The sequence below is a fragment of the Pan troglodytes genome, chromosome 3 (genome assembly GCF_028858775.2).
Source record: "Pan troglodytes isolate AG18354 chromosome 3, NHGRI_mPanTro3-v2.0_pri, whole genome shotgun sequence".
Lineage (NCBI taxonomy): Eukaryota > Metazoa > Chordata > Mammalia > Primates > Hominidae > Pan > Pan troglodytes.
Genome location: NC_072401.2, coordinates 176,583,949 through 176,728,127, shown reverse-complemented (window position 1 = coordinate 176,728,127; position 144,179 = coordinate 176,583,949). Strand labels below are relative to the sequence as shown.

The following is a 144,179-nucleotide window of genomic DNA, read 5'->3' as shown; positions in this document are numbered from 1 at the left end:
CTCTCAGGAATGCCAGTGTGTCATAGATTTGGTCTCTTTACATAATCCCATATTTCTTGCAGGCTTTGTTCATTTTTCTAATCATTACTTTTTAAAAATTTCTGTCTGACTGTGTTGATTGAAAGAACTAGTCTTTGAGCTCTGTGATTCTTTCCTCAGCTTGGTCTGTTCTGCTGTTGATACTTCCAATTTTACTGTGACATTCTTCTAGAGAATTTTACAGCTTAAGAAGTTCAGTTTGGGTCTTTTTAAAAATGGCTATTTCTTCTTTCAGCTCTTGAATCATTTTACTGGATTGCTTGGCTTCCTTGGATTGAGTTTCAACTTTCCGCCTGGTCTCGGTGATCTTCCTTGGCATCCACATTCTTAATTCTGTATGTGTCATTTCAGACATTACAGACTGGTTAAGAACTATCGCTGGGGATCTGTGGACTCCTTTGGAAGTCACAGGACACTCTGACTTCTTTTATTGCCAGAGTTCTTGCCCTGATTCTTTCTCATCTGGGTGGGTTTGTGTCCTTTTCACTGTGGTATAAATTGAGCATAGTCCATTGGCTTAATTTCTGGAAGTTTTCAGAGGACTAAGTCTCTGTACAGGGTCTTTGTTTTTGAATTCTCACTCCCAGTTTCACGATGGGAAGAATTAGCGGTGGTTTTTGGTGCTGTAGTTTGGGATGCAAACAAGTCAATGGTGCTTGAGGGCAGTTGGTGGTATACTGGCTCCTACTCAGCCATGTGGCTCCTTTGTGTATCCTCAAATTTGCAGCTGTGCTCTGAGGTGCAAAGGGGAGAGAAGGAACCCCTCCCTTGGTCTGCTCCTGGGCCTTGGGGGAGCCATTTCTGATCACTGGCACTGTGCCCATGATTTTGTTATTGTTTTTGTTAGGTGTTTCAGGGCACGGGGCTCCCACAGGCAGAAGGTCCAGCAGGGACAACCCTGTGGAAGAGGCACACTTAGGTCCCATAGTAACTGGCAAAACAAAGACTCTCCCCTTTCAGTTTTCTGAGAGTGTGGACTCCTTCCCCACTTGAATGGTGGGCACAGATCCCAGTTCAGGACTCCTGAGCCACAGGCTGTGGCCTTGGGGCATGAGGATCTGCTCGCAGCACCCTCTTCCAGACCATAATGTTTGTTTTGGTTTCCAGTTGCACTGGAGTCACAAGGGCCCCCAGGCTGCAGAGGTGCACTCAGATGGAGCAAAGCACCCAGGCTTGGCAGGGAAGGCTGCACTATGCCCACATTCCTGTGGGTGCAGCCAAGCAGGAGCCTTGGACAGGCAGGTCTGCAGGATGGACTGTGCCCCAGTCCCATGTGGAAGCCAGCCCTAGTGTCTCCTGCCCTGGCAGTTAGCTGGGGCTATAACCTCTCAGAGGGATACAGGGAGCCCTGGGCGACTGGCACTTACAAGCAGCCAGGCTCCGCCAGAGCTGTCCTGCACACAAAGGCCCCAGTTTCGTGCCTGCTGCAGCACAGTCTCCATTAAATCTCTGGGAAGACCCTCCTGCCAGGTTAAATGTCCATGGGAGGCTCACTGCAAGCTCCGCCTCCCAGGTTCATACCATTCTCCTGCCTCAGCCTCCTGAGTAGCTGGGACTACAGGCCCCCGCCACCATGCCCGGCTAATTTTTTGTATTTTTGGTAGAGATGGGGTTTCATCGTGTTTGTTAGGATGGTCTCGATCTCCTGACCTCGTGATCCGCCCGCCTCGGCCTCCCAAAGTGCTGGGATTAGAGGCCTGAGCCACTGTGCCCGGCCTGTATGGTTCTTATTTTAAAATGTTAGTATTTTATAGTTAACCGTTCAAAGGTTTTATATTTTTTCACAGAAACCATGTATATTTACTCATAGTTTAACAATATGACTATAATATTAATAGTATTTTATACAAATAATATTTAAAATGCATACTTTCATTTTTTTGAGGAAAATATCCCAGAAGTAAACTTAATTGGTAGATACTGCTCATTGCCTTGTTTCCTATAAAATACTACATTTGACTCTGTTAAGTTACTATAGTGGAATGCTTCAAGAGAATGAGAATCTAAATGTCATATAAATTAATACTTAGATAACTATATCATAATTTTTAATCTAATCACTGCCAAATATGGAAATATGCCTATACAATATCCATTTCAATAATTCAGGCTTAAGTATATTTTGGGAATAATTGCTTTCTTATGTGTAGGATAAGACATTTATTTATTGATAGTTCCTCTAAAATATTTTTATTCTAATATTCATATCTATTAGAAACAATTAAAATTAAAGCTAATTTTCTGCAAAATACTCAGATGGTTTGGGCTCTGATAAAATTGGTTCTGATAACTCTAAGTTGCCTGTTTAGTCATGAATTTGATATACATTACTCAGATGTGAGCTTAACTTTGATAATTTAAGCAGAGTAACATCAAAAATATATGTAAGTTCATATTATTGTATATTATAGAGGATTCAATATCTCTGGACAGTTAGAATGCAAAATTATAAGATATTAAAGCTGGAAGCGATCAAATAATTTTTTGTCAATCTTTCCTTTTATGAAAGCTCAAGACGGAAACTAGAGAAGAGCAAAGGAACACAGGGGTGATGAGTGTAAGATTCATTAGTACTGCAGAATATTGCTTCCAATGCATAATTTTTTGGGGAGTTAAATGACTTTCATCACTCTGAATGCAGAAAATTATACAGTTAAATATTTTACCTACTATATCTGTGAAAGTCTAGAGAAATCCTTTAAAGAAATCTCATGTAATTATGTGCGATAGATAGTTCATGAAACTTGGCTTTCTATTAGAATACACATCGTATTTGGTACAAGTCTCTCATCGTATCTGGCAGAGATACCAATTCTTATGAGGAATTTTTATCCTTACATAAAGTAATTGCATATTTTTTACTCTCACAATCTAATATTAATATGATGTATTTCCTCTGCTCTCTTATCAGATGACAAAACAGGAAACTTTTCTAAACTTTATTTTTTAGTCACCAATTTTAGTAACTAAACCTTATTACCAAATTCTTTTCATCTTTTAAATGTAAAAAATAGCATAACACAGAAATAAATTATGTAAGTGATAAAGGTGGTAGCTATTGTAAGTCAGACATGGTTGTTAGAAGTATAATTAATAATGGACCTTTCAGACATAAGCATTGGACCATTCCTTTATCTTAGTAAGACTTAAGCAATCTTCCGGTATGAAGTTTGCCTTTAGTTGATAGCATGATTTCCCAGGGCTATGCAACTATTTAACTTTGAAAGAGGACAAACATTAAAGTAAAACCAATGTGAACAGTGACCAGCTCCTTTTATTTTATTTGTGAATTCCTTTATTTTCCATATAACATTACCAACATATTTAGAAGCAAAGTGTTTATCTAGAAATTTTACTTCCAAATTTATCACTTGTCAACCTTTTCTCAAGTTTTAATGAAATTACAAAAGTCAGTATTTTCCAAAGTGGTTGTACTAGTTTACATTCCTACCAACAGTGTAAAAGTGTTCCATTTTCACCACATTGACCACAACATCTATTATTATTATTTTTTTTTATGGCCATTCTTGTGGAAGTAAGATGGTATCTCATTGTGGTTTTGATTTGCATTTCCCCGATCATCAGTGATGTGGATCATTTTTGCATATGTTTGTTGGCTATTTGTATATCTTCTTTTGAGAATTGTCTATTCACATCCTTTGTCCACTTTTTGATGGATATTTTTCTTGCTGGTTTGTTTGAGTTCCTTGTAGATTGTGGATATTAGCCCTTTGTCAGATGTGTAGATTATGAGGATTTTCAAACACTCTGTGTGTTACCTGTTTGCTCCACTGATTATTTCTTTTGCTGTGTAGAAGCTTTTTAGTTTAATTAAGTTCTATCTATTTATCTTTGTTTTTGTTGTGTTTGCTTTGGGGTTCTTGGTCATGAAGTCGTTGCCTAAGCCAATGTCTACAAGGGTTTTTCCAATGTTATCTTCTAGAATTTTTATGGTTTCTGGCTTTAGATTTAAGTCTTTGATCCATCTTGAGTTGATTTTTGTATAAGGTGAGAGATGAGGATCCAGTTTCATTCTTCTACATGTGGCTTACCAATTATCCCAGTACCATTTGTTGAATAAGGTGTCCTTTCCCCACTTTATGTTTTTGTTTGCTATGTCAAAGATCAGTTGACTGTTAGTATTTGGCTTTATTTCTGGGTTCCCTATTATGTTCCATTGTTCTATATGCCTATTTTTATACCAGTATCATTCTGTTTTGGTGACTGTGGCCTTATAGTATAGTTTGAAGTCTGGTAATGTAATGCCTCCAGTTTGTTCTTTTTGCTTAGCCTTGCTTTGGGCATGCAGCCTCTTTTTTGGTTCCATATGAATTTTAAAATTGCTTTTTCTAGTTCTGTGAAGAATGATGGTGGTATTTTGGTGGAAATTGCATTGAATTTGTCTTATTGCTTTTGGCAGTATTGTGTCATCTATGATTTTTTTCAGCAGCGTTTTGTAGTTTTCCTTGTACAGGTCTTTCACCTCCTTGGTTAAATATAGTCCTAAATATTTTATTTTATTTTACTTATTCTTGCAGCATTTGTAAAAGGGGTTGAGTTCTCGATTTTATTCTCATCTTTGTTGCTGTTGGTGTATAGCAGGGCTACTGATTTTTGTGCATTCATTTTGTATCCTGAAACTTTGCTGAATTCATTTACTAGTTCTAGGAGATTTTTTTGATGAGTCTTTAAGGGTTTTCTAGGTATATGATCATATCATCAGCAAACAGTGATAGTTTGACTTCCTCTTTACCAATTTAGATGCCTTTTATTTTTTCCTCTTGCCTGATTGCTCTGGCTAGGACTTCCAATACTACGTTGAATAGAAGTCATGAAAGTGGGCATCTCTTACTTGTTCCAGTTCTCAGGGGGAATACTTTCAACCTTTTCCCGTTCAGTATAATGTTGGCTGTGGGTTTGTCATAGATGGTTTTTATTACCACAAAGTATGTCCCTTCTATGCTGATTTTGCTGAAGGTTTTAATCATAAAGTGATGCTGGCTTTTGTCAAGTGCTTTTTCTGCAGCTATTGAGATGATCGTGTAATTTTTGTTTTTAAGTCTGTTTATGTGGTGTATCATATTTATTGACATGCGTATGTTAAACCATCCCTGCATCCCTGGTATGAAACCCACTTGATCACGGTGGATTATCTTTTTGATATGCTGTTGGATTTGGTTAGCTAGTATTTTGTTGAAGATTTTTGCATCTATGCTCATCAGGGATATTGGTCTGTAGTTTTATTTTTCTTATGTCCTTTCCTGGTTTTGGTACTAGGGTGACACTGGCTTCGTAGAATGATTTAGGGAAGATTCCCTCTCTCTCTATCTTTTGGAAAAGTGCCAGTAGGATTGGTTCAATTCTTCTTTGAATATCTGATGGAATTCATATGTGAATCCATCTGGTCCTGGACTTTTTTGTTGTCGGTAACTATGTAGTTACCATTTCAATCTCGCTGCTTATTATTAGTCTACTCAGAGTTTCTATTTCTTCATGGTTTAATCTGGGAGGGTTGTATGTTTTCTGGAATTTATTCATCTCCTCTGGGTTTTCTAGTTTATACACGTAAAGGTGTTCATAGTATCCTTGTATGATCTTTTGTATTTCTGTGGTATTGATTGTAGTATCTCCCTTTTCATTTCTAACTGAGCTTATTTGGATCTTCTCTCTTCTTTTCTTGGTTAATCTCGCTAATGGTCTATCAATTTTATTCATCTTTTAAGAGACCCAGCTTTTTGTTCATTTATTTTTTGTATTTTTTCTGTTTCAATTTCATTTAGTTCTGCTCTGATGTTGGTTCTTTTCTTCTGCTGGGTTTGGGTTTGGCTTGTTCTTGTTTCTCTAGCTCCTTGAAGTGTGACCTTAGATTGTCTGTTTGTGCTCCTTTTAGACTTTTTGATGTAGGCATTTAATGCTGTGAACTTTCCTCTTAGCACCACTTTTGCTGTATCCCAGAGGTTTTGATAGGTGTGTCACTCTTATTGTTCAGTTCAAAGAATTTTTTAATCTCCCATCTTGATTTTATTGTTGACCTAACAATCATTTAGGAGCAAGTTATTTAATTTCCATGTATTTGTATGGTTTTGAGATTTCCTTTTGGAGTTGATTTCCAATTTTATTCCACTGTGGTCTGAGAGAGTACTTGCTATAATTTTGATTTTCTTAAATTTGTTGAGACTTCTTTTGTGGCCTATCATATATTCTATCTTGGAGAATGTTCCATGTGCTGATGAATAGGATGTATATTCTGTAGTTGTTGAGTATAATGTTCTATAAATATCTGTTAAGTCCATTTGTTCTAGGGTATAGTTCAGGTCCGTTGTTTCTTTGTTGAGGGTATAGTTCAGGTCCGTTGTTTCTTTGTTGACTTTCTGTCTTGATGACCCGTCTGGTGCTGTCAGTGGAGTATTGAAATCCCCCACTATTACTATATTGCTGTCTATCTCATTTCTTAGGTCTATTAGTAATTGTTTTATAAATTTGGGAAATCTAGTGTTAGGTACATATATATTTAGGATTCTGATATTTTCCTGTTGGGTAAATATCATTATATCATTATATAAAGTCCCTCTTTGTCTTTTTTAACTGCTGTTACTTTAAAGTTCGTTTGGTCTGAGATAGGAATAGCTACTCCTGCTCGCTTTTGGTGTCCATTTGCATGGGATATCTTTTTCCACTCCTTTACCTAAAGTTTATGTGAGTCCTTATGCATCAAGTGAGTCTCTTGAGGACAGCAGATACTTGGTTGGTGAATTCTTACCCATTCTGCCATTTTGTATCTTTACAAAATGTAGGCCATTTACATTCAATGTTAGTATTGAGACGTGAAGTACTATTCTTTTCATCATGTTATTTGTTGCCTGAATACCTTGGGTTTTTTTCATTGTGTTGTTGTTTTATAGGTCCTCTGAAATGTATGCTTTAAAGAGATTCTATTAGTATTTTGGTGTATTTTGAAGATTTGTTTCAAGATTTAGACATCATTTTAGTTATTGTAGTCCTGGCTTGGTAGTGGTGAATACTCTCAGCATTTTGTGTGTGTGTGTCTGAGAAAGACTGTATTTTTCCTTCATTGATGAAATGTAGTTTCACTGGATATGAAATTCTTGGCTAATAATTGTTTTGTTTAAGGAGGCTAAAGATAGGCCCCCAATCCCTTCTCACTTGTAGGGTTTCTACTGAGAAATATGCTGTTAAACTGATAGCTTTTCCTTTATAGGTTATCTGATGCTTTTGCCTTCAGCCCTTAAGATTTCTTCCTTCGTCTTGACTTTAGATAACCTGATGACTATGTGCCTAGGTGATCTTTTTGTGATGAATTTCCCAGGTGTTCTTTGAGCTTCTTATATTTGGATGTCTAGATCTCTACCAAGGCCAGGGAAGTTTTCCTTCATTATTTCCTCAAATATGTTTTCCAAACTTTTATATTTCTCTTCTTTCTTGGGCATACTAACTATTCTTAGGTTTGGTCATTTAACATAATTGCAAATTTTTTGGAGGCTTTGTACTTTTTTTTAATTCTCTTTTGTTCATTTTTTAAAAATGTAATTCTATTTGTTCTCTAATTTAATGATCTTTGTTTTAATTTAATTCTTTGTTCTTTTTTTTAAATTCTCTTTTTTTTTGTCTTTTTCAGATTGAATTAATTCAACACCCTTGTCTTTAAACTCTGACATTCTTTCTTCTGTTGTTTGATTCTACTGCTGAGAATTTCCAGTGCATTTTGCAATTCTCTAAGTGTGTCCTTCATTTCCAGAAGTTGTGGGTTTTTTTAATTTATGCAATCTATTTAACTGGAGATTTTTCTATTCATATCCTGTATCATTTATTTGTTTATTTATTTATTTATTTAAGTTGGACTTCACCTTTCTCTGGTGTCCCTTGATTAGCTTTATAGCTGTCCTGAATTCTTTTCCTGGCAATTCGAGATTTTTGTCTTGGTTTGGATCCATTTTTGGTAAAATAGTGTGATCTTTTGGGGGTGTTAAAGAACCGTGTTTTGCCATATTACCAGAATTGTTTTTCTGAGCCCTTCTCATTTGGGTAGATTATGTTGGAAGGACAATTTGGGACTCAAGGGCTGCTATTTAGATTCTTTTGTCCAACAGAGTGATCGCTTGATATGGTGTTTTCCCCTTTCCACTAGGGATGGTGCTTCCTGAGAGCCAAGCTGCAGTGATTGTTATTTCTCTTCTGGAACTAGCCACCCAGCAGAACTAATGGGCTCCAGGCTGGTACTGGGGAGTATATGCAAAGAGTATGTGATGTGATCCATCTTTAGGTCTCTCAGCCCATGGATACCAGCACCTGCTCTGTGGAGGTAGCAGGGGGTGGACTCTGTGTGGGTCCTTGGCTGAATGTTTGTTAAGTGCACTGGTTTTGTGTTGACTGGCCTCTAGCCAGGAGGTGGCGCTTTCAAGAGCACCTCAGCTGCAGTTGTTTAGGGAGGATACAAATTTGCCCTAGGGTCACCTTTGGATAAGTATTAAGGTTTCTCAGCTGGTGGGCAGGGCCATAGAGCTCCCAAGGGATTATGTCCTTTGTCTTAGGAGTTCCCCTGCTGCTCTGCTGTCCCACAGAACCAGTAGCAGCAATCCACCTCCTTCAAAAGGGTCTGTGGACTCTCTTACTTTTTCTGGTATGTTCCTGTTGTAGTTCTTGGAGCAAAAGTTCATAATGTGGGTCTCCACATGCTGCTCTGTCTGAGTGAGAGCTGCAAGTTATTTTTGCCTCCTACCCACCATTTTCCCCCCAATCCTGGCATAATTTTTTTTTTCGCTCTGTCGCCCAGACTGGAGTGCAGTGGCGCAATCTTGGCTCACTGCTGCAAACTTCGCCTCCTGGGTTCAAGGCCTCAGCCTCCTGAGTAGCTGGGATTACAGATGCGTGCCACCACAGCTAGCTAATTTTTGCATTATTTTAGTGGAGATGGGGTTTTACTATAATGGCCAGGCTGCTCTTAAACTCCTGACCTCAGGTGATCCACCCGCCTCAGCCTTCCAAAGTGCTGGGATTACAGGCATGAGCCACCCGGCCCGGCCAACTTTCTAAAAGCAACTTTACAAAAATTCTTAAGATTTAAATTACAAATGCCAGAGAGACAGCATTTACTTGCTGGTTTACAATATTTGTTTGTATAGCTTATAGAAAGAGACCTCTGTACAAATTCCTCACAAATAAGGCCATAAAATACTTAGGTCTACAAAATAAAAAGGAGTTCTTGAGCTCTCTTTTCAACAATTCCTTACAAATTCCCCTAAAATTTCATGAGTAAAGTAATTATATTCAAATAACAATATCAATGTGTTGCCTTAAGAGATTATTCTGTTTTTTAAGAAACAATTTCCAAGGAATATATTTGACAAATCTTAAAGATAATTCTTATGCTTAGAGTTATTCTTTAGGGTCTTACATAATTTAATTTTGTTAAAGAGAAAACTAAAGAATAAGCTGAGTAACAAATATATTGTGGACTGTATGGTTTTTAGAGTTTATTAGACCTCCAGTAGAATAAGTTTTTTCCTTAAAACCAAATTACATTGTATGAGATTAGTTCAACAGCCTAGAGTAATTGAATCATTTTCTAAGTTCAAATAAATGTTTTATTCAATGCCAGATATAAAATGTTGCCATATTGTGTTTGCAAATTCCTTTTGTCATAGCAAAGGCAATTATAGAAACTAAAACAAAAAAAAAACCCATATGTAGAGAGCTTGTCAAAGGTTGAAGCATCATTATTATTGTGTAGAAGACACTGAGCTGGTGCTAGGGATGCATTTTTGGTTTATTTTGTATTCTTATTACCAAAATGCCTGGGACTCAGCCTACATCCTGCTGCTTACTCTTGTCTCTCTCAACCAACTAAAATTTGGGGTCTACATAGTGGAGGAGGAATGTAGCTCCATGTAAGGAAACTGGAATTTGGGAGGAGTAAGGAAGCAATTATGTTGGATGAGGGCTTTGGTATCCCATTGTTGGGGTGCAGTAGTTTGGTGAGTTTCAGTTTCTTGCCTGAGGGTCAATTTCCTAAGGAAGGAACTCAGATAAGACAAATATAAGTTAAAAACTGTAAACATCAGCTCTATGAAACAGTGGGGGTGGTTTCATTGCCTTTTATCCATATGGACAATGATGCCTGCCGGGAGATACACCAAATTTAGTATGGGAGTCTATTTCCACTTGAATTTTTTGTAATGTTACTTAAAGTCACAGTGGTAGACTGAAAATAATTTTAGTTCATCGGCTTCTTCTTGTCTTAAATAGACATGGAACCATTGTAAAATATGTGGCCTTGCTTTTTAAACTGAGGCTCAAGTTCAGCTGTTTCTCTTTATTTCTTGTATTATTTAATATAGCTTTCCAGTTATTGCTATATATTTGATAGTATTCCTTACATTTGATTTTTACTTTTCATTTTCACCAATATTCTATGTGTTAGTCTATTTTAATTCTAAACCTTTTATTATATAAAAAATGATACATAAACTTTTATATAAATGTTCAAACATATACAACATATAAAATTATATAGTGCAATGAATTTCTGTGTACCCTTCAGTTACCTTTAGTAATTATCAATACATAAGTAATATTGTCCTACTCTTGCCTCTCACTCTTGGTTATTTTAAACAAATTTTAGACATTATTTCATTTCATCTCTATTTTCTAGTAAGTTTCTCTAGAAGTAGAACATTTATGTACATTTATTCATATAGTTAAATTGCCATCCCATATACCAAGAATGTCTCATCATTCCTTGATTACCGTTCATTTTTCTTTTCACATAGCAAGCTTCTTTCACCAGCATTATTTCACAGTATTCTCCCCTGAAGGAAGGTAATTCTTCTTAGAGACTCTTTCAGATAATGAATTTCATTCATTTGTGTGCCTTTACATTATCATCTCTCAAAGTAGGATAATCTTCCCTCTCATCCATCAATTTATGTGGGACTGATATTGAGTGTTGTCAAAATGTCTTTTCCTGGTAGCTTTCCTCTCTAAACAGTCTTATTCTAATTGTTAGTACCTAATTTGCAAGCCAGAGCTTCAAAATGGAAACCCATGGGCCAAATTCAACCCTCATATATGGTCTAGGAAAGCAGTGCTTTCCCTCAGGTAACTTGATTCTGTACTGTTGACTTTTCTTGATATGTCTAAATTATTCATTGGGATTGACTTTCAGATTATCTAAATGGCCTTCCCTTAAGGAGAAACAATCACACAACAGAGGGCCTTTTTTTGCCTTTTGGTAACTAGCCTAAGGAAGATATTTTACATTTTATCGTAATAATTCTTGTGTCATCATTATTAGGTCATCAATATTAGGTTTCTGATTGCTTAGGAAAACTGAGATTTCAAAGGTTTTTACATCCATGTGACTTTCTGTATTGCTTTTAAAGTCCTTGTGCTGTTACATCACAGGGCTTTGACTCCCGGATCTGAAGAAAGCATTGACTCCTGCCAAGTCTTGAATGTTGACATTAGTCAACACCTCTTTTTCAGACCTTGGAGATAGCAGCAATCGAAATGAACTGCTTTGCTAAAACACAGGGTCAGAAATTAAAACTTCTCAATCCCTCTAGGCCCAAGGACTATTGCAGAAGAGGTGGTGCATGAGATTGTAAAGGCCTATTTTGAGGGATAAGAATGGTTCAGAGTTTTTCTATAAATTAAACATTAATATCAAAGGCACAGGGATGTGAGACCAGTGTCTGGGCCCCTTTATCAGAATAAAAGGGTTTTCTTGGTGCACTGATCTTTTCTTTAATAGAAAATAGTAAAAGGTTATAAAAGGAAATCTTACATTATGGTCAAATATTAAAATTAGATTTACTTATAAGGTTTAATAGGCTTGAACATTAACAATATACTATGCAAAGGTAAATTCTGGTTTTACCTTTTGAACAAAATTTTCATGTAACATTAATAAGAGATATAAAGATTATTGTTTACCTTTTGAGTAAACTTCAGGGGCATAAAGGAGGGGAGGGAGAGAGACAGATTTAGTTAGGCACATGCTGTCTTTATAAGGTCTTATTGTTTGGGAAACTGAGTCTCTATCAAAGAATAAAGGTTTTTGCTTTTAAAAAATATCTTTGAATCATCATTTTGGCTAAGTGAATGACTATTTTATAATGACCTATAATCCTATTTTGTGATAGTAAGTGTTTTAATCCTTTGATATTTGACAAACTTTCCAATATCAAAGTTTCAAGTTCTAAATTTAGTCTTTTGGATGTTAAAATAACTTTTTAGATATTACATCCCCTGAAGTCCAAGAGAGGCATAGTAAGCTTATGTGGTATGTTAAAATTATAAAGGAAGCATTTTCAAACATGAAATGGTGTTTAACTTTCTTTGGGGTTATATTTATGTAAGTATGTTATGAACATGTGTTCCAAATTTGTATGAGATTCCTAAAATTCTGATATGTCTTAAGTATATGTTATCAGCAATACTTACGATTATTATTGTTGTATGCCAAAAAAAAAGTGAATTTCCTTATCAATTGTGTCTTTAATTATGGCTAACCTAAGGCTTGTCTTTAACCAGAACTGTCCTAAGACCTTTATCATTCAAAATTATTGTTTTACTTTGATGCTTGTCAAAAAAGTGGCTTACAGTTAGCTACAGTTCCAAACTTCTTTCTTTAGGGAAATTCATGAAAAAAATTATTGAATGCAAGTGTTTGATAACTTTGCAATGGCACAAAGAGACTAGAGAGATAACTTTCTCTCTCTAGAAATGTGCCATTGGACTAGAGAGAGAACTTTCAGGACTCTAATTAAAAGACTGATGTGTTCAGAAAGATTGTTAACCCAATGTGAAGCAGAACAAGAGTTAATTGCATAGACTGAACTAATAAAGGACCAAACTAATTTTGTATGGCTTTTTTATAATGAAACATTGGTGTTTTGTTTTATTTTTGAGGGTTGATAAAAGATTTTTTCTTTATTTTTAGATATTTATAGCCTTTAACAATTGAATATATTCTTGTAAACCAATTTAATACATATTTTTCTTTCTCTACCTGATTTCTCCAGATTTTGGAAATCATCTATGAATATTCTTAATTCATGGCAATATGTTTATTTGCATATGTTCAATAAGAATTTGTTTTCTTTTGTAATAGGACACAGTTGGAAACACTGGTTATTTTCCCAAAGCTTTGACTGGAATGATATATTCTCAGATATGAGCAGAATGCCTTCAGAGATTGAGGTTGATTTATGGAGCCGATAAAAGTTCCTTGGAAAGACTGGTCTAGTATTTTGCCTAACTGGTTCCTTTATAAGTTTCCTGATCTGTGATGAGTAAAGAATGTCACTTTCTGACAGGACCAGGAACCTTAAGTTATTTTGGGACCTTGAGAAGAGAGGAATTCACCCAGTTTAAATCCTTGCCTGGGCTTGAGAGGCCTTTAATAGTCAAATCTGAGATTCCTTATAAAAAGTCCAGTGAAGCCCCAATATAAAAGATCCTATATGGACAATAATTCTTGAGGCACATTATGCAAATAACCAGGCCAAGTATGATAGATGAAAACTTATATTGCAAATAAATTGGTTCTACCACAATTTGTCTTTGGTTGAAATTGTTGACTAAAGAGAGAAAAACTTATGTTTCAGAAGAAAACTATAGTATGCCCTCTATTAGATTAGCTTTTGATTCCTTGGTGGAAACCTGGTCACCTATTGTGTAGAGTTGCAGTTGTGCTGCGTTCAGTTATTTAAGACAAAAGCTACCATGGAATTTAGAGATAGATTCTACTCCCAGGGACTTGGTTCACAGGATGCATAAGGAAATGCAAACGAATAAAGAAAAAGCAAAACATGCAATCCCTTGGTTTGTTATCTATAATAGCTAAAATGAAAGTAATAGAATGCTGAGTTGGGTGTTAGGGCTGGACCAACTCAGATGTGGAACTTTCTGAGCTCAAATAAGTAGCCTCAAGACTACCCACAAAAGGAAAAATTATGCCAGAGCACCAGAAAGTACCTCTGAGACCTGCCTTTTCCAGAAGGTAGGCAAAGTGGGGGAAGGAAGGGGAACATCACACACTGGGGTCTACTGTGGGGTGGTGGGAGGGGGGAGGGATACCATTTGGAGATATACCTAATGTTAAATGACGAGTTACTGGGTGCAACACACCAACATGGCACATGTACACATATGTAAGTAACCTGCACGTTGTGCACATGTACCCTAAAACTTAAAGTATAATAAAATAAATAAATAAATGGAAAAAAACAGAGGGTACAATGTAAAGAAATTGTTTCATTTTGTAGCTTGGTATCATCAGCTTTTCTAAAACAGATTATGAGACTAACGAATCTGGGAGCGCTGACTTTGGTTTTAAATGGCGTAGAATGGAAATGCATGTTTTGGTTGATGTGGGACCTACAGCTCACTGTTGAACAATCACAGATGGGTATATGTAATTCAGACACACAGGAGGTTATTTCCGAGAGAACAGCCAGCCTGGTGGATTGGATAAATGCCACTGTAAGATCTGTTTACCCCGAGAGGGAGAATTGCCAAACTTCACATATCAATGCCAAGTGAAACACCCCAGATGAAGCAGCTGATATGCTTCATATCCAAGTCACGAGAGACTGGCTTTAAGATGAAATGTATTTACTAATCATACTACTACTGAGTATGGAGAATCCATGGCTTAACACCACCCAACTTGAACTGAAGCCCATTTGAATGAACAACAGGCTCCATTTCAAGTTGGATGGTGTTAAGCCATGGATTCTCCATACTCAGTTAAAACCAAGCCCTTTTTGATCCCTCCAGGGGAAACAGGTCATGGGCTTATGAACCCTCAGAGGGCCAAAGTTAGTATTCAAAGCCCAGCCAAAGAGCCTAGATAAGAAATCATAAAGGGACCATGTGCTTTTCAGGTTATTGCTCTTCCTGAAACCGTAGCTTTATGCATGCAGGATGTAATGAATCAGGAAAAGTTTTTGGTAGGATTAGAGTTACACTCTGGGATTCCCCAGGGGATCAGCTCCATATTCTCTGGTATTTTAAAATTTGGTTTTATTTTAAAATTTGGTTTATCTATGTTACTAATCATCCTAGGCAATGTGGCTTACTATGTTGTTCTAAACCAAGATAAAACTATCTAGGTCATCGTGCTCCAACAAGCCAGATGCTGGCCAGTTGCTCATGAGTGCTTTCAATTACAGGAGTAAGGTTTGCATTCCTCAGCATTATCCCATAATAGCTCTCCTCAGCAAGAAGCAGCCAGAAAGATTGACAACCAGATTCCCCATGATGGAGGAATTGATAAATAGAAAGGGGATACTGATACCATACAAAAAAAATCTATAGGTTTTTTAAAATAGACATAGAAATTGACCCTCCCTTGTCTTAAAACTTGCAACTTATATTTATCTCATCTGAGTTCCCTCCTCAGGAAACCAACCCTCAGGTGAGGGACTGAAACTCACTAGATTACCACATCCGGATCAGACAAAAAGATGCAATAAACTTAATTCCTCATGATTGCTTCCTTACCCCTCCCTAATTCCTGTTTTCCTGCCGTCCCTGCTATATAAACACCCCATTTTTGCTGTGTTAGAGAAACAGATTTAGAGACTGTATTACCTGTTATTCTTGGGTGCAGCACCCAAAGTAAAGCCTGGTTCCCTCATGTATTAGTCTGCTCTCACGCTGCTGATAAAGACATACCCGAGACTAATTTCCAAAGAAAAAGAGGTTTAACGGACTCACAGTTCCACATGACTGGGGAGGCCTCAGAATCATGGCGGAAGGTGAAAGGCACCTCTTAAACGGCGGCAGACAAGAGAGAATGAGAACCAAGCCAAAAGGGTTTCCCCTTATAAAACCGTCAGGTCTTGTGAGACTTCTTCGGTACCACTAGAACAGTATAGGAGAAACTGCCACCATGACTCAGTTATGTCCCACCGGGTCCCTCCCACAATACATGGCAATTATGGGAGCTACAATTCAAGATGACATTTGGGTGTGAACACAACCAAATCATATCACCTGGCAATCCTTGTTAACTCAGTGATTGGCTTTCTGTGCAGTGAGCAACAGGATGTAGACCTGTGATGTTTCAGTAACAATCTTATTTAATAATTAAAATAATATTTTAGTTTTATAGCTGAAGACACTGAGGCTTAGGGTGATGAAAACATGCAGATAGCATGACTATTAAGAATGTGATATTTTTATAGCATGATATATAAACCACTAAAATTTATAGGGGAACTTCAGTGTCATAATTCAGGCCTGACTCTTATCATTATACCATGCTACCTGCCGAACAAATCTTTGTAGAAAGTAGAATGCTTCTACGGGAAGGAAGCAAATGAAACAGAAAAAGAAAAAAGAGAGAGAGAAAATGTTCAAATGTGGGCATGATTGTGAGTATTAAAATACAATGAATGTTCATCATTTTCCAAGCATAGAACTTAGAGATTTCCCTTCCATACTTGACTGATTGTCAGGCTCAGATACCCTGTCTTTTAGTCTTAACGCAACATACAATACATTTAAACCAACAATATGAAAGAAGCCATAAAGATATATATTATATATTCTAAATATTGGGCATATGGGAAATTATTTCCTTGAAAAAATAAACATTTATGTTATTTTGAAAAATAATCAAAGAGATGTTTTTGTGGCAATGGTTACTTCCTACTCTTTTTACATTGGATCATTTATTGTTTGTAGAAAGATGTTTTGATTCAACATCTCACTTGCAGCAGTGAAAAAACTTAGACACTGAGAGGGAAAAGTCTTGTGACATGTTCAAAAATATTTCTGTTTTACTAATTCAGCTCATAAATCTATTCTCTGATACATACAAAAATAATATATTTAACTCTAGACAATATTATTTGTTTAGTTTTATGTGTTTATGTCTTAACATAGCGATGTGTAGCCAAAGATATGGACATTCCCAAAACATCCACTGCTCTGGAAACATGCACTCTTTCAATTTCATTTTTAAAGTTTTACTTAAAATTTGTCTTGTATTTATGTAATCTTCCCCTTTGGTTGTGGCAGATTTATCTGAAAACAGAGTAACCTATGTCAAGCTTTGAACGTGGGGGTCTGAGAAAACACTAGGGCCAATCACATGAGTTCTAAAAGGGTATGTTTTGTATCATGTGGAGAAGTGCATAAAAATGATTTGCCACAATAATGAAAAGTGAGGGCAACTTGGCAGCAGGTGGAGGGAAGAAAAAAAATAATAGAAGCAATAAAAGGAGAAAGATCAACTTAATATTTATTTTCTGTTTATAGATTTTCTTGAGGCTATTTTGTGAAATACACCAATATATTTCTAATAAATTAACCTTTTACCTTATGATATTTTCACCTGTTATAAAGATATTATTTTAGTATTTATACAGCTTAAAATATTTGCTTTTTATATTTTAGCCTAAAGCAATTGAATTTAGAATTTACATATAAAATTGATGAGATGTTACTACAGTAATGTGAAGAACTGTACTAATTAGCATAAACTTAATACAGGACCCTTCCTGGCATACATTCCATGGAGACTGCTTATCACATATGCTTTACAGCTAATCTCTTAAAGATTTTTGGAGAATGTATAAACCACCAGAATTATTTTCTTTGGTATCTGTCAAATATATGTTAGAATCATAAAATTACTCAGAACCTTGAAAATGATATTTCCCTGGGAGACCAATTGTTAATTAATCCTGTTTTTGTTTTAGTGGATCAATATTTTAAGTTGATAACAGGGTCTCTGTTTCTGCTTTGTATTTTTTTTTTTTTTTGGTTTATCAAAAATAGCTCCTCTAATGGGGACAAAAATGGACATCATTTTCTGTTTTAAAAATACTGAAAATTTTCTTCAAATTGTAATACTTTAATACTCCAAGAGAGAACTAATAAATCAAATGAGAACTCATTGTCAATGGGCATGTAAGAACAATTCCTAATTTGTAGGCAGTTAGAAGAACAGTCTGTACAAAAAAATTAAGATAGGCTGAATGTATTCTATTGGCATTCATTTGCTGACATCTACTTCAGGTAAAGATTTAATTTAGATCATTTATTAGTGATATTTGCATAATAACACTTTCTAGGTAAGGCAAAATATCCAAATCATATTATTTTGACCTTGTTTCTCATGTATAGACATTACGTTATGGTCATTAATTAATGGATTAGAGGATGTATAAATGATTTTGGATAATGTCAACATACAAGTTTATTTTTGCTCCTATAAAATTATAAAGTGGATATCCAATGTATACTCATGGAATACCATACCATGTAGTTTGGGGTTACTTGTCTTTCAGTTTTCTCTGTCAATTTTTAAGGAAACAGAAGTTGGATACTTTGGTTACTGGTTGTAATTCAAATATCTGGTTATACATTGTTGATACTATACTTGTACTATTGTTAGACATGAAAATACGTAAACTGGGTCGTAGTATATTCATCTGCTTTTTGAGAAACTATGCACCTTTTAATGTTTTTGCTGCCATTGCAGTATTTTAAATCATTTTAATAGAAGTTACTTATTGCTACAGGGACTTACTTTTGTTGTTTTCTAGTGTGTTAGCTTTAAGTAATCTCTCTCTAAAATAAAAAGTAGCAATTTCCTTGATTTTAATCAATTACAATATCTGGTATCTTAATCAATGTTCTCAAATCTTTTCCCTTTTTCAATTCAGCCTCCAAATCTGGAATTATAAAAAAAAAAAAGCTGTTGCAATGTCTTCTAGATGTTAACCATCTTCGGGGTTTCCCAGATAGATACTGACAACCAAAGAAGTTGGTTCACTGATTGTATTAGTTGGTTCTCGAACTCCTATAAAGAGATAACTGAGACTGAGTAATTTATAAAGAAAAGAATTTGTATTGGCTCACGGTTCCACAAGCTGTAAAGGAAGCATGTCTGGGGAGGCCTCAGGAAACTTACAATCATGGTGTAAGGTGCAGGGGAAGCAGAAACATCTTCACATGGCCAGAGCAGGAGTAAGATAGAGAGGGTTGATGCCACACACTTTTAAACAAACAAATCTTGTGAGCACTCACTGACTATTATGAGAGTAGCATGAGATTTGGGCATGGACACAAATCCAAACCACATCATTCTTCCCTGTGTCCCCCCCAAATCTCATGTTCTCACATTTCAAAATACAATCATGCCTTCCTCACGGTCCCCAAAAGTCTTAACTAATTCCAGCATTAACTCAAAAGGCCAAAGTTTAGTCTTATCTGAGACAAGGCTAGTCCCTTCTGCCTATGAGACTGTAAAATCAAAAACAAGTTAGTTACTCCCAAGATACAATGGGAGTACAGGAATTGGGTAGATACTCCCCTTCCAAAAGGGAGAAATCAGCCAAACTAAAGGGGCTAGAAGCCCCATGCAAATCCAAAACCCAGCAGAGCAGTTATTAAATCTCAGACTCCAAAATAATCTTTTTTGACTCCATGTCTCACATCCAGGCCACACTGATGCAAAGGGTTGTCTCCCAAAACCTTGGCCAGACCTACCCCTGTGGCTCTATAGGGCTAGTCCCCACAGCTGCTCTCATGGGCTAACATTGAATGCTTGCCACTTTTCTAGGTGCACGGTGCAAACTGTTGGTGTATCATTCTGGGGTCTGGAAGGTGGTGGCCCTCTTCTCACAGCTCCACTAGACAATGCACCAGTGGGGACTCTGTGTGGGGGCTCTTACCCCACATATTGTCTCTGCAGTGCCCTAGTAGAGGTTCTCCATGAGGGCTCTGCCTCTGCAGGAGACTTCTACCTGGACATCCAGGATTTTCCATACATCTTCTGAAATCTAGGCAGAGGGTCCCAAGCCTCAACAATTGCACTCTGCATAGCCACAGGCTTAACACCACATGGAAGCTACCAAGGCTTATGACTTGCACCTTCTGAAGCAGGAGTTTGAGTACCTGGACCCCTTTAAGGGACAGCTGGAGCTGGAACAGCCAAGATCCAAGAAGCAGTGTCCTGAGGCTGCACAGGGCAGGGGGGGCCCTGGGTCTGGCCCATGAAACCATTTTTCCCTCCTATGTCTCCAGGCCTAGGATGGGAGGGGCCACGACAAAGTTCTTTGATATATATTCAGGACCTTTTCCCCATTGTCTTGGATGTTACTACTTGCCTTCCTTTTAATTTTGAAAAATTCGCAGCTGGCTTGAATTCCTCCCCTGAAAATTGTTTTTTTTTTTTTCTACCACATAGCCAGGCTGCAAATTTTCCTAACATCTACGCTCTCCTTCTTTTGTAAATTTAAGTTTCAGTTTTGCATCATTTCTTTGCATGTGAATATGAACATAGAAGGCTAGAAGCATCCAGGCTATATCTTGAACACTTTGCTACTTAGAAATTTCTTCCACCAGATACCCTAAATCACCATTCTTAAGTTCAAAGTTCCACAGATCCTTAGGGCAGGGGCACAATGCTCCCTCAATTTGCTAGTGTATAACAAAAGTGACCTTCACTCCAGTTCCCAGTAAGTTCTTCATCTCCATCTGAGACCTTGTCAACGTGGCCTTTGCTGTCTATATCACTACCAGCGTTTTGGTCACAATCATTCAACAAATCTCTAGGAAGTTCTAAACTTTCTATCATCTTCCTGTCTTCTTCTGAGTCCTCCAAACTCTTCCAACCTCTGCACATTACCCAGTTTCAAAGTCACTTCCACATTTTCAGCTATCTTCATAGCAATACCCCACTCCTAGTACCAGGTTTCTATAGTAGTTTGTTCTCACACTGCTATAAAGGAATAACTGAGACTGGGTAATTTATAATGAAAAGATGTTTCATTGGCTCATAATTCTGCAGGCTGTACAGGAAACATGGCTGGGCAGGCCTAAGGAAACTTACAATCATGGCAGAAGACAAAGGGGAAGGAGGCACATCTTCACATGGCCAGAGCAGGCACTGCGGGGAGGAGGTGGGTTCAGGTAGCACACAGTTTTAAACAACCAAATCTGGATTCCTCACTCATTATCATGAGAACAGCACCAAGAAGGAAATCCAGCCCCATGATCCAATTACCTCCCATCAGGCCCCACCTCCAACATTATGGATTACAATTTGAGATGATATTTGGGCAGAGACACAAATCCAAACCATATCACTGACTTTATAATGTGAGGGTTACTAAAATATTTAGATGTGTTTTGTATTCTCTAAATTTTATGTAGTTCAGCCACTCTACAAACTGACTAAAATAAATGTCTTTTGAAGTCCAGTTAGTGAATGGGGTGTTTCCATTCTTAAACAGATATTGTAGTAAGAACTGAATTGAGATATTTGAACTTTGCTAAACCCTGTTAAATCTTTTATTATCTTAGTGTTTATAAAACAAGATTATATATCAGTAGTACTCTTTCAAATTTAGAAACTCATCTAAAGTCAATTGTTTACCTTAATTTTTCTTTTACCAAAGCTAAAGATTATGTAACTTGTCATGTACTACCCTCATCAGGCCAATAATACCCAATTCTTTTAGGCTGGCTACATTACTACCTATGATTATTTTATTGTCTGCTTTCTGCCTCAATGCTTATTTGTCATCCCCTTTTTAATGCTGTACTCTTAATTAATAACTCCTGAAACAATTGTGATATTGGAATATTTTGTCAGACAAAAATACAAAAATATATTTCTTATGAATATAGAACAGGTATTAATTTTCTGTTTGGTCAATCAGAATAGAGTAAATGGACTCATAAGATTTCACACAAACTTGGTCTCTTTAGCAGCCAGATACTTAATTCCCCTGAGATGCTATCAATAATAAAAAAATTGCTTGTTGCCATGGATTTCTGCTCTCATTTTTTTTTTTCTTTTCTCTGCCTTGCCTTTTATAAGAGTTAAAGCCAGTACAGCTGAGAAACAAGTGAGTTATTTTTGATCTTTGACGAGTGTTTCATGAACTCCTTCCTTTCTTTGGCCCAAGGCCAACTAGACTATCATGGAGATTTTGTAAAACAGTATTTGTTTTAAAAGTCATGTTAAAATATATATAACATAAAATGTGCCATTTTAACCATTTTTAAGTGTGAAGTTCAGTGACATTAAGTATATTTACATTGTACAACCATTGCCACTATTTGTCCTCAGAACTCTTCTCATCATCACAAACTAAACCTCTGTACGTAATAAACAATAACTCTCTATTTCCTCTTCCCCCAATCCAGGCAACTACCATTTTACTTTCTGTCTGTATGACTTGGACTACCCTAGGTAACTTAAATGAGTGCTATCATACAGTATTTGTCCTTTTATGACTGGCTTATCACTTAGCATAATATCTTTAAGGTTCATCCATGTTGTAGCATATGTCAGAATTTCCTTCCTTTTTAAGGCTAAATTATATGCCACTGTATGTATGTACCACATTTTGTCTACTCATTCATGAATGGACATTTGGGTTGCTTCCAATTTTGGCAATTCTGGATAATGCTGCTACGAATGTGAGTGTACAAATATATGTCCACGTCTCCATTCTTAATTATTTTGCCTGTAAACTCAGAAGTGAACTGTTGGATAATATAGTCATTCTATTTTTAACTTTTGAGGAACAAAATAATATTTTCCATAACAGCTGCACCATTTTACCATCCTATCAGCAGTTCATGAAGTTTCCAATTTCTCCATATCCCCCTTAAAAATTAATATTTGATTATTGGGATACTAGGCATCCTAATGAGGGTAAAATTGTATCTCACTGTGGTTTTGATTTATATTTTCCAAATGATTAGCGATATTCAGCATCTTTTAATGAGTTTTTCAAGATACAGATGACCATGGGTATATTTTCTTTGAAAAAATGTCTGTTTTATTTAGTCCTTTCCCCATTTTTGAATCAGGTTGTTTGTTTATTGTTGTTGTTGTTGCTGTTGTTGAGTTTTGTACATTCTCTATATATTCTGGATATTAATCCATTATCAGAATATGTGATTTGCAAATATTTTCTCTCTGGGTTTTTTTTTAACTGTATTGATAATATCCTTTGATGAACAAAAGTTTTTCATTTTAATGAATTCCTATTTGCTTGTTTATTCTTTGGTTGCCTGTACCTTAAATGTCATATTCAAAAAATCAATGCAAATTCTAATGTTATGAAGCTTTTCTCCTGTGTTTTCTTCTGAGTGTTGTATAGTCCTAGCTCTTGCATTTAGGTCTTTGATCCATGTTGTGTATTGTTAGGTAAAGGTCCAATTTGATTCGTTGCATGTGACTATGCCATTTTCCCAGCACCATTTATTGAGAAGCCCACCCTTTCCCACTTGAATAATCTTGGTTCGCTTGTCTAAAATCATTTGAACATATCTGCTGTTAAATAGTTCTCCACACTAAATTCATTTATCTTATTTTCTCTTCCTAGTATGCATACATCTTAAGACTATCTTGAGTCATCTTAACTAAAAATAATGTTCTTAATCTTTAGGACATATACTCAGGTTTACATGCTTTACAGATTTAAAAAAATAGAATCTCTTAAATGGGCAAGCTGAAGAAGCCAGCCATCTGATGCTGAAATTTTTTTTGACAATGGTTTATATGGAGATTAATTTTTTGAGGGAAGAATAAATAAATGAACAATTAAACATATGTGGTTATAGTGTTTTCAGTGTTTTCCTCAAGGGAATTTTTTTAACTTTTATATCAGAAATATTCAACTAATGATAGTGAAAAAATGAAAAGCCTTATTTTTCCTTAAGCTCTTGAGTTCAAACTATAATCTTACTCTATTTATAAATATGAAAAACTTTTACCAATAATTTTCATGGAGGATTTTATGAAATAATCAAAATCTATTAAAAATGCTTATGCTGAAAAATATAAAATATTCAGTTTTCTATTAAAAAATTTAACTCTGTTATGATAAAACTTTCCTAAGTACTTAAGTAATTGGTAAATCAGATAATATAATTTGTAAAATCATTTTAAAATCTTTGATAGTAAATAGCGCAGTTCTGTCTCAACTAAATAACTACACACTTGTGATTATAACCTCAAGTGTAATCAGAAAATAATTTAAAATGCCAATTACTTCAAATGTTACAATGTACTCAAAATGTCAAAAGTGCTAAATTATTTCTTAACAGAAATTATGGGATTGATTTGTTATAATATTTCAATCTAGAACTTCTTGGCAATAAACGTATTTACCCCTAAGAAATATATTATACTATCTAAAAATTTGGATGTTTCCCTGCCCAAATGATTTCTTTGGTTTTGTTTTCTTAATCAGATGGCTGAAAAATCTAGCAATTAGAGCACAGACAGGTCTAGAATCAAGATCAACTTTTTGTCCACAAAATTTATGAAAACCATTTAGTTTTATATATAGCTCTGATAATAAGAACTTTATAACTTGAAGGAATTGGAACCATAATCCTAATTTAAAGGTATGAGGAAGTAACACCTTTAGAAATGTATCCTCTACCACGTCTGCAAACAACATTAAATTTGTGGTTGATACTTTAATGCTTTGTTTCATTTTTGTTTTTGCATTTCTTAAGATATTTAAATGACAAATAATTAGATTCTATTTTTCTCCACTGGACTTTTCTGAATCTGCTTGCATAATTTCCAAGAACATTTGATGTCTATGGTATTTGTGATAAATTCTAAGGGCAAAAAACACAAGTGGATTCAGATTGACAGCAAGTGATATCTTAATAAAGTGGTTAGAAACAGATAATGTAATGCCTTATAAGGCAGCCAGATGGTTATCTAGAAGAGAGTACAGGGCAGAAGGAATGTCAAATGCAAGGGCCCCTGGACAAGAATGAAATTACATTGGTAATTACTAGAGTGATTTTAAATGATCAATACTGTTTCCTGCAATCTCTAGTTCCCTTGGCCTCTGCAAATTCACAACTTCATCTCCCCCAAGTCAAGGAGATTGTCAAGCTCCAGTTGGACTCTTCTTATATGGGCTGTTGGTGAGCTATTCCCTCAGGCAGTATGTGAGGGCAATTGCAGGGCTCCCCTCACATTTCTCCTTTCTCTTTCTCAGGTGCCCTTTCCTGCATTGCCTGTTATGCTGTCAAACCTCCCATTTGGGCAGGCCTGAGGAGAGACAGCTCACTCAGTATCAGCTTGGGCAGCTTGAAGACCAGACTGAGGTCATCTGAAGGCTCTCTATTAAATTTTTTAATAGAGATCAAAATGTGAGTATCCCAGGAGGAAGCTTTTATGACAGCATAGAAAGTCACATAGCATCAATTCTGTTTTAGCCACAGACCCTCATAGACCCAAGATCCTTCAAAGAAAGAATGAGTGTTACATAAAAGATGATAATATTGGATGGGGTTGCAGTTTGCTTAGTCCCTAGCTTAGTTAGGTCCAAGTTCTTGTCAAACAACCAATAAGAATAAGGGACATGGATACCAGAGAATGAGTAGAATAGAATTTATTAAGCAAATTGAAAGCTCTTAGCAAAAAGAGGGGGCCTGAAAGCAAGTTGCCAGAAATGGGGCTGAGTTCTGTGTTTTTGATGTGGCAGAAGTCAGGATGTTTTCTGTGGGTTTGTGACTTCATGTTTGTTATTACCCATGAATACCTAAGCAAAACCGAGGGAGGGCTAACATAACAATACTAATGCCATGTTAATGACATTATAATGAGCTGGGTTAAGTTAAGTACATTTAGGTTGATTTATTGTGCCTGTGCCTAAGTTGGAACAGTCCCTTTGGGCAACATCCTGGCACAAGGGGAAATTCTTAACCACGTTTCTTCCCATTAGCTGCAGAGGCAGTGTGGGTGCTGTGTTGAGGTTGTTCCTGTGAACATTGCCTTTCTCTGTCCTTCTCCCAAGATCCTCCCTCTTTGTCTGCCTATCCAGCCCCTAACCACCTCCTCTCAATGGAATGTGTTAATACCACCACCATAATTGTAAAATAAAATATTCCAGTGAAATAGAAGGTAGTTTCTCTTTTCTCTCTCTTTCATTGCTATTATAGTTAATTCTTTGTTGATGAGGTAACAGTTACACTAAACATTTGGACAAATTAAGATTCACATATAATCAGTGTCTTTAAAAATCACTGGAATATTGAAATACAAACATGTATTTAATTTGAGGGATTGGTTAAATGCATTGTAGGGGAGAAGTGCTCCAAACTGGAAAGGTTTAAAAACATTTCTTTTATTTTTTCATTTAACAAACATTTACTTATTCTTACAGACTGTACAAGACCCTAAGGAGGTCTTTATATTACTGAAGAGCTACACATGCCTATTTTTAAAAAAACAATATTTTCTTTCAAAATATCCTTTCTGAATTTGAAGTGAGTGGTTTCAATTTAATGTGGCTTTATTTGTTTGTGTACTGGTATGTTCACTGCAATTTCAAATCCTTCAAGAGGTGCTTCTCAGAATCCCTAACAATGGTAATTAAAATAACCAAAGTTCACTTGACTTTTCTTTCTTTAACTTCTTTTCCTCTTATTCACCTGCACATATAGCAGTGATTGGACATAAGTTGATTTTGTAGAAAAAAAAAAACCTGAATAGGAAAAATTCTTCTAGAATAATTTTAAAAACTCCTCTAATTTGTGCTGGTTTCCATCTCGATATGATTGCTTGCTGTGTCAAAGAGAAGGGAACATGCTAGACAATGCACTACCACATTAAAACTTTTGTTTACATTTTATTAGCTAAACCTTTCAACTGTCATTTAAAAGTCTCATTGGGCAGGGTGTGGTGGCTCAAACATATAATCCCAGAACTTTGGGAGGCCAAGGCAGGCAGATCACTTAAGGCTGGGAGTTCAAGACCAGCCTGGCCAACATGGAGAAACCCATCTCTACTAAAAAATACACACAAAAAAAATTAGCCAGGCTTGGTGGCATGTGCCTGCAATCCCAGCTTCCTGGGAGGCTGAGGTATGAGAATCGCTTGGACCAGGGAGGTGGAGTTTCCAGTGAGCCAAGATCATGCCACTGTACTCCAGCCTGGGTGACAGAGTGAGACTCCATCTCAAAATAAGAAATAAAAAAAATGAAAATCTCATTGGCCAGTCTGATTTGAAGGAAGAACCCAGAGATACAAGTCCTAGATATATTGATTAATGATACTAATTACTACCAGAGGATATCTCTTAAATGATTCAATTGTGCTACAGTTGAGCTTGGTTACAACCTAAAGATGACAGTACTGGCCAAAGTAGATATAAGCCTGAGATTTTAAATTCATAGTTATTTTCCATTCAAATGACACACTGTTACAGGTTGGGTTCCGGGGGAAGCAGACTCTGAGATCGTAGTTGGAATTTAGTGTGCAGGATGTTGATTAAAAATTGTTCTATTGCTGGGCATGGTGTTGTGCAGCTGAAACCCCAGCTCTGGGGAGGCTGAGGTCGCTTGCGTTCAGGAGTTCAAGACTGCAGTGAACTGATTGTGCCACTGCACTCCAGCCATAGTGAGTGTGAGACCCCATCTCTTAAAAAGAACAGAATTGCTCTTGGGCTCAACACCTGAAGATGAAAAGAAAGGAATCATGCCTTAGAAGCAAATCAAGCGACAGCAGTGGCTCAATGACTAATAGATAAAACTCTCTGCTGACCACACCACAGTACATAAAACTATCTGCTGACCACAGGGCAAGAAGTAAGAAGCTAGGGCAAGACCTTCCCTGATGCTATTATACACCTCTTTCTCGTGTTTTGCCTTTGACTAAGAAGGAAACGTAAAACAGTATGACTGTTTTCAGAGGAATCTACACATTTTGTGTGCTTGCATATAAATGTGCATAGCTCAGTCCCTTCTATAACAAAGTGTGATGATTTGAAGTAAATAGATATGTATCTTAGACTTATAATTTGTAAAGGAATTTAGAAGCAATTAGAATCTTCATTTTTAATAGGTAGAATACTAAAGATCTTCAGATCACATCTTTTTTCTCATCTTTGCATAAAATAATATATTCAAGTCAATCTAATTTAATAATATGTATTATGTGAATACGTGTAATCTACTGATTGTGTCAGAGGTAGTAGCTCTTCTGGCAGGTCAGTTCACTCAGCTCTATAGCTCTATGGGACTTATTCCTTACAGCCAGTCTAGAACCAACAAGCTATCCCCTTGCAACAACTGAGACAGTAAAGATGGGGCTCTGCTTCAGCTCACCCCACTGGAGCATTCTTTCATGCATTTCCAGTGATGACAAAACCCACACCATACCACGCTGCTAATAGTCCTTTTAATTAAAAAATTCCAGGAACTGGCCTTAGAGATAACAAAGGTTGGAGAATGTCCCACCTCAGGAAGGAATGCTGAACAGTTCATTTACAGCTTTGTTGCCACTGGCCAGACCATCAGGTCACCAGTTATGGCCAGTCAAGATAACAATGGCAGCCTGATAATGCTGACCTGCATACCTACCCATCACTTGCTTTGCCCACCCCAGCTTATATACATACTTGACCCCTGATGTCAGTTACCTTGCTTTGACTAATAAAAAAAAGCCCTACCAACTCTCTGTGGAGAGTTGGGGGATTCTCTTTCTTGTACAGCCTCCTTTATGCCTGGGTGTAAGCTCCAGTGAAGCCTTGTGTGGGAAAACTCTTTTGGCCTCATGTCAATTTCTGTTGCATTGAAAGCCCAAGAATCCATGGTCAGTAAAACAACCATTTTAAGCATTAATTCCTGGTCTTTCCCATAGGAAACTCTCAGTCTACTGAAATCTCTTTTCTCATACCTCTGCTGACTAAATACTCTGTCAACTCTGTCCAGCTCTTTCTTGTTTTCATGATTTTTCTTTCTTTCTTTCTTTCTTTTTTTTTTTTTTTTTTGAGTTGATATCTCAGTCTATCTCCCAGGCTGGAATGCAGTGGTGGGATCTCGGCTCACTGCAACCTCTGCCTCCCAGGTTCAAGCAATTCTCCTGCCTCAGCCTCCTGAGTAGCTGGGATTATTGGTGCCTGCCACTGTGCCTGGCTAATTTTTTTTATTTTTAGTAGAAACGGGGTTTCACCATCTTGGCCAGGCTGGTCTTGATCTCCTAATCTCATGAACCACCTGCCTTGGCCTTCCAAAGTGCTGGGATTACAAGTGTGAGCCACTTTGCCCAGCCGTTTTCATGATTTTTCTGTGCCACAAAACCATTTCTTGGGGGAAAAAAATGCAGCTGAGTGGTCTTTCACTCAATCTTGAAACAAAAGATGGGACAACGTCTCACTATAAGGCAAGATTAGAAGTATCTACACTGTAATCAACCATAAAAATGGTTGTTTTTTCTTCAGTATACTTCATTCACTCAGTATTTTTAGCTAAAGGATTCACGCTAGGTTGGAGAACTGCTCATCTAGCCAATTAGTCTCCAAAATAAGACTTTCTGGCATAAGACCTATTTTCAGCTGGTCACTTCGACTGCTTTCTGCAAGAAAAACTTACATCTATGAAGGAAATCTCAATTTGTAAGGGTGTCTTTATCTCTACAAGCAGAATATGATGAGTACTAAATATTAGCAATGCTCTCGATGGAGAGCACATTGGCTTAAATCTACATAACAAGCCTTACCTTTGTTTAAGGTGCTTTGCTGGCTTAAATCTACATAACAAGTCTTACCTTTGTTTAAGGTGCTTTTCTTGGCGATCTTGTCTTAACTGGGCTTTTTCCTATACTCCTCTTTTTTGCAATAGGCAAATTATGATATTTAGCCTTGAAGTTACAGCTCTGTGCCTTTGAGATGTACATTTTCTACATGATCTTACCTAAGGGTTATTCCTTTGGAAATGCAAATTTCGAGGTGGTGACATAGAAGAAGAGAAAAGAGAGAACAAAATAAAAAAGCACTATTTGGAAACTGATGAATGAAAAATTCTAAGTCATTTTTTTTTCCTTTTCCTTTTTCTTTCTTTCACAAATATAAGTGAAGCATTTTGACCATCTGGGCAAGGGGTCTTAATTCATCAGCCAGAAAGAAAAAACAATCTGGATACAGGTATTCTTTGATAAACTGGTGAGCTTTGTATTCTTGTACCTGTCCATATGTTTATGAATGATACATATATGTGATATTGATAGCAGCAGGAGGCAGAAAAATTCTAAGCAGACAGGGGCAGTTCCCTGGTGAAACCTGATCTTCAAACCAAAGACAGTTTAAAACCTGAAAGCCAAACTACAAGTCTTGGATAAATCCATGGACCCAACTGAGAACGTCTCTTCCTTTTTGGCATGTTATCCCCAATTGATCTCCACTCTTCACCTATTTTACACATAGCTACCCTTCCCTAATTGTTTTTAACACAGTATTGTCCACCTTTGAGTGGTGTCTTTGTTTTAGGCTTTTTTGCATACTCACAAGCCAATCAACAGACATTCCTTCATTCCGAGCCCATAAAAGCCCTGGACCCAGCCACAGTGGGAGACAAACTACCTGACTTCTGGTGGGGACCACCCTCTTTTCCCCTCTCCACTGAGAGCTGTTTCATTGCTCAAAAAACTCTTTTCTGCCCTCTTCGCCCTCCAGTTGTCAGCATGATTTCATTCTTCTTTGATATGGGTCAAGAATTTCAGACCCTGATGAACACAGGTAGGAAGCAGGCAGTAGCACTGCAGCCTGCTGCCCTACATCATGGGAAGTAGAAGTGGGAAGTAGCAGTGGGGCCAGGCCAGCCCAAGAGCTGCAGGCCAGAGTGGAGCAATGGGACTGACAGAGCTGTTAACAAACCCATTTGGGTTGCCAGTGGTGGGACTAGAAGAGCTGTTAGCACACTGTAACATGCCCTCTGGAGCTTCAGGGTCACAGGCATTCCTATTTGGGTATCACCACATTCCCCTCGTCTGGATGCTGGAGTCCACCGAGGGAGTCACTTGCAACATGCTTGGTCCAGCCCAAGCCTCATACAGAGCCCACTCCTGTGCTGCCACTTGGAGTGGCCAGCTGGACCCCATTTGCTTGCTTACACATCCACTCCTGCTGGGATCTGAATATGGATCCCACAGCAAACATGGAATCTGGACTGGAGTGCAAGTGAGGCACTGCCCAGCAGGGTGAGTGGGCAAGGCACCTCCTGTAGTGAGCCTGGGACTGACTGAGGCCTGGACAGGGGTATTGCCTGGCACAGAGGTCTCTGGCTGGCAAAGCTCAGCCAAAAAGAAAAAAAAAGCATCAATATTTTTCTATCTTCTTATGATATTGGCAGAATTAAATTGTAGAAGAGATTTATTTAACTAGTGTAAAGAAAAACAAACACATTTATAAACTAAATATTCTCTCAGGGAAATGAAAACTATCCCCCAAATTTTCAAGTTTATGTGTCTTGAATAATCTTTGGTAAATAAAAATTTTCTTGGTTTGATTAAGACAAGCACATCCTCAGTGTCCTCAGCTTTAAATATAATACAGATGTACAATTTCTTTTACCTAGGTTTCCTGATAAAAAGCTTATCTTAGCACCATATTACAAAATTTGTCACCAAGAAAATTAAGATGATGGCAAGCTATTTAATGTCTCATCTTTATGAATAATTTAAGCATAATTGTTTTAATAAGTTGAGTTAAATAGATGTAAGCAAAATAAAATTCCCATATGAAATATGTCCTCCCTGTAACAGAAGGTTTTAACATTCTTACCACCAAGAATGGAAAGTTGAGGCTGAGGGATAGCTATACAAACAATTGATTCTCATGCCTAGCCAAAAAAACCTAAGACAGGTACATTTTGCCTCATCTACAGTTTCTTATCAAAGATACTAATGTTTTGTGCCACACTGGCAAATTGTAGTTTGGGAAACACATATTTCTTGAAATTACAATTCTTAGATTTGCTGATCTACAAATTGCTAGCAAGAAAGATGGTTTGAAATTCTTTGCTTCCTAGTGTTTACTGGAAACTAAGGTCACTAAGGGTTAAGAATTCTAATTACTATGTGTAAATAAAACTGTTAGAAATAATAAGGGAAATAACTCTCTATGCAAGTATACAAGGAAGTTAAGATGTGTCTTTATATGCAAAAACTATAAGGTATGAGGATGTTTTGTTAAGGGAAGAAGAAAGTAATTTTTTTTCTAAAGAATGACTAGTTCTAAAATGAGAAGAGGGAAAGTATATGATAAAAACTGAATGGATAAGGAAGTCAGAAGGTTTGTGGAAGATGAATCTTGTGAAAGGAATTTTATGTGTGATTAAGCTAGATAAGCTTAGAAAGGAATTATTTATAAGTTTTTCTAAAAATGGAGTATTAACACCAAAAGTACACTGATATGAAACTAGAATTTTGTCCCTTGTGTTAAACAACAGTTTTCTTGGAATTTTGGTCTGTTCTTAAAAGAAACTGTGAAAGGATTTTCTTTATCTCTCTTTTTTTTTTTTTTTTTTTTTGATGGAATCTCGCTTTGTCGCCAGGCTGGAGTGCAGTGGTGTGATCTCTCACTGCAACCTCTGCCTCCTGGGTTCAAACGATTCTCCTACCTCACCCTCCCGAGTAGCTGAGACTACAGGCATGCACCACCACACCCAGCTAATTTTTGTATTTTTAGTAGAGACAGGGTTTCACCATGTTGGCCAGGATGATCTCAATCTCTTGACCGCGTGATCCGGCTGCCTGGGCTTCCCAAAGTACTGGCATTACAGGCGTGAGCAACCATGCCCAGCCTTCTTTATCTTTCAGTTAAATGGCCTAGGCAATAGAAAACAATGATTCTGCGTTTTACTAAGATAACTTCTTGCACTTCAGTGTTTACTAGGTTTTTGTTGGCTTAAGAAAACTGCCTTCTTTATTGAAAGAACTAAAATTTTTCTACAACAAACTTTCTGTATTTGCCTTGGAAGTCTTTAAATTATTACTTTGATTAAATTAACAATGATCATACACAGTAGCCTGTGATCCTATTTTGATCCAGTGTTTCACATCCTTCATATTTTTGACATACTTTCAGAAACCAAATTTAAATTAAGTCTTTTTTTTTAATCTCAAATTAACCTTGAGATTTTTCATGGGTGCTATTGGAAAAATCAAACAGGTATCTATCTTTGTGAAAAGAGAGATATTAAGTTAATGTGGCTTATTTCATATATTAAATTATGTGAAACCATTGCCAAATAAGTAAGTCCAAACCTTCTTTGAATTATATTTGTGTAGATGTGTTATTATGTATTCCAGAAATTACATGCCTGTCTTAGAAATCTGATCATACTATTGTACCAGGTAAGTATTCCCAAAAACTCTAATGAAGAGACTGACTGATTCATAAAACTGCTAACCAAAAATCAAGTAGAATAAGAGTTAATTAAATACCAAGGAAATGCGTAGTCAGATTTTTATGCTAAGTCAGTCAGTACTGAAATTGTTATTATATGCAATTTGAATGAATTTCATAAGATAAATCCAAGTCAAATTACCTATAATAACTATTTAATAAACAGTGCTACATGCCTTACTTGGAGGGAAAAAAATCTAGTATTTAAAAATATGTAAATCTAATGTTAAGTGGAGACTTATGGAGGCTTTGATAGCTGCCTGATCTTTCCTGACTTTTTAAAGTTTTCATTATTAAAGACTACACTCTGACTCATTATGGAATAGATAAGATGATACAAATCATGAAAAGAAATGGTGGGGTGACTATTCTAAAATTGCTGAAGTGGTTTATAACCATTGTTCGGGTTGTCAAACCCATAATTCTAGTAAGAAAATGACCTCAGTTGATACATTTTTGCCACTTACTGGATCACTTGAATATTTACAGAGGGATTTTACTCAATTGCCAACTTTGATGCCTTTTTTCTGTTTGTATAAAATCTTTCCCATGCAAGAAGGCTGAATCTATAACATAAGCACAAAAAAAAAAATATTAGAAAATGTGTTTTGTTTATGGGGTATTCTTGGAGAAATCTCCAGCAATGAAGGTATTCATTTCACTAGAAAAATTATAAAAGTGTCAAATAAGGAATTACAAACACAAAGGCATTAAGCAAAGCTAACTGAATTGAATGGGTTGCTTTGATCAAAGTTACTACTGATTGATGATCCACTAGAAAGTACAGACTGACCCCTTATGAAATAATTACTAGAAGGACCATGCCCCTAATAATTGGACTTCATGTATCTCACACTCATGAACTCTGAAATGACTCGATATTGCAAGACCTTAATGGATTATGCCAAAGTATATTTTTTCCACCGAAAACAAGCCCTTTGTGAACCACCAGCCGATATCTGCTACACCATTAATGATCTAGAGTCTGGATGTTGAGTCTTTTGAAATGAACACCAGAAAAAGACTGCCCGTGGAACCCCTTGGAAGTACAACTTCAGTGCCTTGATTCTTGGATTCATGTCTCAACTTAAGAGGGCCATTCCAGACTCCTGGGATTGTACAGTCATTGGAGACCTCATGGTCAAACTGGCCAGGGAGGTTTCTTCAGAGAAGCAGATGACATCCTAGATGTAGACAACCTTCCCAAGATCACAGATGAAGTTACCTGCATGAAACTTTTGTCCTCCTGACTTTTTTCTCTGTGTTTCTTTTCTTTCTATACATGACAAGATAATGCATTAATTAAGATGTCATATTTGATAGCATCCTCAGGTGTTGCGGGAAGTCAGGGACCCTGAATGGAGGGACCAGCTGAAGCCATGGCAGAAGAACATAAATTGTGAAGATTTCATGAACATTTATTAGTTCCCCAAAATTAATACTTTTATAATTTCTTATGCCTGTCTTTACTGCAATCTCTGAACATAAATTGTGAAGATTTCATGGACACTTATCACTTCCCCAATCAATACCCTTGTGATTTCCTATGCCTGTCTTTAATCTCTTAATCCTGTCCGCTTCGTAAACTGAGGAGGATGTATGCCGCCTCAGGACCCTGTGATGATTGCATTAACTGCACAAATTGCTTGTAGAGCACATGTGTTTGAACAATATGTGGGCACCTTGAAAAAAGAACAGGATAACAGCAATGTTCAGGGAACAAGAGAGATAACCTCTAACTCTGACCGCCGGTGAGCCAGGCGGAACAGAGCCATATTTCTCTTCTTTCGAAAGCAAATGGGAGAAATATCACTGAATTCTTTTTCTCAGCAAGGAACATCCCTGAGAAAGAGAATGTGTCCCTGAGGGTAGGTCTCTAAAATGGCCGCTTCGGGGGGCAGCCATCTTTTATGGTCGAAGCTGTAGGGATGAAATAAGCCCCAGTCTCCCATAGCACTCCCAGGCTTATTAGGATGAGGAAATTCCCACCTAATAAATTTTGGTCAGACTGGTTGTCTGCTCTGAAACCCTGTCTCCTGATAAGATGTTATCAATGACAATGCGTGCCCGAAACTTCAGTAGCAATTTTAATTTTGCCCCAGTCCTGTGGTCCTGTGATCTCACCCTGCCTCAATTTGCCTTGTGATATTCTATTACCTTGTGAAACACGTTATCTCTGTGACCCACACCCTATTCGTACACTCCCTCCCCTTTTGAAAATCACTAATAAAAACTTGCTGGTTTTGCGGCTCAGGGGCCATCACGGAACCTGCCGACATGTGATGTCTTCCCCCGGACACCCAGCTTTAAAATTTCTCTCTTTTGTACTCTGTCCCTTTATATCTCAGACCAGCTGACACTTAGGGAAAATAGAAAAGAACTTACGTGAAGTATCAGGGCTGAATTTCGGCCGATATCTGGCTGAATTTCCCCCGATACTCAGGGAACTTAACTGAATTTTGGATATGTCATGTGAAACGTAAGTCCTTATATGATCTTAGCTTCTGGTTCACTCTGTAACTGGTATTTCAAATATGATTTCTGATACTTTCTAGACTTATGTATTCAGTTTTCTTGTTTAAATGTAACAGTAGACAAAACTAAAGTGATGGTTTTGCAGTTAAACTCTGCCATAAGTTGAATAAGAAGATGAAAGGAAAAATAATTCAACAATTTGTACACAAATATGTAACCTATTCCTTTAATTTTTGGAAGCATCAAAGCATTCAGTGATTCAGTAATGGAGCCTGGTGTAAATGCTACTAGTGTTTCCCTACTGGTGACTGCTCACACACAAGGCATCCCACAGAGAGCTGTTTGTTGTGCCTTTCCAGGATGTATATTTATCTGTGAAGGATTTAACAATATTGTCATCATTTAACCATGTGCATGGCAACCCTATGTTTCAGTAAGTGGCTAATGAAGGACCAATGTAGATGAGTGATTTTAATGCTACCACTGTCACTCTATAACCAATTGAAAACTGATCATTGGGCCACACTTCTTAATTTGCACTATAGAATAAAGAGGAATTTGCTAGCAGACATAAATCCTTACAAATAGGCATCTTTTTGAAGGGTGATTTTCCCTGGCTTCGCATTAATGTCATTGAAGTTATGATTATAGAAACCTATCTCAAACATTAGGTAGCATATATAGCTGACTCTACTGCAAAGGTTATAGTTGCCCAAGGAAATTTCTTGAAACTTTCTTACTAATGTTGTCCTTAGATAACATGATTGCTTTGGACTATCTATTGATGGCCTAACAAGGAGGAGCATGTGTGATAGCTAACACTTCTGATGCCCTTGGATAAATACATCTGGTATGGAAGAAATTCAGCTGCAAGAAATCAACAAACAAGCGGAATGGCTAAAACAAATAGATTTCTCTCGTGGTTCATATTTTATATATTTGATTTTGATCAGTTTGCTTATTTGGGGCTCCTGTTAGAGTGTATTTCATTTTCTTAGTATTATCCTCCTGATAGCCATCATAATGGTTTCTCTGGTGCACCAGATTCTCTCAAGAGTCTTAAATGTTCTTATGCAGCCATCTGTCATATGCCAAGTGATCTTACTACAGTTTGAATAGTGAAAACCTAAAAAGAACAGAAGAAACATTCAACTAACCCAATTATGAATTATAAATTCCATACTGAGACCAAACAAGATCATTGTGATGGTGACAGAATGATGTCAGTGCCCAAGGTTTTGGTCAATCTTTCCAAATTGAGAAGCCGACCAAATGGGGACATTTTAAATTAAAATAAATATGGCCTAAAACTCCCTCCATACTTTAATTCCTTCATAACAGAGTTCAACCTAATGTTGTATTTAAAAAAAAAAAAACTGCTACCTAACTTAAAAGTATATTCCTGCAACAAATGGCTGAGTCCTAGCCAATCACAGCAGCTGAGCTTCAGTTAATCACAGGGTGCCAGCTGATCAGACCATGTCCACATAAGGCATATGCCTTATGACATCATGCCCAAATAAGGCCAATGCCCAGCTGTAAACAATCAATGTGCTTCTATACATCAGTTACTATTTTTGTCTACAAATACTGAATGGCCATGTTGCCTAGTGGAGGTCTCTGAATCTCTCCTGGTTCTGAGTGCTACTAATTCATGAATGATTCTTTCTTCAAGTAAACTCTGCTAAATTTTATTTGTCTGAAGTTTTTGATTTAACAATAAAAATCATGTACAGACTGAGAACTACTGCTGCTGCCAAGGTAAAAGCTTTTACTGAGCCAGTGCTGACATGAACAGCTATGAAACGGTTATCTCAGGTTTCTAGTCTGCCTCTAGCTGCCCCATTGGAAGACACTAATAGAGAGAGGACTGGCAAAGAAAAGCTGTTATTGTATAGGCACCCATCCTTCTTGTGACAAAGCAGATTGGAAAAGGGAAGGAGTTTTGAAATTGAGAGACAGCACATTAAAATTAAAATGCACATATATCATCCATGAGCCCTGCCTTTGCTCAGGAAACATGTGACTAATATCATGAAAAATAAACCACTAAAATTACTTAAAATAATGAAAAGTATTAATATTCTAGCACTAACTTTTTCATTTAATGGCTACTGTTTGTGATTCTTAAATATAATAGATCTCTGGGATTTTCTTTCAATGATCTCTGACATACACAATAACATTTCTACTGCCAGGTCATTAAAAATTAACAGATGAAAAATTTCATTAAGAATTGGGTTTATTTTCTGAAATAGTAAATTTTTACTATTTTTTTCTGAAATAAAGTTTAAACATTTTGCTCTTTGTTCATAATTGAAAGTTGAACATTTTGCATTTCTTTATTAGGTGAAGTTTGAACAGTTTGCTTTTCTATCTCAGGTGAAGTTTGAACAATTTGCACTTCTTTCTTAGATGATGTTTTTCTCTTTCTTTATTTTCTTTCTTTCTTTCCTTTCTTTCTTTCTTTTTCTTTTCTTGTGTGTATCACTGAAAGCAAAATTAACAAACAGTAAAACAAAAGAGAAAAAGGAATTAAAAAATTACTATCAAGAAAATCCTTTTGAACAACTCTTTCATCTTTTTGGGGTGGGCAGGGTATAGGCCACTATCAACACTACCTCCAGTGCCCTGTATCAGGCAATAAGTATTTTCCACCTTTGGTTGCAGTGGCACTAATGTTTATGGTTGCAGATTGCTCTCATATTGCGGGTCTTAGAAGAAGAAGTACTTTTCCAAAATGATAATGAACACACTTCCTATCAATGTACGCTTGTTTCGGACCATACTCTGTGCTATTTTTCACTTCACCAGTATCAGTTATTGTCATCCCCAGATGAAAGTCAGTACTGTAGCTGGTAACACCACTGATGTGAGTTCAGTGCTCAGTAGTGTGATCTCTCAAATGGGTAATTTCTTTCACATTCTCACATTGAACTCTCCCACAAAAGATATCTGAGATATTATATCTTACATGTCCAGCCTCAGATACCACAGTGACCAAAATGGTAACCACAGGTATTAATTTCTCTGTAGCAACTCTGATTTGCACTGTTTGCTTCTTTGCCAAAAATTTGCCTACACTGTTCGTAGTTAATACATCCCTTTTCATAGCAATAGACACTGCCCATGCAGTGGATCCTGTTGTGCACATTCATATCTGCTGGACAATTATGTGAATTTCTATTGAAACACTATGAGATAACGCATTCGTTGTTCTCTTCTCTGCACATATTGCCTGACAGCATGAATTAGCAGGCTTTGCATCAAAGCCCAAAAGCACAGGCAGCCCCAGATTTCAGAGTGCAGTTTGCCAAACAACATGGATATTTTGCACACAATAGTAAGGATCCACAGTCACACTTCTCTCCTTCTTCAACCACACCATTGCCACAGCACTTCTCTGCAATGATGTTCTCTGGATGTCAGTATACAAATAGTGCTTAGATAAAAGGCTGACCAATACAGAATAATTTCTGTGTCTGAATAGATGACTTGTCTTTGATATATATATATATATATATATATATATATATATATATATATATTTTTTTTTTAAGACAGGGTCTCACTCTGTCTCAGGCTGGAATACAGTGGCACAATCACGGCTCATTGCCAGCCTCAATTTTCCTGGCTCAATGGCTCAATGGATCTGCCCATCTCAGCCTCCTGAGTTGCTGGGACCACCACATCTGGATAATTTTTGTATTTTTTGTGGAGACGATGTTTCACCTTGTTGCCCTTTATATTCTTGAAGACATCGTGCATGTTTCGTGACCACAAGAACAATCTTTACCATCATTCTGCATACCAAACCTATGACCTAACTCGTGTACCAACAGCAATGCAAATGATATAAATTCAGTACCTTGGAACTGTATAACTCTATAATTAAAACCAATATTACAGGTTGAACCAATAATGGTATAGGATAACAATCTACCATATTTATCCTTTACTGCAAGTTCTACACCATCATCAGATATGTAGAAATTATAGCTATTTATTTCCATTTGCAAAAGTTATATAAGAATACATAGGTCACCTGCTGTAACTTGGTTTTCTTCATTCCAGATCTCAAATACAGTTAAAATCACATTAAGTCCTATGGCACTATTAAACAACATTTAATTTGTTGGCAACAACTATTATTTCCTCCTGCCCAAGGGAGGTATTACTTTCCAAATAATGAATAGTCTACCACTATTGCCAGTTCAAGAAAAAATGTGTGGGTTCTCCCTCCAGCCCTCATAGCCACTTTGCATCAGAGTGGAATTACCACATTCTTGAAACTTTAATTCTCTTACTATATCTTCTGTTAATCCACATTTCATGGTTGGGAATTTTGTCTCCTGACTACCCAGCTTTTTATACCAGATGCTCAAATGTGGCAGAAAGCCTTTTGGGTGTCATTTCATAATCAATGGAATTTATCTGTAGCGTTCCTTGAAAACCCCCAAAACAGTTGCTAATAGCAACCAGGGATTCTGGATCCCTTTCCACAAAACTATGATAGCAGCAGTCATTCCAGACAATAGGGTGATCTTCCAGGAGAGCACGTTGGTCTGTGTAGGTGAACACCGGGAGGTGTTTGGAAATCAAAAGCTTCTGATGTGGACAATATGTCTCTTTTTTCCAAATTACAAGCTACAGGAGAGCCAGCTTAGAGGATTCATACCACTACCAGTGCAAGTTACCCTCAGGGTTATCACCACTTCTGGGGGGCTGTGGTCTTGTGCCCAATATGGGCTCATCAAAAAAGGAAGAGAAATATCCTCAGTGAGAGCAGCAGGAGTGTGATCCTCATATGCAGCAGGGCCTCACCTGCAGCCTTTATGGAGCCACCATGATGGAGCTATGAGTGAGAGCAAAAGAGGGGAAGGCAGGAGGCAAGATTCATCTGTCTTTCTCCCTTGGGTTGATTTTATGCAATGCTGACCCTTAGTGGTCTGTTTTCTGACAGTCAATCTATCAGAGCAGCCAAATTAAAAGATAAAATAAAAAGAAGGGCAGACACACAGGTGGTGTTATGAATAGGCCAGGATGAAGAAGAAACAGGAATATATGGTGAAAATGGATTAGTGTTTGGCTCAACACATGACTCAATATATAATACTACATTGGATTGGCTCTTCGACATTGGTCACGCAAACTCAGACTGTATACTAAAAAATGACAATTGCCTGCCAGTTGATAAATCCCAAACCCAGATAAAGAACACATGGATTCATTATGCTGTTATCAAAATATATGTATATGTGTGCACATTTTCACAAACATTTAAAAGGAAAGGCTCTTAAAAGCTGAACGTATATCTTGTTTTGATAAGGGAATCTTGATTTATACATATTGAATTGGAATAAATATCAATATTCTTCCTTTCAGTTTCAAGTGATACATTATTTAGTTACATTACTCTGGAGATATATATATATATATATATATATATGAAATACTTTCATATCTTTTTTCATCTTTCTTAATATATACTTCCATGCAACAAATCATTACTTGTCCTATTTTCACTTCTTCCTGTCAAATTACAAAGCATCAGTTGCTCTTCAAAAATAGTAGTATTTACTGTCGTGGATACCTTTGTGGAATAACACAATAAAAAACAGTGGAATTAAATGAGGTAGTACCATGTGTCCATAGATAGATATTACTCAAAGATGTATATATTTAGTTATACCCTTAATAAAAATAACTGTTTTCAAAGCCTTTGGCTATGAAAAATGAAAAGGAAATAAAACAAGCCAGGAAAGTAACAGTCAGAGATGTGAAAATGCTGAAGACAAAACAAACTGCCTTCAGAAATGAAAAGGAAATTAATGAACCCCAACAAGGGGGAGGAAAGCTTTGGGGAAGGTAATATTATGCTGAGACAAAGGCATCAATGTCCCTTGCAGTTTTAAGACGATAAAGTCACCAGCTCCTGAGATTGACCTCCAAAAGTATTTATGTCATATATGAAAACACATTTACATAGCTTATATAAAAATACAATAAAAAGTTTTACCTAATAGTACAAATTTATTACCACATATTTGTGCAAATGAGAAATCTAGTATGTCTGGCTGGCAACACTGATTTGTTGCTTTGCTCTTGAATAACACATTAATTAAACCATGTAATATGTAGACAGTAAGCTGCATACTTAGAAACAAAAATGAATGATACAGGCCAAAATAAGTTAATGATACGTAGCATAAATTCAGGCAGAGTGTTTGGGGTGAAGATACACTTTAGGAATTTGTAAAATTCCATTCCATATTTTACATAGAAAATGCCTAGTTTTATTTAGCTAGTGAGAGTATTCACAGTGATTATCAGGCTATTAATGATGAGATTATCAAAGTAATGAGATTAAGAACTACTGGCTTAATTGAAAAAAATCACAGGAGAAAGCGAAATCTGCTATGAGGAATCTAAAACACACTGATTACCACTTTCAATGGTAGGTAATACGAAAATCAAAAATGCTAGTTTCAGCACCTGTCATCTTCCATACCTGGATTCTTTTCTCCTTAATTATGTTTTATCTTGATGTTTGACCTCTTTTCTCTGGAATCATTTTCCTGTCACTTACAGAACCTTTCTTTCATGAAAAGCCACAATAATCTCTTCTCTACTCGTATCTCTTTATGGAGAGCTCCTTATTGCTACTGAAGTTTACAAAACTTAAATCTCAACGATGTGAAGCCCAGCAGAGAGGGAGTTTTCTATTCTCAGCATTCTCATATTCCCTATAAAGCAGATGTTTGGCCATAATTTGCTTTGATTGCCAAAGGCCCTTACAAACCACTTAACTGGCAGCCATCTCATTATATTATTATCTACTTTTCTTCCTTACTATTACACCAACTTCCCAAATCAGTCCTGCACAAATCACAAATAAATGGGTGTCTGATACTACTTTCTTCTCTGCCAATCATCTTATCCAATTATGCCAATAATATTTACTGTGTTTGCCAAGCATGGAAAACCCATACAGCACCCAGTTTTTTGTTTGTTTGTTTGTTTGTTTGTTTGTTGTTACCTGTACATCTCATCTTCAATAAGCTTTTGCTGTTGACCTATGGCCATCACCTCTATGGTGTTACCATCCTTGACCATCCTAATTTGGATATATTAGTTAACCACAACTTGTATTCTTAATTGAAACTTACACATCAAATTCATAGAGGATTAAAATAACTTTCTTTTGTTTTTTCCCTCTTTCCAAATTCCCCTCCTGTGCCTTCCATCCCCATAGCCTAGCTCTGGACATCTTCAGTTCAACCACTGTTGACCACAATCCTCAAGTGAATCTAGATTAATCCTTTGTCTGCTTTGGCCACTCCTACAGCTCACTGCCAACACTTCTGGAATAATAAATCGCAGAATATATTTAGGGGTGCTTAAAAAGGGGAAACATAAAATTAAGATCAAATAGCCTGACATTTCACCCTTAAATGATGAAATCATGGACAGATATTTTAAACACTCCTATGCTCTTAATAATTTTTATTTTGTTCACATTTTTTCTTAACTAGCTGTTTTTCTAAGTTTCCTCATTAATGCATAGGACCCTAAGTGAAAATCAACTTTGTGTTCGTTTTTATGAGTTACTATTGTTATTGCGTATCAGTGATTTTAAGTTATAAAACCAAAAATTTTTCATTTCATGTTTGTTTAATATAGGATTAGATATTTAGTGTTTGGTTTGTCATTGTACGTATGTAGCAGTGGATTTTTTGCAGGCTGAATATGTTATCCTTCTCACTAAAGTGAAAAGAGTGGCTTGACTGCTTGGGTAAAGTAATCGAGTGATATAAAAGGGAGGTTTACTTCACAAAATGCCAAGAGGCCACAAGAAGAAAGCCACATCAGTAGAAGAAATCTTTGAGGACAACATCTATACATTGTGAGTAAAATTTTGTTACACTGATTTTCTCTCCATATCTCTCTTGATATATATTTGTTAATTTTTATGGAGTGTGGATTTTTGTTGTGATGGAAAAGGATTATTTTTCATTAATGTAGCCCCATTGAGAGTGAACTTAACCAGTATACATCTTTCAGAATTTGTTTATAAGAACTTATCTTGCAAGCAGTAGGAAACAAATTGAAAAAAATATTTGAGCCAGACTGCCTTTGCACTTATTACATTATCTTATACAACGACTCCAGAGACTACACCTCCTGAGAAAATATAATATTTTCATTAATAATGTGGTATAGTGCTATGATAGTAGAGACTTCAAAGTAGTTGGTCATACATTACCCTTTACAAAGTTTGGGTTTTTTCTCTCCACATTCATTGAATTCATCATTCTCTGTATTACCTAATCATTCTCCTAATTACCACATCCCTCTCGCTCTCACTTATAGCCTAATTCACTGTTTATAAACTATGAGTAAAATTTTTAAAAAATCCTTAAAAACATGTTAAAGATTCTGAAGCAAGTAAGTAGACTACCAAATAATTGAGTGTAAATCCTCCTGAATATCTGAACACTTGGTAAAGAATTACATTGTGCGTGTATGTGTATCTGTGTGTATTCATGCATGCATAAGTACTGGTGCTTCTCTCTTCTAAAGCTAAACTTTTGAATGACTTACCAACAGATGAATTGTCAGCTCCAATTGTCAGATCTTATCTAATTGTAGCCCTATTCATGGACTGGGATTGTTTATACACTCATCTTTGTGAATATTTTTATTTGAGGCCTCACATGATGAAGAGAATCATAAATTCTCTCCTTCAATTGTCTCTCATTTAAGTTTTAGATTAATTGCCTAGCAACAGGAGTCTCTCAGTTCTATAGAATATAGCAGTTGGGTAAGATTTTTCCCTACTCTAGCTGCATTATCTCTACCAAATTTTATAATTACTCTTTAACATTAATAAATATAGTTTCTTTGTTCTCATTCTGTGTGCTCCAGTAACTCTTCAGTATTAAGAAATCTGATTTCCTTCCTCCGTTTATATACCTGATAAATAATCTCTTTACCTTCTGTACTTTAGCTCATACTATTACCTGGTCATAGATTATTTCCTCAAAATTGAACCATATAATGGAATACTTCAGGTATTTTAAATTCTAGAAAAAAATTCAACCTCATTTAAAACAATTTTTAAGGAATTCAACTATCAGTAATCATCTATATCTTTTTGTCTAAGGTCATTGAATAACTCAGAGACATTTCACATCTGTACATACATATGCTTCATTTCTTATGGAGGGCTGTTGTCAGTAAGAAAAGACAAAACAAAATTTGAAGAAGAGAGCGATGAATAAAGTAATAGTGTGGGAATATATTTGATTTGGTAAGTTGGTTAGCTGGCGGATTTTAAGTACCAGTCTGAGAAGACTGCATTCCGCATGTTGGCTTAGGGAAATCACGGAAACAAGTTCAGTCTCTATTATCCTTGAGAGTTTACTTGTAGGGCAGAGGGGCTGGTAATATCTACAAGTGTGATATCTGCTAGTGCGTTTCCATTGCCCCTTCATCTTAGTAAGTTAAGCTCTATACCTTTTCCTTCACTGAACTTTTTACTTTTACTCTATTTTTTATTGCAGTTATTTTTTAAAGGACCACAGTTACACATGGTGATTTTAATGTCTGGGTTAGTTTGCTAAGGCTTCCATAACCATGTAACATAAGATGCATGGCTTAAACAATAGTTATCAATTGTCTGACAATTCTGAAGACTAGAATCACAATATCACGGCATTGTCAGGGTCATACTGCCTCAGAAGGTGCTAGGGAAAGATCTCTTTCAGGCTTTTCTCGTACCTTCCGTTAGTTTCTTGGTTTCTGGCAGCGTAACTCCAAATTCATCTGCTGATTTCCTTGTATCTGTAATTTTCCTCTTCTACAGGGACACATACTTACATCAGACAAGAAAAACATTAAGCCGGCCGAGCGCGGTGGCTCACGCCTGTAATCCCAGCACTTTGGGAGGCCCAGGCGGGCGGATCACGAGGTCAGGAGACCGCGACCAGCCTGGCTAACACGGTGAAACCCCGTCTTTACTAAAAAAAATACAAAAAGAAATTAGCTGGGCGTGGTGGCGGGCGCCTGTAGTCCCAGCTACTCTGGAGGCTGAGGCAGGAGAATGGCATGAACCCGGGAGGCGGAGCTTGCAGTGAGTGGAGATGGAGCCACTGCACTCCAGCCTGGGCGACAGAGCGAGACTCTGTCAAAATAAAATAAAATAAAATAAAATTAAGCCAAATACTGTTACAGGAGACAAAGAAGGTCATTGTGTAATGATAGACAGGGTCAGTTCATCAGGAAGATGTATAACAATGATAAATATATATGCACCCATCATCAGAGCACCTAAATATGTGAAACAAACATTGACATAACTTAAGGGAATAATATGCAGCAGCACATTACTAGTAGGAGGCTTCAATACCTCACTTTCAATGATGGATAGAAATCCAGATAGAAAATCAGTAAGTAAACAGCTTTGAGTAACACTGTAGAACAAGTGGATTTAACAGATATACAAAGAACAAGCCACCCAACAGCAACAGAATGCATCTTCTTCTCAAGCACACACAGAACATCTTTGAGTATAGATCATATGTCACATCAAAAAAGAAATTTTAAATTTAAAAAGATTGAAATCATGCCTAATGTCTTTTTCAATGTTAAAGGAAGGAAACTAGAAATCAATAACAAAAGATAACTAGAACAATGTATAAATATGTGCAAATTAAACAATACAGTGAACAACCAATGGGTCAAAAAAGAAATTAAAAGGAAAATTTAAAAATATTTTGAGACAAAAGGGAAAACAGAACATCTCACAACTTATGGGTTGCATCAAAAGCATTACCAAGAGGAAAGTTTATAGTGACAAATACCTACTATAAAACAGAAGAATCCCCCCAAAACAACTTAACTTAGTATACCCAAAGGAACTAGAAAAAGAAAAAACAACTATGTCATAACTGAGCAGAAAAAGAAAATGACAAAAATTAGAGCAGTAATAAGTAGAAGAAAAAATCAACAGGAAAATAATTACTAGAGTTTGACATTTTTTAAAAATAACAAAAATGGTAATCCCTTAATGAAACTAACAAATAAAGGGAAAACTCAAATAAATAAAACCAGAAGTGAAAGAAAAAACATTATAACTGACATCATAAAAATAAAAAGGGACTAATATGAACAATTAGATGCCAACAAAGTGGAAAAACTAGAAGGAATACATAAATTCTTAGACACATATCACCTATCTACTATAGCTGAATCATAAAGCAGAAAATAGGTTTTTGAACATACTAAAACAGATAAGGAGATTTAATAAGCAATCAAACTCTTCACAACAAAGAAATACCCAGGACCAGATGGCTTTTCTAGTGAATTCTATCAAACATTTAAAGAATTAACACTAGTCATTCTCCAGCTCTTCCAAAACATTGAAGAAAATACTTTCTAACTCATTTAATAAGGCCAACATTAACCTTATACCAAAGCTAAATGAAGGCACTACAAAAAAAATAACTATAGGTCAATATCCGTGATGAACCTAGATACAAAAATCCTCAACAAAATATTAGTAAACTCCTGGGTACAGTGGCTCATGCCTGTAATCCCAGCATTTTGGGAGGCAGAGGAAGGAGGACAGCATGAGCTCAGGAGTTCAAGTCCTGCCTGGGCAACATAGTGAGACCCCAATCTTCATGAAAGGGAAAAAAAGACAAAATACTGTCAAACCAAGTTCAATAGCACATTAAAAGGATCATACATTACGAACCAGCAGGAATTACCTCTGGAATGTAAGAATGGTTCAGTATATGCAAATCAATCAATGTGGTACATCACATTCACGGACTGAAGGATAAAAAATGCATGATCATCTCAACCTATACGGAAAAAGCATTTGCCAGAATTCAACACTCTTTCATGACAAAATCTCTCAAGAAAGTATATATGGAAGGAATTTACCTCAACATAATAAGAACCATCTATGAAAAGTCCAAAGCTAATATACTCAATGATGAAAAACTGAACCTTTTCCTTTAAGAACAGGTACTAGACAAGGATGTTCACTCTTGTCAATTTCATTCCACATAGTAGTATAAGTTCTAGTCAGAGCAGATAAACAAAAGAAATAAAAGGCATCCATATCAGACAGGGATAAATATCTCTTTTTGCAGATGGCATGATCATATATGTAGAAAATCTGAAGACTCAAAACAACCAAACATTTTTAAAACTAATACATAAATTCAGTAATGTTACAAGATGGAAAATTAATATTCACATATCACTGATATTTGTCTATATTAACAAATAACTATCTGAAAATAATTAAGAAACATCCCATTTATGATGGTATGAAAATGAGTAAAGTACTTAGGAATAAATTTAATGAAGGAGATGAAAGTCTTCCATACTGCTAATAGAAAACCTTGATAAAAGATATTAAAGAAGACACATAAATGGAAAGACATCTTGTGTTCATGTATTAGAAGATGTAGTGTTGTTAAAATGGCCATAATACCCAAAGCAATCTAGTGATTTCATGTGATCCTTATCAAAATCCCAGTGGCATTTTTACAGAAGTAGAAAAAAAATCCAAGAAATCATAGAGACCTACAAAAGATTCCAAATAGCCAAAGTAATCTCGAGCAAGAACAACAAAGCCAGAGGCATTACATTTTCTGATTTCAAAATATAACACAAATTACAGCAATTAAGTCAATTTGGTAGTGGCATAAGATAGACATATTCACCAATGAAATAGAGTGGAGAGTCCAGAAATAAGCCCATACATGTACAGTCAACCGATCTTTGACAAGGGCACCAATACTACACAATGAGGAAAGCATTGGGGTTTTTCAACAAATGGTGTTATGAAAACTATATTTATATGCAAAAAGATGAATTTGGATCCTTTTCTTACACTATACACAAAATCAACTCAGTACAGATGAAAGACAAATGCGTAAGACCAGAAACTGTAAAACTTTTAGAACAAAACAGAGGGAAACCTTCTTGAAAGTGCTTGTTACAATGATTTCTTGGATATGACACAAAAAGCACAGGAAACAAATGCAAAAACAGGAAGAGAGACTACATCAACCTAAAAAGCTTCTGCACAGCAAAGGAAACAACAGAGTTTGAAGGCAGCCTAAGGAATAGGAATAAATATTTGCAAGCCACAGACCTGATAAAGGGTTAATATTTAAACCATACAAAGAAATCACAAGACTCAATAGAAAAGCAACCCAATTTAAAAATGCACAAAGGGATTCCATAGACATTTCTTCAAAAAAGACATACAGAAGGTCAACAGACACATGAAAAGATTTTAAACATCACAAGTCATCAGGGAAAAGCAAATCAAAACCATAATGAAGTATCACTTCACATGGGTTAGGATGGCTATTATAAAATAAGACTATAATGATATAAATGTTGCCAAGGGTGTGGAGAAACTGGAATGCTTGTATAGTGTTGTTGCAAATGTAAAATGGTGCAGCAACTATGGAAAATAGTATGGAGGTTATTCAAAACATTAAATATGCAACTATCATATGATCCAGCAATCTCACTTCTGGGTATTTGTTCAAAAGAATTGAAATCAGGGTCTCAAAGAGATGTTAGCACTCTGTCACAATAACCGAGAAGGGGAATCAACAACCTAAATGTTGATTAATACATGAATGAATAAGTAAAATGTGTCATATACCTACAATGGAATATTATTCAGCCTTAAATTGAACATTCCATAATATGTAACAACATGGACAAAACGTGTGAACATTATGCTAAGCAAAATTAGCCAGTCTCAGAATGACAAATATTGCATGATATTTCAGTTATTTAAATTAGTCAAACTCAGACACACAGGGTAGATTGGTAGTTGTTAGGAGGTAGGGGGAGAAGGAAATGGAGACTCGCTGTTCATTGTTTCGGTTATGCAAGGTGAATAAGTTCCAGAGATTAGGTATACAACATTATGCCTATGGTAAATACTGTATTGTGCCCTTAACTCGTGAAGAGCATAGGTTGATCTCAGATTAAGTATTATCACAATAAGGAAGAAAAGAAAAAAAATCCTTATGTGAATAAGATAACTAAATTTATTAGATGTTAAAGTGAAGAGAAAAACAAAATTTGAATCAGCTAGAATATCATGTTAATTTTATTTCTATATGTAGATAAAATGAGAGAGAGAGTGAGTGAATATAGTTTTATAATCCAGCTATTTAACAGGTACAATTTTTCCATTTATTATCTTGATCAGGAAGGTTGCATTAACTCGTAAAGTAAAATTACCTCTGAAATATTTTATTTTATGTTACTTAGAATAAGTAAACTTCCCATTAGTTATTTGCTTCTTATTTTATAATTCAGTAACAAAGGCCAGTAGCATTATGAAAGCTTAAGCAGCTTTCTCTGCTGGAGTTATAGGAGTAGCATAAAATATAACTGGAAGATTTTTCCTAGAAATCCTTGAGTTTCCTTTATTTAAATCTACAAATATAGGGCTTATAGTTTCTACAAGCCAGGCAAAACAGTTATCTTCCTGAAATTACAGGAAATCACATAGTTAAATGTATTAATTTACTCCAGAAATAGAAAAGTTATGCAAATACGTTTTTCAAAAAAATTAGCTTGTACTCCCCAAACAAAATTTTTAATTAACCTTGGGCAAGTTGTTATAAAGTAGCAAGCCTTAAAAGTGGAACAAAAAATATTGTTTTTTATTTAGAATATTGACTAAAGAACAAAATAACAGTATAATTAACACTACTGGATCCTTCAGTGGAGTGTTAGGAGTGTTACTGGTAAAATATGAAAGTTCTATAAAAGTCCTTATGAATCCAGCAAGGATAGTTATTTTTCCAGTTGGCAGAGAACACAGTGAGAGGCTCCCAGCCAACGGACAGTAATAAGCCAGGACTGTCAGACATAAAGTTGCAAGAAAATGAATTGTTCTAAGACTGAATGAGCTTGGAAATGGATTCAATCTCAGTTGAGCCTCCAGATGAGAACACAGTCTGGCCAACCTCTTCATTACAGACTTGTGAGATCCCTGAGTAAAAGATCTAACTAAGCTGTGGTCAGATGCCTGATTCACTGAAATTCTGAGATAAATGTGTGTTATTTTAAATCACTAGATTTGGGATAATTTTTTAATACATCAATAACTATTGTCCATTTTAGAAAATAGGTTCCCTTTCTCTGCTTTCTGTAGTATTATTTAAAGAGGTTTGAAGAGATAATAGTGCTACCCAATAGTTGCTTTGCATGTTAATTTTTTAAAAAGCTGAACACCTTCTGCTGGAATTTTGTTTCTTCTGACACACAATTCAAAAGAATATCATTATAAGAGATTCAAAATTTCACATATGGGGACATTTTTATACAAACATCATCTTTGGTGTAGGAATTCCAATTCTGTGGATGTTGTTAACTATCTGGCACCATAATTATTAAAGACAAAATGGGTGGATTTGAGAGGTATAAAGAAAACAACCATTTTGGGGATTAAAAAAATCATAGTTTCATGTAACACCAAACAAAGACAGATGGCTCTATAATTGGAAAGTGAATAAACTAATCAATTCTAAAACTTTGGATATCATTAAACTTTGGAATCCAACTAATAAAGTAAATAAGAAAAATCCAAATTTGTAGTCCTCTGCCACTTGAAAGAAAATAGACTGTCACCTAACAGAAATTTTTAAATGAATATACCATGAAATTAAAAACCAGAACACATGCTGATTAAGGAAGACATAGTTATCAGTGTGTAAATCAAAATCAGACCAAAAATATTATTTTATAAGAAACACTTAGCACTTTTAGAAGGAATTAAGGATAGTGAGCTAAATGCTTAAATGTTCTAGGAGTGTCAAGTATATGTTTCAACAGCACCTTTTATTTTAAGTATCTCAGTGAAACCTCCTGATACGTGTCAAAAATAACTCAAAGACATATATAATTGTCTAGTCAGAAACTGAGAGTATATTTTGGTGGAGCGAATCTTAGGGATATTTTGGCCAACAATCAAGGGATTATACCTCCATGCTTAGATACAAAATAGCTTACAGTGTTGGGGATTTTTTGTTTGTTTATTTTTGTAACAGGAAGGTTCCAATCCCTAAGACATCACTATGAAGCAGAAGCATTTTCAACAAAGCTCTTTTCATTTTTTGTCAATACTCAGATAAAATTCATATTAATTACCTCCAAGATACGCCACAGAGGCTCCTTTTCTTGAAATGTTTATATATTAAAGTAGAACTGGAGACTTCTTTGTCAAACTTCAAAGAGAAGTTTGCCCAGAGGAAAGATTTCTGAACACAATATGTTACAGGTTACTTATTTTCCTATAAAAAATTAGTCTAACTTAGTGACTTATAACAAAATTTATATTATGATTTCTCACAAATTTATAGGCCAGGAATTCCGGCAGAGTTTGGCTGGGCAAGTTTTTCATATGTGATGTCAACCAATGTTCATCTGGTGGTATTCAGCTGGTAGTTTGGCTGATGTTGAGGGTCTGAGGTACTTTTATTCAGTCTATGACTTGAGCAAGATGGCCAGAAGTCTGGGTTTGGTTGGGTCTGTGTATTAGAGAGGCTACATAATACCTCTGTAGCACAGTTTCTCCTTACATTACCGTGTTCCAGGAGCAAACATTCTGGTTGGTCTAGCCAGACACTTGAAAGTCTTCTTATGATTTAGCTTCAGAAGTACCAGAATGTCAAATTTGCCAAGTTATATTACTCAAGCAAGGAGGAAAGCCAGGTCAGATCAAAGTGTGGTTGAGAAGGTGATGAAGAGGAGGAAGATATACTATTTCACATGAGAAAGTGGCATGTATGTTTGTATAAGGAATATATAGATAACATATGTCATAAACACAAGCTACTTAAGTCCATACTCTGGCTTCAACAATTCAAATTTGGTGTTGAATTTTTTTAATAGACTATAATATTTGGAGCAGTTTTAGGTTCTCAGCACAATTGAGGGGAAGGTAGAGAGATAACCCAAATAGCTCCTTCTCACATACATGCACACATGTTATCAACATTTCTCTCCAAAGTGGTATATTTGTTACAGTTGATGAATCTATATTGACACATTATCACCTCAAAATCATCATTTATATTAGGGTTCACTCTTAATGTACATTCTATGGGTTTGGACAAATACATAATGACATATATCCAACATTGTAGTATTACAGAAAGTCCTTTCGCAGCTCTAAAAATCCTCTGTGCTGTTCTGTTTATTCCTCCTTCCCGACTAACACCTGAAAACCACTGACCTTTTCAATGTCTCCATAGCTTTTTTCAATTTTAGCTGTTGTATTTGCATTAAAACAGTATGTGATATTTTCAAAATTGGTTCCTTTACTTAGCAAAGGATTATGCATTTAAGTTTCATAAAAAATTTATGCATTTAAATTTCCTTCATGTATTTTTGTGTAGCTTGATATTTCATTCTTTTAATAGCTGAATAATACTACATTGTCTGGATATGCTACACCTTATTTAGCTGTTCACCTACTTAGGGACATCTTCTAAGTTTTGGCAATTATGAATAAAACTGATATAATATCCACATGCAGATGTCTGTTTGGACATAAGCTTTCACCTCCTTTGAATAAATTCTAAGGAGTGCACTTGCTGATCATATGGAAGAATAAGCTTACATTTTTAAGAAACTGACAAATGTATTGCAACAGTTTTTTAATATTATGAATTTGACCAAAAATCAATGAGAGTCTATCATGCTCTACACCATCACTAACATTTGATGTCATCAGCATTTCAGATTTCGGCCATCGTAATATGTAATATGGTATGTTACTGTTGTATTAATTTACATTTCACTGATGATATAGTATGTGGAACATCTTTTCATACATGTTTGTTTGCCATCTGTATATCTTCTTCATCAGTTGTCCGCTAAAGTCTTTGGCATATTTTTAATCAATTGTTTTCTTATTTTTGCGTTTTAAGAGTTATTTCTCTATTTTTTAATAACAATACTTTGTCAGAAACATCTTTTGAAAATATTTTATCCCATTCTGTCTTCTCTTTTCATTCTCTTGACAGTGCATTTATAAAAGAAGAAATTTTTACTTTTAATGAAGTCCAGCTATCAATTCTTTCTTTCAAGAATTGTGTCCTTGGTGTTATATCTAAAAAGTTATAATCAAGCTCAAATTTATCTAGATGTTCTCCTATCTTATGTATTAGTTGTATAATTTTTTATTTTACATTTAGATATGTGATCAATTTTGAGTTTATTTCTGTGAAAAGTGTGTGGTCTATATCTAGATTCATTTTTGGCATGTATATATTTTTTTTCAGCCCCATTTGTTGGAAAGGTTATCTTTTCTTCATTTTGTTGCCTGTAAGCCATGGCCTGAGCTCTACTTTCACCCCTTTTAGCCATGGCTGGAGCAGATGGGAAGCAGAGCACCAAATGCTTATACTGCAAACAGCAGAGGGACTCTAGGCCGAATCAATGATGCCATTTTTTTCTCTTAGTCCTCTGGGCCTGTGATTGGAGGGGCTGCTGTGTAGGTCTCTAACATGCCCTGGAGACATTTTTCTTATTGTTTTGGTGATTAAGATTCAGCTCCTTGTTATGCAAATTTCTGCAGTCAGCTTAAATTTTTCCTCAGAAAATGGGATTTCCTTTTTTATCACATTGTCAGGGTGCAAACTCTCCAAACTTTTATGCTCTGCTTCCCTTTTAAAACTGAATGCCTTTAACAGCACCCAAGTCAGCTCTTGAACACTTTGCTGCTAAGAAATTTCTTCTGCTGGATACCCTAAATGATCTTTTCCAAGTTCAAAGTTCCACAATTCTGAAGGGTAGGAATAAAATGCCACCAGTCTCTTTGCTAAAACATAAAAAGGGTCACCTTTGCTCCAGTTCCCAACAACTTCTTCATCTCCATCTGAGACTGTCTCCGACTAGATTCTGCTGGAGCCATGTGGAGTCTATGCCATAATACCTCCCTGTTTTCATAGCCCTGGGCCTTAACCCAACCCCGCCAACTGACATCTCTGTGCAACCCCTGGAAATAGCTCCCATGTTCTCCCACAGCACCAGCATTGTCATGCCCCTCTGCACCTGGAACCACCACAAAACCCATAAAGTTGTTACCCTCAAGCCTTTTTATAGGTTAAGGCTGTTTTCTACTAAAGCTAGTCTGTAAAGTCTGGAAGAGGAGCCACCTTCTTCAGATGATCAAACACTAAGACAAGGCTACAAGGAACACAAAAAAGTATTCACACAATACCAAAGGAACACAAATTTCTGCTAATAAACCATAAAGAAATGGAGATCTGAGTTGCCAAAAATAATTCAAAATTATTGCTTTAAAGAAGCTCAGCAAGCTGTAACACAAAAAGACAAATCAACAATTTCAACACAACAACATATAAACAAAATTAGAGGTTTAAAAAAGAGTTAAAAATCATAAAAGAGCCCGTTTTTGGAGTTAATACAGTTAATAGCCTGGGAAACATAGTGAGACCCTGTCTCTACCAAATTTTTTAAAAAATTAGGTGGGCATGGCAGTGCATACCTGTGTTTCCAGCTACTCAGGAGGCTGAGGTTGGAGGATCGCTTGAATCCAGGAGGTCATGGCTGCAATGAGCCATGATTATACCACTGCATTCCAGCCTGGGTAACAGAGCAAGACCCTTTCTCAACACACACACACACACACACACACACACACACACACACACGTGCTGTAATAGAAAGTGCAATAAAGAGTTTCAACAGTAGACTCAGTCAAGCAGAAGAAAAAAATAGTGAACTAAAAGCAACATCATTTGACATTATATAGTCAGAAGAGAAAAGAGAAGAAAAGAATGAAAAATAGTGAAGAAAGCCTATGGGATATATGTGCCATTATCAAGTGAAGCAATATATGCATAATAGAAGTTTCCCCGGAGAATAGAAAGGAGAAGGAAGTGGAGTTATGTGACATTATTAAGTGAAGCAATATATGCATAATAGAAGTTTACCCAGAGAGTACAAAGGGGCAGGAAGTTTATTAAAATAAATAATGACTGAAAACTTACCTAATCTGGAGAAGAAAATGGACATCTTAGAAGATCAAAGATCCAAGAAGCCCAAATGATTCCACATATGTTGAACATAAAAATGTTTACACCAAGACACATTACAATTAAGTTGGCAAAAGTCAAAAGCAGACAGAATTTTGAAAGTAGCAAGAGAAAAGCAATTTGTAATATGCAAACCTCTATGAGATTATCAACTGATTTCTCAGGAGAAATCTTGCAGTTCAAGAGAGAGTGGGATAATCTATACAAAGTACTTAATGAAAAGAAACAAACTGCCAATCATAAACACTATACCCAGCAAAACTATCTTTTAAAATGAAGGAGAGGTAAAATCTTCTGTCAAACAAACACTGACAGAATCGTTACCAGACCTTCCTTATGAGAAAAACTTGACAGTTTTTAAAATGGGAACAAAATTATGCTAATGATTTTGCATATAAAAGGGTATTTTACCAGTAAATGTAATATATAGACACACAGTAGTGACACTAATGTTGGTGCATAAATTAATGTTAACTCTAATATAAAAGACAAAAATATTAACTATAACAAAAAATTTATTAATGATATATAATATTAAAATAAGTAATTCTGACTTCAGTAATACAAGTATGTTGGGTGGTTGTTTAGGTTTTTTATTTTCTGAGTACTCCTTAGGATCAGTTTGTATCTCTAGAAACCTTGATGTGATTTTTGGCTGAGAAAACAATGAATCTGTAGATCATGTTGGGAAGAACTGACATTTTAACAATACTGAATCTTATGATCAATGAATATGAACTATATCTCTATGTGCTTAGATATTTGATTTCAGTAATCAGCATTTGGTTTATTTCTGCATATAGTTTCTGAATATATTTATATTTTTTAGATTTCTACCTAAGTACTTTGGGTTTGGGGTGCTTTTAAAAATAGTATTATTCCTATTAAACTACTATTGACATTCTTCACAGAACTAGAGAAAACTATTTTAAAATTCATATAGAGCCAAAAAAAAAAAAAGAGCCCGAATAGTCAAGGCAATCCTAAGCAAAAAGAACAAACCTGGAGGCATCACACTACCTGACCACAAACTATACTACAGTAACCAAAACAGCATGAACTAGTATAAAAACAGACACATAGACCAATGGAACAGAATAGAGAACTCAGTAGTAAGACCATGCACTTACAACTATTTGATCTTTGACAGGATTCCCTATTCAATAAATGGTGCTGGGAGAAACTGGCTAGCCATAAGCAGAAGATTGAAACTGGATCCCTTCCTTACACCATATACAAAAATTAACTCAAGATGGATTAAGTACTTAAATGTAAGACCCAAAACTATAAAAACCTCGGAAGACAGCTTAATCAATACCATTCAGCACATAGACACAGGCAAAGATTTCATGATGAAGATGCCAAAAGCAATTGCAACAAAAGTAAACATTGACAAATGGAATCTAATTAAACTAAAGAGCTTCTGCACAGCAAAAAGAAACTATCAACAGAACAGACAGGCTACAGAATGTGAGAAATGTTTTGTAAACTATGTACCTGATGAAGGTCTGCTATACAGCACCTATAAGGAACTTAAATAAATTTACAAGAAAAAAAAACATAAAAACGTGTGCAAAGGACATGAACAGACACTTCAAAAGACGACATACATGTGGCCAACAAGCATATGAAAAAAAGCTCAACGTCACTGATCATTACTGAAGTACAAGTTAAAACCACAATGAGTCACCATCTCATGCCGGTCAGAATGGCTATTATTTGAAAGGTCAGAAAATAACGGATACTGACAAGGTTATGGAAGAAAAGGAATGCTTATACACTGTTGGTGGGAGTGTAAGTTAGTTCAGCTATTGTGGAAGGCAGTGTGGCGATCCTTGAAAGACCTAAAGACAGAAATACCATTTGACCCAGCAGTCCCGTTACTGGGTATATTCCCAAAGGAATATAATTATCCTATTACAAAGATACATGACATGTATCCTCATTGCAGCAATATTCACAATAGCAAGACATGGAATCAACCCAAATGCCCATCAATGATAGATTGGATAAAGAAAATGCAGTGCATATGCGTTATGGAATACTATTAAGCCATTAAAAAAATGAGATCATGTCCTTTGCAGGGCCATGGTTGGAGCTGGAGGCCATTATCCTTTGCAATTAACACAGGAACAGAAAACCAAATACTGCATGTTCTCATTTATAAGTGGGAGCAAAATGATGAAAACACATGGACACAACGAGGGGAACAACAGACACTGGGGACAACTTGAGGATGAATGGAGGGAAGAGAGAGAAGATCAGGAAAAATAACTAATGGGTACTAGTCTTAATACCTGGGTGATGAAATAATCTGTACAACAAACCCCCGTGACACAAGTTTACCTGTGTAACAAATCTGCATTTTTGCCCTTGACATTAAAATAGAAGTTTTTAAAAATGATGCACATTTCTTTATTTTTGGAAAAATTCACTTACCTGAGACTGGCTAATTCTTTGTAATGCTGATTCTTTAGTGTCTTTAACGTTTATTGTTAATGTCAGCTAGTATCTTGGTTTGTTCAATAAACTTCTTTATCAAAATTGTCAAATTTATTTGCTAAATGTTGTTCCTTCCAAAAATTGTATAGGCTGTGTTATGGTGTTCTCTTTTCATTTCTGCTATTGTTTTAGCTCATGTTTTCATAAGTTTTTAAACTTTTATGTTTCAAAATGTATTTGATTAAATTTTGCTTTCATTTATTTTCAATATTTTGCATTTGTTTCATATTTTATTGTTTCTTCTCCTAGTTTTATTATGGCTATATTTCTAATTTTCTCAGACTTAATATGTTATTTTCCTGACTTCTCGACAAGAAAAGTTAAATCATTGGTATTTTTTCAGTATTTTTTTAAAGTATATATATGGCTATACATTTTCCTTAAACCACTGCTTTAGTTTAATCCTATGGTGTTTCCATATGTTGTGCATACTTATACCTTAGTTAAAAAATTATGGTTTCCATTTTGATTTCTTCTTTACCTATATATTAATTAGAAATGGAATCTGTCATTTCCAAGGAATTGAAAGCATTATCTTTAATGCTGTTGACTTACCACTTAATCTTATTGTAGATAGAAAAAACATTATTCATCATTTCAAACTTACAAAACTTATTGAGACATATTTTGGCTAAATACATTGTTTATTGCATTAAACAGACCATATGAAGTTGAACTAAAGTGAGTTTTGTCAGTTTGGGGCACACTGATATATATAATCAAGTTCACAACTGTGAACACACACACATGTTAAGGGTCTTCAAAAAGTTCATTAAAATGTGTATTTTGAAAAAACTACGCATGGATTTCAAGATTTTTTGCACCAAAATACACTCATATTAACTTGTTAGAACATGCCTTAACAGGATCTAGTTTCAAGCACTAAGACATCAGTATGAAAAGAGCCTCTATCAGAGCAACATGAATTCTGATAAAATTAAAGCAAGAACAAACTTCCAATTTATTGTGAAGCTTGAGTGTAAAAACGGTGAAATAATTGATGCTTTGTGAAAAGTTTATGGGGATGATGTCTCAAATAAATCAGCAGTTTACAAGTGGACAAATGTATTTTAAGAAGGGAAAAGATGATATTGAAGATGAAGCCCACAGCAGCAGACCATCCACATCAGTTTGCACGGAAAAAAAAAAAAAAAAAAAAAAAACAACTCATCTTGTCCATGCCCTAATTGAAAATTACCAATGATTAACAGCAGAAAAAATGGCGAGCACTATAGATGTCTCGTTTGGTGCAGCTTATGCAAATCTGACTCAAACATTAAAACTGAGGAAATTTTACACTCCAGTCAATGGCTGCCAAAACCATTGCACCCAGATGAGCTGCAGACAAGAGCAGAACTTCCAATGGAAATTTTAAACAAAAGGAATGAAGAACCTGAAGCATTTTTTTTTTTTTTGAAGAATTGTAACAGAAGATGAACAGTTTTACCAGTGTGATCCTGAAGACAAAGCACAAATCACTAGCTACCAAGACGTGGAAGTGATCCTGTCAAAGCAAAAGCAGATTGGTCAAGAGCAAAGGCCATGGCAACAGTTTTTTGGGGTTACTCAAGTCATTTTCCTTGTTGACCTTCTGTAGGGCCAAAGAGCAATAGCATCTGCTTATTATGAGAGTGTTTTAATAAAGTTAGCCAAGACTTTAGCAGAAAACAACATCCAGAAGAACTTCACCAGAGAGTCCTTCTCTACCATGACAGTGCTTTTACTCATCTCATCAAACAAGAGCAATTTTCTGACAGTTTCAGTAAGAAAGTTAGGCATCTACCTTATAGTCCTGATATGACTTCTTCTGACTTGTTTTTGTTTCCTAATCTTAACAAAATATTTAAAGGACACCTATTTTTCCTTCAGTTAATAATGTAAAAAAGATTGCCTTGACATGGTTAAAATCTCAGGACCTTCTGTTCTTTAGGGATGGACTACATGGCTGCTATCATCACTTACAAAACTGTCTTGACCTTGATAGAGCTTATGTTGAGAAATGAAGTTTATACTTTTTATCTTTTTATTCCATTTTCCGTGAACATTTTGAAGTCTTTTTGTACTATATATATAAGATGATCAAGTTTACAATTATATATTGAAGATCTTCTCTTCTTAAGAGATTTTTCTCTGCTTCTTCAACCACTGTTGAGGAAGTGGGTTAATATCTATGATTGTGAATTTGTCTATTTTCAAATTTTCCCCATATATATTAAAGTTATGTTTGTAGATAAATACAGTAGACCCAGTTTATCCACATGGGATATGTTCCAAAAGCCCCAGTGGGTGCCTGAATTGGGGAAAGTATGGACCCCTGTATATACTATGTTTTTTCCCTGTATGTATGATAGTTTTAATTTATAAGTTATCACACTAACAGATTAACAATAACAACTAATAATAAAATAGAACATTTTAACAATATGCTGCAATACAAATGATGTGACTGTGGTCTCTTTCCCTCTCTCTCACAAAATATACAAAATATCTTCTTACAATGTACTCATCTTTCTTCACTTGGTTAATGGTGGGTAACTGAAATCACAGAAAGCAAAACCACAGAAAGTGAAACTGTGGATGAGGGGGAATGATACGTTGCAACATATTTTCTTATTTCTATTCTTGCTTCTTTCCATAAATCCTTAATTATCTAATATTAGTAGAACTCCATCTTCTTATGGTTAAAATTTGCAAGGCATAAAAATTTCCACACTCTACATGCTCTGTGTCGTTATTTTAAAATTACATCTCTTATAAGCAGCAAAATGCTAGCACACTTATTTCATTGTGAAATATCTCGAAATTGTTTGCTTTATTTAGTCTATTTTACATAGGTCTTATATCTACCAGTTATGTTTGCTTATTTTTACAAATGTCTTGTTTGCTTCCCTTCTTTCTTGCCTGTATTTATAGTCATCAAATATTTATTATAATTTTTCTGTCTTATATTTATATTTTTTATTATTTTAATGGTCCCACTAGAAATTGAATCATGCATCCTCACATTAATATAATATAATATAATATAATATAATATAATATATATCATTAATTCACCATTTCTTATTACTACTGGAAACTTAGAACCTTTTGTCTACTTACGTGCCTCCCAACTTTTGTGGTATTTTGCATTTTTGTTTTGCATATGTTTTAGAATCTATAAGATATTATTAATATTGATTTTTGCAGTTAATTTTTATTATATATACCCACACATTTACTCTACCTTGTGTACTTCATTGCCATCTTCACATTCACATTTCCTGATGATGTCTTGCTCTTAAATATAACTGCTGACCTAGTTACTTACTCTACCTGAAGAACAAGTAACTAGGTCAATAGTTTATATTTATGGCATACAATTTTTATTCCGTTGTCTTCTGCACTTCATTTTTGGAGGCCACCCATCAATCTTATCATGCTGTCTTTTAAAATATAGGCCTTTCTATGGCTGTTTTTAAGATTTCTCGGTGTCTCTGGTTTTCAACAGTCTTACTATGACCAGGTGTGTTTTCTTTGTGTTTATCCTGTTGGAATTCAGTGAGCTGCTTGAATGGGATGATATCATTCCATACTTTTAGAAAATTCTCAGGCATTGTATGTTTTTACATAACTTTTATTCAATTCTCTTTCTTTTCCACAAATTGGTCCCTATTTTATGGGTTTTAGGCTTTTTAATATGGTGTAATTATTACTTATACTATTTTTTTAATGTTTTGTTCTCTTTGTCAGTTGAGATGTTTTTCATTATCTCTTCTAGTTAACTAATCCAGTATTTTTAACTATGAGGCCTATAATTCAAACGATTTACTGATTTCTTTACATATTTTGTTATCAAATATATACATAGCAAGTGAAATCTATAGAATCAAATTTTCTGGTGAAATGAATCTATCTTCCCTCATTTAATTTGTTCATTTTTCTTTCATTTTCTCTAACAGTGGGATTTTTGTGTGTATGTTATCACCTTTTTGACTCTATAGATCATCTCTTAGCTTCTGGCTTCTTTTTTCTATCTTTGTTGTTTTTTCTTTGTGTTATTGTCCATAACTTTTTGCTTTTGCTATGTGCAGTTTTTATTGTATGCTTTATGTTCTATTTAATAAAGCAGTAGAAGCTTTAGGTGGTATTGCTTTCGACTTAGGAAGTTTCCATCTTCTGTTTTGAAAATGGGCTGAGTAACTGACAACTTCAGCACATTTTAAATTAAATTAGGCAAAAAAGTGTAGTATTAGTAAGACTCAGATACTCTACAGAATTTCTCTCAAGAGCCAGAATAACTCTATTTTCTCAGCTTTGAAATACAGTAAATGATTGATTTCTGATACTCAGAGCTTCAAATCTCAGTCCTCTAGCCTATGTCCCAAGCTTATTCAAAACCAGGTAAATGTTTTAAAGGGGAGGCAGCACATGTGCTTTAGACAAGCCTTCTTTCCATTCGATCTTTGTTTCCCAAGTACAACAGGATTATAGAAATTTCTGCCTTAAGAGCTTCACCCTGCCTCCTCGGCCTCCCTCAAAGGATGTTAACTCAACAAATGTGGCATAAAAAAAACTGATACTGAGTTTGATATCCCTTAATTTAAAATTTATCAATCTAATCTTTTCTAGGCACTAAGGGGTCTTCAGGTTTCTCTTTTCTCAATAGAGGAACTCTAACTGAGTTGGCCAAGACTGATATTTAACTTGTATTCAGAAACATCATATGTTCCAAGGAAAGAAAGTGCTGACAGTTCAGAATTGTTTTCCCTTCTCTGCAATTATGGTGCCTTCTGCTTTTCATTTAAATCCTCCCTCATCCATTTAAAATAATTTTTTAATTGATTTGGCATGGTATAGTTTTTCCCCTAGAAGAATCACTTGCTTTTCTAGTCTACAGTCTACCTAAAATATAAGTACCTTATTTATTTATTTATTTATTTATTTATGTATATCTTTCATTTTAGATTCAAGGGGTACACGTGCAGGTTTATGACTTGGCTACATTGCATGATGCTGAGATTTGGGATATGATTGATCCTGTCACACAGGTAGTGAGTATAATACCCAATAGGTAGTTTTTCAACTCCTGCCTTTCTTCCTCACTCCTTCCCCTTCTAGTCCCATGTCTTGTTCTCCATTTGTGTCTGTGTGTACCCAATGTTTAGCTCCCACTTATAAGTGATAACATGCAGTATTTGGTTTTCTTTTTTTGTAAAAATTCACATAGAATAATGGCCTTCAACTGCATCCATGTGGCTGCAAATGACATGACCTCATTATTTTATGTGGCTGCATATTATTCCATGGGGCATATTCAAAACATTTTCTTTATCCATTTGTGATGGTTAATACCGAGTGTCAACTTGATTAGATTGAAGGATACAAAGTATTGATCCTGGGTGTGTCTGTAAGAGTGTTGCCAAAGGAGATTAACATTTGAATCGGGTTGGGAAAGGCAGAACAACCCTTAATCTGGGTGGGCACAATCTAATCAGTTGGCAGCATGGCTGGAATATAAGCAAGCAGAAAAATGTGAAAAGAGAGACTGGCTTAGCCTCCTAGCCTACATCTTTCTCCCATGCTGAATGCTTTCTGCCCTTGAACACTGGACTCCCAAGTTCTTCAGTTTTGGAATTCAGACTGGCTCTCCTTGTTCCTCAACCTCCAGATTGCCTATTGTGGGACCTTGTGAATGTACGCTTTAATACTTAATAAACTCCCATATATATGGGATACATATGTATGAGATATATATAGGAATGTACATATACATATAAAGTGGAATATATATTCCATTAGTTCTGCTCCTCTAGAGAACCCTGACTAATATAGATTTTGGTACCAGAAGTGGTTCTAGAAGAACATAATATTAAGGATGGAGTTCTTTCATTGGTTTGGAGGTTTCTGGACTTGGCTGCTTAACACGATTAGACCCAAAAATGCTAAGGACTTTACGTCTAATAGTAGGGAGAACACTGATAGTTCTTGACATGAACTGTTTAGAGCGTTATGCAAAATAAATGCATGTGGCACTCCTGATTCATCACTCATGAGAGGCAAGGAATTTAGTGACACAATAACTTTGACCATATATGGAGAACCAAGGAACATAATGACATTAGTTGGTTGCTCCTAAGTTCAGTGGACAAAGTGATGAAAGAAAATGATGAACTCAGAGATTCTATCTCCCAGCTTCAGTAGGGAAAGAGCTGCAATTATGGAATAACAGACACAAGTTCTTATCATGCAAGTGGCTGACCTGCAATGAAGGGTGCATGCACAGCCTCACCAGGTGTCTACTGTTAAAGTGAGGGCATTGATTAGAAAAGAATGGGACCTTGCAACTTGGAATAAGAATGTGTAGGAGGACCCTGTTGAAGCTGTGAACACTGAGTGTAAACTCTGATGAACCCTTTTTGTCATAAGAAACAGCTTTCCCATCCTCAGTAGTGGCAACATCCCCTCTCCAACCCGTGCTGGCATCAGCTTTTTCACCTTTGTCTGAGGAGATAAACCCTGTGCTGACTGAGGCAACAGTGGTGGCCTCCTCTGAGGCAGTTGCCAGGCAAGATAATGTTGATTCTCCTCAGGAGCCACTCCCAACACTCCTGTTTGCTTCTAGACCTATAACTAGACTAAAGTCCTGAAGGACCCCTAGAGGTGAGGTTAGAGTGTGACCCATGAGGAGGTGTGCTATGCTCAAAAAGACCCACTTGAGTTCTCTAATTTATATAAACAGAAACCTGGAGAACAGGCATGGGAATGGATATTAAGGGTGTGAAATAATGTTGGAAGGAACATAGAGTTGGATCAGGCTGCATTTATTAATTTGGGCCCACTAAGTTAGGACTCCGCATTTAATGTTGCAGCTTGGGGAGTTAAAAATATTCTAATAGTTTATTTGCTTGGTTAGCTGAAATACGGATTAAAAGATCACCCACTGTGAGCAAGCTGGAAATGCCTGATCTGCCTTAGTTTAATATGCAGGAAGGGATCCAAAGGCTTAGGGAGATTGAGATGGTGGAGTGGATTAGTCACTTTAGATCTACTCATCCCAGCTGGGAGGATCCAGGAGATATACCCTTGATGGATGCCTTGTGAAATAGATTTGTGAGGACAGCACCTGCATCTTTGAAGTGCTCTGTAATTGCTCTTTTCTGTATGTCAGATCTAACAGTGGGAACTGCAGTCACTCAACTACAAAATTTAAATACAATGGGAATAAATGGATCCTGAGGTGCCAGGGGCCAAAAGGCAGCACTCAACCATCATAGCCAATGTGGGCATAGCTACCATAATAGACAGCAGAGACAAAACAGCAATCAGAATAGTCTGACTTGTGTAGAGCTCTAGCATTGGCTAATTAACAATGGTGTTCCTAGAAGTGAAATTGATAGGAAGCTTACTGCTTTCCTACTTAATTTATATAAGCAGAAAACTTCTAGGTGGAAGGGATGAAAGAGTAATTTGAATTATAAAAACAGAATCATGGCCTCAATCAATTTCCAGACTTGGGGTTCCTGTTTACAGACCCAGAACCCCTTGAATGAAGGGGAGTCTGGGTCCCCTTGAGGAAAGATCCCACTACATTACTGACAATTATTGCAGTGAATCTTTCTCCAATCATTTCCCAAGGAGACCTTCAGCCCTTTACCAGGGTAACTGTGCATTGTAGAATGGAAAGTGTTCAGACATTTTGAGGACTACTGGACACTGGCTCTGAGTTGACGTTGATTCTAAGGGGTCCACAAACTTCACTGTGGTCCTCCAGTTAAAGTAAGTGCTCATGGAAGCCAGGTAATTAATGTAGTTTTAGCTCAGGTCCAACTTACAGTGAGTCCAGTGAGTCCCCAGACTCATCCTGTGGTCATTTCCCCAGTGCCAGAATGCACAATTGACATAGACATACTTAGCAGCTGGCAGAACCCCCACATTGACTCCCTGACTGGTAGGGTAAGTTCTCTTATAGTTGGAAAGGCCAAATGGAAGGCTTTAGAGCTTCTACCTGGAAAAATAGTAAAACAAAAACAGTAACGCATCCCTGTAGGGATTGTGGAGATTAGTGCCACCATCAAGGACTTGAAAGTCGCAGGGGTGGTGATTCCCAACACATCCCCATTCAACTCTCCTATTTGGCCTGTACAGAAGACAGATGGATCTTGGAGAATGAGAGTGGATTATGGTAAGCTTAATCAAGTGGTGATTCCAACTGCAGCTGCTGTACCAAATGTGGTTTCATTGCTTGAGAAAATTAAAACATCTCCTTGCTGGGAACAAGCCCTAAGCCTGTCATAAGCAGGCCTTAAGGAAACTGACCATAAACAGGATTTCTGCAGCAATGTGACAAGCTCGTGGTGGCTATCACACATACTGCTAGAAGTTGTTGGTTTACTGCAGCAGGGCAAGGAACACCTGGCCCGCCCGGAGCGGAAAACTGCTCAAACTACAAATAATGGCAGGAGCAGCCTGTACCTTAACAATATATTTTTGCTGCAGATAATCAGCCAGAGCCTGTTTCTCTACTCCTCACTAAGAATGCTTTGTTTCCCGGAAGGAATACTTTTAGTTAATCTATAATCTATAGAAGCAATGCTTATCACTGCCTTGCTGTCAATAAATATGTGAGTCAAACTCTGTTCGTGGCTGTCAGCTCTGAAGGCTATTAGCCCCGATTCTCACTTTGCACTCTATTTCTGTGTCTTTGGCTTCAATTCCTCTAGCACCACTGGGTTGGGGTCTCCACAACCGAGCTTGTCTCGGTAAGTGGCATCCAACGTAGGGGCCTGAACCCAGGTTGAAGCATCGCCAGAGTGATGGTTGGAGAATGTGGAACTATGCTGGAGGACACCCAAGTACTCTTAAGCAATCTCCGTGGTAAGTAAGAAGAGGAACTCAGAAGCATCAGGGTAACAATGGGACAAGGGTTGAGCAGGCACAAGGCTTATTTGAGTCTGCTTTGGAAGCTCCTCAGAAAAGGGGGAGTGAAAGTTATCACTAGCTGACTTACACAGCTTTTTAGTGCAGTAGAGAAATATTGCCCCTGGTTTCTGGACTGAGGAACTATGAATGTAGAGGTCTGGGAAAATGTAGGCAGCACACTGAAAAAGGCATATAAGGATGGTGCTGAGGATACTCCTATAACTGTCTGGTCAGTGTGGGCTCTGGTTCATTCAGCCTTGGAGCCTTTCCACACAGATGATGAGGAGAAGGAATCAGAGGAAGAAGGAGAGTATAATGAAGTACCAGAGCAGGTTTGCTTGCCAGCTAAAGCGGTAAAGGAGGGAGGGGTTTGTCCCTACTCCTCTGCACACCCTCATTATTTTGAAGAAAAGGAGTGGCCTGACCCTCCAGATCTTTCTTTTCCAGAGGACACTGGGCAACAAGTAGTTGCCCTAGTGACTGTTCAAGCAGCGCCTCAAGCGACCGCTCTCAGTTCTATTCAGGCAGGAATCCAGCAAGCTAGATGAGAGGGTGATATAGATGCTTGACAGTTACCTGTTAGAATACATAGACCTGATCAGCAGGGGAATATTATAGCTACATTTGAGCCTTTTCCTTTTAAAATACTTAAATAATTTAAACAAGCTATTAATCAATGTGGACCAGGTTCTCCTTTTGTAATGAGACTGTTAAAGAATGCTGCTGTCTTCAGTCAGATGACTTCTACTGACTGGGGTGCTCTTACTTGAGCTTGTCTAACTCCTGCTCAGTTCTTACAATTTAAAACTTGGTGGGCAGAGGAAGCTTCCACTCAGGCTGCTCACAATGTCCAGGCCCAACCTCAAATTAATATAACTGCAGACCAACTTTTGGGGGTCAGCGGCTGGGCTGGTTTAGATTCACAAGAGGTCACGCAGGATGATGCCATAGAGCAGCTTAGAGCAGTGTGCATTAGAGCTTGGGAAAAAAATCACTTCAGGAGGAGAACAATACCCTTCCTTTAGTGCTGTCAAACAGGGACCAAAAGAACTGTATGTGGATTTTATAGCTCAGTTACAGGAGTCTCTTAAAAAGGTGATTGCAGATTCAGCTGCTCAGCATATAGTGTTGCGGTTATTAGCTTTCGACAATGCCAATCCTGAGTGCCAAGCCACTCTGCGACCTATTACAAGAAAAGCACATTTAGTTGACTATATTAAAGCTTGTGATGGTATTGGAGGTAATCTGCATTAAGGCTACTCTGCTAGCCCAGGCAATGGCAGGACTGAGAGTGGGTAAAGGAAATACCCCATTTCCTGGAGCTTGTTTTAACTGTGGGAAGCATGGTCATACTAAAAAGAATGCAGAAAAAATCAGCAAGTCAGGCCACCAGTTGGGGGAAAAAAGAAAACTGCTGAGTCTGAAATATGTCCAAAATGTAGAAAAGGAAAACACCAGGCTAATCAGTGTCACTGTAAGTTTGATAAACATGGGAACCCAATTTCGGGAAATGCCATGAGGGGCCTGTCCCGGACCCCGGTTCAAACTGTGGCATTCCCAGCTCAGGCCATTCCCTCACCCCTGTACAATGCCTGTCCCCCACCACAACTGGTAGTGCTGCAGTAGATTTATGCTGTACAAAAGCTGTGAGCCTTCTGCCTGGGGAACCTCCTCAAAAAGTGCCAACAGGATTCTGTGGACCCTTGCCAGCAGGGACAGTAGGATTACTTCTAAGCAGGTCTAGTTTAAATTTAAAAGGGGTACAAGTGCAAACAGGAGTCATTGATTCAGATTACAATGGGGAAATTCAAATTGTTATATCTACTTCTGTTCCCTGGAAAGCAGGGCCAGGAGAGCGCATAGCACAGCTCCTGATTGTGCCATATGTGGAAATGGGGAAAAGTGAAACTAAACAGGAGGATTTGGAAGCACTAATAAACAAGGCAAAGCAGCTTATTGGGTGAGTCAAATTACTGATAAATGTCCTACCTGTGAAATAACTATTCAGGGAAAAAAATTAAAGCATTGGTAGATACAGGAGCAGACATTTCAATCATTTCTCTACAGCACTGGCCATCCGTGTGGCCAATTCCACCCGTTTGATTTAACATAGTTGGAGTTGGTAAAGCCCCTGAAGTATATCAAAGCATTATATTTTGCATTGTGAAGGGCCCAATGGACAACCTGGGACTATTCAACCAATTATAACTTCTGTACCTATAAATTTATGGGGAAGAGATTTATTACAGCAATGGGGAGCACAAGTGTTAGTTCCAGAACAACTATATAGCCCTCAAAGTCAACATATGATGCATGAAATGGGGTATGTCCCTGGTATGGGATTAGGAAAAAATTTACAAGGGTTAAAGAAACCACTTCAAGCAGAAGGACAGAATCCTCATCAACGTGTAGGATATCATTTTTGATGGCAGCCATTGTTAAGCCTCCAGAACCTATACCTTTAAAATGGTTAGCAGATAAGCCAATTTGGACAGAACAATGGCCACTGAGTAAAGAGAAACTGGAGGCTTTAGAGGACTTAGTTACTGAACAATTAGGAAAAGGACACATAGCTCCAACATTTTCCCCCTGGAATTCTCCAGTCTTTGTTATTTAAAAAAAAAAAAATCAGGTAAATGGAGAATGTTGACAGATCTTAGAGCCATTAATTCAGTTATACAATCTATGGGCGCTTTGCAGCCAGGATTGCCTTCTCCTGCTATGATTCCAAAAAATTGGCCTTTAATAGTCATAGATTTAAAAGACTGTTTCTTTACTATCCCTTAGCTGAGCAAGACTATGAACGGTTTGCATTTACAATTCCTGTGGTAAACAACCTGCAATCTGATAAGCATTTTCACTGGAAAATGTTGCCACAAGGCATGTTAAACAGTCCAACAATTTGTCAGACTTATGTAGGACAAGCAATTGAACCTACTCATAAAAAATTTTCAAATTGTTACATTATTCATTATACAGATAATATTCTTTTTGCTGCCCCCACTCGGGAAATATTACTCTAATGTTATGATCACTTGCAAAACCCGATTTCTCATGCCGATTTAATTATAGCTCTTGACAAAATTCAGACTACTACCCCCTTACTCCTACTTGGGGACCTTAGTAAATGGCACTACCATTGTGCCATAGAAAGTAACCATACATAGGGATCAATTGAAAACATTAAATGACTTTCAAAAATTACTAGGGGACATTAATTGGATACAATCTGCTCTAGGCATTCCTACCTATGCCATAAGTAATCTATTTTCTATCCTTATAGGAGATCCTAGTCTCACTAGCCCTCAGCAATTAAAGAAGGCTCAGGCAGAGTTACAGCTGATTGAGAAGCAAGTGCATAAAGCTCAAATAAATAGAATAGATCCAGAAAAGACTTTAGACTTACTGATTTTTCCAACTCAGCATTCACCTACTGGTGTTATTGTTCAAGAGCAGGACTTGGTAGAATGGCGTTTTCATCCACATACTAATTCACAGACTCTAACTCCTTATTTGGATCAAATTGCTACTCTGATAGGAAATGGGAGAACTCAAATTGTTACATTACATGAATATGACCATGGAAAAATTATTGTCCCTCTTACGAAGGCACAAATACAACAGGCCTTTATAAATAGTCTTACTTGGCAAGCCCATTTAGCTGATTTCATAGGTGTTCTTGATAATCACTTTCTGAAAACAAAATTATTTCCATATTTGAAATTAACTAATTGGATTCTCCCTAGAATAACTAAATTTAAACCAATTGAAGGTGCTGAAAATGTTTTTACAGATGAATCTAGTCATGGTAAAGCTTCTTATTCTGGATCAAAAAGCAAAGTTTTCCAGACACCCTATACTTCAGCTCAAAAAGCGGAGCTTGTAGCTGTAATTGAGGTGCTGACTGCTTTTGAGACGTCTGTTGATGTAATTTCTGATTCTTCATATGTGGTTCATTCTACACAGTTAGTTGAAAATGCTCAGCTACAATTCTACACAGATGAGCAACTGATGACTTTATTTACCCAATTGCAAACAGCAGTTAGGAGTACAATGCACCCTATTTACATCACTCACATTAGGGTTCATACGTCTCTTCTAGGACCTTTGACTGCAGGGACTCAAGTGGTTGATCATCTAGTTGCTACTGCATTATCTAATGCTAAACACTTTCACAATTTAACTCATGTTAACACCTCTGGTCTCAAACACAGATACAGCATAACCCGGAAATGAGCTAAAGCTATTATCCAGTAATGCCCAACTTGCCAAATGGTGCATTCCTCATCTTTTACAAGAGGAATTATCCTCGAGGATTGGAACTTAATTCTCTTTGGCAAATGGATATCACTTATGGTCCTTCCTTTGGTAAATTGGCTTATGTACATATATGTATAGATACATTTTCTCAGTTTGTTTGGGCTCCTGTCAAATGGGAATCTTCTGCCTATGTTAAATGGCATCTTCTGAAATGCTTCACAGTCATGGGCATTCCAGATTCAGTTAAGACGGACAATGCCCCAGGCTATACTAGCCAAGCTCTAGCTACATTTTTCTCTGTAAGGAATATTAAACACATTACTGGCATCCCATATAATTCACAAGGACAAGCCATTGTGGAAAGAATGAATCTCTCCCTAAAACAGCAGTTACAAAAACAAAAAGGGGGAAACAGTGAATATGGGACTCCACATATGCAATTGAATCTAGCATTATTGACTTTAAATTTTTTGAGCCTACCTAAAGGCCAGATGCTATCAGCAGCTGAACAGCATCTACAGAAACCAGCGGCAAAGACAGAAGCAGAATAACTGGTTTGGTGGAGAGATCCAATAACAAAAAGTTGGGAAATAGGTAAAATAATAACATGGGGTAGAGGTTATGCTTGTGTTTCTCCAGGCCAAAACTAGCAGCCAATTTTGATACCATCAAGACACCTGAAACCTTATCATGAGCCAGATGCTAAGGAAGATATTTGGGAAGCACCCCGAAGACTCCCCGGTTGCAACCATGTCGAGACTGATAATGAGGCCTCTTTCCTGCTTGTAGTGGGTGATTTAAAACTTGATCTCACTAATCATCATGTGACTTGTCAATAATGTATATTGTCTTCTTGTGTGAATTCTTCCTTGTATAATACTGATCATTCTATTTTAGCAGTAAGAGCCTGAGAAGGAGTATGGATACCTGTAAAGATTTCCCATCCTTGGGAAGTCTCTCCTTCTGTGCATATTATTACTGAAATTCTTCATAAGATTTTGAGGTGCCCTCAGTGTTTCATTGCTACTTTAATTTTAATTATTATGTGATTGATTGCTGTCACAGCTACTGCCATGGTAGCTGGAGTTTCTTTGCATTCCACAGTACAAACAGCAGACTATGTAAATAATTGGTAGAAAAATTCTACTCTTCTGTGGAATTCCCGTCTGGGAAGTGAGGAGCCTGCCCAGCCACCCCGTCTGGGAGGTGAGGAGCGCCTCTGCCCGGCTGCCGCATCTGGGATGTGAGGAGTGCTTCTGCCCAGCCGCCACCCTGTCTGGGAAGTGAGGAGCACCTCTGCCTGGCTGCTGTGCAATCTTCCAAGTGTGAAGTGACAGCCTTTCTGGAGGTGTACCCAACAGCTCCGAAGAGACAGCGACCATCGAGAATGTGCCATGATGACGATGGCAGTTTTGTAGAAAAGAAAAGGGGGAAATGTGGGGAAAAGAAAGAGAGATCAGATTGTTATTGTGTCTGTGTAGAAAGAAGTAGACATAGGAGACTCCATTTTGTTCTGTACTAAGAAAAATTCTTCTGCCTTGGGATGCTGTTAATCTATAACCTTACCCCCAACCCCGTGCTCTCTGAAACATGTGCTGTGTCAACTCAGGGTTAAATGGATTAAGGGCGGTGCAAGATGTGCTTTGTTAAACAGATGCTTGAAGGCAGCATGCTCGTTAAGAGTCATCACCACTCCCTAATCTCAAGTACCCAGGAACACAAACACTGCAGAAGGCCGCAGGGACCTCTGCCTAGGAAAACCAGAGACCTTTGTTCACATGTTTATCTGCTGACCTTCTCTCCACTATTATCCTATGACCCTGCCACATCCCCCTCTCCGAGAAACACCCAAGAATGATCAATAAATACTAAAAAAAAAAAAAAAATTTTTTTTTTAAATTCTACTCTGCTGTGGAATTCCCAAACTAATATAGACCAGAAACTAGCTAATCAAATCAATGATCTCCGATAAATTGTAATGTGGCTAGGAGATCGAGTAAGTAGTTTAGAATATAGAATACAGTTACAATGTGACTGGAATACTTGTGATTTTTGCATTACTCCTCATTTGTATAATGAAACAGAGCATGAGTGGGAAATAATTAAGAGACATTTAAAGGGTCATACTGGAAATTTATCTTTGGATATTGCAAAACTGAAGGAACAAGTATTTCAAGCCTCTCAGGCACATCTGATGCTAATGCCAGGAACTGAAGTGTTTGAAGGAGCTGCAGATGGATTAGCAGCTATTAACTGGTTAAAACGGATCAAGACACTCAGAGGCTCTGTGATTTCAATGATGATTGTGCTTTTAATTGGTGTTGTCTTTGTGTAGTCTGCAGATGCGGATCCTAAATTCTGCAAGAAGTAGCCCACTGTGAAAAAACTGCCTTTGCCTTTATTGCTTTGCAAAAACAGAAAGGGAGACATGCAGGGAACAATCCCTAAGCCTGTCATAAACAGGCCTTAAAGAAACTGGCCAGAAACAGGATTTCTGCAGCAATGTGACATGCTCTTGATGGCTATCACAGACACTGCTAGAAGTTGTTGGTTTACTGGAGCAGGGCAAGGAACACCTGGCCCACCCAGAGTGGAAAACTGCTCAAACCACAAACAACAGCAGGAGCAGCCTGTACCTTAACAATATATTTTTGCTGCAGATAATCAGCCAAAGCTTATTTCTCTTCTCCTCACTAAGAAAGCTTTGTTTCCCGTAAGGAATGCTTTCAGTTAATCTATAATCTATAGAAGCAATGCTTATTACTGCCTTGCTATCAATAAATATGTGGGTCAAACTCTGTTCATGGCTCTCAGCTCTGAAGGCTGTTAGCCCCCTGATTCTCACTTTGCACTCTATTTCTGTGTCTTTGTCTTCAATTCCTCTAGAGCTGCTGGGCTGGGGTCTCCATGGCTGAGCTGGTCTTGGTATCTCCTGGTATCTGATATGCAGCCATTGAATTGGCAAATTTGTTTTCTCCATTCCTGTCCAAAGCCCCACCAGAAGAAACTTGCCTTCAGTTGGCAAGGCTCACAATATACCTTTACCATTCTACCTAAGGGGTATGTCAATTCTACAGCTTTGTGTCATAATCTTATTCAGAGATACCTTGATCAGTTTTCACTTCCACAAGATATCGCACTGGTCCATCACATTGGTGACATTATGCTGACTGGAGCCAGTGAGCAAGAAGTAGCAAACACACTGGACTTATTGGTGAGATATTTGCATGCCAGAGGATGGGAAATTAATCTGACTAAAATTCAGGAACCTTCTACCTCAGTAAAATTTCTAGGGGTCCAGTGATGTTGGGACTGTCGAGATAATCCTTCCAGGGTGAAGGATAGGTTGCTGCATTTGGCCCCTCCTACAATAAAAAAAGAGGCACCACACCTAGTGGGCCTATTGGATTTTGGAGGCATCACATTCCTCAGTTGGGTGTGTTACTCCAGCCCATTTATCAAGTGACCCAAAAAGCTGCAAGTTTTGAGTGGGATCCAGAACAGGAGAAGGTTCTGCAAGACATCCAAGCTGCTGTTCAAGCTGCTCTGCCACTTGGGCCATATGACCCCACAGACCCAGTGGTGCTTGAGGTGTCAGTGGCTGATAGGGATGCTGTTCGCAGCTTTTGGCAGGCCCCCAGAGGTGAATCAGAGCAGCGGCCCCTAGGATTTTGGAACAAGGCCCTGCCATCTTCTGCAGATAACTACTCTCCTTTTGAGAGACAGCTCTTGGCCTGCTACTGGGCTTTGATGGAAATTGAATGTTTGACTATGGGTCATCAAGTCACCATGTGACCTGAACTGCCTTTCATGAACTGGGTGCTTTCTGACCCATTTAGCCATAAATTAGGTCATGCACAGCAGCATTCCATTATCAATGGAAGTGGTATGTATGTGATCAGGCTCAAGCAGGTCCTGAAGGCGCAAGTAAGTTACAAGAGGAAGTGGCTCAAATGCCCATGGCCTCCACTCCTGCCACCCTGCCTTCTCTTCCCCAGCCTGCACCAATGGCCTCATGGGGAGTTATCTATGATCAGTTGACAGAGGAAGAGAAGACTAGGGCCTGATTCACAGATGGTTCTTCATGATATGCAGGCATCACCCGAAAGTGGACAGCTCTAGCACTACAGACCCTTTCTAGGACATCTCTGAAGGATAGACCTGAAGGGAAGTATTCCCAGTGCACAGAACTTCAAGCAGTGCACCTGGTTGTGCACTCTGCATAGAAGGAGGAATGGCCAGATGTGCAATTATATACTAATTTACGGGCTGTAGCCAATGGTTGGCTGGATGGTCTGGGACTTGGGAGAAGCATGATTGAAAAGTCGATGACAAAGAAATTTGGGAAGAGGTATGTGGATGGAACTCACTGAGTGGTCAAAAACTGTGAAGATATTTGTATTCCATGTGAGTGCTCACCAACAGGTGACCTCAGCAGATGAGGATTTTAATGATCAAGTGGATAAGATGACTCTTTCTGTGGACACCACTCAGCCTCTTTCCCCAGCCACCCCGTCATCACCCAATGGGCCCATGAACAAAATGGCCATGGTGGTAGGGACAGAGGTTATGCATGGGCTCAGCAACATGGACTTCCACTCACCAAGGCTGATTTGGCTAAGGCCACTGCTGGGTGCCCAATTTGCCAGCAGCAGAGACCAAAACTGAGCCCTCTATTTGGCACCATTCTTCAGGGTAATCAGCTAGCTCCCTGGTGGCATGTTGATTATATTGGACCTCTTCCATCATAGGAAGAGTAGAGGTTTGCCCTCACTGGAATAGACACTTGCTCTGGATATGGATTTGCCTATCCTGCACGCAATGCTTCTGCCAGACTACCATCTGTGGACTCACAGAATGCCTTATCCACCATCATGGTATTCCACACAGCATTGCCTCAGACCAAGCACTTACTTTACAACTAAAGAAGTGTAGCAGTGGGCTCATGCTTCTGGAATTCACTGGTCTTACCATGTTCCCCATCATCCTGAAGCAGCTGGATTGATAGAATGGTAGAATGGCCTTTTGAAGTCACAATTACAATGCCAACTAGGTGACCATACTTTTCATGACTGGGACAAAGTTCTCCACAAGGCTGTATATGCTCTGAATCTGCATCCGATATATGGTACTGTTTCTCCCATAGGCAGGATTCATGGCTCAAGGAATCAAGGGGTGGAAGTGACACCACTCACCATTACTCATAGTGATCCACTAGCAAAATTTTTGCTTCCTGTTTCCATGACATTATGTTCTGCTGGCCTAGAGGTCTTAGTTCCAGAGGGAGGAATGCTGCCACCAGGATACACAACAACGATTCCATTAAACTGGAAGTGAAGATCGCCACCTGGACACTTTGGGCTCCTCCTACTTTAAGTCAACAGGCTAAGAAGGGAGTTACAGTGTTGGCTGGGGTGATTTACCCAGACTATTAAGAGGAAATCAGTCTATTACTCCACAATGGAGGTAAGGAAGAGTATGCATGGAAGACAGGAGATCCATTAGGGCGTCTCTTAGTATTACCATGCTCTGTGATTAAGGTAAGTGGGAAACTACAACAGCCCAATCCAGGCAAGACTACAAATGACCAAACCCCACAGGAATGAAGGTTTGGGTCACTCCACCAGGGAAATTAAAAATAAAATAAAATAAAAGGACTTGCTGAGGTGCTTGCCAAAGGCAAAAGGAATACAGAATCGGTAGTAGAAGGTAGTCATCAATACCAGCCATGACCACGTGACCAGCTGCCGAAATGAGGACTGAAATTGTCATGAGTATTTCCTCTTTCTTTTGTTGAAAACGTTTTTGTGCATGTATACACTTGTACTAAGAAAATATCTTCATTTTATTTCCTTTCTCATTTATCATGTGACAAGATTTATTGACTTCATATCAGCATTTAAGTAATTTTATGTAATAGTATTTGGATTGGAGATTGGTGCGTTTCCAGTTGTACGAAGGATAGTTGTATTATTTTAGGCATAATTATGACTGTATTATTGTCTTTATTTGAAGATTATGCATGATCTCAAGAGATGTGTATGGGTTCAAGTTGACAAGGGTTGGACTTGCGATGGTTAATACTGAGTGTCAATTTGATTGGATTGAAGGATACAAAGTATTGATCCTGGGTGTGTCTGTGTGAGTGTTGCCAAAAGAGATTAACATTTGAGTCAGTGGGCTGGGAAAGGCAGACCCACCCTTAATCTGGGTTGCCACAATCTAATCAGCTGCCAGCACAGCTAGAATATATGCAGGCAGAAAAATGTGAAAAGAGAGACTGGCCTAGCCTCCCAGCCTACATCTTTCTCCTATGCTGGATGCTTCCTGCCTTCAAACATCAGACTCCAGCTCCTTCAGTTTTGGAACTTGGATGGGCTTTCTTTGCTCCACAACCTGTAGATGGCCTATTGCAGAACCTTGTTATTGTGTGAGTTAATACTTAATAAACTCCCCTTTCTCTCTCTCTCTCTCTCTCTCTCTCTCTCTGTGTGTGTGTGTGTGTGTGTGTGTGTGTGTGTATTCCATTAGTTCTGTCCCTCTAGAGAACCCTAATACACCATTTCACCATTGATGGGCACCTAGGTTGAGTCCATGTCTTTGCTGCTGTGAATAGTGCTGTGCTTCATCGCATTTTATAACCAGAGGAACCCAGAAGTTGAAAGAGAACTGTTATTATTATCCCACCTTATTTTGAGGTAAACTGTCTATAAGTTTAAGTAATTTTCCAGAGACAGTGAAGGGCAATGATAAAAAAAACCCTGAAAATTAAAAGTAAACTTTAAAAAATAAAGCATATGATGCCTTCTCACTCCTGCTTCATCCATTATATCAAGATTAGTACTAAAAAGAGCTTAGTCAGAAAAAGGGAAACCACATGAGTGATTTTGGAGGGATATAATTAAATATAAGTAATTGGGTAAACAGCAATTGAAGAACAGAACAAGTTAAGGTAGACACCACGCTACTAATTGGCTACTAAATATGAACTACTAATTGCAAAAAAATGATTCCATTCATGAAGCTAAGAAGCAAATGGAAAAGACTGGACTTAGCTGAACCTAGAAGATGGTAGGACTGGCCCCATGGATCTCACACTCAGAATTCTAACAATAGGTATTGCTCAGCCAGTGCTGGAGGTTTGAGACATTTGCATAGAGCTCAAAGAACTGAAATCCAGAACCCTGAGTGTAACACAGCAGACAGCAGACAATGAAGTTTTTCTGGAGTGAGTTTTAAAAAGTAGGGGGAGATTAAAATCAAGTATTGTTACCAGTGTAAAACCTATTATTCAGGAAATACTGATAAACAAAGAAAACAGATCTCCCAGATTTCTAATTTCCTATTCTTTCTCCCTGTTGCAAAACCCTATAGGATGAGGGCTGGTTTAGCAGAAATACGGTTCCTATAAAGTAGACTGAAAAAGAAGAAAGGATTTGGAAGCTGAAAGACAACAAGTTAAAAATTGGTACGCCACACATATGCCATGGCTTTTTTAGGAAATATAAAGTGGCAAGTTTTTCAGAAAAAATAAACTTTCAAATTATTTAAAACAATGAAGAGTAAGTAGAAACATACTAGGAATTATTTTTTTAATGTACCTTTTCTGGATACAGTTTTTGGAATTGGTACTGATTGCTTTTGTTTACCACTTTGACTCCGGTAAGGTGTCACATGAGGTTGACTCTGGGAGGGTGTCACCCGAGGTTGGCTCTGGGAGGGTGTCACAGGAGGTTGACTCTGGGAAGGCGTCAACTGAGGTTGCCTCTGGGAGGGCATCACAGGAGGTTGACTCTGAGAAGGCATCACCCGAGGTTGACTCTGGGAGGGTGTCACCCGAGGTTGGCTCTGGGAGGGTGTCACAGGAGGTTGACTCTGGGAGGGTGTCACCCAAGGTTGGCTCTGGGAGGGCGTCACAGGAGGTTGACTCTGGGAAGGCGTCAACTGAGGTTGCCTCTGGGAGGGTGTCACAGGAGGTTGACTCTGGGAAGGCGTCACCCAAGGTTGACTCTGGGAAGGCGTCAACTGAGGTTGCCTCTGGGAGGGCATCACAGGAGTTTGACTCTGAGAAGACATCATCCAAGGTTGACTCTGGGAGGGTGTCACAGGAGGTTGACTCTGGGAAGGCATCACCTGAGGATGACTCTGGGAAGGCGTCACAGGAGGTTGACTCTGGGAAGGCATCACCCAAGGTTGACTCTGGGGAGGTAACTCATGAGGTCGACGCTGAATTTTTTCCTCTTCTTTTGCAGATGGAGTTTGAACATCTTGCTGCTTTTTTATTGGTTTACTTTTTTTACAAAGTCGATAAAGACAACATAATAAAATAAACAAAACAATAAGCAACAATATACACAGATAACAGAACTTCTTTTTCTTCTTTCTCTTAGGGGGTGGGCCACTGTCAACACTACCTCCATAGCCTTTTATCAGGCAGTTGGGAGGGTCCCACAGATAATTGCAATGGCAGTGATGTTTATTGTTGCAGATGCCCCTCTTGTTACAAAATGCAGGTGAGCAATTACTATTCAAGATGGTTATATGGACACAGTGCCTGTGGATGCATATATGATCTATCCCACACTCTGTTCCATCTTTCACTTCACCAATATCAGGTCCCTTCATCCCCAAATGGTAATCAGTACTCCAGCACATTATGTCATTGAAGCGAGCCCAATGCACAGTAGTATGATCACTCATATTGGGAATTTCTGTCACATTCTCACACTGAATTCTTCCACACTGGACATCTGAGATATTACACTTTATATATGTAGCATTTTTGATACCACAGTGACCAACACGGTCACCTAAGGTGTTCAATTCTTTGTAGCAAGTCTCACTTGCAGTATTTGCGCCTGCACCAAAAATCCTCCTACACTGTTCATTGCGGTCATGACAGTTCTTTTCATAGCAGTAGCCCCTCTCCTTACAGGGAATTCCATCTTCCACATAAAAGTCATCTGGGCACTTATGGGAAGTACCATTGCACCACTCTGGAAGATCACATTCATTGATCTCCTTTCTACACACTTTCCCTGATGGTAGGAACTTGCAGTCTTTGCAACAAAGCCCAAAAGCACAAGTAGAACCATCAGTCAGAGTGCAGTTTGACAGACAGCAGGGATCTTTTGCACAATGCTTTAAAGGTCCACAGTCACACTCTTCTCCTTCTTCAACAACACCATTCCCACAGCGCTTCACATTAAAGATGTCCTTTGTGTGTACTGTTTCAAGCAAACACTTTGTCCTCTCTACAGTATATTCCCAAAAATCACCATAACTACAATTGCTAAATTTAGTTATTGGTGGGTTGCCTTCATGCATTATGCATCTAGGCTGTGAACAACGACATGTATCCTCATCATGGTTCATGCCCAAATTGTGACCTAGATGATGAGCCACTGCAATTGAAAAAGTGCCCAAAGTTTTGTTCATGAAAGTAACAATTGCACAGCTACGGTGTGGTGTACACATTCCTCTAAAAGCTCCTATGCCACTTAACCCTCTTAATCCTAGAGTTGTGAAAAGATGTGAGGTGTCATGTTGCATCCGGGGAGTAATGTTCTCCGACTTCCACTTGCAATACAGGTGCACAGATTTCCTTACATCATCTACTACAATGAGGTTTTTATTGGTCCAGATCTCCAAACCAAATAATAACACCTTAACACCAATGACATCCAAAATGGAATCCACTATATTAACAATAACATAAAGATCCTCCAGCAACTTTGAGTCATTCCTTTCATAACGTATGTATAGATAATTATCAATGACGACTACAATTTCAACGATCCTAAAATGGATCCACCAGCCCACATAAGAACTTTGTTTCTGAGTGGAATTATCAATTTCTTCAAATTCCATTTGGCATGTTATTTCATTTTGCATAAATCCGGATCTCATGGTTGAAAATTGTTTCTCCTCACTGTCCATCTTATATACCAGATGTTCAAACGTGGTAGAAAATGCTAGGGGCTTGATTTCATAAGCAAAGTCATTTATCTGTAATATTCCTTGAAAACCCCCAAAACAGGTACTGAGGGAAACCAGGGATTCTGGGTCCCCTTCCACATAACCATGATAGTAGCAGTTATTCTGGACAAAAGGCTGGTCCTCAAGGATAGCACCCTGGTCTGTGTAGGTGAACACAGGGAGGTGTTTGGAAAACAAAAGCTTCTTGACCTTTATGTGGATAATGTGTTTCTGGCCTCCAAAGGGCAGGATATAGGAGAGCCAGCCTGGAGGTTTCATGCCTCTGGTGGTGCCAGTTATCCTCACAGGAATCACCACATCTGGAGGGCTGTGATATTGGGGGTGTTCATCCTGGATGTGTCCAGAACAGGACAGAAACACCCCAAGCCAATGCAGCAGGAGTAACATCTTCATGTTCAACAAGGCTTCAAATCACAGTGATTTTGAAGTCCCTGTTATGGAAACACTGGTCCAGAGCAGAAGTCAGGGCTGGAGTCACAGGTGGTGTGGCTCCTTCTTCTGAGTTGGTCAGTGTGTAGTGCTGATCATTAAAGATCCATCTTCTGGCAGAGTTGAACCATCAGAGCTGCAGCACTATAAGTAAAACAAAAAGCAGCATGTGGATGAGTGTACAGAAATTCTTCTTATAAGAGAATCCAGTGGGGAAGAGGAGAAAGAGAAAAAAACATGAGATAAAAGTGATTAGTGCTTTCATCAAGGAATGACTCAAAAAATTGCCTAGAATTTGCTCTGAAATATTGATAGGGAAAAGGGAATAGGGAGTGTACAGAAAATAAAACTTGGCCATACACAGATAGTTACTGAATATAAACGGTGGGAAATTGATTCACTATACAGTTCTTTAAATATGTAATTATTTGCAAATATTTCCACAATAATTGAAACAAAAATTTTTAAGGGTAAGCTGAACTTATATCTTCAATTTCTGAGACAGTTTCAATTTACACATGTTAAATTGTCATAAGCATTAATAGATTTTCTATTCCATTTCAGATGATAAATTAGTTGAAAACATTATCTAAGAGACATTTTTAAAAACCATTCTTATGTTATTTTAAATTTTTGGTTCTTATCATATACCTTTCTATGGCACAATATTTATTTAATTTTCTGTTTCTTCGCTAACTTCCTCTTCTCACTAGCCTTGTCAGCAGGAAGATCCTCAAGAGCATCATTTGCATCTTTCACAAATATTAGTGTCTCATATAATGCCTGGTTTAATTCTTTATGTAATAAATAATGGTTGACTTGAAGCTGATTGTTCTTGGAGTGAAATAAGTATTACTCAAAATATGTTTACACTTTATTATGTTTCTAAAGAAGAACATTATTCAACATCTATGATAAATGCATTCTCTGGAACAAAGTTTTGTAGTTTCAGTTTTTCCTTATCCTTCGTTCTAAATACAATTTAATACTCTGAAACAAGTCAATGGACAACAACAAAAAGACTCTGAAAACTCATGGACATAGAGAATAGAAGGATGGTTAATAAAAAGAAAAATTCTGACTAGTGACCTTTGGACTTGAGGAAGGTCAGTTATCTGAGTTTCTTCTTATCTTTCATGTATATCCCAAACTGGGTGCTAGACAGATCTTTAACCCCAAACCTCCAACAGGCATAGACAAAAATAATAATAATAATAGCTAAAGAAAAGCTTTCACTTTCTGGCCAAATGACTAAGAATGGAAAAGCTTGGCAAAGACATGGGGAGGTGCTCCAGCCCCTTCTTTAGAGTCAGGGAGTCAGGACACATGTGTGTGTTGATTCACCCACAGTGGCCATTTCAGACTTGGCAGGCCCACCAAACACACTCCACATTCAGTGCACTGGTGGGCTGTCCATTCCACCCATATTGGCAACATCACAGCACTGGATGACTAACCTAACCGTCATTCGATAACCAGGTAACTAGCTAACTGATCTGCCTTCAGAGGCATCAGTGAAGCCCTACCTAGCTGATACAACCCTGCTGTAGAATAAGGCCAGTGAAATGGAGCCTGAATGAGCCACAGAAGTATTATCCATCAAACTTGATATTTCCTAGCCCTCTATCAAATGACATAGGAAGACCAAAGCCTCATTGTTTTTGTTCCTTCCATCTTCAGGCGTGAAAGTGGCCCAATGACATGAATGGCCTAGAAAGGGCCTTCTGCCCCAGATGGCACCAGCAATGATTGAGCTGAAACCCCTTCAGAATTAAAAAAGCAAAGTAAAGTATAATAATATTGAAAGAGCTATCAAAATTAAACATTTTTGGAACTCAGCCCACAAAAGCACACCAGAATATATATACTCTAAACATAGAAAGGCAACTATATTCTAAAATAGAAAGTTTAAATAGGATCAAGCATCTCCTACAGAGTGACATCAGCAAAACGGCAGAGTGGGAAGTTCTGCACCGTCCTACTCCCCAGAACATATTTCAACAACAATTTGAACAAATTATCTTTGTAAGAAATTCTGAAGCTAATTGAATGACTACCACATCCTGGGAAAATGAAAAATCAGAGTTACCAAAGTTGGTAGGGAGATTCAGAACATCCTCTCAGTGGAGTCCCTGTCCCCAGTGTACTGCCATACAATCAGAAAGAGAACCCCTAGTTCCCAGCTTCACCCAGTCATTGGAAGAGACTGATTTGTGTCCAGTACTCCAAAATTTTTAAAGGGCCTTTATACACGAATTACTTCTGTCAGTTGGAGCTCTGACTGGTCTACCACAATCTAGCTTTCTGCAGAGGACGGAGATGGTGGTTTCATCTGGTGGATGCCACAGACCCCGCCCCCCCACAACCCAACTTCTTGGCATAGAGTAAGCAGATAAGAAATCTCAGCTTTCAGCTTCTTGCTGTGGAGGAAGAGTGCTGATCTGTGTATCTGACACTCCAACTTTTCAATGGCTGCCTGAAGATCTAGCATCTATCTAACTAGTTTTAGAGCTCGAATGGGTCTGGCACAGTGTAGACACCTGTGGGAGAATGGAGATGGGGCTTGAGCCGGTAGACAGCGTAGATCTTCCCTACTTCTCAGTACATAGAGAGCAGACAAAAAATTCCAGCTCTCAGCTTTCTCCTGGGATTGGGAAGGGTGTGGAAGATTTGACTGGTGCATCCAACACCCAAATTTCTCCAGGGCTCTCCAAAGAACTGGCATCTTACTGACCAGTCTTAGAGCTCTGAGAGGCCTATCACAGTCTAGCCACCAGGGAAGAAAATAGATGGAAGCTAGTGCTGGTGGACACCATAGATAGTCCCTCCTGCTCAGCACAGAGCAAGCAGAAAAAATATCCCAAGTGTCAGCTTTCTTCTAGAGAAGAAAAGAATTGATCATGAGCCCAGCACCCAACCTCTCCAGGACTACACAAAGAACTGGTATGAGACTTGCCACTCTTGGATCTCTGATGGGTCTGGTACAGTCTAGACATCTGGGATAAAAGATTAATAGAAATGGTAGTTTGGACTGGTTGATACAATAGTTTCCCACCCCAGGTCAGCACAGAGGAGTAGACAAAAATCACACCTGCTTCTTTTCATGGAGAGAGAGAGAGAGTTATTAGAAGGACTAGAATCTCTGGCTTTGCTGGTTGGTGGAGGTTTCCTCCTATACAAGGCTAGTCTGTAAAGACTGAGAGATGACCTTCTGTGTCTAATGTGCAAATATCAACACAGATAACAGGAAAATGTAGAAACAGGCAAAGATATTCCAAACAAAGAAAGAAGAGATAAATCTTCAGAAACCAACCCTAATGAAACATCATTATATGATTTACTTCATTTAGAATGCAAAATATGATATAAAGATGTTTATGGAGGTCAATAGAACAATGCAGGAAAAAAGTTAGAATTTCAACAAAGCCATAGAAAATATTTTTAAAGTACCAAAACAGAAATCTTGAAGCTGAGGAATGCAATAACTGAATTAAATTATTTAATAGAGAGCTTCAACAATGGACTAGGCGAAGCAGAAGAAACAATCAGTGAACTTGAAAACATATCATTGGAAATGATTCAGTCAGTAGAGTAAAAAGAACAAAAATGAGCGGAGAAAACTTAAGAAACTGATAGGACCTCTTCAAGGACACCAATATAAGCATTAAGGAAGTGTCAGAGGAGAAGAGAGAAGGGGCCAGAAAGCCTGTTTAAAGAAATAATGGCTGAACACTTCCCAAATCTGAGGAAGGCAATAGACATTCAGATCCATGAAGCCCAAAAGTTCCCAAATAAGATGAACTCAAACAAATCAACATTGAGACACATTGTAATCACATTTTAAAAAGTCAAAAACAAAGTGTATTTTGAGATAAAGAGAAAAGTAACTTGTCACATAAAAGAAAATGTCCATGAAACTATCTGAATTTTTCAGCAGAAACCTTGCAGGCCAGAGGGAGTGGGATGATACATTCAAAGTTCTAAAAGAAAAGAAACTGCCAACCAAGAACACTATACCTGGCCTTTAATAGTGGAGGAGAGATAAAGACTACTTAAAATAAACAAAATCTGAGAGAGATCATCACCAATAGTATATTACCTGTCTTAGAAAAAATGCTAAAAGGAGTTCTTCAAGTTGAAATGATGGGATACTAAACAGCAACACCATAGCATAAGAAAGTATGAAACTTGACAATAAAGGTAAGTATAGGGACAGACACAGATATTGCATTACTGCAATAGTGGTGTATAAATGACTATTATTTTTTATTCATTACAAATATATTATTGTATGTATTTAAGGTATGCAACATGATGTTTTCATATACATATACATAGCGAAATGATTACTACAGTAATAATGACTTTTAATTCTAGTATAAAAGTCAAAAGACAAAAGTATTAAAAAAAGAAATAAAATATGTTAAAAGAGACACAATATGAATGGATGTAAATTGCAGCAACAATAAAATAAAGTGTGGGGTAGGGTGTTAGAGCTCCTGTGTGTGACTGCAGAGATTATTCTAGAGTTTCTGTGTGCTATTGAACTTATCAGCTTAAAATAGACTATTAAGCAGTTTTTAAAATAAAGACAAACAAAATTCATAAATGTTAGCTAGATAAAGAAAAAAAGAAGACTCAATATCAGAAATGAAGAGGCAACATTACTACAGATGCCACAGAAATAAAATGGATCATAACACTATGAAAGGGATTTTCATGGAATGTTTTGGCGACAATATAGATTTTAATACTACCATAGCAAGTTTATTTTTCTTTTAGCTTTTCTATTAGTTTCCTATGGCTGCTGTAAAAAATTACCACAATCTCAGTGTCTTAAAGCAACACAAATGTATTACCTTATAGTTCTGTAGTTCTGGAGGCTAAAATGAGTTTCATTGGCCAAAACGAAAGTGTCAACAGGACTGAGTTTCTTTTTGGAGGTTAAAAGGGAAAAATCTGTTTCTCATTCCTTTCCAGCTTCTAGAAGCCACCCACATTAATGGCTCATAGACTTATTCCTTCAATTTTCAAGGATGGTTTGAGGTAGCAGGTCAAATCATTCTCATATCACTTCATTTTGACTCTGCCTCTTCTGTTTCCCTCCTTCATTTATAAGAACCTTTGGAATTGCATTGGACTCACGGTATAATACAGGGAAATCTCCCTATTTTAGGGTCATCTGATTCGCAACCTTGATTCCATCTGCAACCTTAATTCACTTTACCATGTAAATTGGAATCTTTGTCGGTTTCAGGGATTAGGACAGGAACATTTCTGGGAGACAATTATTCCACCCACTTCATCCTCTTTATTGTATTCATCTTCTTAATAACTAATCCTATTGTCTTTTAATCTGTGTATATTCTCTTTTTGTGAATTTTTCTTCCAGGAATGTAGGGTCCATATTTTTTTTTCTTGTACCTATCAAGGTGTTGTAATATAAACATGGTGTCACTTACAGTCAGTGAGGATGTGAGGAGACAGGTGCCTTCTAATACAGAATATAGAATGATAAATCAAGCCCCACACTGCAGAGAAAATGTGGCAATATGGTCAAGATCCAGAGTTTCCTTTTAAGAAATTATTCCAGAGTAATATTAAGTAATTTAATCAAATATTTATGGGAAAAATATCATAGCATTATTTATAATAGTAAAAATATGTAAAGAATTCTCAACTTTGGGTAAATAAATTAATGATATTTCATTTTTATATGAAAAAGTAATTAGTATAAATTATATTTTCAAAGGATATTAACTGACACATCAAAATACTTGGTGTTTATTTTGAAATGTAAAAGCATGATAAAAATAACTAACCTAATTTAACTTTAAAAAATTATGTTGGTATAGCATTCTTTTATGTATGTACATTACTATAAATATTTCTATATTTTTATTCATTTATTTTATATAGTTTACTGTGAAGTACACACAAATATTAACATTGGTTTTCCCTGGAATTGTGAGTTTAATTGTTACTTGTATTTTCTTTCTAAGGCCTTCCTCTAAAAATTTTTTTCAAATACATATAAATTCAATTTATAATCAGAAAAAAGATATTTTTCAAGTGAAGACATTGAAAATAGGTTCAATTTTAATTCATTTTAGTAGTTAGGATTCTGACATCTTATGTAGAAGTTTTTTTTAATTTTTACTTTGTTTTTGGTTCTGTAATTTTATTTAAAATATATAATGGTATAAAGAAGACAATGATGATGGTGATGAAGAAAAATGAAGAGGATGAATTGCCACACTGTCTTTAACAGTGTGCACATGTACCCTAGAACTTAAAGTATAATAATAAAAAAATTTTTTAATAAATAAATAAAAGAAAAATGAAGAAGATGATGTTAATTTTTCCAATACTGGAAAATAAGAGACTAAGTTTTCTAATGACAGATCTGACTACGTGATGGAAAGTCTTTGTGAACGTTGAATTTTCTAGGGTGAAGATCCTCTCATCTTTCTTTCTTTTTTTTTCTAGAACTAATCCCCTTATGCAAAAATACGAATAGCAACAATGATGTCGAGAGGATTTATGTGAGTTTAAATGTAGGAAATGAATTTCATAAAATTCAAGGTACTTATACTTGAAGACAATCTATGACAGTGGCAATTTTGTTTTCCTAATTGACTTACAGATATAAGACAAACACGATCTAAATTACATTAAGCTGTGTGTGTGTGTGTGTGTGTGTGTGTTGGTGGAAAGTGGCAAACTGATTTTAAAGTTTATATGAATGTTCAAAGTACCTAGGAATATCCACAATAATCTTTATAAAGAAGTACAAAGTTGATTATTTATGCTACCTATTTCCCTATTCACTGGGTAGTCAGAATGTGCTGCAGAATAGAACATGACATGAATGTGGCCAAAGTTAAAAGCAGATAATTGCCACCGAGAGAAGAAACCAGGACATGATTCAAGATTGCTGAAAACAAACAACATGCACACTAAGGTCAAGTCTAAAGTGCTTATGTACAAAAAGTGGAGAGAGACACTGTACACAAGATCCAGTCCTTTGCAATGCATTGGACCCCACGGCCAGAAGATCTGATCCACAGTTGGCATGGGCAGTGTGACTGCAGACATTTAACTTCCTGCTGCAATGCAAGAGCCTTAATCCTTCCCTGATGTAGTCTGAAACACAGTAAGCTAGAGCTGTTCCAGAGGGCCACTGATGCACTTGCTTAAGTCCTCCTGCTTGATAGGTCTTTGGATTATAAAGGTGTGTGCAATTGTCAAATGACAGTGAATGCACACTTTGTCTAGTGTAATTCATTGTATGTATATTTTAACTCAAAAGAAAAAGCTAAACAAAATTCAGATCTAGCTCATGGTGTTCATGACGAAGTATTTAAAGGCAAGTGTACTGACACCTGCAGTGTACTTAGAAAGAAACACGAAGGAAAAATCATGGTTTTATAGAGGAATTGACAAATAAATAATAAAGCGAGTATAATGAACAAAATAATTCAGTTTCTGTTAAGATTTTAGCTATTTGATAGCAAAATTATTCTGGGAAGAAATAACTTGTGAGTATTAAATCAGAAGAAAAGGCCATGAAATGAAGACATTCCAAGTAGTGGATGTCTGTATTGGAGAAACCATATCTGTACTGGAGAAAGCATATCGGTTTATGCGATTGTTTTTTTTTTTCTTTGAGACGGAGTCTTGCTCTTTCGCCCAGGCTGGAGTGCAGTGGCCCGATCTCAGCTCACTGCAAGCTCCGCCTCCTGGGTTCACGCCATTCTCCTGCCTCGGCCTCCCGAGTAGCTGGGACTACAGGCGCCCGCCACCACGCCCGGCTAATTTTTTCTATTTTTAGTAGAGACGGGGTTTCACCGTGTTAGCTAGGATGGTCTCGATTTCCTGACCTCGTGATCCGCCCGCCTCGGCCTCCCAAAGTGCTGGGATTACAGGCGTGAGCCACCGCGCCCGGCCTATGCGATTGTTTTGTCTTAACCACCGAACAATTCAGTGTTTGTTTATGAAAATCAATAAGCATTAAATGAGTCCAAGCGGTTTCATGACAGGACTTAATTCTAGAGAACTGCAGTACCTTCTTGGATGAGCCAAACTGTTTTAATACATAGGGATTGCAAATAAATTGCACTAGTTGTTACCAAACTCAGGAAATATCCAGTGCTTTTCCTTTCACACCATTTCTTGCTATATGCAGTGTTTCCCCTTTCATCATCAAATCCATTAAGGTGGGTCAAAAGCTTTTGAAGGAAATTAGCACATTTTGAAATATTACAGATTTTTAAAGGATGTGAATTAAATGAAGCAATATATGAGAGCCACTTTGTGAGCAACTTAACAAATTTTGGAAAATAGCAAAAGAGGGTAGACAGGATATAAATGAAGTATTCAGATACATTTCTTAGAAACTCCAAGTACCAAAGCTAATTCAGGTAACCACCACTACTGCTTTTAAAGTTATAATAATAATAAAATGAAAAGAAGAGATAATAAAAGAAAAATCTTGTTACCTCAATGATTGAGATGAACAAGTTTACATATACATTTAATTAGAATGTTGAGAGAATAAAATAAGAAAAATAAATTAACAGTTTGAAGCCCCTTTGATTCACTATTTCAAAACTTCAGAGGTGGGCTTCTGATTTAAAACAAACTCAAAAATGTTAGAAGTTCCATGGCTTTATTGAATTATCTTAGAAAGAGGTGAAGCTGCAATAAGTTTTAATAAGGGAGGCACTAGCAAACTCACACAAATGAAAGCTAGCACAATTAAATTTTCTATACAAGTATGTACACAAAGTGCTTAGATGGGCGATATATGCAGGAAAACATACACACAGGATTATATGAGCAGGCACACTGCCAGTTTGAACTGAAAGGGAAAGTGATGGGATGAAATGAAGGAAAGCTCTTGGATTTCTATTTTTAGGACTGAATTATTTTGCCATTCTGCTACAAATATATGCTATTCTTCAAGAGAATGGAAGAATTATCCCAAAGGCAATTCAGAGATCATTGGGGATGCCTCTTTGGTCTCAAAGAGTGAGGGACATGATCTTGACTAACCCAGGCCGGCTACCAGGCCCCATAAATCCTTGGGGGTATGGCCCATGACCAGCAGAGCCATGGAGGCAGAAGTGCTGCCCCAGTGGTTCTGAAAGGCAGAGCATCAAACCAGACAGGATTAACATGTTAATATTTAATGATATTTGCCTTGCTAGGTTTTGGACTACCTTGAGATAAATTATCCATTTCTTTCTTCAGATTTTTACCTTTGGAATAGGATGTCTATCCTACTCCTGTCCCATACCTGTATTTTGAAATTGCATACCTTATCTAGTTTCACAGTTTCATAGCTGGAGGGATATTTAGTTTTAGCATGGATTTTTGCTTGGAGTCTCACCCATATCTGATTTTAAAAATGCTTAGAAGAGGCTTTGAATTTTAGACTTCAGAGTTGATGCTGAAATGAATTAAGGCTCATAGGCCTGTTAAAATGGAATGAATATATAGTCAGCCTTCTGTATCTGTGGGTTCCACATCCATAGATTCAACCAACTGTGAATCAAACACATTTGAAAAAAAATTGCATCTGTACTGAACATGTGCAGATTCAGTTTTCTTGTCATTTACCCACTAAACAATAGAGTATAGCAATTATTTACACAGCACTTACATTGTGTTAGGTATTATAAGTAATCTAGAGATGATTTAAAGTATATGAAAGGACATGCACAAGTTAAGTACAAATATTACACCATTTTAGAAACTTGAACATCTGGGTTTTGGTATCTGCGAGAGGTCCTGGGACCAATCCTCCTTGGATATCAAGGGATGACTGTATTTTGCTTTTGAGAAAGACATGAATTTGTTGTACCAGGGCCCAATGCTGTGGACCAAATTGTGTACCCACTAATTCACATGTTGAAGCCCTAATCTTCAGCATAATGTTATTTGGAAGTGGAGCCTGTGGATGTTAATTAGGTTTAAATGAGATCATGAGAGCAAGGCCCCCATGATGAGATTCATGCCTTTATAAGAGGATGAGGACACCACATCTCTCCTCCTCTGAAATACAGACACAGAAAGAAGGCAGTGGTAGGCAAACCATTTTTTTAAGAGCAAAAGAGGGCTCTCATCAGACATCAAATCTGCTGCTGCCTCTATCTTCGTATTTCAAGGCTCCATAATCACATGAGCCAGTTTCTTATAATTAACCTCATGTTTCTTATAATCATATATAAGTACATAGGTAGGTAAATAGATATAGATAGATAGATAGATAGATGATAGATAGATAGATAGATGATAGATAGATAGATGATAGATAGAGCTTGATGTGGTTTCTCCCCATGAAAACTCATGTTAAAATTTGATCCCTGAAATAGTAGTATTGGGAAGTGAGGCCTGGTATGTGATGTTCAGGTCATGGGGGTAAACCTCTTATGAATACATTAATGCATTTATTTGGGGGAGTGAGTTCTCACTGTTAAGAGAATGGGTTATTTCATGAGAGCTGGTTGTTCATTAAAAGGGTCTGGCTTCCTTGGTTTCTCTCTCTCTCTTGCTTCCTCCCTTACCCTCTGATCTTTTTGCACCCTTCTGCTTTCTGCCACGAGAGGAAGCAGCATGAGGGAGTCCCTCACAAGACCTAGAATCAGAAGCCAAATAAACCTCTTTTCTTTATAAATTATCCAGCCTCAAGTATTCTGTTATAGCAACACTAAAAAGACTAATATATAAATAGTCCTCTTTTTCTCTGTGAAATGATAACTAAAGATTTTGGTAGTGTGAGTCAGTAACTAATAATTGCTGGAGTTGGCTCTAGAATCCAGTTCTCTTTGACTTCCATAAACCACCATCTCCTGTTCATTGATTTTCTGTGTTTTTTTTTTATTTTTTTTTTGCCTACTCACCTGGCCAAACACTTATGAACATATACATAAAGAATTTTGCAAACACAAGAAAGATTTCATAAATCATCTTTTAAAAAATAAGGTACCCATAATCTTGTGGTTAAATTCAACTTTCTTTGTTAAGAGTTTTACTCTTACATGTTTATATTTAATTTGTAATTAAATTTCTTAATTTATCCGGCCACTGCATTCCATTTACTCAATTTTAACAAGGTGCAATACTGTATTAATGCATTTAAAATGTGTCCTTGAGAATGTAAGATCTAGTCCGAAAAATATTAGTTACATAGTAAAATAATTTTAGTAAAATAGATAGATTATGGTCTCCTAAGAATCTGTACTAATTTCCTTCATGTTTCATATTTTCTTAATTATTTTGGGGTTTCTTATCTTTACACTTCTGTATTCTCTGCAATGCTGTATTAGTTTAGTAGGGTTGCCAAAACAAAAGTATAGTATCACAGACTGAGTGGCTTAAACAATTTATTTTCTGTTATGGTATCTAGAAGTCTGAGATCAAAGTGTTGGCAGGTTTGGTTTCTCTTGAAACCTTCCCACTTGGCTTGTAGATGGCTGTCTTCTGACTGGGGCTTTACATGGTTTTTTCTCTGTACATACAATCTTTGATGCCTCTTGAGTGTACTAATTTTCTCTTCTTATAAGGACACTGGTCAAATTGGATTCGAGCCCACCCTAATTACTTCAGTTAATCTTAATCACCTCTTTATAGAAGCTATCTCCAAATGCAGTCACATTCTCAAGTACTGGGGGTTGGGCCTTCAAACCATACATAATTTATAGAAAAAAACATTTTATTATCCTAGATAATACTGTATTTAATCAACAAATGACCCATTGAGTCACAAAAGATAGCTTAAGAGGAAGTATAAATAAGATCAAACTACGTTTAAATTAACATTTACTAGGCCAGGCGCAGTGGCTCATGCCTGTAATCCCAGCACTTTGGGAGGCTGAGGCAGGCAGATCACGAGGTCAGGAGTTCGAGACCAGCCTGGAAACCCCGTCTCTACTAAAAACGCAAAATTTAGCTGGGCACGGTGGTGGGCACCTGTAATCCCAGCTACTTGAAGGCTGAGGCAGGAGAATCGCTTGAACCCAGGAGGCAGAGGTTGCAGTGAGCCGAGATCATGCCATTGCACTCCAGCCTGGGTGACAGAGCAAGATTCTATCTAAGAAAAAAAATTCAAATGAAAAAACCTTTACTATTTGTCCTTCAAGTTTTTCATTCTGTTTCTGTCAGTGAAAATATTATACTTTACAAAATTTTAATAAAACTTAAAATATATATTTAAAGTAGTGAGGAAAGTACAGTGAATCTCTTTATTTCCCAACTTATCAGGATTTTGCTATATGTGGTTTATATGCATCCCTTCATCTTTTTTTTGCTAAGGCCTTTAAAGCAAATTCCACATGTCATTTTACCACTGAATCTCTGAACAGAGGACACAGTCTTACTTAATGGTAAAGCCAGTATGTTTCAAGAAAAATTATCAAGTGTTTCTTTCATATAAATTTACACCTAATCAAGAATCAAATTTGTCTGATATCATAAAAATTACACCGTTTGTTTATGTGAATCAGGATCCATAAAGACCACCTATTGCATTTATATTCGATGTGTCTCTTAAGCTTCTTACAGTCCAGATTTGTCCCCCTCACTCTGTTAGCCATCCATTTGAATGTACCATATCCTAATGTGTCTGTCTATTTTTTAGTTGCATTTATATTTTTTCCCTTATTATGTGTTTTCCCATGTAAATGGAAGTTAATGCTAGAATTTTGATTAGATTCAGGCCAAGTATTTTAATGAGACTACCTCATAGATTGTCCCATGTACTTCATACTGAATTTCATCAGGAAGCACAAAACACTAATTGTCTTACTTTCTGAGATGCTAAAGTTTTTCAGTGGATTTGGGTGGTAACAGCTTCATTTTTTCATTGGTAGAGCATTCTAATAATTTTTCATGTTATTTTATTGATAATTCATGCTTGACTCAATTATCAACACTAAATTTCTCTTCACTATACTAGGAAATCATGATTAATTAATACAAACAAATGTTGAATCAAGTAATTCAAAGTTTTTCTTTTTCTTTCAAATTTATTTTTTTCATTGACATATACAACTGTATGTATTTACTGTGTACAACATGATGTTTTGAAGTACATATACATTGTGGGATGGTTAAATCTAGCTATTTAACAAATGTATAACCTAACACAGTTATCATTTTTGTGGTGAAAACACTTAAAATCCACTCTAGCATTTTCCAAGAATACAATATATTGTCATCAGTTACAGTCACTCTGATGCACAATGTCTTGAAAGTACTCCTACTCTGTAAATCTTTTTTTTTTGTGTGTGTGTGTGACGGAGTCTCGCTCTGTCGCCCAGGCTGGAGTGCAGTGGCGCGATCTCGGCTCACTGCAAGCTCCGCCTCCCGGGTTCACACCATTCTCCTGCCTCAGCCTCCCGAGTAGCTGGGACTACAGGCGCCCCCCACCATGCCCAGCTAATTTTTTTGTATTTTTAGTAGAGACGGGGTTTCACCGTGTTAGCCAGGATGGTCTTGATTTCCTGACCTCATGATCTGCCCACCCCGGCCTCCCAAAGTACTGGGATTACAGGCATGAGCCACTGCACCAGGCCTCTAACTGTAAATCTTTTTAACATGATAGCTATAGAAAACATGAATTGATAATTTCAGATGCAAACTTTACATATGAAGTTAATAATCAGTATTTACTTTAAAAGTTTATGCAAATTTTACATATGAAGTTAATCAGTATTTACTTTAAAAGTTTACGTATCAAATTATTATTTTTATTTTCTTTCCTTGTCTTTCTATTACAACATACATACTACTTGCTATGAATGTTTCTATAAAAATGGCACCACTTAAAATATAATAATTAATAGAAAGAAAAAATACAGAACACTATATAATTCTTAATTGGAGAAGGTCACCATAATTCTTAAAGACAGAAAGTGTCTGAAGGAAAGATGAAGAAGCCAGTGAAATCTTTATGGAGTTGGTAAGGTTTAAGCAAAGTGTGTGCTCTGACTGGATAGGCTGTATGGTAATACAGTAATCCCAAATTCATCATGATAATTAAAACAAGAGAGAATTGCTGTTAGCATATAACTTATTTGAAAGCCAGTGATAAAAAATGTTTTTCTAATTCTTGTTTTATTTCTTATTATGAAATGGTTTAGATCTTTTTTCTTAGGTATGTTTGTTTTAAATTTGGAATGTATCTAATGTAGTAATAACGAGAAATGATTTTTAAATATTTCTTTTAAACTAAAACTTAGTTTTTAAATTTTTAGCTTGGTATGGAATCTTTCTCATTTGTACTAATGAGCACGAAATGATTACTAAAAGCATTAGAATCACAAGATAGTCATTGTAACTAATGTGGGTCATTATAATTTTAGACTTCTTACTTCCTTATAATGAGTCATTAACTAAACCTGCAGCATAAAGTTTCACTGCCTAAAGGTGAAATATGAGAGAACTCTCATATTTAATATTATCAATAATATATCAACTATATAATGTATAATATCTATTATAGATAAATATATCATAATATCAAATAAGATGAGCTTCAGAGTAAAATGTATTACTGTATGTAAAAAGGGATATTTTCTAGCAATATAATGAGAAGTTTATAAAAAATAACCATCATAAATGTGTCAAAAGACAATATTACAACAAATTTAACATAAAGATATAATTATTTTTTATTTTTAATTCTGGAATCAGGAAACACCTCATTTTATAAAATAGAATGAATATTCCACAGGCCATGCCAGAATGGTTGGTTTTTGTAAGGGAGGAGCAAGAAGGCAGAACAATTTTAGAAAGCAGATCAGTTAACATAAAGTTACTACAGGTCACTTTTCTTGTAAGGTTGAAGCAAAGGAGACAGTTCTTATCACACTGACTCAGGTAGACTGGGCTCTTTTTGATTGGTTGCTATGAATCTCCTGTCTTCAGGGAAAACTGGTCTATTTGGGGATCTACCTACTTCCTTGCACATAGTATAAGTTATACCATTTTGGTTTGGCCTGGTTTGATGGGACCTAGTTCAGGAAGTTAGTGCAAAACAATGCCCTCCTGTAAACCTTGTTTAACAAATATGTTTACACTTAATAACAGAGCTTCAAAATGCACGAGAAAGATATTGATAGAATCAAAGAGGCAGTCCAAAACAGCAAGCGTGGAAATTTTAGCATGTCTCACAAAGCATTTGATAGAGCAATTAGAGAAAAAACTACTAAAGATGTAAATATTCTTAGGTCCCTTCTCATCCAGAATGATTTAATTGAGAATTGTAGAACAATATACCTAAAAAATACAGAAAACTCACTGCAGATGATACATACACAAAGTCCACATAAAAAATCAAACAAATCTAAATACTTTTTAAGAAACTGAAATTATACTGTGAATATACTTTGATAATAATTAAATTAAATTTGTCATAAGTAATAATAAGATATGATACTTAAAATTTGGAGATTAAACAACTTCTAAATAATCCATAATGATAGGAAGAATCACAAAGAAAATTAGTAAATATTTCATAATAAAAAGTGATGAAAAAAATTAACAGACCAAAGTTTATTATTTCCAACACCAGGAAAATTGATAGTAGCCTATGTATATTATTCGAGAAAACACTAAGTGAGCAAAAAATTATCAATATCAAGGATAGAAGGATTATCACTATAAATCACATAGACACTTGAATGTTAATAAGAAAATATTATAAACAACTTCATAACACCTTTATGAATACTTAGGTGAAATGATAAGTTTATTTTTAAAAACACATCATCAAACTCACAAAAGAATAAACAGAAAATGTGAGTAGTCTTTTATTGGATTCATTGTAAAAATCATTGTTACAAAGAAAACGCAGCCCCAGGTAGTTTTGACACTGAATTCTATAAAATCTCATAAGAAATGTATAAACTGAATCTTACACCAACTACTTCAGGACACATTGACATGGCTACATTAAGAAAAAGTAAAAAATAAAATGCAGAAAACTTTCTTAAAGTAACAGAAATGAATGTGTTTAATGAACTTATCAGTAGACTCAACACTATTAAGAAAATAATAAACGAAGCTAGCGGCAATCTTGAAGATAGAAATTTACCAATTGAAGTACAAAGAGAAGAAAAAAGATTTTAAAAACAAAATATTCAGGAACTGTGGAGAAATATTAAAAATTTATAAGAAAACACTAGAGAAAAAAAGTAAACGAGAACTAAAATGGCCATGAACTTTACAAAATTAATAACAGCCACTAATCCACAAACCAAGAAACTCAGAAAACACCAAGCAGGGTAAATATTACATTCAGACACACACACACACACACACACACACACACACACACACACAGTCTTTCTCATACACACAAACCACAGTAGGAATATTTTATTTCAATTGCAGTAAAGCAAAAAAAAAAAAAAAAAAAAAAAAAAAAAGGTCTTGAAGGAAGCTGGTAAGGGGCACCTTACTTACAGAAGAATTAGGTTTAGAATTACAGCTGACTTCGCCCCTAAAATAATGAAAACAAGAAGATTATCAAACCTCTAATGTATTGAGGGAGAAAAAAAATCCCTGCCAACCTAGAATTCTACATCCACAAAAATCATTCTTCAAAAATAAAGGAGAAGTAATATTCTCAAACCAAAACTAATGACATTGACAGCAGAACTGTCATACAGGAAATGTTAAAAAAAAATTTTCCGGAAGAAGAAAAATGATATAAGTCAGAATCTTGAAACTACATTTTTAAAAGGGCATCAAAAAAGGAATAAAGTGAAATATTTTATTTGTCTTATATTTAACTGATCTAACAGTTAATTATCTAAAGCAATAGTAATAACAATACATTTAGGTAATTCAAGAATATAAGTAAGTAAAATAATGATGACAGCAACATCAGAAGCGACAGAAGGGAGAATGTGGAACACTGTGTTACAAGGTACCTATGCTACAAATAAAATATAGTGTTATCTGAAGTTGAACTAACTTTATTTAACAATGCATATTATAAAACCTAGTTCACCTACAGATATGTAAAAATGAAGTGTAACTACTGTGCCAAATAAAATGGAATAATATAAAATAATTAAAACAAAAAAGGTAGAACAAGAGGTAGAGACTAGCAACAAAGAACAAACGTAATGAAAGAAAAGTTACAAATATATTGCATTTTAACATAAATATATGAGTAATCACTTTAAATATGTCTAATGACATCGGTAAAATAGCAATAATTATTAGCCTAGATAAATTACAAGCCCCAGCTATATGCTGTCTGCAAGAAATTCATTTTAAATGTAAAGATTATGACAAATTAAAAGGATGGAGGAAGATAGTATACTATCACTAATCAAAAGAAAGCCAAAGTATATTTCAGACAAGAAGACATCAGGAAAGGGGAAATTGTCAGGGATAAGAAGGGTAACTACATAATGATAAAAAAGGTCAATTCTCCAAGAAGAACACAACCCTAACTGGTATGTACCTGACAACACAGTATCAAAATATTTGAGGGAAAACCTGATAGAACTGAAAAGAGAAAGACACAAATTTGCTATTATAGTTGGATAATTCCCCACCCCCCCATCAGTAATTGACATGGAGCAGGCAAAAAATCAACAAGGATATGGCTGAAATGAAGAGCAGTATTGATCCATTTTATCAAATTGACGTTTATAGAACACTCTATTTAAAAACAGCAAAACACATATTTAAGCTTATATAGAATATTTACTAAGGTAGATCACATCCTGGATCTAGCTTAACAAATTTAAAAGAATCTAAATCATACAAAATATTTTCTCAGACTACAATACAATTAAACTATAACAGAAAGATGACTAGAAAATCTCCAAATACTCAGAATACTGGCAAAGCTGTGATCCATGAGCAGTGAATCTTGTAAGATCAAAAGCTCATAAAATCAGATCCAGGCATCATCACCAAATGCCTTTTCAAAATATTATACAGAAACAAATATCTCACATTTTAAACCTTGTCAATTTAAATTCAGGTCAATTTAAATTCATTCTGATCTAATTATATTTTTAGAAAGATAGATTCATATTAATTATAATACACAGACTGAAAAATTCCAAAAATAACTCATAAGGAGTGTAAGAAAATAAGTGTTGTGGGTACCCAAACAGCCCTCTATCTATTAAAAATATTAATTGGCTGCCTGAATCTTCAGTGTAGGTATTTTCTTTTCTCTGAGTTTTAGTTTAGATAAAGCAGAGAGCAGACCCAGAGTAGGAACTTACTAGGATTTCTTTATTTCTTACTCCTAGATACACAGAAACTGGTGCAACAACTAAGTTATAAACAGTTTGTCCCTGAAATGGTAAGTTTTAGGGCAGAGGAACACCATATCTTAAAGCAGAAGGAGGAATCAATTTGGCCATTAAAATTTGGGGGATATTTTATCCAACTGGGTACAGGTCAGTGGGTGAAGAGATAAAATCTAAGGTACCCAGATAAGAGTAAAAGGAGGCAGTGAAATAAAACAATATCATTTGCAATAATATAATCCTTAGCATTAAGCTCATCACAGAGTGAGTACTCAATAAATGTTGATTAACCTATATTTTGAAGGTATTCATAACACAAAAGAATACACAGAACTGAACTGAGGAAAGTTCTTTCATTGAACTGTTTGTCCAGATGTTGAGAGGGTCCATGGTTTTCCTATCGCATAAATGCAATTAATCAGGTGCTAATTTAACTGTCATATATGAAGCAATTGTTGCCTGTGTGTTTCATTGTTATTGATTTATAAAAGAAAATGGCTTAAGTATTATTTGCATGTTTGGATGCATGCAAAGAAAGGTAAAAATAACTTCAGCCAACACTGAAAAGTGGATCATTCTTTCATATTTGACTATGCTGATTTACAAAGCATCATGTTACATGTATGGAACATGACTTTTAGGAATCATACGGTTTATTTCCTGAAAAATTTGCTTATAGAAGCTTAACTAAGTAATTAATAAAATCGTCTATTTATGGAGAGTGCATAGTGTGATAAGTATGTAATCTACAGCCTGATATCCTAGGCTAATTACCTAGGACCTGTATGCAGCAGGGTTTCCATCTGTGTTTACAGAGATGGTAGGAGAATTCAGAGTTAACACATGAAGCATGCTCAGTACAATGGCCAGAAAAAATAAGTGTTTTCCGTTGCCAAACTACTAATATTACCACCACAATGATTATATGCAAAGCACTGACTATACTGAGCACAAAGCCATGGTATAAAGGGAGTGATTCTATAGCTCTTATTCATTATTCTCTCTCTTTTTTTCTCTCTCTCTCACAAACACACACACACACACACAGACACACACACACACACACATTTTTTTAAAACAGGAATTTGAAGATACAGATATGGACATTTTTCACAGTTAGGGCTTATATGCCACAGCTGCAATGAATAAAATTATCTCTAGAAATTTTGAATGAATATTTACTAAAAAATTAAACTGAAACACAAGTATATATACATTAAAGTAATTAAATCGATTATTGAATGGAATTTGTATAGATGTTGAGGAAGGAACCATCACTGTAGCTGCAAAGAATTTCATGGAATGGGAAAGGTACGTGCTTAAGTTGACAGATGGAACACATTTTAAGGAATGAGATACCAAATATCGATGAGGAGGAGATGGAAGAAAGTGTCTCAGTAAGAGATATGACTTCAAGTACCAAAGGGATAATGAACAGAATGGTAAGGCTATTTCAGAGATAACTGGCCATATAGCATGAGGCTAGATTATTATGTGTCTGAAGACCTAGTCTAAAACATATAGTCTGTCCTGAGCACAATAGGAAAGAACATAATGTTTCTAAGTAGAGGGTATCATAATCAAAATGCATCTTACTGAAGTTCAGCTAGGCAATCATATCTAATTTCAATTGCAGATTTGAAAATTGAAGCAAGGAAACCAATAAAGATTATAGTAGAATAAACAATTCCTGAAGTCAAAGCTTCCTCCTTTTGGTAATTTCCAAGGAAATTGTATATGGAAGGGTAGAAAATAAAGGGTTAGTAAAGGCTTATAATGAACTAAGTTTAACCTTTAGCTTTTGCAACTTTATACTTAATATACATATTTGATCTTTTTTCATAAAGTACATGCAGAATAAAATTGATCTGGGATCTTAAAATAAGTGTAATTACAAATAGGACAATTTACAATGCATAACAAATTTTGAGATCTTATACAGCTGAAATTTTGAGTATTTATTTTTCTGTTCAGCTTTATGTTTGCTTGTCTTTATTGCCCCTAATAATTTCAGAATGCTTAAACATCTCGATAAAGCAGAATGTTTGTTGATAGCAATAATAAGCTGATGAAAGCTACAATATTGATCTCTCAAAATCCTCTTTCCAGCTATATAATAACTGTGTGTCAGAGTACCCTCTTATATTCAAATATTAAAAGAGTCTAGTGGTTTTTGTTTTTTTTAATTCATGTCTTCTTCTTCTTTTTTAAATCTTCCTAATACCACAGGATATGAATTATTCTAGGTCAGGAGTAGGGGTTGTTTTCTTCTCCTTTCCTGATCAGACAATTCATGATTCAATGAGCCAGATATTTGACACATTCAGCTCAAAAATATGTCATACGATTTCATACCTTGTTCTTGGATTCATGTTTACAACAGCAGTTGCTTGCCAGATAAGCAAGACAACCTAGCTCTGTTATTTAAGATATCTCTGATATTACATTTTGAAAAAAAATGCATTTAATACTATTACTAACATACATTTTATTAGTTTTATTTGCTGCTGTTTATTTTTTCATTTAAAATCTTTATGATAGAAATCTAAAACATACATGAATGAAATAGAAAATGCATCTCTACTGTCATATATTAAGTGATTATAAAAATGACTTATTTTTACTTTAAGTTTTCAAATAAGAGGAAAATTTCAGAATATACTAGAAATAGAGCATTTAAAAATAAACAGACATAGGAGCAAAATGATTACATTTAATCCAAGCCCATTCATTCATTCATAAATATAAATATGTAACCTACCTGAGATGGATGACCATCTCAGTTTTTACAGCCACTACAGATCCAATCTTAATTACTTACCCTTCTGACTGCCTGAGACTGGGGATACTAAGCCTGGAACAGAGATGTGTGTAAAAGGCTAATGCAGTGACTCAGGTGTTAAATGAAAGGCAGAACAAGCTTGATAAAATAAAGGGAACATGAATCCTTACAATTTCAATAACTGTTTCAATATGAAGGCAAAAGGAATTGTAAATACGTATAAGCCCATGTTTCTGGCTTATGGATAACTAAACAGATTCGGTGGTCATTTGCTGGAATAGAATATTGAAAGATTGGAGAAATATTGAGAAAAAAATAAGAACTAATTTTAGCCTTAACGAGAATAAAGTATACCTGGAAAACTTCAGTGGAGAGAGACCACAGTGTTAAACATAAAATTATTGGATTCAAACATGTGTCTGGTTTGAAGATAAAAATCATTTGGCATCTTCAAAATATAAATGACAAAGATATGGGATTTGAGACAATACAGGAAATGAGAGGGAAAGGGACTGATGATAAGAATTTAGGGAATGGCAAGATCTAATATGAAATGAAGAAGCAATGATCATCTTAAGATCAATACAGAGGTATTTCAAATAATGCATTTAAGGGTAAATTGGGGGCATATTTTGAAATCCATGGTGAGGATTTTATATTTTAAGGTGGATTTTGAAAATGAGGGAAAGTTATATAATGGCAGAATGGAAATGACAGCTGAAATGACATGATATAATAAAGATGGGGGCCAGGCATGGTGGCTCACGCCTGTAATCCCAACACTTTGGGAGGCCGAGGCAGGAGGATCATTGGAGGTCAGAAGTTCAAGTCTGGCCTGAAAACCATGGTGAAACCCCGGTTTCTACTATGTATACTAAAAATACAATAAAATTAGCTGGGCCTGGTGGTGCATGCCTATAGTCCCAGCTACTCAGGTGGCTGAGGGAGGAGAATAGCTTGAACTTGGGAGTGGAGGTTGCAGTCAGCCGAGACCACATCATGGCACTCCAGCCTGGGCAACAGAGCAAGACCCCATCTCAGAAAATAATAATAATAATAAAAAAGCATGGGTCATAATGTACCAATTTTTTCTGCAGATAAACTTTATTAAAATAAATGTTTGTATTGTGGGTTTTAAAATATATTCTAAGTAATCTTCCAAAACAATAATGTAGTAGGGGACAGGTCTAAAGTTTTCTCCTTTGAATGCTGTATATCGGGGCCAGTTTTGTGTCTTCATATTATGTGAGTTTCATGCTGTGTGTTGTTAGAAAATCTTTTGAAATCTGTAGGATGTGAAAATTGAACAAATATCTGCTATTTTTGCTTATTTTATTCCAGGCCCTTTTGTTCAATGAACCCAGTGAGTATTAAAGAAAATAGTATACTTTAGTAAAGAATAATTTATTGAAAAATAAGTAAGAGTAAACATCTATTCACTAAGATATCAATTAATATAATTAGCATTCTTTTTTTTTTTTTTTAGACGGAGTCTTGCTCTGTTGCCCAGGCTGGAGTGCAGTGGCTCAGTCTCAGCTCACAGCAAGCTCCGCCGCCTGGGTTCATGCCATTCTCCTGCCTCAGCCTCCCAAGTAGCTGGGACTACAGGCACCGGCCACCACGCCCGGCTAATTTTTTGTATTTTTGATAGAGACGGGGTTTCACCATGTTAGCCAGGATGGTCTCGATCTCCTGACCTTGTGATCCACCTGCCTTGGCCTCCCAAAGTGCTAGGATTACAGGAGTGAGCCATCGCGCCCAGCCTAGCATTCTTAACGATAAAATTGTTCAGTTATTTTCAATTACTGTTACAAATTTAGCACTGAAACTAGTTTTCCCTCTCTAAAATAGCATTCAAGTGAAGTTTTTGAATCATATGTTTAACAGAACCAGAAAATGTTCGGCTTGTCACTCAGATTATATTAAGATTATATTAATATTTTGCCCCCGGGTACTATGCCCAGGGTAGTTGTCCTGACTCCATCTGCAGACAGTCTTTGCACACTGCTCCTTAGTTCTAATCTGAAGCTTTTATTTCCCATTCACACTAGAGGTGAACGACAGAATACCAGAAACACATGTACAGATACTCAGTTTACATATTCTCATCATTTTCATCTCATCTCCCACTTTTTTTCTCTCTAAGATTTTCTGAATCTCTGAGTGAAGTATAGTTTCCATTGCCCATTTAGACTATTCCTGTGGAAGATCTGGTTGTAATATAATTCTAAAGGTGTTCTTTAAAAATATATTAACTGGATATCTGAAATCTTCTGGTCCTGACTAATAGTGCTGTTTCAAACATATTCTCATGTGTTAGTATGTACTGATATTCCCTTTACTTTTGGGAAGATCTAAGTCACCCATTTTAAACTGCTGTAATTAAGGTGTGTGTGTGTGTGTGTGTGTGTGTGGTTGTTGCACTGTAATACTAAATTTTGACCTTCATGAGGGGAGAGACATGTGTGACTTGTGGATCATAACAGCCATCATCACAGCAGCTAGGAATAGAGATAAAGTTAACCAGGAAGAATCTGCGGAGAGCCCTCATGTCAAATGTTGATTCCCTTGACATTCCAAAAAAAAAGTCAATAAGGTTGTTTTCTTTTTAATTAATAAATTAAAATGCATATATTTTTGTTATACAATATGATGTTTTCATACATGTATATATCGTGGAATGGCTAAATCAAGCTAATTAGCATATGCATTACCTCACATACTTATCACATTTGTGTGGTAAAAACACTTAAAATCTACTCTCTTGGAAATTTTCAAGTATACAATATATTGTTATTAATTATAGTCACCATGATGCACAATAGATTTCTTGAACTAATTGCTCTTATCTATCTGAAATTTTGCATCCTTTAACCAACATCTCCCCAATCCCCTTGAAATAAAGGGGGCAAATGTGGGATGAAATGAAGAAAGACTGTCAGACTTCTGGGATTCCATAAGCAGGGAAAAGGCTACTCAAAAGGCATGAGCACCACTGAAACCACTGCTGATGGTTGAGAGCGCAGGGCCACTCAGCAATATGATACTGCCTGTTTCAGAACCCCTCAGCTAATCATCCATTTTCTCTGCTCATTCAAAGCTTACTGTGTGCCAGGCATTATCCTGCATTCTTGATACATAAAGTAAATGACATTAACACATACTATTGAAGATAGATTTGAAACATAACTGCAAATACAATTTCATACCTAAATAGGAATAATGTACAACTCACCTCAAGTTGTGAAACATCATTTCAAACAAATAAACCATTATACAAAAGGCTTCCTAAGAAAGAACATATTTATTCTTTGTTTTGAAAGATACATAGGAATTTCCTAGTTAAATAATCAGAGAAGTTTATTTCTAAGGGAGAGATAACAGAATGCTCAAATGGAAAGAAGTGTGAAGTAATAATAAGTATCTTTAAAGAATAATAATCAACACTATTTAGAACTGGCATATGTTTTGAAGCAAGGAATGGTAGGAGATACTGTCTATGAAATAGATGGGAGTCAGGACAGCCCACGTGTTCATACAAAATGACTTGAGTGGAGACATTGGCCAGTGGATAGAAACATTTTGGGTATCAGGTATTTTTCAAAACTCTAAAGAAATCTATAAAGCATTTACCACCACAGGTACATATGTTTGTGTGTGGAGTATTGTATTACTCCATTTTCACACTACTATAAAGAACTACCTGAGACTGGGTAAATTATGAAGAAAAGAAGTTTAATCAACTTACAGTTCTTCAGGCTATAGAGGAAGCATGGCTGGGAGGCCTCAGGAAACTTACTTACAATCATGGTGGAAGGCAAAGGGGAAGCAAGCATGTCTTACCATGGGGGAGCAGGAGAGAGAGACAAAGAGAAAAAGAGAGAAGGGGAAAGTGCCACACACTTTCCAACAATCAGATCTCGTGAGAACTCTATCACATGAACAGAAGGGGGATGTCTGCCCCCATGATGTAATTACTCACTTCCCACCAGGCCCTTCCTTCAACACTGAAGATTGCAATTCAGCATCAGATTTGGGTGGGAACAGAGATAAACCACATCAAGTGTGTATATATACACATGCATGTGTGTATGATTTATAAATCTAGAAGGACTTTTTATAGCTTATGAAATCTATGTTTATAGTCTTTTAAGTTATACACTTTAAATCATTACTTGTAAGCAATGTGTATGGAAGTTTTTTCAGAAATTCACATTAGAAGTTACATATAGCAATAGTTAGGAGAATGGAAAAGAGAAAGGATAGTCAATATAGGGTAAAAATGAATTTACTTATGTCCAGTAGAGAAGTCAGAGAATTCAAAAGTTCCTAGGCTTATACTGGGAGACCAGGTTGTTAGTTATGCCACTAACAATATATAGGATTCCAGGTCTGAAGGGAACCTTGCCAGGGAGATGAAAAGATTAGTGTTGAATGCTTTAGTTGGAAGTCCTATGGGTTTATCATACTGGAGACTTCCACTAAGTTGTGAAACATTCTATTCTGGTGCTTACCTATAAAGAATGGGATTGAGAGACATGAACATATAAATGATATTTAAATCATGGGCATGGAGTGGGGAAATCAATGGAGGGATATGTAAAGAAAAGAAGAGGTTTGAAAAGAGAATCCTGGTAAAATCAATACTTTTACTTATTTTATTTGTTTGCTTATTTGTTACTTATTAAAGGCCATGGTCACAGAATGAGATACTGAAGTTTTTAAGTTTTGAAGTTGAATAGATCCAAGATAGGTTATTGGTTAAGTCATCCACAGTTATTCTGTGTTTTTTTAAACTCTCAAGAAAAATTTGGGGTTTATATATAGGAAATGTTAATAATCCATAGACAAGGATTTTAACAAATATGGGGAGTGATATAAAGGACTATAATAAAGATGAGAAATTGAGGGAAAAGGACAGCAAAGTGAGGGGGAAAGGATTAATAGCTTTAATTCAATTATTTTAAATGCGGATGGATGCATTTTTACATGAGGCGCAAGGATAATGGTGGTTCAGAAACAGAAATAGGAAGGGATTCAGGATGGCTGACTAGCTGCAGCCAGGAGGAACATCTCCCACCAAGGGACTGTGATATGGGGCAGACTGGCATCCTACAAGTAGATCTTCAGAGGGAAGGAATTGAGAGTGGACACGGGGAGGACACAAATGCTGGCCTGAATGGGGAGAAAGCTGAGAACCCGGCACAGGGTAGATAAGCACCAGGACTCACTCCTGGCCCCCAGTGACTCCTGGCGAAGGGGTAATTCACACAGGTGAGGAGAGACCTACACTTATCATGGACCTCTGGAATCCTAGCAGAAGAAGAACTCCTGACCCCCACAGACACTTGAGCTGGCAGAAAGATCTGCTTAGAGAAATGACACGGCAGGGCTCTAGCCTGTGTAGTTCAGAAGATTTGGCATGGGAGTGGCTTCAGCGGAGCATGGCCAGTGATGCTCATCCCCCAAAGCTTGCCATGCTCCCCTAGGAACTCTAGGAGACTTTAGCCTCAGGGTGACTGTAGGACCTGGACAGAGCAGAGCAGTCATGCCCATGGGATGAGGGCATGACTGAGTGCCCCTCCATCTACTGGCATCTCCTGGGGCCCCAGCCTGACCACATCCACTTGCAGTGCAGCCTCGGTTGCCCAACCAGGGCAGTTCCTGGGGGCTCACGTTATAGCTCCTTTGCCAGAAGACCATGCCTGACTGTTGGAAAGCTCCAGCAGACTAATCCTTACCAATGCACACCAGGCCACCCAGTTTCCCCTCGCTGAAGACTCCCCGTGCAGCTTTTCCAGCATGCACTCACTCACGGCCCCCTTACCACTTTGCCAGCACAAGCTCACCCAGCCACCCCCTCCTTGTGATGCTGCTTTGCCACCGCCGATGTGAACTCATACACAGATGCCAGGAAACTCACCCCCACAGTGCCATCACCACTGCTGGTACAAACTTGTGCACAGGTGCCAACAACCTCAGCTCTGCCAGTGCCCCCATCACCACTGCCACTATCAGCACAAGTGCTAGCAGAGAGGCTGACAACCCTACCCCCTCTAGATGCCCTTGCCCAGCCAACATGCATGCACCCCACCATGCTGCTGCAGCTGCTGGCACATGTGAGCAAGCACAGATCCCACTGCCTCTGTCCCAACAAAGCACTTTGGTTGGCAGCCCCTGGAAATTGGAGTGTTGTGGCTAGTGTACCAGGAAAACCTCAGCCCTTCCAGTGCACCAGGTTCATAACCTCAAGGGGCCAAAAAACAAGCTGGGGGGCTCAGTACCAGCTGATCAGAGTTAGAGCACTCATCCCAGGAGTGCCGAGCTGAGCTTTGGACTCCTAAAATCCTCCGGAAGTGAAGTCAGTGGACTGAACCCACCTTCTGCCACAATCAGACTCCCAAGAGCAACAAAGAAGATAAAAGCAAAATACCCCATCCAAAGGCCAGCAACTTCAAAGATGGGAGGATCATCAGCCCAGAGAGATAAGAAAGAACCAGCATGAGAACTCTGTCAACTCAAAAAGCCAGATTGTCTTCTTACCTTCAGATGATTGCAGTAGTTTCCCAGCAATGGTTCTTAAGCAAGCTGAAATGGCTGAAATGACAGATACAGAATTCAGAAGGTAGATGGATCATCAAGATTTAGGAGAAAATGCAAGCCCAAGACAAGGAATCTAAGGAATACAAACAAACTATACAGGAGGTAAAAGATGAAATGTCCATCTTAAGATATAACTAAACTGATCTGATACACCTGGAACACTCACTTCAAGAATGTCATAATATGGTCATATGTATTAATAGCACGATAGATAAACTGGGGAAAGAATCCCAGAGTTCAAAGACTAGTTCTCCAAATTAGCTCTGTCAGATGAAGAGACTTAGACAACTACACAATAACAGTGGGAAACTTCACCTCCAATTGACAGTATTAGACAGACCACAGAGGCAGAAAACTAACAAAGTTATTCAGGACATGATCTTGGCACATGACCAAATGGACCTAACAGACATCTAGAGAACTCTCTACCCAAGTACAACACAGTGTACATTATTCTTATCTGCACATGGCACACACTCTAATATCGACCATACAATCAGCCATAAAATAATTCTCAGAAAATTAAACAACTAAATCATACCAACTTACTCTCGTATCACAACACAATAAAAATAGAAATCAATAGTAAAAAGATTGCTCAAAACCATACAATTACGAGGGATTTAAACAACCTGTTGCTGAATGGCTTTTGGGTAAACAATGAAATTAAGGCAGGACTTAAGAAATTACTTGAAACTAATGAAAACTATGATGCAACATACCAGAATCTCTGGACACAGCTAAAGCAGTGTTAAGGGAAAAGTTTTTAGTGCTAGATGCCCACACCTAAAAGTTAGATCTCAAATTGACAACCAACATGTTATCTAGAGGAACTAGGAAAATAATAGCAAACCAACCCCAAAGCTAGCAGAAGACAAGAAATAATAAAAATCAGAGCTGAACTGAGTGAAACTGACACATTCATGAAACCATAAAAAGATCAACAAATCCAGCAGGAGTTGGCTTTTTGAAAAAATAAATATGATTAATAGACTGCTAGATAGACTAATAAAAGAGAGAGAGAGAGAGATCCAAATAAGCCCAATGAGAAATGACGAAAAGGAAATTACCATTGGCCCCATAGAAATACAAAAAACCCTCAGAGACTATTAAAAACATCTCTATGAACACAAGCTAGAAAACCTAGAAGAAATGGATAAACTGCTGAAAACATTCAATGTCACAAGACTGAACCAGGAAGAAATGGAATCCCTGAACAGACCAATAATGAGTTCCAAAATTGAATCAGTAATAAAAAGCCTACCAACCAGAAAAAGCTCAGGACCAGAAAGAATTACAGACAAATTCTACCAGATGTGTAACGAAGAGCTGGTACCATTTCTAACGAAACTATTCCAAAAATTTGAGGAGAGACTCCACCCTAACTCATTCTATGAGGCCAGCATCTTCCTGATACCAAAACCTGGAAGATATACCACAAAAAAAGAAAACTTCAGGCCAATATCCTTGATGACCATAGATGCAAAAATCCTCAACAAAATACTAAAAGCCATCTTTAAAATCCCATAGCCAATATCACAGTGAATGGGAAAAACCTGGAAGCATTCCCCTTGAAAATGAGAAAAAGACAAGGATACCTCTCTCACCAATTTCATTCAACAAGGTACTGGAAGTCCTAGCTAGAGCAATCAGGCAAGTGAAAGAAATAAAGGGCATCTAAATAGGAAAAAGGAAGTGAAATTATCTCACTTTACAGACAATATAATTCTATAACTACAAAGCCTCATAGTCTCTGCCCCAAAGCTCCTAGATCTAACTTTGCTTAAGCAAAGTTCCAGGATACAAAACAGAGCACAAAAATCTATAGCATTTCTATACAACAACAATGTCCTAGCTGAGAGCCAAATCAAGAACATAATCCCATTCATAATAGCCAAAAAAGCAGAAAGTATAAAATACCTAGTAATACAGCTAATGAGGGAGGTAAAAGATTTCATCCATGAGAATTACATAACACTGCTGAAAGAAGTCAAAAATGAAACAAACAGATGGAAAAACTTTCTGTGCTCATGGAGAGAAAGAATCAATATTCTTAAAATGGTCATACTACCCAAAGCAATGTTCAGATTCAGTGTTATTCCAATCAAACTACCAATGACATTCTTTATATAATTAGAAAAAAAGTTTTGAAAAATTCATATGGAATCAAAAAAGGCTCAAATAGTCAAGGCAATTCTAAGCAAAAAGAACAAAGCTGAGGCATCATATTACCTGACTTCCAAATATACTACAAGACTACAGTAACCAAAATGGCATGGTACTGGTGCAAAAACAGACACATAGATTAAAGAAATGGAACAGAGCACTCAGAAATAAAGCCACACATGTAGAACCATCTGATCTTCAACAAAGCTGGCAAAAACAAGCAATAGGTAAATGACTCCCTATTCAATAAATGGTGCTGGAATTCTGGCTAGTCATATGCATAATATTGAAACTGGTCCCCTTCCTTACACCATATACAAAAATCAACTCAAGATAAACTAATTACTTAAATGTAAAACCTAAAACTGTAAAACCCTGGAAGATAACCTAGAAAACACAATTCTAGACATAAGAATGGACAAAGATTTCATGATGAAGATGCCAAAAGCAATTGCAACAAAAATTGACAATTGGGACCTATGTAAACAAAAGACTTCTGCACAGCACAAGAAACTATCAACAAAGTAAATTTTTAAGACAACCTACAGAAGGGGAGAAAATATTTGCAAACTATGCATCTGACAAAGGTCTAATATCCAGAATCTATATGGAAATTAAGCAGATTAGCAAGTAAAAACAAACAACCCATTTAAAAGTGTTCAAATGACATGAGCAGACACCTTTCAAAAGAAAACATACATGTGGATAAACAAGCATATGAAACACAGTTCAACAATACTCATTAGAAAAATGCAAATCATAACCACAATGAGATACTATGTTCAGAATGGGTATTATTAAAAAGTAAAATAATAATAATAACAGATGCTGGCAAGGTTGTGAAGAAAAGGGAAGGCTTATACAGGTCTCATGGGATTGTAAATTAATTCTGGCATTGTGGAAAGCAGTTTTGCAAAACTACCACTTAATCCAGCAATCCTATTGGGTATATACTCATAGGAATATAAATTGTTCCACCATAAAAACACATGTACATGTATGTTCATCACAGCACTGTTCACAATAGCAAAGAATCAACTCAAGTACCCATCAATGACAGACTGGATAAAGAAAATGTGGTACATATACACCATGGAATACTATGCAGCCATTAAAAAGAATGAGATTATGACCTTTGAGAACACATAGGCAGAGCTGGAGGCTATTATCCTTAGCAAACTAACACAGAAACAAAAAACCAAATACTGCATGTTCTCACTTATAAGTGGGAGCTAAACATTGAGTACACATGGACACAAAGGATAGAACAACAGACATGAGGGCTTACTTGAGGGTGGAAGGTGGGAGAAGGATAAGGATTGAAAAACTACCTATAAGGTACTATGCGTACTACCTGGGTGACGAAATAATCGGTACATCAAACCCCCATAACACACAGTTTGCCTATGCAACAAACTTACATGTGGATCCCTGAAGCTAAAGAAAAGTTTAATAAAAAAAAAATAGAAATAAGGAGACTAGAATGCTGACATTTCCTAACCATGTTTTGAATATGAAATGAAAATAAAACCAAGAGAAAAAAATAATATTCCACCCATGCATGGAAAGAAATGAAAGGATATCAACAGCTTGGGGAGTGAGATGGCAGAGTGCTGACTTTATTAGTTTACAAAAACAATTTAATTTTTTTAAACTATCTTTCCTTTCTTCCTATTCAGATTTTTGTTCTTAGTTTTTATTTCTTGAAATGAATGTGTTTACTTCTTGAGATGGGTGATTTCATTTTTTTCTAATGTATGCCATTATACACATTTCATTCTAAGTTCAACTTTAGCTGTATCTCATGATTTCTATGTGGTATTTTATATTTCAAAATCTTTCAAAGTTTTGCTATTACTTTTTGATTCCACATTATTTATAACTGTTAATTATAATTTTATGTTTAACAACATATAATTTATAATTGTATTTATAATTATTTATAGACAATAAAATATTACTATATAACTGTGTTTCAGTGGTATACCTTTCAGTATAAGTAAAAGCACCTTCGTGTTCTTGTACAAAGATGGGGGCAATTATGGACAATAAATTGACATGCTTACTTTTAATGTAACCATTGAATAGTTTCTCATAAAATGAGTGTGTATTATTATAATAAAACTATTCGGTTTTATAATCACTGAACGACTTCTATTTTTTTTTCCTGTACATTTGTGGTAAGGCTCATGCTACAAGTCAAAGATCAGAAGTTGACTCTTCTGGAAGAAATATCAAAAGAATAACATACCAATTCAGGACCAAAGAAGGTCCTTAATATGGTTTGACTCTTGTGTCCCCACCCAAACCTCATCTTGAATTGTAATCCCCATGTGTCAGGGGAGGGACCTGGTGGGGGGTGGTTGGATCATGGGGGTGGATTTCCCCCATACTGTTCTCATGATAGTGGGTTCTCACGAGACCACATGGTTGATGGAGAGCGATGATCCTCCCTTGCTCTCTCTCTTTCCTGCTGCTATGTAAGATGTTACTTGCTTCCCCTTTGCCTTCCACCATAGTTGTCATTTTCCTGAAGCCTCCAAAGCTATGTGGAACTATAAATCAATTAAGCCTCTTTTTAAAAATAAATTACTCAGTCTCAGGTAGTTCTTTATAGCAGTGTGAAAATGGACCAACACAGAGAATTGGTACTGGAAGTGAGGTGCTGATATAAAGATACTTGAAAATGTGAAAGTGACTTTGGAACTGGCTAATGGGGAGAGGTTAGAAGAGTTTGGAGGGCTTAGAAAAAGACAGGAAGACGTGGGAAACTTTGGAACTTCCAAAATACTTGCTGAATGAGTTTTATCAACATGCTAATAGTGGTATGGACAATGAAGTCTCGGCTGAGGTGGTTTCAGGTGGAGGTGAGGAATTGATTGAGAACTGGAGCAAAGGTCACTTTTGCTATACTTTAGCAAAGTGACTGGCAACATTTTTCCCCTGGCCTAGAGATCTGTGGAACTTTGAACTTGAGAGAGATGATTTAAAGTATCTGACAGAAGAAATTTCTAAGCAGCAAAGTACTCAAGATGTGACCTGGCTTTTTCTGAAAGCGTAAAGTCATGCACTCACAAAGAGATGGTCTGAAATTGGAACTTATTTTTAAAAGGGAAGCAGAGTGTAAAAGTTTGGAAAATTTGCAGCCTGACCATTTGGTAGAAAAGAAAAACCCATTTTCTGGGGAGAAATTCAAGCCACTCACTGCAGAAATTTGCATAAGCAAAGAGAAGCTGAATGTTAATAGCCAAGGCAATGGGGAAAATGTCTCCAGGGCATTTCAGAGAGCCTCACAGCAGCCCCTCCCATCACAGTCCTGGAAGCCTAGGAGGGAAAAATGGTTTTGTGGGCCACACTCAGGGCCCAACTGCTCTGTGAAGCCTCAGGAGATGGTGCTCTGCATCCCAGCCACTCCAGCTCCAGCTGTGGCTAACAGGGGTCAAGATACAGCTCTGACCATTGCTTCAGAGGGGACAAGCCCTAAGCCTTGGCAGATACCACGTGGTATTGGGCCTGTGGGTGTGCAGAAGACAAGAGTTGAACTTTGGGAGCCTCTACGTAGATTTCAAATGATGTATGGAAATGTCCCGACATCCAGGCAGAAGTCTGCTGCAGGAGTGAAGCCTGCATGGAGAACCTCTATTAAGGCAATGCAGAGGGGAAATGTGGGGTTGGAGCCCCCACAAAGAGTTCCCACTGGAGCAATGCCTAGTGAAGCAGTAAGAAGAGGGCCATCATCCTCCAGACCCCAGAATGGTAGATTCCCCCAAAAGCTTTCACCATGCGCTTGGAAAAGCTGCAGGCACTCAATGCCAGCTCATGAAAGCAGTCATGGGGACTGTACCGTACAGAGCCACAAGGGTGGAGCTTCCCAAGGCCATGGGATCCCACCCCTTGCATCAGCATGCCCTTGATGTGAGACATGAAGTCAAAGGAGATCATTTCAAAGGTTTAAGATTTAATGACTGCCCTTATGGGTTTTGGAATTGCATGGGGCCTGTAGCCTCTTTGTTTCGGCCAATTTCTCCCTTTCGGAATGGAAAAATATACCCAATTCCTCTACCCCCTTTGTTTCTTGAAAGTAACTAACTTTTTTACTTTGCAGGCTCATATGCAAAAGGGACTTTTTTTTGTCACAGGTGAGTATTTGAACTTGGACTTTTGAGTTACACTGGAATGAGTTAAGACTTTGAGGGACTATTGGGAAGGTATAATTGGTTTTGAAATGTAAGAAGGACATGAGATTTGTGAGGGGCCAGGGGTAGAGTGATATGGTTTGGCTCTGTGTCCCCCCAATCTCATCTCAAATTGCAATCCTCATTTGTCAGGAGAGGGACCTGGTGGTGATTTGATCATGAGGGTGAACTTCTCCCATGCTGTTCCCATGACAGTGAGTGAGTTCTCAGGAGATCTGATGGTTAAAAGTGTGGCACTCTCCCTGCTCCCTGCTGCCATGTGAGACTTGCCTTGCTTCCCCTTCCACCATCATTGTAAGTTTCCTGAGGCCTCCCCAGCTATGTGAAGCTGTGAGTCAATTAAACCTGTTTCTTTATAAATTAGCCAGTCTTGCATACTTCTTTAGAGCAGTGTAAAAACAGATTAATACAGCATTTTAAAATTTGATATAGGGAACCAACCCATGGAGACAGGCTTCACTGTATTAGACAACATCACCACAATAACCTGACATTTATCAGACACATCAGGTGATTGCATCAGGATTTCCATGATTCATTTAATCTAGAAGCAGGTCAGTTTTTGCTACCTTTACCACAAGACCAAGATAACAAGAATTATTAGGTAGACCAGAATGAAATTAAATAATTTGGAATTTCTTCTTTCTTATACCATCTATAATCCTTAATTTAACAGGCTGTATTTGTATAAATGGAAATTAAATTCATGCTAAATAGAATCTTATCTCCATTGACCCCCTGAATTTATAAATAATAACCATATAAAAGTTTGTTCTACAGATTAAAACATATAAACTTAATCATAAAAACTTAATGACGATTTTCTAACTAATGGCGTACATTTATTGTTCTTGAGTATGACACCACTTAAAACAATGGTTATACACCATGCTAAAAGGCTTGACTGATTCCCTTTACTAGTAATGAATGCATAATCATTTTCATAGGTCAATAGATTTGTCTTTTTTTATTTGGCTTTACTTGGATAAATGGAATGTATAATCATGACCATGCTGAAAATGTCACATTTAAAGTCAAATATTACTTAAATAGGTCTTATAAGCCCTGTTTTAAGCAAGAAGACCCCACTTCACATGTGAAGTGATGTCTATTAAGTGCTTCTAGAATATGTAATTAATGTCACTAAATAATTAATATCATTTTTAAATAGGCAAGGAATGTTGGCAAAATAGAAGATCCTAGTATGAAAAAAAGTCAGAGAGGCTTCAAAGAAATCTGAGAAAAATACTTTGTATGGCTCTTTTTTCTGATCTGTATAAAAAAGCAGATCAAGGCTGTAAAAATAATTCTGACTCACACAAGTAGTTTTAATTATAACATTAGGGACTTTATGGACCCTATAGGCATATGTTAACCCTCAAGTTTTAATATCATATGGCTGTCATCATGTTAACATTGCGGTTTTGTCTATTAATATCTCGTGTTATATCTACGTAAATAACTCTAAATAAGCAAACCTTCATGTTAATGACACCAAGTCTAAAAGTAGCTAAATAAGCTGATGTGAACAAATCCTTGACCAGAGGAGGTACTGAGAAAGCAAAACTAATATCTTGTTTTGCCACCATGAGGTGTGATCATGCACTTACTTCACTTCCCACAGCCCTGGAAGAAAACTAACCACTTTACCCTGAGATATTAAAAACGATAGCAAAAACAGTGTGCCTTGAAATATACCCCTAACTATATAAAATCTACCCTTTATATATGTTTCTGACTCCTCAATAAAAGGGAAAGAAGGGGGGAAGGAAGAAAGAAAGGATGGAGAAAGGTAGGGAGGTAGGGAGGAAAGGAAGGAAGGAGAGAGGAAGGGAGGGAGGGTAGAAGGAAGAGAGGGAGAAAAAGGAAAGATTGTATTCATAAAATTTGCAACACTGACTTGTGATCAGTCTTGTGTTTCTGATAATCATGTGAGAAAATGGCTATTTTTCCACCAGTTAACTATAAACTTGGTAGCCTCAGGCTTGTTTGTTTCTTTCCATCTAAATGTGTATTGTGTCTTTTATTTGGATAATCCATCCTTGTGAAATCTGATCTGCCTTTTAAGCTTTTGTAGGTAAACTTTATTTTTTCCATGAGGTCCTGATTTTAGGAAATGTGAACAATTGATGAATGTAACTCAAAATGAAATATTATATATTATTTTACATCTCTCAATTCTAATGAACAATTGCCAAAACCCATTTATTATTTTCACTCAAAGGTATGTGATAAAATATTTTCTAAATTGTTTAAAAATAAAAATGGCATTTATTTGCAAATGCTGGCTTGGAGTGAAATCTATACTTGAAATATTAAAGGGGAAAATATCCAGTTGTTTGATGATTCATTTTTCTGTCCTATTTTCAGAATATTCGAACCAGAATAATAAAACTTTGACTATTCCTTATTCTAAATGATTTCTGGAGGAGGTAATTAAAGTCTCTTCTTAGCCGACATCAGTACTTCATGAATTAGACAGTGTTTTGATGTGGGCTCTTAGAAAAGGAAATGGAAAAGAAAGTATATCTTTATGAGTACTATGATCAAAAAAGAAGTGCTACTATCTGTGGTGGATTGGATGGTGGCTCCCAAAAAGATATGTCCCATGTCCTAACCCCAGGAACCTGTGAATGTACTCTTATTTGGAAGAAAGACTCTTTGCAGAAAGACTCTTTGCAGATAAGTAAGTTAAGGACCTTGATATGAGATCTTCCTGGATTATGGTGTGCCCTAAATCTAGTGACAAGTGCCTTTATCAGAAAGGAGAAGGTGAGAAGACATGGTCACATAATAGAGAAGGCCACGTGGAGACCCATATAATGATGGAGACAAAGACTGCAGTAATGCTGCCACAAGCCAAGGAATTCCTTGGGCCACCAAAAACTCAAAGATTCAAGGAAGAATTCTGCCCCAGAGTCTCTTCAGAGGGAGCTTTTCCCTGCCGACACCTGGATTTTGGACTCTTCAACTCCAACACTTTGGGAGAATGAAATTCTGTTGTTTTAAGCCACCAATTTGTGGAGATTGTAATGGCAGCCCTAATAAAACATTATACCAACAATCCCCTGTTTTCTTATCCTGAGCCCCAGTCAAGATATTCAGATGATCTCATGATCATCTTGTAATTCATATTTGGCACAAGTATCTCTTAAAACAAGGTCATCTGAGTAGTATAAGTTTATCTTTGTTTTGCTGTACATTTTATGAAAACATTATTTTATGAAACCTGAGCAAAGTCTGAATATTTAAAAAAGGAGAGAAACATAGAGCACTTTTGTATATACAGAAGTTTTTCCTCCTCCTTCATAAAAGTGATATTACAAATAAAACCTTAAGAAATCCACCATGCATCCCTTCACTCTCAAGTCTTCTCAATTGCTCATCTACTTCTCTAATATTTTGGTTTAGGGTAGCATTACTGGACTTAGGAACAGGATTTTCACATTCCCATTCCATTTCTCTCTGTTCCATCCTTAGTTAACTTCCCCAAATTCTGTAGTTTTATATCTTCCACATAATTCATGCTACCTAGTAAACTTCTTGCCCCGCCCCAAGATTTCTTGGTTTTTTAATATTTAAATCTCCCTCCTTATTTGTTATCTCCACTTAGAATTTTCCTTGTGGCCATATCCACATGCTGAAATGTTCATTTGTATTTAGAGACCCTTCAAATAATCTATTGTCCCCAATGTCTTTTCAGATATAGCTAGTCAGAATATTTCCCCATATTCTTCAGCTGCAGTCATGAAAATCTTTCATCATCTCTAATATCTATTATTGTCACGAGACCATGCAGCTGCCACCACACTTTTGTTGGACTACGAACAATGAAATATCATTAATTTCTGAAAAACTTGCCCTAACCTGTATCACTTGCTTCTTTCACTCCTGGCTTTTAACATTGCAATTTGTCATAATGTTTTAATACCTTATTCAAGTGGTGTGGCAGGCACTAATTAATTGCTATTCTGAGATCCTTCTTATATGAAAAAGTATAAAATGTGATTTGGATAAGGAATAGGAACTGCTTCAATCCAAGGCTCAGAAAATGCTTTCTGAGGAAAAAAAAAAAAAAAAAAAAACTCTGAAATTTGAAATGCTTAGAACTAGCCAGGTGAATAGGGTACGTAAAGAAATGAGGTAGCAGCATGTATGAAGACATTCAGAGGAAAGGAAATATGATCTGTTTGAGAACCTTAAAGAATACTGTAGTTTTTGGTATAGAAATTCTGGTTGAGAAATCACCTGATGAAATGGGAGAGATGGCCTGGTCTGACTACAGATGTTTAGGTTTATAAAAGGTTATTTTTCACAATATAAAAGTCAGATGTTTTTGAACTTTGACAACTGAAAAAGAGTAAAATAACTTAGGATTCAACAGTAAGAATCTTTAGAAATATATCAAAGTAATATGATTTTTAAAAATAGAATGGAAAATTGATGATAGCTGAGAAAATAGCTAGGCGTGTTTATAAATGAATACATCATCATTTGCGTAACTCTTTTTGGTGGCCTAGACGGCTAACAGCTTGACACAATTCATTCTAGCTTTAGGATGTGAAGTGAAGGAATTAGTGAACTCTTTCATTGAGAAAGAGAGCTCTATGGAAATTACTAGCAAATTGTGAGTAAAGATTTTACTGGTTCTCTACATAATGCAACAAGTAAGTATCAATGTGTATGGCATGACATCTATTTAAAATGTGTGTTTTATTGTAATAGAAATTAAAACCCCCTTGTACTAAGAAGTGAAAAAAGTGAAATTAATTTACCTGTAGTAACAAATTGATTATTTTTAGAGAAGAGAATCTGGCATTAATTCTTGCTCCTGTTGTTCAGGAAAGTCACATTCTCTGGAATAAGAGGAACTCATTATATTTAAAATATTATCACAGATGATAAATTCTCATTGTTCTATATTGGCATAAAAATGCTCTTTTAAACTGAATGAGATCACTCTCCAAATCATTTTTTCCTCCTAGGATAGCACTTAGTGATATGAGCTTAATTGAAAAAAATATATAAGGATATCATGCCCATGTCTTTTTTGGTGACATGACATGAACTTTATGCTTCAATAGAAGGTAAATTTTAGTTGTAATGTGGAATAACAATGAAAAAAATAGCACCATTTAGGAGGCTTTATTTTATCCTTGCCATTCAAATACAAGTGGGAGCAACTTAGAACAAATACATAGGTAGTTTTTAACTGCAATGTTTTATCAATAAAATAAAATAACTTTTTAAAGTTATAATGAGTTGCCAGGGCAGGGGAGGAGTGAGGGGGGAAGTTTACAGTGGTAATAGAACATAAAGGAAGTAAATTTAGGAAATGGTATATTCTGCTAAAGTAGTAAACTTCGTAAAATGTTGTTCCAAAAAAATGTCAAATAAGTAACAAATTTATTTTCGTTCAGTAAAAATTAAGATAAATTAAAAATAATAACTTTTGACCTTTCAAAATCTTAATTAGGCACGTTTCTTTGTTCTACATGGTAAAGAAAACTGCTCAAAAACTTCTTTCACTTTTTGCTTATATTTGGGAATTCAAGTCGAAATTACATTGATATTATAGAGACAGAATTTCCGCAATGCAAGTTGATTGCTGGATTTAAACTATCTACTCTCAGAGGAATACAATGAAAGAGACTGAATTGCTGTTATTGAGGGTCTACAATGCCATTATTTATTAGATTGACCTGAATCCCAATTTTGCCCTGGGCTCTTGTGATTTGTAACTGTTGTCCCAGTGTACTTATTAATATTGACCTCCTTTTGTTCTCAAAAGTATCCAGATTGGACAGTAAATTATATGGTCACTCTATTTAGTTAATATCTGAGGCATACTTTTTATGTTTCTACCAGTGCAAACATAATTCTCATAAGCAAACTTGTCGGAGAAGTGCCCATTTTTCAAATGAAGAAACTAAGCCTTCACATAAATAAGTAATTCATGTAATCCAGGAGCAAACCCCAAATTGCTGACTCGGAAGTCTACATCTTTCTATTTACAGAGACACACAGCCTTTTCAATAATTACTGAATGAATAATGAAGCGAAATACTGTGTTAAGTATTTGAAGGAAAGAGTAAATGGTAGGACTGCAGCACTGGGAATCTATTGAATCAAAACTTCTAAATAGATTAAGTCAACCAGATTAACTTGCCTATTTCGTAAATATGGATAATTTTTATATTGCTTCCTAAATACCTAAGCCTCAACTGTATCAGAAAGCAGCAAAAGGCAAAACAAAAAACAAAATAAACAAACAAAAAAATCTTACTAGACGTTCACTACGAATGGGGTAGTAGGTTTACTTTAAAATAGAACATTTTAACTTGATGAAGATCTCCAAGAATGATTCCCTGTGGTCCCAAACCTCATAGTGTCCCAAAAGTGTCCTGTGTATACATGGGCTTATTGAGTTTATGTTGTTTTTCTTATTTACATATTTTAATCTAACAATAAATTCTGAATTCCACATGGGAAGTTACCTTGAAATTTGATAAGAATTCAATGCATTTCTAATGACATATCCTGTATTATATGTAGACCCTTCTATTGTTATATAACTTTATTTTATTTGAGAACTGACAACAGAGAGCTCTTATCTAAGGAGCTTGACTGGTTTTCCAAAAAAGGGCTCCTCAATTGTAAAACTAGGGTATTTCGGTAAAAAATTTATAACACTGGCAGCTCACGCTCCTCATAGCTTTGATGCCTATAATATATGAACACAGTTACAACAATATGTACTATGTCTTTATCTCTATTGATTATGTATCTATCTATCATCTGTGTATCCATTTTTCTTTCTCTCTATCCATTCAGGTAATATAATATGAACTAAAACTATTAATTTTGCTTTAGTTCACAGCTTTCTAAGGGACTAGAGAATTGTTTATATCTCTTTTAACCTATCTTTTTGCATCTAATTATAATATCAGAAAAGTTAGCTGTGGGCCAAATTGAAGGTCCCATTTCAGATGAACAGACTCACTAGACAAAAGACTGACAGACCCTGAAAAGTTAACTACAACAGCGGTTTTCAATTCCATCCGTGCATCAGCATCTCCTGCGGAAGATGGGAAACCCCAGACCTGAGTCAGAATCTCTGGGGATGAAGCTCTGATATGTTACTTTTAAATATCACAACAGACATGTGGCTCATAGTGAAAAAATAATAAGATGAATTGAAAAAGAAGAGTTTTGGTTATAGAAAATTAAACTGCAATATCAGCATTAAAATTTGTATCAGTTAAGATTATGATTGCAATCGACACTAGAAAAACCCAAGTGTTTTGAACAATAAGATTATACATTAAAAAATAGAAATAAAAATACAAAGAAAGAAAATGGTAAATATGGAGGAAATAGAGATTAAAATTAAAACTCTTTGAGATTTCTGATACTGAAATTATCAGCAAATGAGAAACTACAAACTTTATGATATATGCATTATATCATAATAATGCTGGTATATCAAAGAGAAATATAAGGTAATAAACCTCATAATTAGTTCACTAATGATATTTAAAAATAGACTTGGCATATGAAAAAAAGCTCAACATGACTGATCATTAGAGAAATGCAAATCAAAAACACAATGAGATACCATCTCACACCAGTCAGAATGGCTATTATTAAAAAGTCAAAAAATAACAGATGCTGGTGATGTTGCAGAGAAAAGGGAACACTGTTGGTGGGAATGTAAATTAGTTCAACTATTGTGGAAAGCAGTGTGGCAACTCCTCAAAGAGCTAAAAACAGAAGCACCGTTCAACCTAGCAATCACATTACTGGGTATACCCCAGAAGAATATAAATCATTCTCCTATAAAGACACAAGCACACCTATGTTCATTGCAGCGCTATTCACAATAGTAGAGACACAGAATTAACCTAAATGCCATCAATGGTAAACTGGATAAAGAAAATGAGGTACATGTGCACCATGGAATACTATGCAGGCATAAAAAAGAAAGAGATAATGTATTTTGCGGGAACATGGATGGAGCTGGAGGCCATCATCCTTAGCAAACTAACACAGAAACAGAAAACCAAATACTGCATGTTCTCAATTATAAGTTGGAGCTTAAGGATGAGAACATATGGACACAAAGAGGGAACAATAGACATTGGGGTCTCCTTAAGGATGGAGGAAAGGAGGAGGGAGAGGATTAGGAGAAATAACTATCGGGTACTAGGCTTAATACCTGGGCGATGAAATATTCTGTACAACAAACTCCTGTGACATATGTTTACCTATATAGCAAACATGCTCATGTACCCCTGAACCTAAAAGTTTTTTTTTTTAAATAGAGCTTGGTAGGCATGTAACTTCTTGACTTTTCTATGATTTAACATATCACAAAAGCTCCTTTTCCACCTCATGTTAGATAGTCATAAACAATTCAAGTTAAACTCAATTATTTCAGTATTCTTTGTCACTTCAAATTTACACTTAGGGAGCTCAAGAAGTCTCTCTTTCACTTCTCTCTAGAATTTTCTTTTCTAAGAGGTTGTATGACCACTATATATAGTGAGGAAGGAGCAAAGCCCCTGCCCTGTGGATGTGCTGTCCTCTGCTGGGATCCTATTCTCCACACTTTCAGGCAGAGAGCTTCTCGTTATCTCAGACCCCATTCTGCTCATTAACTTTATGGTCCAATCTAATTTATTCTCTAGATTCTTCTAATCACAATTACAAAACATCCTCAGAGCCATTTGCTTTCTGCTCCTTAACTTCCACTCTCTGCCAGTTAAGGAAATGTGAGATTGCTCCTCTTATCTGACCAAATCACATGGGACCTATCTGTGAGGATGTTCCAAATCCATGTTCCTGGCCCTAGGAGATTTGGGGAGATTTTTAGGTTTTCTAGATGATCAGGTATGAACACACAATAAGTCTTATCTATTCTTTGATTCCTGACATCCTTTCTTTTCATCGTTCCATACTGTGGCTAATTTTGAGACGAAAGAACTGCTTTCCCAGATCTCATTAGTGTCTAGCCCTTTGGTTTCCTCCTCAGACTTTCCCCTTTTTTCACTGCAAAATTTTCATTTAGTTTGGACAAAGGGGAAAAGAAGGATGGGAAAAAATAGTCCCACTTCCTAAAAGATCACTCAAAATCTTTACTTGGCTTATGCTATGGTCTGAATGTATGTGTCCCCCAAGATTCATATGTTGAAACTTGAACCCCAATGTGATAATATTAAGAGGTGTGGCCTTTGGGAGTGATTGGGTCCTATGGGCTGTGGCCCTATGAATGGGATTAATGTCTTTGTAAAAGAGGCCTGAGGGAGCTTGTGAGGCCTTCCTTGCTACCATGTGAGGATACAGACTTGGTTATAGCAGCCCAAATAGACTGAGGTAGCTTACCACTAGATCCTAATATTTGAAGTTATAAACTAAGAATTGTTACATCTTTACTCTCTGATTATACTTTCTCCCCATTCAGGAAAACTTCATATATTGTCATTCCTTTTTTTTTCTCTCTCTTTTTTGAGACAGAGTTTCATTCTTGTCACCCAGGCTGGAGTGCAATGGCATGATCTTGGCTCACTGCAACCTCCACCTCCCGGGTTCAAGTGATTCTCCTGCCTCAGCCTCTCGAGTAGCTGGGATTACGGGTATGTGCCACCACACCTAGCTAATTTTGTATTTTTAGTAGAGATGGTTTTCACCATGTTAATCAGGCTGGTCTCGAAATCCTGACCTCAAGTGATCTACCTGCCTTGCCCTCCCAAAGTGCTGGTATTACAGGTGTTAGCCACCTCACCTGGCCTCATGTATTGTCATTTCAGTAAAAATAAATGTGGAAAAATATTTCATTTCAATGAAAGTAAATATGAAAATTTAAATAAAATACAAATGAGAAAAATACATTATAGTTAATTAACCAAAACATTCAAAACAGTCTCTCCCACTCTCCCTCTCACCATGTGTATGTGTGCTTGTGTGTGTGTGTGTGACAGAGAGAGAGAGACTGGGTATAAATTATGGTAGGTACTAACGAGAGAGATTTTTTAAAAATGAAAATAGAGACAATCAGAATTAATTACAAAGTTTAAAATATTAGCTTTTAAGGTATTCTCAGTGTAAGATTGAATATATGTGTGATCTTGGTTATGTTTGGTTGGTGGAAATACAATGTAAGAAATTAGTAGATATGCATAAACAATTTTTGTTAATAGAAAGTTATGTTTCTATCAACAATATATTTGGAGACTCTGGTCGGGAAAATATATAGTTTCATGTGGCTACAAGAAAAAGGGAGAATCTGCTGCTGAGTTTGGGAGACAATTTATCTAAAGGATATATTCGATAGAAGAGTTTGAATTTTGAATCAAAAAGAAATTCAATGAATCTGAGAATTAAAATTCAGAACCTTATTTTGAAATTGAGATGTGCCTTTTGTTTTTAATTTGGATATGATAAGACCTAGTTCAATAAACCAAACATGTATTTATCCACATTTTTTCACCTCTCATGCTTGTTGGCATTGCTGTTTAGAAGTAAGTCCAGAGTAGAAAATGTCTGCGCACATGCCAGTGTTGGCATTTCAGTGAGTCTGGTTTGGTGATGATTTTGTGCCTCTGCTTATTTGTTTTACCTGCTCCTTTTCACCGCGAAAGAGGTCTGATTCCACGCAAAGAGGACTGGATGGGGGCTCAATCAAATTTGTTTTCTTGCTGATGGTTATACGATCACAGGAGTATTGACGAGTTATGCCCCGGGAGTTTTCACTTCAGTTTTTGTTCACAATTCGTGAGACTGCAGGGAGAACATGTTTTGTACTCTACCTGAAATGAGAAATGAAGACTGTGAACTGCTGAAGAATATTGGAAGAGGAAATTAGACAGATAAAGCTTAAATTCAGCAGTTTGATGAGCTAAAACTTGATAACTACACACAAAAGTGGAAGGCTGAAAAAAAATTCATAGCTTTCTGAAGTACATGGAAAAATAGTCAAGAGAAATTTAAATGCATAAATATAAAATTTCCCAGAAGAAAATCATTCTTTTACATCAAAATTGTCAGTGTTAGTGGGCTATTTGAATTGTTAAATCTAGAGTATATTTTCAAAGTACAATTTCCGATTCTAGGAGAAAAGGAGTCATTTAAAAAAAAAAGTTGGCCATTTGTGAAAAACAAAATTAATAGTTGAAGGAAAAAAGACATAGTTACCTTTTAAACATAAAATCTGAGGCTTTTAATTCTTAAATAAATTTAATTTTTAAGGACTTTAATATGACATTCCAAGTTTTGATACAAAATTGCTACTTTTCTGGAAAAATAATTTTGCTTTATAAATTATTATTACTCATCCATTTGTTCATTAAATAATCAGTAAGCAGCTGCCAGACAAGGTGCTAGGGCCTTTTTCACAAGATGAATGAACTCAAGCTATTCAGAGACAAGAATGAAGAGACATATTATTAAAATTTTAACACAATGTGAAAATTGCTTTAATTATTCAATTTAAAGTATTTTTGAGTGCTTACTTAGCTTCAAGCTTTATATCATGAGTGGGGATAGAGTTTCATATATAGATATATATGAGAGAGGCTGGGAGCGGTGGCTCAAGCCTATAATCCCAGCACTTTGGGAGGCCGAAGTGGGCAGATTACTTGAGGTCAGGAGATCGAGACCATCCTGGCTAACATGGTGAAACCCCGTCTCTACTAAAAATACAAAAAATAAGCCGGGCATGGTGGCAGGCGCCTATAGTCCCAGCTACTCGGGAGGCTGAGGCAGGAGAATGGCGTGAACCCGGGAGGCAGAGGTTGCAGTGAGCCGAGATCGGGCCACTGCACTCCAGCCTGGGCGACAGACTGAGACTCTGTCCCAAAAACAAAAAAACAAACAAACAAAAATTAGCCAGGTGTGGTAGCATGCGCCTGTAATTGCAGTTCCTTGGGAGGGTGAGACAGAAGAATCGCTTGAACCCAGGAGACAGAGATTGCAGTGAGCTGAGATCGCGCCACTGCACTCCAGCCTGGGCAACAGAGTGAGAGTCTGTCTCAACAGAAAAAAAAAAAAAAAAAAAAAGAGAGAGAGAGAGAGAGATGTGAGAGATAGAGTGAAGGAGAGATGTATAAACAATGAAATTATGTAAATCCTATACAAAAATGAGGCAGACAAGTGGGAAGGACTCCCCAGAAAAACTCCAGCTGGCCTTGGGCACTGGGGTGGAAACTCAGGAAGTTCCTGTGGGTTTTGCAGCAGGGAGGAGCTTAGCCCCTCCTCTTCCTGTGTGGAACCTGGGATTCAAACTGCGAGGCGGGAAGCGCATCAGCAGGGACTCTGGCTTTGTGGAGAGTCTGTGTTTCCCCCCTTTTCCATTTTTTTCACTCCTCAAATCATCCGCTAGCCTAAATTTTCGTAGCTGTGTGATAAGGACCTCATCTTGAGCTGAACTAATGAAAAGTCCTGTAACAAAAAGACATTTTATGTTTTACAAAGTGATCAAAAAGAGGTGGCTGGGTCTTTTTGAAAGCATCAGAATATGCTTTCTAAAGAAAGTCAACATTATGCTTCAAAAAGGTGGTATAAAATGTGCCTTATCAACTGATATGGAGTAACCAGGAGTGTACTTCACAGAAGAGGTAAAGATTGAACAGATTATTGAAACAAAATAAGGAAACTGTCAGGAAAACAAAGAGGAAAGGATATTTTACAGAGAAACCAACATGTGCAAAAACAAGAAAGTGCAAATTAGCAGATGGCATTCCGGAAATTTTAAGTCATCTGGCACTGACCAAGGCAGCCTTAGAAGTTCCCCCAAACTTGACTAAACTTTAGACAAGTTTCTTCCTGACTCTAGGCCCTTGATCTCTCTTTTCTTAGAGCAGTTACTTTAGAAAAGTTAAAATTGTAAATTCTTTCGCTGCAGCTTAGAGATGTAAATCTTCTCTTGCAAGTTTTACAGACTAGGAATGTCTTTCTCCAGATCCTGAGAGTCATCCTTTTGAAAAGTATTCACCAAGAAAGATGGAGTGCCTTTATCCAGTCTCTATAGAAATGTAGGAGCTTAACTTAGATAAGCACGTATTAGCAAACACAGATGGCCGAATCATGTTTACCAACCTCCCTGCAAAGTTCTCTAGTACTTTGTCATTAAAAACTGTCCCATCTTTTGTTTCAGGGGAGTTAAATATAGTCTCTCTCCCCTATTGCAATAGTCTTGCCTCCCTCTGCAATTGTCTTTGCCTGTCAACTCTGGCTGGTGTCTTTTTTTTTTTTTTTTTTTTTTAAAGCACATGACAGGGAATTTGTAGAGATAGGTAATGTTAGGTTCACCCCAACCAGACTGTTCCCCCTCCCTTCCCATGGGTCTTACATCCGCACAGCTCCCCCAGGGCTAAAGACAAACCCCCCTTCACTGACCCCTCCAGTAACTATCCAGTCAGTTACAGGATGCGGTTGACATGTCTGCTCACCTTGCATAACAAAGCTGGCAAAAAACATCTCCAGGATGCGGTCAAGACACCTGCACACCCATCTCAGCTCCCCCACCCTGACCCTGTTCCTCGCCCTATAAAGCCCTGCAATGGTCTGTAAGCAGGGCTGCCTCCTCTGCTTTTATCAGGAGGTAGCCCGGCAGGACTGACAATAAATCAGCTTGCCTGAACTCGGCTGTCCTTCCAATTATCCCTTACAGGTAAAATCCAGAAAACGAAGGTTTTTGTATACCCTTAGGGGAAACGTTTTAAGCAGGGAAGACGAAGACAAACTGATTTGGAATCCTAGGACTGGAGGAAAGCCAAATTATAATGGCAGTTTGTCTTATATTCCCCCACCGAACAGAAGAAGGCCACACAGGCCAAGTGTTTCCCAGCCCATAATCTAGCAAAAGAAGGTGGCTCAGAAAGGATTAAGTCTCCCTTGGATCAAATGCATGTCCCTCCAATAATACCAAGCAAGATTCCACCAGCAAGAGGAATCAATCAGGACCCAGTAAACATAGAGGGGCCAGTAGAAGCACTCTCCCACTAGGCTCATCCTGAAACCCCACTCCCACATCCAGGAATACCCAGGTAGCTGTGCACCAACCAGCAAGAGGGACCTCGCCATAACAGGTGGTGGGTAGACTAGCCCAATAAATATATTATAAAATACTCCTAGAACCAGTAAGTGAGTTGACCAAGGCTGCAGGTTACAAGATCAACAGACAAAACTTAATCACAATTTGTATGCAAACAAGGAATATTTAGAAATTGAAATTAAAACTCAACTACCATTTGCAATCATTCGAAAGAAAATTTACTACTTAGATAGTAATATAACAAAACATGTACAGAATTGACATGGTGAAAACTACAAAATGTTAATAAGGGAAATTTTTTAAAATCAAATACAGATAGATTAGAACATTCAACATAGTAAAGGTGCCAGTTCTCCCCAAATTGTTTTATATTAGTTTGGTGCAAAAGTAATTGCAGTTTTTACCATTGAAAGTAATGCCGTTTAAAAAAAACACACAATTACTATTGCACCAACAGTTGTAAGCTACTATAAATATTGATATGCAGGTTTTTGCATAAACATAAGTTTTTAGTTGGGCAAACACCTAAAAGTAGAGTGGCTGGGTTGATAGTGAGTGTATAATGAACTGTCAAATAGTTCAAATGGGCTGTACTATTTCCTAACACCTGTGTTTGAATGTTCCAGTTTGTCTGCATTCTTGCTAGCACTTGGTATTTTGAGTATTTCTTAGCCACTCTAAGAGATTTGTTGTGGTATCTAGTTGAGTTTAATTTGCATTTCACTAATGACTAATGATACTGAGTATCTTTGATAAGCATATTTGACATTTATGTATATTCTTCGGTGGAATGTCTGCTGAAATATTTTGCTTAGTTTGTATTGTTTTTTGTATATTTTACTGAATTTTAAGAGTTCTCAATATATGCCAAATGCAAGTCAGAGAGAGTTCATAAAGACAATAGAACTATTTAATGAAAAGGGGAAACAGTGTTATCTTTTGTTGTTATGTTTCGTTTTTTTTTTTTTTTTTGGACATGGTCTTGCTCTGTCACCTAGGCCGGAGAGCAGTGGTGTGATCATGGCTCAGCCTCCTGAGTAACAGGGATTATAGGCTTGCACCACGACACTCGCTAATGGTTTTTAATGTATTTGTTAAGATGGAGTCTCATTATGCTGCCCAAGCTGGTCTCGAACTCCTAGCCTCAAGCAATCCTCCCCGGTCAGCCTCCCAAATGTTGTTTTTAATACTGTTTTAGAGTGTCAGTACTCTGAGTTTAAAAACTAGTATTTTAATGGAAAACGTAACTCATCTGTCCTTATACTTTTGCCTTATTAAATCTTCATAGTTAAATATATCTTATTTTCAGAACTTGAGAAAATTAAATAATATTTATATAATTTAATCATATTGACAACCAGGAGAAGTTTCTTTAGGCTAAGTAAACTTGTGTGCTTATGAACGGAAGGCAGGGAAGTGGTCTGAGCATCAATTTGAAGCGTTATCGATATGGTTTTTTCTTTTGTAAAATGGGAATGATAATAGTAATGTCTACCTCATACGGTGGTTTGGGAAGTTAAATACGATAAACCAGGTTAAATATTTAGGGCAGTGACTACCATTCTTATTCAATACATAATTGTTATTATGATTATTTTACAATCTTTAAAATACTTCAGTGGTTTTGCAAATCTCCACTTCACTCTATCTGTATAAATATACATACTCTTTTTTTTTACACCAAATAGGAAATAAAGGATATAATTTTTTTAAAAAATGATTTGAAAGAAAGCTGACTTTCATTAAAGTGTGTCTGAAGCAGTGTTGTTATTGTGTGATCCCATATCAGAAGCATCTGTACCTGATACTTTGTTTCTATTTGTCTTTCAGCAAGCAAGGAAAACAGAAAGTACCCACTGTGATTTTCTAGTTATTTTTCTAAGCCTTCTCAAGCAATTATTATCATCAATTTTCATCTAGCATTTTATCTTCTGTCTGGTTCACTTCTTTGTTTCTCAGGAGCACAAGTCTTTACGAAACGACGTGGGTAGCCACTTCCTTTTCCCTTTGAAATGGATACTTCTCCTGGCATTTTAATTTTGGCTCAAGTATAAGACTTATGAAGACTCTCAGAATTAATAATGTAAACAAATTCTGTCAGAGAACATTTGAATTGGACGGTTCTGAAAGGGAAAACTGCATAGTTTAAAGTGACTTCCTCTATCACATTGTAAGATATTTCCTTTCTTCCTTTCTTTAATAAAAGAACCATTTAATTACTCCTGTATGTCTTAGCCATGGAGGCATGGCTATATGACAAGAGGCAGATGGTCATGACATTTTAAATATTTTTAATATAAACTTTGTTTTTTAAAACCGTTTTAATTTACAGGAAAAAAAATGCAAAAATAGCACAGAGTTTCATGTATCTCCATACCCACTTTCTCCTATTAGAAACATCTTACATTATATAATACATGTTTCACAATGAAAGAACCAATATTAACACCTCGTTATTAAATCCATGCCTTTTGTCAGATTTCCTTAATTTTTTGCTAATGTCTGTTTGTGGTTCCAAGGTCCCATCCAGGACACCACATCACAATTAGTCATGTCTTTTTCAGCTTCTTTGGCTATTGCAGTTTTGCCCTTTCCTTGTTTTTAATGACTTTGACAATCTTGAGGAGTACTGGGAAGGTATTTTGTTGAATGTCCTTCAATTAGTGTTTGATGGTTAGAATAATTTATACATATTTGGAAGGCCACAAAGGGAAAGTGCCTTTTATCATATCAAGGCAACTGCTATCGACATTCCTTGTCACAGTTAATGTTGGCCTTCATCATCGGGCTTAGGTAGTATTTGTCCATTTCTCTAATGTAAAGTTACTTTTTCCATTTTCCACACTGTAGCCTTTGAAAGGGTGTCAACTTGCATAGCCCACATGGAAGAAGTGGAGAATTATGCTTCTCCAGACTCCTAACATACAATAGTCTTTTAATGGTCTTTTTACTGCCTTTCTAAAATCTCATATAACTGAAATGATATTAATGTAGCCTTTTCAGACTGGCTTTTTTCACCTACTATTATGCACTTCAGGTTCATCCATGTCTTTTCATTGCTTAATGGTTCATTTCTTTTTATCACTAAACAGTATCCATTGTATTGATATGTCATAGTTTGTTTATTCATTAGCATACTGAAGGCTATCTTGTGACTTACACTTTCTGATGATTATGAATAAAGCTGCTATATACATTGACATGCAGTTTTTTGTGTAGACATAAGTTTTCAAGTCAGTTGCATTAATATTCAAGAGTATAATTTCTGGATGTTGAGGTAAGACTATCTCTAACTTTGTAAGAAACTCCCAAGCTGTCTTCCAAAACTAGCAGTGAACAAGAGTTCCTGTTGCACTGCATCCTTACCACATATTGGTATTGTCCAATTTTTTAAATTTTAACCTCTTTAACAAGTATGTAGCAGCATTTTGTCTTAATTTGCAATTTCCTAAAGACAAATGTTTTGATAAAATTTTCCTATGCTTATTTGCTATCTGTACATGTTCTTTGATGACATGTCTGTCAGATCTTTTGCTCATTTTTTAATTGAGTTGTCTGTACTATTATTGTTGAGTGTTAGGTATGATTTACAATAAAGTAATTTCTTTTGTATTTTTGCATATTTCCGTCAGTCTGTGACTACTCTGTTCATTCTCTTAACAGTGTCTTCTATCCTGAAAATGAAGACAATTGCCTTCTTCTCACAGAAGATTGAGCTCAAAGAACTCATGAAGACAGAGAAGCTGAGAAGAAGTGGCCTTGGGAAGAATGACCTCTTGCAGAGCTGCAGTTCTAGCCTGTTATCCCCTTGAAGAAGCATTTGTCAAGCAGAGTGTGAGAACTTAGACACAGAAACCAGTAGTAGTGAAACATCAAGTGACCATGCCTGGAGGTAGGCATATAAATACAGTTATATCCCACCCAGTGGACTAGGCTTGTGTGTTTAGGGAGTATACACAAGAAATGGTTCTTCTTTTCCCTTTCTTATGTTGTTGCTGAATACTTCATGCACAAGGAAAAAAATCATATCCCAAAGAGAGAGTGATTGGCTTGTTCAGATTTTGTTGTTGTTCTTCCCTGTTATCTGATTAATGAAAGGAAGTATGTGTGGTGGAAAATATTTTTTAAAGATATATATGTGTATATATATATATATCATGCACAGTATATAGGAGGTGATGCACAGGTAGGAGCTGGCAGTGCAGAGAGGAGACATTGATCTGAAGAAACAGCTCCTAACAGCTTATGGGGCACTCACCCTGTGCTCAAGCAATCATTGTCAATGACAAAGTGGCCATTTAAGTTGTAATTGTATTAAATTAGGCCGAGCACGGTGGCTCATGACTGTAATCCCAGCATTTTGGGAGTCCGAGGTGGGTGGATCAGGATGTCAGGAGTTGGAGATCAGCCTGGCCAACATGGTGAAATCCCGTCTGTACTAAAAATACAAAAATTAGCCAGGTATGGTGGCACAGACCTGTAATCCCAGTTATAAGGGGAGGCTGAGCCAGGAGAATCACTTGAACTCGGGAAGCAGAGGTTGCAGTGAGCCGAGATCGCACCACTGCACTCCAGCCTAGGCAACAGAGCGAGACTGCATCTCAAAAAAAAATAATAATAATTAATTAATGCTAATAATTTGTATGTTTTATTTGGAGAGCTTGAGTAACTTTAACTCCTAACTAAGCATATGTGTTTTTTTGGTTTTGGTTTTGTGTCTTTTTTCTTTTGGGTTGATCTGTAACATGTTTGAGTATAGGAAATAGTGGGTTATTCTTTTGGCTTTGCTATTCACGGTGAATTATAAAACATAAATTTTTGTGAGATTTCAAAGATTATATTTCAAAGATTATATTAAAAGATAACATTGCTTACAGATTTAAAAGATGTGATTATCACAAGAATGTGATAGTGGGGGGATAAAATAACTAACAGAATAAATATTTTTTAAGATAAAAATATTTATTTTATAAAAATAAAATAAAAATGGTTTCAAATATTTCAAATGGTAACTTTCTCTACCCACTGTCACAGCCGTGAGGGTCTCTCTCTTACCTCTTCACAATGATAAGTTGGTGGGGTTCCTAGAAGTAAAAACCCACCAAAGTATGGAAGCCTCCATAAATGGTACCTCTGAGTTTCTTATGCTCGTGCTGATTGAAACTCAGCCTCATCAAAAAGCTTCAGCAGTTCAGAAGAATTACCTTATAAATGTTACTACCAGTTTATGGCTTCGGAAACTTCTGCTCCAAATAAGCAGACTCCAGTTATGACCCTCTGTATTTGCCTGTCTCCAGATTTCAGGATGATGATTTGCTCTATGACTTCAGTTCTCTAATGGGTCCAATAAAATTCATTGATTTCAGTTTGCTCAGCTTTTTTGTCTTGTTGAAAGAGTGTATGTAACACTCAAGTTGATAAGCTATTGTCATCAACACAGTTTTTAAAAATTGTATTTTGTTTACAACTTGTTTAAAGACTTTATAGTGACAGTTACATTATGCTTATTAATGTTCCTGGTGACAGACCTTTATTTGAATTTTTATATATGATTTAAACTTGTCTTCATATGGAAATATTTAAGGAATTTTGATACTTATATTCACTTCCATCAAACCAAGATCCCAAAAGTTAAAAAGAATCATTAACTAATTTAGTAGTTGGAGACTCAATAGAGTGATTTCAATTGAGTTTGAACTTTAAATTAATTGTTATAATACCTGATAAGTCTGGCTTCCTAAAGTATCATTTCTTTATCTTATCATTCCACATTTTGAACTACATACGAAAATAAAAGTCATTTGAAAATTTACCTATAGCTTGGAAGAAATTTTGAAATTTAACCACACATGTATGTGTGTACACATGTGCACACACACACAACTTATTCCCACAGGTATTTCCTGTAGCAGTTAATAATACACCTTCCATATATTACATATTTAGTAAAGCTTTTAAGAATGATTCAATTTATGTAAAACATACGAAGAAAGCATATTAATCTTTTACTGAGACGGGAAACTGATGGATCAAAATATATGCGAGTTGACATTGTTAGCCACTATCCTTAAGGTGGATATCAGTTTAACATGGTAACATATTCCTGTTCACTTTTTGGATAATAGGCAGTAGGCTTTTGTGCGTCCATTTGGAAATTGGTTGTTGGGGACCATTCAATGATCTGGTTTTGGCCAAAATGCCCGTATGGGTTTGTCAGATAATATTATAATTCTTTGGCACCATGCATCAAGAGTAGTCCAGCAATAGGAAATGAAATTCATTTTCTCACTAATGTTGGTTGAGTACAGAGGCCAGTTTGTCCTACATGTGTGCGTAATGTCACATACCTTTTTAAGAAGATTTCACTTGGGGCCACCAGAAGCCACTCTAAGTGGGCCAGAGGTGATTTTCATATTATAGCTTTTATTTCTCTTGTTGAAAAATTGTGTGTAACATTTGAGTTGATTGACTGTTTTCATAAATACAGGTTTTTAAAAATGTGTTTGTTTACATCTTGTTTATAAATTTTGTTTATACTCATCTTGTTTATACTTTCTGGTGACAATTCCATTGTGCTTATTATTCTAGTTTTCTTACTGTAGAACCAAAGACTGGCATAGTATAATATTCTCTTTGAACTTCTTCAAAGATGTGGTCTCTGAGTGTTGTGGGTTAGAGATCTTGGTGAGAACTACCCGTTGGTGTAATGATCAATCAACATTTTCTTTTGCTTTGATGATGTCTCTTTTTGAACTGATATCCACCTTGATAATAGTCAACTTCTTAGGAACCATTACAGTTATTAAAATACTTTTAATCTGCTAACCATTCTAAATTATGGATAATGTAAGATAATTACATTATCTTACTGCAAAGATACTTACATTAAGTATCTTTATTTTCTCTGAAGCTTTTCGAAATCATGAACCATCCCAAAACATTTCTACTATTAGTGTACATAAACTTTCTTCCCTTTATTCATCCAGCAAGCTATGGGAATGGAAACAATTCTGTTATCTAAGAATATTTTCATTTCTGGAAAGGGGTCAAAATGGTGAGTTAAAATTTGTTCCAGTGTATTCTGCCTGATATTTTCTGGTTTCATTCTTAGGATATGACCTACAAACAAATCAAGATTAAATCTGGATTTCTGGGAATGCTTTAATTAATTTATTAGCGTGTTTTAATAAATCTACTAGATATTTAGGAAGCAGTGGTTAGGGGGCCATGAGCTTCCCTCTTCTAATGGAAGAAGATTAATAGTATTTAAAGTATTACAGTGATGAACAGAAACATGGAAAGAAGAAAGTAATTCAATTTTAGAAAGTAAGCCTACTTTGTTAGGAAATATTGCATACTTTTAATGGGCAGCAAAGACTGGCAAAATAGGGAACCATTAAGTTTAAGGTAGAAAGTAAAACTGTTAGTAGAAGCCTCCATCAAGTTTCAACTTCTGCTTTCAGCTTAGGAAAGTAGGATTTTGACATTGGGTTAGTAGAAAAATAGTTGCATGATACTGGTTTGTTGAGATGGAAGAGATATTTGGCTTGTTCAGATCTTTTATGTATGAATAGGTAACATGATTCATGATGACGCAGGCTCATAATGAGAGGTTGTTGAAGGGCTAATTTTTAAAGCATGAAATGCCTATATATGCATAAATTCTCAGATAAGAGATTTGATTAACAAAGATTTGGTTAAGTGATACAGTATTGTGTCAATTTCTGAAAGTCAACGTGGCAGACAGAATAAGAAAATGACTCCTAAAATGCCCAGATGTGCATGTTCTTGTATAATCCTCTCCCTTGAATATAAGTAGGATCTTTGAATATGATAAATCTCACTTGAGTGATTGGATTATGTAACACAGAAAAGGTGAAAGGGTTTTGCCGCTGTAACTGAGATCTCTAATTAGTTGACTTTGATTCAAAAGGGACACTATTCTGGATGGGCACTGACTTAATCAGGTGAAAGCCATAAAAGCAAAAGAATCTCTAGCTAGCCTTAAAGAGAAACAGCTGTATTGAAAGCTGCCCGTAAAGAGGGGGAGCCTCTAAAAGGAGAGGACCTCGATGCTACAACCACAAGTAACTAAATTCTACCAACATTAACGAGCTTGGAAGAGAACTTTGAGCTCCAGAAGAGAACTGCAACGTGGCTAATGCCTTGATTTCGGCTTGTGAGACCCTGAACAAAGGACCTAGTTAAACCTTACCCAAACTCCTCATCCACAGAAACTGTGGTGTGATAAATGTGTGTTGCTTTATGCGCCTAACTCTGTGCTAATTTAATATCTAGCCATAGAAAATGAATACATTTGGAAACCCATTGTTGGCTATAGTGAATGAGACCCAAAGAATCATCTCTAAAATCTCCTGGTTACTAACTAGAAAAATTCTGAATGGTTATGATCTTTCAGAAAAGAGAAATTTACCTCCTTGGGATATATTATGCTTCAGATGATACACTTTAGTTTGAGAAAAAATTTTAGTCCCCATCAGAAAGTTTATAGACTATTAGACATAAAACAAGTAATTAGATGGATGGAGTCAGTCCTAGAGCTCAGCTAAACTTTAGAATACCACAAAGTATGGTAGAATATAGGGAAATGTAAGTTCCTTGAGGCCCTGGTTAAAGACTTTTAAAAATTAAGACAATATCTCAATAAGCCCTAAGTCATAATTACCAGGGTACGTTATCGAATTTCTCAGAAGAAAGCAAACAGATGACTCTGAATTGAACAGATTCTAAAGGAACAGAAAACAGATTTACAGCTGTAAAATATGCAATTTCATTATGCGCCAAAGACAAAATAATATTTGAATTTGTTACTACAGAGAAGTGGGAGATCATTATTCAATTTATACTCCTGAGATTCTGAACAAATTTATATCACTGCCCTGTGTTTTTTTTTCTTTTTCTTTTTTTTAAATTTAGAGAAGTACTAAAAGGAATAGTACAAAGTTTCATGATTCATTTCTCAAATAGGTTTTCATCTATTGATTTTAGTGCTTTGTTAGGCCTTGGTTTTAGAGGGTATGGGGCAAGTTTGGGCAGATATTTGGAGGGTTTAGTCTGAAACTGATAGGTTCAGCCTAAATAGTATTACAAAATCAGTTTAATCTATGCCCAGAAGTATGACTACTTCTTTGACCTTCAATTTGTGTAAAGAGTACAGATAAGGCAAGGTTTAAATAGCTATAACCTGCTTGTGATCGAGGGCGTCCTCAGGAAATGTGCAGGAACAGGCCATCAGGAGAGCTTTTATTTTACAGGAGATACTCACACCACCCCATTTGGTTAGTGGATGTGATGTCACAAAGGAGGAAAGAATGTTTCTCAATTAAGAGTCTGAGGGCGACAATTATGCGCTGGGGCATGCAAAGTGTTTGAGGGTTATTAGCGGTACCCGGCACCTGATAGTTATTCAGTCCCAGGGAGAAGTTAGGTAACAATGTCAAGATGTATGACAGATGTCACAGGGCCTATCAATCAAAATGTTGAGTTTTTTTTCTTTAATAATTAGAGAACTTTGCCTTTATGCAATGAAGGGACATTGAGCGACTTATTCCCCCTTGCAGAAACTTCAATAATTACCCCATTTGTATTTGTTCCCTTTTGTTTCCTAGCTGTAAGAGTGAAATTATTTTTCCTATACTCTTTCAGTTTAAAGTGTATAAAACCATCTTTTTCAAGAGTACTCTAGGGTTTAACAACTATAGTGTTTTTACTTGCATCCCAAAGTAAACAGCATCTTTTTGAAATTCTCAACGTATAGACAATTGTTGCAGCTGTTTTTTTCATTTATTTTTAATTTTTTAATGATTAAATCCTTAAAGAAGAGTTGCAAAGCTTGTAGAGTTTTCATATATGCTTCATCTAGCTTCCCCTAATGTTAACATCTTGAATAACCATGATACATTTATTAAAAGTAAAAAATTACCATTGGTATAATACTATTAACTAAGTTACAGACTTCATTAGGATTTGCCTGTATTTCCCCCTAAATTTTTTTTCATTTCCAGGATCCAGTCCAGGTTACCACATTACTAAGTCATCTTATCTCCTTAGTTTCCTCCAGTTTGTGACAGTTTGTCAGTTTTTCCTTGTTGTTCATTACCAATATACTTTGGAAGGTATTTGGTAGAATGGCCCTTGATATGGGTTTGTGTGGTTCTCACAATGCAACTGAGGTATGGATTTTGTGAAGAATATCATTTAAAGCCTTTTTCTGATATGTCAAGGAAACTTGATATCAGCATGATTTGTTATTGGAGATGGCTTACTTTGACACCATGGCTAAGTTAGCGACTGATAGATTTCTCCACTGGAAAGCTGCCTTTTGTCTCTTTTCCTGCTCTATTCATTAGAAGCTTCTTAACAAGTCTAACCCACCCTCAAGCTCCACCATGGAGAGAGGAGTATCAAAGAATTTACCGGCATATGTTTCAACTACCATAGTACTTAATAAATATTTTGGGGAGATATTTTCAGACCTGTTGACTTGTTATTTCTGCCATTCTTCTTCATTCACCATTTGTAAAGAAGCTTTTCCCTTTCTTCATCAATTAATTTATTTGATTATTTATATCAGTATGGGCACGTGTTTATTTTATCTAATGGATGTAATTCAATAATGACATTGTTTATTTTGTTACTCAAGTTGTTCTAGGGTTGCCTTGGGAGATTTTTGAGGTTTCAGGATAACTCTTGGATCACTTTGACATGCCCTATGTATTTATCTGTATGTTTATTTATTTATCAGCCCTTGCTTGCTTTCTAGCACCACAGGATGCTCCAGAATAATTTGTATTTTTCCTGCCCCAGCCCCATATTTTCTCCAAATATGACCAAAGAGATCAGTCATTTCTCTAAATATGATTGCAGAATCATATTTAGAATCCATGATATAAGCAACAGTGGTGCTCATTGCTATAGAACTATTATTGCTTGTTTACTTTTTCTGGAAAGACAAAGTTACATGTACATATGCACACATGTTTATATGTATTTCTGTATTTACTTATATTTATGCATATTAAAAGAAGCAAGAACTCAATCTTTTATTTCCAATTCTAACTCATCACCACAGTGGTCATTCTAGCCTCTCCCACTTGCTCATTTGTAATTTCCTTTTTCGATATAAAGAATTTGGTTCCCATTCCATTCCATGTAGTGAACTGTCTACATTTTGTTTACTTACTTGTACAACTTTAGGAGTTGTAGTTCCAGAATGGCTAAATTTACCCTGTGATATCAAAATTACCAGCTGAAATAAAGTGCTTATGTAAAGTTCTTTCTGCCTTTAATTTTATGATCTAGTCAAAACATTGTTCCCAACGTTATTGTGAGCTCTTTCTTGTTTCTCTCACACACTTCAGTGAGATTAAACCCTGTACTTAGATTTATTTGGCACAGTCTTCATTTCATCCTTGGATTTCCAAAAGCTTAGTTTTTATTTTAATATGAGTACATTTAATGCACTATTTTGTATGGTTTCTGAAATTTTGAAAAATGCATAGTGTCATTTGTACATCACTGCAGAACCATATAAAACAGTTGCCTCACTCAAATTTCCATTGTGTGCTCTCCAGTGATCAAAACTAAATGTCCTGATCAACAACTGATTTTTTTTTCTCATTTAGCAAAATGTCATGTAAATGAAATTATACAGTATACAGCCCTTTGGGTCTTGCTGCTTTCATTTGGCAAAATGAAATCAAGATTTCTTCATATTGTTGTATGAATCAACAGTTTCTTTTTAGTGCTGAGTAACGTTTCTTTGTATAGGTACATTGCAGCATGTTAATCTACTCATATGTTAAAGGGAATCCTGGTTATTTTTGCTTTGTGGTGATTATAAAGCTTTTAGAAAAATTTGCATACAGGTTTCAGGTTTTGTGCACACAGACTTTTACTAATTTACCTAGGTTAAAAACTAAACATGGGGCCGGGCGCGCTGGCTCACACTTGTAATCCCAGCACTTTGGGAGGCCGAGGCAGGCAGATCACGAGGTCAGGAGATCGAGACCATCCTGGCTAACGCGGTGAAACCCCGTCTCTACTAAAAATACAAAAAATTAGCCGGGTGTGGTGGCGGGCGCCTGTAGTCCCAGCTACTCTGGAGGCTGAGGCAGGAGAATGGCGTGAACCTGGGAGGCGGAGCGTGCAGTGAGCTGAGATCGTGCCACTGCACTCCAGCCTGGGCAACAGTGTGAGACTCCATCTCAAAAAGCAAAAAACAAAAAAAAAACAAAACATGGTATTGTTGGTTCACATGGTGAATATATATTTAACTTCGTCTAAGAAACTGTCAGTTTCCAAAGTGGCTGTACATACCATTTTGCAGTCCCAACAGCAATGAAGGAGAGTTTCTGTTTCCTGCATCCTCACAAGCATTTGCTATTATCAATTTTTGTATGTTTGTTTTGTTTTGTTTTGTTTTTGCCATTCTGATATGTGTGTAGAGATAACTCAATATGGTTTTGATTGTCATCTGTTTATTTTCTTTCTCAAAATGTTTGAGACCTTTCCCATCTTAATTAGGTAGTTTGTTTTCTTGTGATTGTTAAATGTTCTCTACATTTCTGGATACAAGTTCTTTATCTCTAATGTAATTTGCAAATATTTTCTACCAGTCTGTTGTTTGTATTTTCACTTTCATTAGAATATATTTTGAAGAGCAAAATGTTTTAATTTTGATAAACTCTATTTATCAAACATAAATAGAAAAACTGTATTTATAAAACATATGGCTCATGCTTTTGCACTATATCTAGGAATTCATTGCTATGGTCATGCAATCCTCCTTCTCCTAGAACTTTTATAGTTTATGTTTCTATTAGGGTCTATAATACACTTTGAGTTAATTTTTATATTAGGCATGAAGTGTCTGCCAAGGTGTCATTTATTTATTTTGCATATGGATGTTCAATTGCTTCAGTACCATTTGCTAAAAAGACTATGCCTTTTCTATTTCTATTTTTGTGAAAAATCAGTTGGCTACATTTTGTGGGTCTATTTCTAAGATATTTATTCTGCTCCATTGATTTATGCCTTGATCCTTTCATTAATATTGTAGTCTTGAATGCTGTAGCTTTATAATAGTACTATAATGTAGTAGTGTCAGATCCCCCTCCCAATTTTTTTCTTTATAAAAATTATTTGGTTAATCTGGTTCCTTTGCCTTTCCGTATACATTTTGAATCTGCTTGTCAATATTTACAGAAGTTAGTTGGGATTTTTGTTGGGATAAAAATCAGTTTGGTAAGAATTGACATCTCAAATATTAAGTGTTTCAAATACTTAACCCTGTGTAGCTTTCCATTTATTTAGATTGTCTTTGATTTTTTTCCATCAGGTTTATTTTCTTTTCAGCATACAGATTCTCCACACATTCTGTTATATTTAATTACACCAAAGCATTTCATTTTAAGTGCTATTATAAGTTATATAACCCCCATACCAGCTACCTTAAGATTCTCTCTCTCTCTCTCTCTCTCTCTCTCTCTATCTCGTGTGTGTGTGTGTGTGTGTGTGTGTGTTTCTTTGGTTGCTCACTTGCTTGGCTTTCAACAGTTCGAATATGATATATGTAGATGTGTCTTTTTGCAATTTGTCCTGCTTGTTGTTCTCTCAGCTCTTTGGATCTGTGGATTGGTGTCTGTCACTAATTTCAGAAAATTCTTAGGCACATTTTTAAAAAATTTCTTCTGCTCATTATTTCTTCTCCTTTTGATATTCTAATTACACATGTGTTAGACCAGATGATATTGCCTCATAGCTTTTTGTTACTCTGCTCTCTTTTTTCCCACTCTTTTATGTCTTTACATTTTATTTGTGGCAATCTCTATTGACCAATCTAGAAATCCACTGATTATTTTCCTCAGGCTAGGTTGATTTTACAGGAATACCTCATTTTATTAGGCTTTGCTTTCTTAAACTTTGCCAATATTTCATTTTTTACAAATAGAAGATTTGTGATAACCATCTGTTGCTCTAGATAACCATCTATTGCATCTAGAGCAAGTCTATCAGCATCATTTTTCCAAAAGTATGTGCTCAGTTCACATCTCTGTGTCACATTTTTGTAATTCTTGCAATATTTCAAACCTTTTCATTATTATTATATCTGTTATGG

General features: G+C 36.6%; 1 protein-coding gene across 6 annotated transcripts; it reads right to left on the bottom strand.

Annotated features, from left to right (window-relative positions):
• Positions 1–79,096: 79,096 nt before the first annotated feature.
• ADAM29 (ADAM metallopeptidase domain 29) lies at positions 79,097–139,373 on the bottom strand. Of its 6 annotated transcripts, XM_054682629.2 has the most exons (5): positions 139,245–139,358; positions 136,924–137,029; positions 126,605–126,794; positions 120,762–120,842; positions 79,097–82,093 (listed from the first exon to the last, which is right to left on the bottom strand). In XM_054682629.2, the coding sequence occupies exon 5, from the start codon at positions 81,911–81,913 to the stop codon at positions 79,106–79,108; it is 2,808 nt and encodes a 935-aa protein (XP_054538604.1). In that variant the 5' UTR covers positions 81,914–82,093; positions 120,762–120,842; positions 126,605–126,794; positions 136,924–137,029; positions 139,245–139,358; the 3' UTR covers positions 79,097–79,105.
• Between the last annotated feature and the right edge of the window lie 4,806 nt (positions 139,374–144,179).

What these genes read in the sequence shown, in the direction of transcription:
- ADAM29 (XM_016950963.3), bottom strand. Translation starts at nt 81,913, where the DNA reads ATGAAGATGTTACTCCTGCTGCATTGGCTTGGGGTGTTTCTGTCCTGT.